The sequence below is a fragment of the Microcebus murinus genome, chromosome 21 (assembly GCF_040939455.1).
Source record: "Microcebus murinus isolate Inina chromosome 21, M.murinus_Inina_mat1.0, whole genome shotgun sequence".
Lineage (NCBI taxonomy): Eukaryota > Metazoa > Chordata > Mammalia > Primates > Cheirogaleidae > Microcebus > Microcebus murinus.
In genome coordinates this window covers 7,589,265-7,731,931 of record NC_134124.1, presented here as the reverse complement: position 1 = coordinate 7,731,931, position 142,667 = coordinate 7,589,265, and the positions used below count along the sequence as shown (strand labels likewise).

The 142,667-nt window shown below is 49.1% G+C and overlaps 2 protein-coding genes, 2 long non-coding RNA genes and 1 other non-coding gene across 11 annotated transcripts; 3 read left to right on the top strand and 2 right to left on the bottom strand.

Moving 5' to 3' along the window:
- Positions 1-21,888: 21,888 nt before the first annotated feature.
- On the bottom strand, positions 21,889-55,600 carry CXXC5 (CXXC finger protein 5). Of its 4 annotated transcripts, none has more exons than XM_075996118.1 (3): positions 55,404-55,600; positions 24,351-25,430; positions 21,889-22,927 (listed from the first exon to the last, which is right to left on the bottom strand). In XM_075996118.1, the coding sequence occupies exons 2-3, from the start codon at positions 25,269-25,271 to the stop codon at positions 22,883-22,885; spliced, it is 966 nt and encodes a 321-aa protein (XP_075852233.1). In that variant the 5' UTR covers positions 25,272-25,430; positions 55,404-55,600; the 3' UTR covers positions 21,889-22,882. The 4 variants fall into 4 exon arrangements, with proteins under 4 accessions (XP_075852233.1, XP_012604518.2, XP_012604519.2 ...); XM_012749064.3 differs by lacking the exon at positions 55,404-55,600 and adding an exon at positions 54,649-55,180; XM_012749065.3 differs by lacking the exon at positions 55,404-55,600 and adding an exon at positions 54,486-54,591.
- On the top strand, positions 41,350-45,542 carry LOC142863082 (uncharacterized). Its single transcript, XR_012913962.1, has 3 exons — positions 41,350-41,421; positions 42,274-42,417; positions 45,398-45,542. It is a non-coding gene; the product is annotated as an uncharacterized LOC142863082 (long non-coding RNA).
- Positions 55,601-76,182: 20,582 nt separating the features above from the next.
- On the bottom strand, positions 76,183-127,461 carry UBE2D2 (ubiquitin conjugating enzyme E2 D2). 4 transcript variants are annotated; one of them, XM_075996109.1, is made up of 7 exons: positions 127,261-127,461; positions 99,666-99,729; positions 88,841-88,872; positions 88,684-88,761; positions 88,493-88,598; positions 79,736-79,829; positions 76,183-76,286 (listed from the first exon to the last, which is right to left on the bottom strand). In XM_075996109.1, coding segments are annotated over exons 2-7 (357 nt in total). In that variant the 5' UTR covers positions 99,667-99,729; positions 127,261-127,461; the 3' UTR covers positions 76,183-76,240. The 4 variants fall into 4 exon arrangements, with proteins under 4 accessions (XP_075852224.1, XP_075852225.1, XP_020137718.2 ...); XM_075996110.1 differs by lacking the exon at positions 127,261-127,461 and adding an exon at positions 126,928-127,244; XM_020282129.2 differs by lacking the exon at positions 127,261-127,461 and having other exon boundaries at positions 99,666-100,028.
- Positions 90,922-91,054, top strand: LOC142863446 (small nucleolar RNA SNORA12). The gene has a single exon (XR_012914212.1). It is a non-coding gene; the product is annotated as a small nucleolar RNA SNORA12 (small nucleolar RNA).
- On the top strand, positions 126,928-141,123 carry LOC142863081 (uncharacterized). Its single transcript, XR_012913961.1, has 3 exons — positions 126,928-126,990; positions 134,249-134,420; positions 140,489-141,123. It is a non-coding gene; the product is annotated as an uncharacterized LOC142863081 (long non-coding RNA).
- The last annotated feature ends 1,544 nt before the right edge of the window (positions 141,124-142,667 follow it).

The window sequence follows — 142,667 nt, the reverse complement described above, 5'->3', positions numbered from 1 at the left end:
GGGAGGGGACTGGGCCGCCCCCGCTCCACCAGCTTCCCACAGCCTGAGCTGCCCGGAGCCGGGGAGGCAGGAAGTCTCAGAGCCGGGGCGTGAAGGCGGGGTGGGGGCAGGAAGTTGGGGGTGACTCTCCCAGAGACCCTAGACTGGGCCCCGGCGTGGGAGCAGGGTGGGCGGGCGCGTAGGGATTAAGGGCGCTCCCCTCCTACGTAGCCTTAGGCCATGTGACCCGGCTGGAGCGCCCTGCAGGGTGAGGGCGAAGGCCGCTACCTCTGGCGACCCCCAGCAGCTCGCACAGGGAGGGAGGGGCCGCCTTTGTCTACTTAGCGGCAGAGGCAGCCCCCCACAACCCCTCCCCCCGCACCCCGCCGGGCCCTGCACAGCCCGGGTTTTCCATCCGGCCCGGCTCGGCTCGGCAGCTGTCAGGGGACCGAGCTGACCTTCGCGAGCAGGGAGTTTCAATTAGCCGCAGATCAGATAAGCGGGCGGGCCCGTCTCTCCGGGCACCGCGGGGGCGCAGCCCCGCCCCCGCCACGCCGCGCCAAACGCGCTCCAGATGGGAACAAAGATGAGGACGCAGCTCCACCTGCCTCCCCGGGGAGGGGGAAAGAGGAGGCCCCGCCGGGAGGCGCTTCCCACCCGAGGAAGGGGTTGCACGCCCTCCTCCGCCAGTCTGGGATCCCGTGCCCGGGCTGGGGTCTGGCCAGGATGATCTTTGGGGCTCTGCTTGCCTCCTGCATGGAGGAGAAGCTGCTGCCGCACTGACCTCATCCCCAGGCGGGCATCGTGCCCTCCCTCTCCCGGAAGGTGGTTTTGCCATCTCTGATCTCATCCAGAACCTCCCTGGGAGGCTGGGAGGAGGCAAAGGCTAATTGGAAAAGGAAACTGAGGCTGGGACTTCCTGATCCAGGTCACACCAACCACGTGTTGTTTCAGGCGTTTACTGAGTGCCTACTAAGTGCCAGGTACTGTTTAGACTATGTGGACACCACAGAACAAATAATCTTGTCTCCAACTGCACAGAACTTCCATTCTAGTTCAGGCAAACAGACCATAAGCAAGTAAACGGTTGAGCAAGTTCCCTTCAGAGCGTCTGGGGAGCCATGAAGACGTGAAAATAGGTCATGTGAGACTGACTTCAGGGAGGGGACCGTAGTAGCTATTGTAGTCAGGGAAGGCCTCTCTGAGGAGGAGACATCTGTGCTGAGGCCTGGAAGACCAGGAAGAGCCAGCCACAAAGAAGACGGGAGAGCATGCTGCCTGCCAGGCCGCTCAAAGCAAAGGCTCCAAGGCTGCAAAGAACTAGCCTTGTCGAAGATCTGGGAACGTGCCCGTAGGCCTGAAGGGGATGTAGACAGGGCAGGGATTTGCAGGCCTGTTGAGGGGTCAGGGTTTATGAAAATTGCAGTGGGAGCCTTTGGTGGGCTTTAAGCTTAAATTTCTAAAAGATCCCTCTGGCTACTGTATATACACCAGAGGAAGCCAAAGGTTCAAGCAGGGAGACCAGGGAAGAGGGAGGGGGAAAGGAGGTGGAGGCTTAGCAATAGGTTTTGACAGATGAATTGGATGTGGGGGTGAGGTAGAAAAACAGATACTTGGCAAAAGAAGCAGGATTTGGACCTAGGTTGGCCTTTGGGAGCATGGAAGAGCTGTTGAGAGGGCAAGGGTAAAGCTATGGAGCGAGAACAGCAGGGTTCAAATACTGGTGACATGGAGCAAGCATCTAGATCAGTGTCCTCAATGATAATCGAGATTGTCGTTGTAAGGTCTGAATATGCTGTAACATACGAAAACTGTTCAGCATGGAGCCTGGTGGAGAGTAGGTGCTCCATAGGTGTTGGCTCTTACTGTGGACGTTGTTGCTACTCTGCCACTCCCCCCACACACACCTGCCACCATAGGAGAGCCCTCCTTTCCACCCCACCCCTGTCCTTGTTTTCATTCCTGAGGGTGGAGAAGTTCCTCCGCTTCCCATGCACCCCCCCACACACACCTTTATTGGAGGGCAGTTTAAGGGCTGGGGGGGTCTTAGTGAAGAAACCCATCTAGTCCCCCTTCACTGTACCATCTGCGGGGATCCTCCTCAGGACCCCAACTCCCTACTCTTGGGCTGCCCTAGGAGTGGGCTCAATGGGAGCCTTGCCTGCCAGCCTGCCAGAAGAGGGGATAGCATGGGAGATCTTTCCTTTCTCATTCAGTGGCTGAGTGGCCCTGCAGCCCAGGCCCTGCCCTCTGCCCTCGGGCAGATGCCTGGGCTGCTCAGTTGCAGTTGGTTGTGGCATTTTGTGCTCCTGGAGCTCGGAGAGGCAGGAGAGGATGGGGGTTGGGGGTGGCGGGGCACTACAATTACAGTTCCCGTTTAGGAGCCTTTGCTCAGCGCCAGGCACTTTGCTCTGGCCCATCAGTGTCACCCCACATACATGTCATCAAGTCCTTCCAACCACCCCATGGGATTGGTACAATTCTTGTCCTTAATTTATAAGTAAATAAACAGAAGCTTCCAGAAGCAATATCCCTTGCCCAAGATCACACAGCAATTAAGTGGTAGAGCTGGAAATCAAACCCAGGTCTTGCTGAAGCCAGAACAGGAGAATTTAGGCATTCTGCTGTCTGGTCTTACATGCCACTAAATGGACAGATGCCTCTGACAGGCCCTCAACCAAAGTCCTGTGGAGGTGGAGCTGCCCCTTCTGCACTTGACTTTCCTGTGGGCCTGAATCTTTGAGGACAGAGGCTTCATCTGGATCCTCAGATGCTAGGAACACAGGTACTGCTTGAATGTGGCATCATCCTCTCAACAGCAGTGATGATGTCTGCCTTCACTTCCCCTTGGGTTCTGGGCCCCCCTACAGCCCATTTGAGAGCACCTCAGAGCTGTTGACTAGAAAAAGAAAGTTCTACTTTGCATAATATTTGCATCTGCTTTGCATGCTGTTCACATAACATCGAAATGCACCAGAGACCTGGCCCTGGCACCCTGTTCCCCCTCTTGTCCTCCCTGCCCACCTGCTGACCCAGAGCAGGGGTAGGAGTTCTTAGTACGCATGTAGGCTCTGCCTAAGCTTGTCTACTTCCAGTATTGTGGGGAGGGAGATGGGAAGATTCCTGCCAACTGTCATCCCTGTCCTCCCTCCCCTCCATCCCTTTCTGGGAGAAGCGTGGTGGATCAGGGCAGGCAAGCTAGGCAGCAGATGCCAGTGTGCATACACACGCACACACACGCACACACACACACACACACACACACACACACACACACACACAGCAGTGCAGCAGGAAATATTGGGGGCCCGAGTGCCCGCCACCCCACAACGGAGGTTGAGGAGTAGGGAAAGGAGGCAGAGGCGATGCTGAGTTACTGCTGCTGAAGGGTGGCTGGGCTGTCCCTACCAGGATCCTCACACCCCAGTCCCTCCTCCTCCAAGGCCAGTCTGCCTCACCTGGAGCTCATACCTGCAGGCCCTTCTAATAGCACTGTTGGGGCTGGAGGGAAGGAGAGGGGAAGGACAGGAAGAAATGGAGATGACAGTGATGGGATGGTAGCAAGGACTAGAAAGAAAGAGACTGTGGCTCTGTGATCCTGGAGGAAGAGCAGGAGAGTCTGGGCACAGCCCGGCCTCAGCCTGGACCTTTAACCAGGTCAGGGCCTCCTAAGAGACCCCGATACAGAAATGTAGGAGGAGAGAGCTCCCGTGATCTGTTGATGAGGTGTGACCCATTGAGTTAACAGAGGCCAATAACCTGTCCTGGTTAGAGCCAGCCATCATTGTACCCAAGCCACGAGTGTCTTGGGGCCCCATTGGCCACGAGATATCTACAGTTGAGGACTGTGGTTGGCAGTGGCATCTTGCAGCCCACACTGCCCCTTTCCCTACGCCAGGTTGAGATTTCAGGCTGGGAGGCCCCCGCAGGAGCCTGAGTAAGAACCAGAGATCCAAGCACTGGGTTCGGCGGGGGTCCATAGAGAAATGGGAAACAGCAGGATGATGACTGAGTGGCTTTGTGTCAGCCACGTGATGGGGCACTTAGGGTGACACAGGGTGCTGACAGCCTGGCAGGGATCCTTGGACCTGCAGACAACCATAGGACCTGCCCTCCTATGGGAGGAGAAGAAGGAGCCAGCACAAGGCACTGAGCTTCAAAGGATGGACAGAGAAAGTGACAAGACACGTGCCTGCAGGCGCAGTGAGCAGGGACTTCTCTAGGGCTTTGGGGACTGCAAAGGGAGAAGAAAAGGAAAAGGCAGCATGGGCTGGATTATGCCAGGCCTCAAATGCCAGGGCCAGGAGGCAGCGCTTTGACAGGAGGGAGGGGCAGGAAAGGTAGATGCAGACTGAAGGAAGAGGCTTTGCGGTCCCCCTGCCCACCCCACACCCACACCCTTACCCCCACCCTGGCAGGCAGAGCGCCAGGCTGCAGGAGGTCCCCAGCGCACCATTAGCTCCACCCGCCCATCTCCAGACATAGACATAGCGTGTCGTGTCAGGTTCTGCCCCAAGACCCAGGAGACGCCCCCTAGGCTGCTGAGCTCCCAGAGAAATCTTCCACCCGGGGGTGCTTTCCTGTGCCTGGCCTCTTCTCCTCGCGTGCACTCATCGCCAGCCTGTGCCCAGCTGAGCGGCTATGCTGTAGTCACCCCCACCACCTCGCACCCCTAGGGCCACACAGTCCTGGGGGTCACTCCAGTTTCCATAACTTACAGTCACATAGTCGCCTTGCCTCAGTTTCCTCACCCACCTCAAGATAAACATGGTAACAAGTTTCTAAGGTTCTTGTGAGAATTAAATTGGATGAAGCACTGAATAGAATGCCTGAATTTCATTTATTTCATCATTCTCTATTGATTGAGCGCCTTCCATGTGTGCGGCATTGTTTTAGGCACTGGGCTTCCAGCAGTAAATCACACAGACAAGGTCCCCTGGGGTTTCCATTCTAGAGGGGAGCATGAATATGAACCACAAATATGTATACATGAAATAGTTTCACATTATGGCAAATGCTGTGAAAGTATAAATAGGATGAAGTAACAAGGTAACTGGAGGTGGGAGAGTGATTTTGGATAAGGTAGTCAGGGACCTTATCTTTGAACTGACATTTGGGATGAGACCTGAAGAATGAGGAGGAGCCATCTGTGCTAGGAGGTAGAAGGTGTCCAAGAAGCAGAAATAGCAAGTGCAAAGGCCCTGGGGCAGGAAGAGCTTGCTCTGTGAAGATGCTGGAGTGGCTGGACCAGGGGGGGCAGGGAGGATAGAGTCATGGGTACTGGGGATCTTCAAGGACCTTGAGAGGAGTTTGGCTTGAACTCCAAGGGCCATAGAAAATCATCAGCTTTTCAACAGGTGTGCTTGATTTACACAGTAATTGCTCATTAAAGTCTTGCTGTTACCATTATGAATAATCATATGTAGCCCAGAGAGGAATAGCAATTTGCACAAGGTCACAAAGTCCCATCCCACAGCCACTTCCTCTCTTTCCCCCTCCCCTAAGGAGCCTTGTGGATCAGCCCCAAGCTGGCGGGAAGGAGGTGAGGGCGGCTTCCCTTCCCTCATTCCCACTCCTTCCCTCCGGCCATTTCCCGTGCTCCTGGCGCCTGCGTCCCAATTAGCTGGAGAGGCTGACGGCCTCAGCTCCGAATGACGGACACCTCCTGTCACCCCCTGACGGGCGAGGAGATTAACTCAGAGCAGTGCGGCTTGGCTTGAAGGGACTAAGGGACGAAGGGAGGACAGCAAAGGGAGGAAGGGGGAGGGGATGACCAGACCGCCCCGCCAAGGGCCCCCAGTGCCTTAGAAGGAAGGGGGACTGGAGGGGGCCCTTGCATGTCAGAGAGGGGGGCTGGCAGGCTGGGGGAGGCCACCCCCACGCTCCTGATTGGCTGCTCCCAGCTGGGGCCACTTCAGCTTCTACCCTCAGCTCCTCTGAGGGCAGGGACCATGCCTATGGGTGCTTCACGACCGAGCCCTTAGTTCCAGGCACAGGGTGGGTGCCAGTAACATTTGTGCACTGACTGTGATAAATAATTTTTGTGCAGGTTCATCCGATCCTTACGACATCCCCATTTTAAAGAACAGGATACTCAGACAAGGGACTGGTTCAGATGTCACACACAGGTGGGCTGGCATTTGAACTGAGGCTGCCTGGTGCTGAAGCGGAGCTTCTGACCACTGTCACTCCTCCCTTTAGGCAGACACTCCTCTGCTCGTGGCCTTTAGGAATTTACGGTCCACTTTAGGGCCATGAGATGCGAGCCCCAGGAAAGGGAAGTTAACACGGCAGTTGCAGGCAAAGACGCTGAGGACTAGGCCAGTGTCAGAAGTTCCAGGTGACTCTCCAGGAGAGCGGAGGCAAGAGAGATGGGTAGAGAAAGGAAGAGAGTGTTCTGGAGGAGAGGAGGTGAGCCGGGCTTCTAAACGCAGGTATGACGGGTCAGGAGAGAGCAAGAGGAAGGCATTTCCATTCCAGGCAGAGGAGAATTGCATGGACAAAGGCTTGAAGGCAGAAATGGACAAGGCATACACGTCTGGTCAGACCTTCAGGCTGCAAGTGCAAATAATCCATCACGCAATGGCTTAAGCAAAATTGGAACCTACCAGTACTAGCTCATTCTGAGGCTCAAACAGAAGAGTGTCTGGCTTCAAGTACAAGGATATCAGTTTCTCTTTGCTGGCTTCATTCAGGGGTAGCTCTCCTCAAAAGGTGGTGGCCCCAAACTCCCACCCCTACCAGATCAGATCACCCCCACACCATCTTCCCAATAATTCCAACCAAAGCTTGGAATTCAGCCTGATTGGAGTGGTCAGGCCCAAGTCACATATCCGTCTCTGAACCAATCACTGTGGTCAGCGAGGAGGCGTCAGCTGATTGGCCAGGTCCCTCAGCACCAGGCTAGGTGAGTCCTCCTAAAGCGCTAAGGCTGCCAGAGGTGGGGAAAGGAAGTCCCGCCAGAGGCCGGGCAGTACTGGAGGGTCTGTCAACACCAGGGTGCTCTAGTCCCAGGGCTGGATTCTGGGTCCTGGATGACCCTTCCTGCGCAGCCTGAAGACCCCACTCTCTTCCTCATTCTAATAATTCTCCGCTGGGTAGATGACATCTGCCAGCCCAGCTCTCTCGCTAGCTGAGAGGCCTCCAGAAAGCCTCCTGATCCAGAACGGGAGGGGTCTGGAGTATTTCTTTGCCTAGCTTTCTCTAGTGCCTCGCACATCTCCATGGGTCTGTGCGATCTTCTCTCCGCCCATCCTCCACCCTCAGCTCAGCTACGAGTTTCCCCTAGAGTTTGTTTCATTATTGGGGTCTTTACTTGCCTTTTTCAAAGTCACCAGCTCCGACTAGAGCCCAGGAAGGGCAGTCTTGCAACAGGAAAGACGACGGCCAGGTGCCAGGAAGGACTGCCACAGGGAGAGCGTGCCCCGTATAGCCAGGAATGGATATGGCTGTCGGTCTTATGAAGAAGAGGACAATCAACATCCCCATCAGTGCCCAGGTTAGGGTGAGAGCTGCGGCAGCCCAGGCAGCCCATCCCGGAGAACGGGGCTCACCTGGAGGAAGGGGGAGGGCTGGACTTTCAGCAGTTGAGTTCCAGGGCTTGGAAGTCATACTGACGGATTTGAGTTCTGGGTCGGCTGATTGACCTTGGGCTTGCACTCTTGTGCTTTGGTTTCCTGGGCAGTAAAATGGCAGTAATGCAAGGAAGGCCTGACCTCAAGGGACAGTGGAGTTCTGATGAGATATTGCACTCCAGGTGCTGGCACCACTCCTGGCACCGAGACGCTTCCATAAAGGGGCAGCTGTTACTACTAATATTCTAGCTCTGCTCGAGACTGGCCCTTAGCCTGGAGCTCAGGGCAGCCCTTTCTGGACCTCAGTTTCTCCAGCCCTCTCACGCCCAGAGTGGGTGACTTGGATGATCTCACTGAGGGAGGACCCCTCCCACGTCGGTCAGTCCATGGGGGGTGGGGGGGTGGGAAGGCAGCAGTGCCCAACCAACATTTTCACCAGGCTGGGCGGGCAGCGCCAGGCAGGCGGGAGCTGGTCAGGTTTTTAATTGAACACGATGCAAATGAAATGTAAATACCATGCAAATAAGCTCTTGCCAGGAGGCGCTGGGCTGGGAGCGGAGGGAGCGGGGAGGGGACTGCTGAGCAAGGCTCCTCCCCGGCCCCCCTTTCCTCTCTCCCGAAGCTGCCCACGCCCACCCCCTGGGCTGCCCACCCGGCTGGGCCATTCCATTTGGGTAACAGCGGGTGGGCGCTCCATCGCCCCCACAGCCCCCTCCCGGACTCCTGTGGTTCCTGGAGCTGGTGGAGTGCTCGAGGGAGAGGCAGGGTTCCTGCAGAAGGGGCCAGGCTGACACAGACACGATCACACAGAAAGACCCACACTCAGAGAAGGGACAAACAGATATGGACATGCAGAAACACACACTGCCTCGAAAGCCCCCTGCAACACTGAGACCTACTCAGAGACAGCCAGTCACACATACATATACACAATTGCACATTCAGCCATAAATACATACACTGGCACACATGGACCCAGGCACAGGGCACTGGCGTGTGTACACACACACACATGCACACACTCTCTCACTGCCTGTCCTCCTATGAGGACTGCAGGCTGATGTCCCTGTGCTGGCTGGAGGTCAAACAGGGTGGGAGTTGTTGGGGGGAGGGGGAGGACTGGACAACAGGCACCCTGTGTGGTCAGAGCCTGGTGGCCTGAGCAAGGCCAGACAGGTGGTAGGGGGTAGGGGGATCTTCAGGGTGGCCTGGGCCTTTTGCCCACTCCCCATCCCAACACACATGGCCATACCCCAGGGCCACAGCCACCAGATATCCCAGGTGTCGGTCTGTCCCCCAAGTCCTCAGGGAACTCTGGGTCCCATCCTGGTCCCAGGACCCTCACTTCTGGGGCAGCCAGTCATTGGAGTGGCTGGCCCAGGGGACAGGGCCTGGTTGGCTAGGTCAGGAATTCATGCCCCACCCTGCCAAGGGCTGGGGAGTGGAGTGCAAGGGTGCAGGGGAAGGCTGAGCAGTCTGGACAAACCACGGGGATCCACAGCTGGGGGTGGTCCCAGCCCCCACCCTGAGGTGACTCATGTCCTACATTTAACTCTCATTAGCGCCTCTGAGCCAGGCTGGGAGGGACAATGGCCAACCTCCCTCAGCAGACAGGGAGCTCTGGGTGGGCCACCCTCGAACCTCAGTTTCCCCCCAGGGGCCTGGCCTATGGACAGAGGCTACATGGGAGAGCAGTGCTCATTGTCCCTTAGCTAAGGGCTGTCCTCTACCCTGTGGAACGAGGGACTGGGTGTGGCCTTTTCCAGGAACCACCCTCCCAGGCCTCCACCGGATGCACCACAGCCTGAGAGAGTCCCCCACCCCAGCTGGGGCCCAGAGGTCGTTGGGAAGGAGGGGAGGGGGCAGACAGTGTAGGGTCTGAGGCGGCGCAAGTGGCTGGCGATCCCGTGGCCCTCCAACAACCCCTGCTCCTGGGCAGGCCTTACCCAGGGCGGGGGTGGATGAATGGGGCCAGGGAAGCAGAGATGTGGCCGAGGACCCATGCCGTTCTAGGTCTCCGTCCCTCTTATTTTGAGTACAACCGCCCTGCTAGTTTCTCACCATGTGCCTAGTGAGCGCCACCGCGGGCGAGGCCCCTGGGAGGCCACACCACAGACCCCTGCCCCGCCGGGCCCCGCCCCAGGAGGGCCCGTTTAGCCTGCTCCACCACCCTCCCCCTTCTCTTCTCTGTGGGAAGGAGGCAGCTGGGGCGGGGGTGGCCGCGGGAGCGTCTTGCCCGTGTGATCGTGCCGAGCGGGGAATTCGGGGCCATGTGGGAAAGACATTAGTGCTGGCCGCCCTGCCAGCCAGGAATGCGCCCCCCGCTCTGCAGCCGCCGCCTGCCTGGCCCAGAAACGGTGACTCACCCGCTCCGTGTTCCCTCATCGTGGGCCCTCCACAGCCCACCGCCGGCCTGGCCCCAGCTTTCCAGCCTCCCACCTTTGCTCCTGGTCCTGCTACCTGCCTTGCCAGTCCTCCATTCTCTCCCCTCTGACAGCACCGAACCGGGAGGCTCAGACACCACCCCCAGGAGGCCGCTCCATCCTCTGGACTCCTTCTGGTTAGAACTCTCCTTTGGGACTTAGTTCCTGGGGCTGTCTCCCTCGCTCCAGGATGATTCACCTCAAGATGCCCACGCCCTGGAGCACCGGGCAGGTGCAGAAAAAAGTTGGGGAAGCAGAGCACTGTGTGGGGAGTGCTGTTCCTAGGGTTGCTTCTCTGTGAGCCTGGAGTGATAAAATAATGCCACTTGCCACACAGAGTGTGTAACCTTGGACCCTTAGTCCCTTTGTCCGAACCTTGCTTTCTTCATCTGATAGGCTGGGATGGCGGTATGCAGCCCACGTGCTGACAGGGACAGCCCGAGCAGAAGCTGGTGTTTGGAAAGCATTCAGCCCTCAGCCTCAGCCTGCTGCTGAGGGACTGCGGCATGATGACGGTGGTGATGATGTTACTTGGTAATCATGGTTATTTAATGAGTCCCTACTATGTGCCAGGCCCCAGGCTGGGGACTTTGTAGACATTGTCTCATCTAATCTCTGCCTCAGTCCTCAGAGGGAGGTTCTGTTGTTATCTCTCTTTTATAGATAAGGCGACCTTGAGGCCTGTCCAGGGGAAGGTGCTGACCTAGGCATCCAGGAGGTAGAACCTAGGGCACACCCAGAGCGCTGGTCCCAGCATACCCAGAGCTCTCCAGAGCCCATACAGAAGCGTCCCCTGGGTCTGCCTCTTCCAAAGACCAAACCGGTATCTGGCCATTGTTGTGGCACCCATAGTCCTAGCTACTTGGGAGGCCAAGGTGGGAAGATCCCTTGAGCCTAGGAGCTGGAGGCTGCAGTGAGCTACGATCACACCACTGCACTCCAGCTTGGGCTACAGAGCGAGACCCTGTCTCTCAAAAAAAATTTTAAAAACCAAAAAATACCAAACTGAGTTCCAGTGGGCAGTCCTCTGCAGCCCCTACCCCTACTGGACCCCTGCAACCAGCCTCCGCCCAGGGCCACCTCTCATAACTTTTAATAAGAGGTAACAGCACCAAGCGGCAGGCATCGGCTTCGTTTTTAATTATCTAATTTACATTTAATTTTCCCCAACAACGTGATGCAGTTTATTAACGTTTTACCTAAGAGCATCCAATCATGGGTTGAAAACATGTTTTCAAAACTAATGGGCATTGCTTCTTCTTTGGAGTCCCTAGTCAGACCCAGAGACCCAGCAACCATCACAGTTCCTGTGCTGGGACAATTAATGAACAAACATCCTAGAATTCGTTCAGTGCATGTCTATTTTCCGCCAGCCTCCAGAAATAAGCATGACTTTGCCAGATACTTTATGGGCTATTGATTTAATAGTAATAACAATAATTTAAATACAATTTAATCCTCATCCTAACCCTTATAAACTATTAACTAACCCTTATAAAACTATCTGTTTTACAGATGGAAAAACTGAGACCCAGGAAAATGAAGTGTCTTACCCAAGGTCACATGCCAACTGAAGGGCAAAGCTGACAGTGCCCGCCCGTGTGACTTGAAGCCCACTTTCTGTGCAGCAGGGGAGGATGGCCCCCTCACAAAGCCCAGACCTGGCCGTGCAGGTGCCAGCTCCAAACTTGGAGACCTTGGGTCTGTGTGCCAGTGTGCCTCATGGTTCTCAACATGGAATTGAGGGACAGGCCTAGCGGGGAGAAGTGTGTGAACTTGGCGACTCAGGTCCCACAGCAGTGAAACCCCCCCACCAGGCATCCCTAAGGCTGGGGTCTGGTTTTCCAGGCTTCTCAGTGCCCAGTGGCTCGCTCTGACTTTCATGATGAATTTTCCTGGGTATGCCCAGAAGGGTCCCCAAAATAGCAGAGGCCTCTCATTTTTCTTTTTTCTTTTCTTTTTTGAGACAGAGTCTCACTTTGTTGCTCAGGCTAGAGTGAGTGCCGTGGCGTCAGCCTAGCTCACAGCAACCTCAAACTCCTGGGCTCAAGTGATCCTCCTGCCTCAGCCTCCCAAGTAGCTGGGTCTACAGGCATGAGCCACCATGCCCGGCTAATTTTTTTTGGTATATATATTTTTAGTTGGTCAATTAATTTCTTTCTATTTTTGGTAGAGACGGGGTCTTGCTCAGGCTGATTTCGAACTCCTGACCTTAAGTGATCTGCCCGCCTTGGCCTCCCAGAGTGCTAGGATGTGAGCCACCACGCCCGGCCTCTCATTTTTCTCCCATTCCCGCCCCCCCCCATGAAACTGAGCCTCCTCTAAAGCAGAGGCAATGAGCGAAGATGATTCTGGTTTCCAGGAGGGAAGAGAGAATATGAACCCAAGTTGAAGTCCTGAGGCCAGCACCGGTGGGAAGAAGACTTAGGCCCAGGGCAAATGGACAGCGTGGACACTCACCTTGACCTTAGCCCCAGGGGAGCAGTGTAAACGCTCACGCAGCCTCAGCCGGGACTGGGCAGACAGGCAGCATGGGCACCCACTCCAGCACTGGCCAGGCCCAAGTGGGGGAGGAATATGGACATTCACGTCATGCCTCAGCCAGGCCTTGGCCAAATGGACGGTGTAGACACTCATCTATTTTTCAACAGATGCCTGGAGGTCCCAGAAGCTAAAGTGGCCACTATGGGAAAAGAGAGGGCCACCTGGAACCCAAAGGCCTGGATTAGCATCCCTTGAGCCACCCACCCCAGCCTCGGTGTGCTCATCTAGCAGGGAGAGGATGACCCTGTGCACACCTCAGGGCATGGTCGGGGCTACTGCAGGGATTAAATGAATTGGGCGGCCGGGGCCTTCACCTTCTACTCCATTCCTGAGCCTCTCCTCTTCCACGTAGCTTCCTTACTATGCAAAAAAGGGAAACCAAGGCCCAGGGAAACCAAAGGACTACCCCAAGATCACATGGCACCTTAGGGTGGAAGTGGAAGTGGAACCCAGATCTGGGTCTCACAGCGGGCTGAGACTTTGACACTCCATGGACCATGGCACTGTGTGGTTAAGCCACACCTTGGTATCTGGTCCAGGCTGTGTGTGTGTGTGTGTGTGTGTGTGTGTGTGTGTGTGTGTGTGTGTGTCTGTTGTCAGGAGTAGGGGGGGAGTGGACAGGGTGTTGGGGGAGCTGCTGCTGCCGCCTCCCTGATATTTTTAGCTTCAAGAATGAGCTGAGCTCAGGGCTCTGAGCTCCCATCAGCAGGGAGGGAAATAGGAAGGTCCCCACCACCCCTCCCTACCACCAGCAGCCTGGAACAGGGTTGGGTGGGGGTGGGCCTGGAAAGGAGCAGGGACCCCAGGGACTGGGGGCAGTCAGGCTCTGACTCCCTGCACCCAAGCCTACCCCCAGCCAGGTCATCCTTCCAATGCCCTCCTCCAAGTTGTCAGGGACAGGTGCCCCCACCTGCCCCTGCTTCCCACAGCTTTCCCTGCTAGGAGCTCCGGGCAAGCTCTCGCCTGCACCAGGTCAGAGCTGGGAGGTTCCCATGACAACAGATGACAGCAGCAGAGGCTGCTGGCCACAGGGTCAGGGGTGAGGGGGGTATGGGTGGAGGAGCAGGAGAAGGGAAGGGGCCCAGCAAAGGAGCAGGGGAGAGGCTAGGACCCCAAAATTATAGCTCGCTGCTGAGCCTTAAACCCCAAGGAAAGGCCTGGCACCGTGGCTGACCAGTGCTGGAGGGCACTCCATTGCACCGGTTGGGAAAGCTGGGCTCAGGAAGGGCTATGCTTTTCGTGCCTTTGGTCATGTGATCATGAAGCCAGCTAGGGGTCGGGCTTGGGTAGAAATCCTATGCTACTGCCTCTGCTGCTCCTAGGCTAGGGTCTTGGGGGATAAGGGGTGGATCCAGATGTCCCCTTATAAGTGCTCAAGATACCCAAACTGACAGGTTACTAGCTGTTAACCCAGCACCCCAAATGTTTTGGTTCCCTTGGAAGGAGATATATTAATATCAGGGATCAGACTCTGGCTGACTCCCTACCCCAGCCCCAGGGGCCTAGAATGGGGTTGGAAATTTGCCTCACATACCTAGGCTGACTAAGTTTCACTCCAGATTTTAGCCCCTCCCAAGGCTGCCCAGGTTCCAGAACCATCATTGGCTCCCACTTTCTCCAACACAAAATGTACCTGCTCATCCCGGATCTTGAGATTGGCCCCACAGTCCCCTGGACTCCCTCCGGCGTGGCCTGGGAAGTACCTACCAGTCTCCAGGCCTCCTGGGTGAGCAGCATGGTCCTTCGAGGCTCAGCTTCATTCACGCCTCCTCCAATAAGATTCCTTGGCACTTCCTCTCCGCTCGGATCTCTCGCTCCCCCAGAAGTGTGAAGCTAGAGAGTTCTAGAAGGCCTTCCACCTGGGACTTTGCATCCCGATCCATAGTGAACCTGAGAAGGATGTTACTTGCTGATGACCAAGGAGGCCCAGAGGGGAAAGCCTCTTGTAGGTCCTAAGGACTGTGTCAACTTGGTGCCTGGCTCCAAGCCCCATTTCCTCTTTGCAGCCACCAGCCTTTGGCCCTGCAGTTGGGACCCTCAAGCTAAGCCCTAAGAGTTCTTTCCCCAGCCCTCATATACAACAGGCCGACCCAGGTCTTCCTCCCACTCATCTACTTACTCAACCTTGCTGAGCGCCCGACACGTGCAGGGCTCACCCTCCCTCCAGGAGCAGGTGAGCTCACCAGTGTGATGCCAGCAGGGGCCCCTGGTCCGCCAGCCCAGACTGACCACGAGGCCGACTTTGACCCCAGCTCAGCGTCCTGTAGGCCTTGTCTGCCTGGGCAACTGTATCCCCATGTCTAACCTCAGTTCTACTTGCTGCAACCCCTCAAAGACTTTCTAAACGGACAACTGACTGAGAAAGGCCCATACCAGGTCCCTGACCCCACTACGTCACCAAGCAGCGACCTCACTGTCTAGGGCCTCCTCTCTCCACCATCTCCACAGGCCCCCTGGGATGGTTACAGGGGCTGGCTGGACAGCAGGCCCAGAGCCATGGGACTCCTCTCTGAGCCCCCATATAAACTCTGCATGTCCAGGGACTTCCAGAGCACCCCCTGACCCCCTGCCCAGCTCTGCTTTGGTGAACTGGCAGGACAGCGGGGCCAGAGGAGCACCGGAGCCTGCAGGGCCAGCAAGAGGCAGGTAGGCAGGCCACGGGCAGGGCCTCCCACTCCCGGGACTGCTGAGCCAGGCCAAGAACCGGGGAAGGGAAAGAGACCACAGGATGCTGCTTGGGGAAGAGAAAATGAGAAAGGAACTCAATCTCAGCTCCCCAAATTCTCCAATGAGTTAGACTGGGGGCTGTGGGAGCTGTGGGAGGCAGGGCAGCCTCCAGACAGGAGGCCCAAGGCCCCTCCCGGGGTGGGGGTTAGGAGCGCTGGGCACCCTCGTGACCAGGCCGGCTGCAGGGCGATTAATCTTGCGAGGCCCCGTCAGCCCCCACCCCCAGCCTCCCAGGGCCAACCCTGCCCGAGCTGCCCTGGGAGTTAATCTCCGCTCTGGGGGACTTCTCAGCCACTGTCGCTGCGTTAATTCTGAGGCAGAGGGAGGCAGGACAGAGGGAACAGGGTTGGGGAGTGTGGATCGCCTCCTTGGGAGGGTTTATGATCAGCAGCTGGTGAAGAGGGTCCCAAAGGGTGGGACCTGAGCCCCCTTCAAGGGCCCAGCACTGGGTGAGAGGTGGGGGCGTCCCCGTTGTCCTCATCAGACCGTCAGAGCCCTGGCACCCCTGGCCTCCAGCCCTCCTTGTTCCCCGCCGGAGACCCAAATGCAGTTTGCAGTTTTGACAGCAGATGTCTCTGCTATTATGATTTATCAAAATGCTTAAGGTAAATAATGCACACATATTTATAGGAAAGGAGGGGGTGGCAGAAAGGGAGGGACTGACTGGGGTGAGGGCTTTGGGGCCTGAGGACTCAGAGCACCCTGCCTCTGTCCTCAGCCCTCCGTACTCAGACCCAAGGGTTGACCCCAGCCTGGCCCTGGAGAAGTGGGCTGGGGTGTCACCAAGCCTGCCCAGCTGCCAGCCCAGACCCGGCCCCCAGGAGGGCAGGGAGTGAGGCAGCCAGTGACTAGACCTGTCTTGCTGGGCCCCCGCCAGGCCTGGGAGGCGGCCACCAGGCCAGGAAGAGCCTGAGCCAGCCTCACCCTCGCCGGCCGTGTTTCCATGGCTTCACCGCGTCCCAGCTCCTGAGGGCTCCGTCACCTTACCCAGGCAGCGGGCACTGCCTTGGCCTGGCCTTGCAGCCACCGCCCCAGACCCCACTGCGGCGGAGCCAGGGCTCGGCCAGGGGCTGAGGGCACGGCGGGAAGACTCACTCTGCGCCCCCCCAATACCCTAACCCTGTCACGCCAGGGGAGGGGACGGCGGTCCTCGGCTGCCCGCTCATCCCCTATCCTCGCTCCGCACGGTGCTCTTTGTCGGCCCTTTCTGGGCTTGAAAACGTTTGGTTAAATAACTTTATTAGGTGTTCTCATTTGAATAGCAATATATAATTACAGCATGTTTACTGAAAAGTAAAAGTAAGACAAAAGGAAAGTGCGGACAGGTTTACGGGAGTAGGTAATACTCGACCCTGACCCTCAGCTGGGCATGATCACAGGCAGCATGAGGGTGGCGCAGGCGGTTCCTTCCAGCCGGAGCCGGGTGTTTCGGGGCTGGCTTCTGAGAGCAGAGGAACCCGGCTGTGTGACCTCGAGTATGTCTCTCTACCTCTCTGAGCCTCAACTTTCTCATCCATCACGCGGAGACCAGCGTCCCCCTCACAGGGCTGTCGTGAGTGCGTCAGTGTGGTGGCCTGGCCCGATGCCTGCTCACGGCCACGGCTCTTCCCGAGCGGTGTGGAGGTCCTGGGGGCTGGGGAAGGAAGCCCTTTGTATAAGTTTCCCTCCTTGTGGACAGCACCCTAATTAGGGTTGGAAATTCACGAGAAGAAAGAAATGCCCAGAAAGAGGAGATCACGTATTTATTCAGCCCACAGAGGTGTCCTGCCCCCTCCGCGGGCCAAGGTGCCAGTGCCGCCCTTACTGAGTGGCAGACCACAGCCCTGAAGCCAGGCCATGTCACCGAGAGTGATCAGTGCTGTGACGGGGGCCACAGGGACACTTGGCCCAGCCTGCAGGGGACAAGAAGGCTCCTGAGGGGACACTATTTGAAGGGAGAGGAAGGTATCAGTCGGGAGAGAGATGGCAACAGGAAGCGGACCTGCATGTGATGGGGTCCTGGGAGGCTGGTGTCGCCGGCCACCTTTGCCCCCAGACCAGGCCCCACCAGCCCGCTGCTTTGCACCCAGGCTGGAGCCTTGGAGGCCCGCTCACCTCCCTGCGCCGCCGCATCTTCACGCCCTGCTGCCTGGAATCTGAGGCAGCCCTTGTTCTGCAGCAGGAGGGGAATTTAATGCCGCTGAGAGATGGCAGGTCGACAGGCGGACCGAGATGAAAGTGTCCGCACTGGCAGCCTGGCCGGCAGCCTCAGGGGACCCTCCTGTACCTCGACCTGCCTCCCCAGCCATTCCCCACTCGGTGTGGCAGGAAGAGCCCTCAAGGGACTGTGGGCCTCTGGGGATAGGACTCCCTCCAGGACTGTGTGACCATAGGGGACAGCTGGGCCCCTCTGCGCCATGCCTGCAAGGTGTTTGGGCCAAGGTCTGTGTTATCACTACGCTGTTGGCTGCCTGTCCCTCCCCCAACCCTGGCTGTCATCAGCAGTGGCCTGTGGGCCCAGGGCTGTGGGTGGGCAGTGGGGGCCAGGCAGGCTGCACGGTGACCGCCATCCAGCCAGCCCTGGCTCCTGGGTGAGGGTGGGGCTGGTCCTGCCTACAGCCACGCTGTGTGGGCGTCACCACTGCCTTCTCTGTGGCAGCACAGAGACCGCCAGCCTGGGAATGGCGGCTGGAGCCCCAGGCCACAGTCTACCCCCAGGCCAACGGCTCCATGTCCCTGTTGGAGACGCTGTGGGCCTTGGCAGTGTGAGGTGACCTTGTTGCACCGCAAAGCACCCTGTCAAGCGCACCGCCCCACATCTCTGGCTTCTTTCTGGGAACACAGAGGCAAGGGCTCTTGACCAAGGTCATCCAGCAAGGACACACACACACACACACACACACACACACGGCTTTGACACATGGTGACCAAAAAATGAGCAAGGACCCATGTGTCCATACTCCCAGGCCCCCTCTCCATTCTTTTGGAGGCAGCTGGTCCTTCTCTCAAGGCCGCTAAGAGCCTGGTTCTAATCAGGGACCTGCCACCATCTTGCTCTTGGGCAAGTCACATACTGTCTCTGGCCGTCAGTGTAGATAATAATCCCTGTCCTGATGACTTCCTGGAGCCAAAGACATAAACTTACTGGGACAAACTGAAACTGTCCCAGGCTGAAGACTGAGCCTCCCACTAGCCTTGGGCTAAGGGGAAGTCCTCACACAGAGTCCAGCTCCTGGCCCACGATCACCCAGTACAGCCACAGGAGCTATCCTGCTTCCTTCTTCCTGCACAACATGGACAGGGCCCCAGTCTGGGTTGGGGGATAAGGGCAGCTAGAGACTAGGTCAGGCCAAGCCTGGCTGCCGTGGGGGGGAGGGGATGCCTGGTGGGCGCTGGGCAGGCTGGGTTGGGGAGAGGCCTTTGGCGGCCTCGGAGAACAAAGAAGCTGGGGTTGCCAGGATATTCTGTGGAGCTGAAGCAGGCGGTGATGGGCTGGGAGAGGGGCCACGGTGGCCGTGGGAACTGCGCCTGCTGCCCCCACGCTAGCCCTCGCATGCAGACTGGGCCTCAGGGCCAGGCAGGGCCGCAGGCTGGGGGTGAGAGGGGCTGCCAGAGCCCCCGTCTCTCCCCAGAGCTGCACGGCTGTCAGGGCCGAGACCCGGGAAACGCTGCAGGCAAAGGCACACATGGCAATGGCGTCCAAGCCTGCGAGAGGCGCACCGGTGCACACTGACACGGTGTCATAGCCACACACCTGGGGTTATCCGGGCAGCATCACAGGGTCACACCGTGGGCCTGCAGACCCATCACACACTCACACACAATCCCTGATGTCAGTTCCAGGGCCATCCCCACGAGTCACACAGATACAAGGTCATACGCTCATTGAATCACTAAGTGTTGCCACGGGTCACACAATGCCACACAACATCAGCGTGGCATACCCAGCGTCACACATTCAGTTGTGCAACCCAGTATCACACTGGGTCTGTTATAGGACTGCACCATGTCACAGGATCACACGTGCAATGTCACAGAACGTCCCAAAGTGTGGCCATGGACATCATACACTAATCCATGGCCACGTGAGGTTTCACATCAGTCTCCCACACACTGTCACAAACCTATTTTCATAATGTCACACCTGATGTCACACATAGCCACACTGATGCACAAGGTCTCACGTAGGTGTCAGGGCCTTGAAGCATCTCTCTCTCTCTCTCTCTCTCACACACACACACACACACACACACGCACACGCACACGCACACGCACACACGAGGGTCCATGCAGGGGCTACATGGAGGCCAGACGTGTCTTATAGCCCCGTGTGTGCACCTAGCCTCTGTGAACCCCCCACTCCTACCCCCAGAGCCGGCCCTGAATGCCGGATCACCCAGGTGGGGGGACAGGGTGCCTGGGGTGAAGGGTCCCAGGTCACCAGGTCGGGCTCCAACTGCAGCAGAGGGGAACTGCGCACACGACCCCAGGGGGGCGCCTGCCTCGGACTCTGGTCTGCTAGACGGGAGGGCAGAGGGGTGAGCCTGCTGCAGACGCAGACCCAGGAGCGAAGTGCAGGGAATACAGAGATGCAGAGACAGGAGACACAGAGACCCAGAGACACACACGGAGGCTCAGAAATCCAGAAATACTTAGAGACAGACACAGAAGAGTCAGGGACCAATAGAGACCATCGAGACAGAGATGCAGAGACAGTGAGCCAGAGAACCGGAGAGACGGACAGGCTGCGGCCAGGCAGGGGAAGGCTGGAGGCTGGGCCACTCTCTGGAGCGGGGCGTGGGGGTGGCTAGGGCTTCAGGAAGGGCTGGGCAGAAGGTGGGGGACACCTTGGTGAGATTTAGGTGAATAATAGTTTTCAAATAGCAACACCAGCTGCCACTAATTGAGAGCTTACTACCAGCCGGGCCCTTCCCTGGCGTGATCTTATTTCATCCTCAGGCAACTTTATGGGGGACACAGTTACCGTCCCGTTTCCCAGATGAGGTAACTGAGTCCTCAGCGTGTTTTCAGCCTCACAGCCGTCTCCACCAGGCCTCCTCCAGGCACAGAGGGGCTGGCCTGCCGTTTCCACGAAGCGGAGCAGGAAGCGGGAAGAGGCAACGGGCTCTGAGCTTTGGGTGTGTGTTGGGGGTGGGCCCAGGACACATGGCTGGGCTGCGGGCTGGCACACTAAAAGGTACAGGCGGCTGAGTCACAGCACCCCCCCTCGGGGCTGGCCCCAGAGCCGTCCACCCCACACCTGTAGGTGTGCCAATGACGCCGGCTGAGGCCATCTGCAGCCTGTGTGCTGCCAGCAGCGGGCGGGGCAGGCAGGGGCCTCTGGCCCGGGTGCCCCCTGCTGGCCAGGCTCCCCCCAACTCCCCGGGGAGGACCCTCCCCCTCCCTCGAGGTTCCCGAGGTGCTGCAGCTTGCCCTGTGCTGGGGGCCAGAGTGCCCCCAGCCGCAGCAGCTCCCCCTACTCCCTGCTGGACGCCCCCTTCGGCAGAGCCGCCTGGAGAGATCACAGGCAGCCACATGAAAGGGAATTTTTCCCAGGCAGAGATGAAGTTGAAAGCTGCCTCCCGCCACCCCCACCCGCCCCCGCTGGGCCAGGCCGGGCTGCGGAGGCCCTGGTGCTGGAGAGGAGCTTGTGACACCGGGAAGGGGTTGGGGCGCAGCGCCCCCCAACATGGCTGCTTTCTCCTCCCAGGAACAATGGCAGAGATAGCCCGTCTCCCCACCTCATAGCCCACTTGGCTTCAGAAGTTGCTCCTTCCCTCACCTACCTGAAGCCAGGCCCCAATGGTATCAGGAAGTCCTTCCTCAAGTCTAGCCGCCAGCGCAGCCAGGCTCAGAGCAGCTGGGTGAGAAGAAAGCTCCCCCAGTGGATGGACAGGCCTCTTCCTTCAGGCTGCCTCTGTGCTGTATGGGGAGGACAGGCAACTGCCACCCTTCCTGTTTAGACCGCCACGGCCCAGACCGCGTGGCTGTGTGGTGACTTCCCCAGACATCTGGCCCTTGAGGTCCCAGACAATCTTGTACCAAAAACCTTCTGGGGTGGGGACAGTCAAAGCCAGGGACACCCTCAGAACTCAGACTAGCAGCCCCCAGGCCTAAAGAGGAACATGTGTGTATGTGTGGGGGTGTCTGTGTGTGTGTGTGCCGGGCACAGCGGGGCCCCACGACCCAAGCTAGAACTGCTCCCTGCAGATTGGATCGGTGGCTGGGGGGCACCGGACCACCGCCATGCAGGAAGAAATAGGACCAGAACAGGCAGCTGAGCTCCCACCCCTACCACTCCCTACTGCTGGCTGCTCTGCACTGATCAGGCCCTGATGAACTTAGGAGAACAGAGAAGGGGGCCCGAGGTGAGTGAAGATCCCTGGAGGCCCAGGTTCTAGGCACGGGATACAGCGGGCAGGTGAGGTACTCCAGTGCCAGCTAGTTCCAGACTCAGAGCATTTCTCCATCCTGCCTGCCAGGCTGGTTGCTCCTGCTCTCCCCCATTCTGCATCCAGAAGGCCTCTCTTCCCAAGGAATCTGCACTCTAAATGTCCCTGGGCTACTCTTCTTCCCCATCAAGGTGGTCCCAGACAACCCCTGCCCAGCAACAGCCCCCCAAGCCAGCTACCCACAACCAGAGAGCAAGAAGCCAGTGGTGCTTCGTGACACAAACATGCATTCGTTTTATTCACAAAACAGCCTGGTTTCCTAAAACAATACAAACAGCATGTTCATCAGCAGGAAGCTGGCCATGGGCAGGGCGGCCCGGGCCGCAGGGGGCCCCTGGGCACCCACCCCCACCGGCAGGGGACCACGCGGAGGAGCCCTTTCTTCTGTCGCCATCAGCAAGGCCAGAAAAAAAGGACTTATTTTCTCTAAGGGAAGTAGCCAGGATTGGAAATATCGACAGAGAGGCTCCCCAGATCTCAATGGATAAACAAACAGAACTTTCATTTTTCCAAAATCATCACCGTTGGGGCGGGGGGGATCCCAGCCTGGGGGCTGTGGGTGCGGCAGGGCCGGCCTGGGCCGGGCGGGCGCTCCCCCCTCTGCGAGCTCCGCCGGCAGCTCTGCACGCGTGGATGCACGCGGAGGGGCTTCTACACGGCGCCATCAACATTCTCCTTACAACGTGAGTGGGTTCTCCAGGCAAACTATGCACTATTTCATGGTCGGAAAGAATCAAAGGAAGTTTAAATGAGGGTGGAGTTAAACTGTGCTAAATTACAGTAGTGCTTATTAGTAACTAGATTCAAAAGGTTACAGAAAATTTACATTCTCTACACAAAAACTGCATCTCCTGCACAGACAACATCGACATCAACACAGGAAGGAAACTGATTGTCCATTCTTTGCCCAGGAAGTCTTGGTACTTTATAGATTCGTCTTTACCTCTTTTTTTTTTTGTTGTTGTTGTTGTTGTTCTTCCGAAAAAGCAGTTAAATTTTTTTTTCTTTTTCTTTTTATACTAGGGACGTGGAGATGTTAAAACGACAACAAAAAATATATATATAAAAACAGGAATGAAATCTGTGAGAGAATATTTTTGGTTCTAAAGACGGGTGCATCCGTTTGTCTTCGCCCGAATCCCTTGCTGGAGACCACGCGAGCAGTGACATTGCACGGAGAGGGCAGCTTTGGATTCCGCCGCCGTCACTGAAACCACCGGAAGGCGGCTCCCGTCGGAAGCATCACCTTCTGGCGGGGGCGGGAGACAAAAACAAGGAGAGAGTTCAGTCAGGGTCCGGATGGGCCTGGCGAAAAGACGTCCCGCGGGTGGCCTCGTGGTGGAGGGACAGGCGCGGAGCGAGGCAGCCACTCCGAGGCGCTCCTGCTGTCCCAGCCAGGCCAGAGAGGGGGCCTGACCCGCTGGGCCGCTGCAGGGCCCAGAGTCCCCCGAGGCCTCCTGAGCCACTGTGCCCAGGGACCCTCCTTCCAGACGGGAAGACCCCTTCCGTGGCCCCAGTGCAACAAGAGCCGGGGGCTGCGGCGCATCTGGGGGCCGTGTGCATGCTTGTCAAGGAGCGCGTGAGCGTGCACGCTGGACGTGCGGGCGCGCGCCTCGCGCCCGCTGGGCTATGGAGCGCGCATGGAGCTGTGTGGGAGGGGAGGTATTTGGCGTGTTTATCAAGTGGCCGTGTCTGTAAGAGCGTGTGCACTGGGCAGGGACGCGTGTGTGTCCACACTGGACCAAAGAGGGTGCCTATGTGTGCACACAGGAAAGCAGAAATAGGAGGGCTGGGGCTGGGGAGGGCGGCCAGGGGGCCATGGCTGGGACACCACTGTTGTTTTCCAACCATTCTGGACATTTGCATCCAGCCCACTTGTAGAGGGGCGGGGACAGGGGCAGAGACAGCAGGCTGAAAAGATGCTTTTGTGGCCAGGGCTGGCACTCCAGCTAGATTGCTGCATCTGGGGGCACAGGGACGGGCCCTGCCACAAGGGTGGAGAGAAGGCAGTATGGGAACCCCTCTGCCTTCTCTAAGCCAGTCCCATGGTGCACAGACCCTGGCCTATACTCCAGGGTCATGGCCACCCCACCCCCCACCTCAGCCTAAAACAATCTGTCAACTAGGTTCCCAGACCAAGGATTCTTCCAGGTGCCAGAGCAAGGCAACCAGCACTGGAGCAGCTCTATCCTTGGGTGGCCTTGGGGGAAAGACTGGGCCCTGGAGGGGCAAATGAAAGGCCAACCCTCTAGGCCACGGGGTCCATGGGACAGAACTCCTCAAATGGGGCAGAGAGAGTCCCAGAATCTTAGGTCATGGACTGGATGCTTTGGACGTGTCAGAACACCAGAAACTTGGGACCTGTGTGGGAATCTCAGTATGTGACCCAGAACCCCAGGAGGGATCAGAATCCCAGGGCCTGGCTGGGAATGCTGGACCTGGAATTGTATGCTTGCCTTGCAAAGTACAGCCTCATGGGCGCTCAGGATGTGGCTCTGACCTTGGGGCGGTGAAGTGGTGTCTCGCAGCCAGATCCCAGACCTCAAGGAGTGGCTGGGCATCCCTCGGGCATTTGCCCAGGTAGGAAAGGTGGGGTTGGGGTTGGGGGTTGGTCTGGACTTCCAGACAGATGCAAGAGCCCACACACACACCTCCCTCTATGGCGCCGTTACCTCCAGAGCAGCAGAAGGCTTCTTTTTGAGTTCCTCACATTTTCTGAATTTGCAAATCTGATGGCCAGTCTTTCGGTTCCTACAACTGCTGCACTGCTCGCAGTTGATGCGCCGCCGGCAGGGCGCGCACATGCCGCAGCGTTTCCGCTTCTTCTTGCCCGAGCTGATGGCGGAGGCCAGCTCTCCCTGCATGGGGTACTCGGCCAGGCCGGCCATGTGCAGCGCGCTCTCGGCCAGGAACACGCCCGCCGGGGTCATGATGAAGAGGCCTGGGTTGATGGGGAAAGCGCCCAGGTAGGGGAAGTCGGACTGGCCATTGAGGGCTTCGGCCCCGGCCACGGCCTCCATGTCGGGCAGGCCGGCGCCGGCCTCGCTCATCAGCGGCAGGTGCTCCTGTACCACGCGCTTCAGCATCTCTGTGGACTGCGCAAACTGCTGCAGCGTCAGATGTCCCTCGGCTGCCAGCTCCGTGGCCCGCTCGGCCTTGCTCAGCAGGCTGGCCACAGCACCACTTTTGTGCTTTGAGGTAGGGTTGCTTTTGTCCACCGCCATGGCCGCTGCCAGGTCGTGCCCGTTGGCCAACAGGGAGGCGGCTGTGGCCGCAGCAGCCTTGTCAGCAGACTCCCCGCCCATCATGCTGCCGCCGCCGCTGCCGCTGAAGGAGGAGTAGTGGGACAGCGGGCGGGACCGGCGCAGGCTCTTGTTGAGAGGTTCGCTGATGATACCGCTCTTGTTCCGACGCTCGGGGGGTGGTGCGTCATCTGCCACTGAGGCTGGCGCAGTGGCAGCCACCGCTGCGCTCTTGTCTGGTGCTCCCGCCTTTGGGCCACTGCCACTGCCACTGCTGCCATTGGTGCTGCTGCCGCTGCTGCTGCTGCTGCCGCCGCTGGTGTCCTGGGAGCCGCCACCGAGGCTCGACATGGTGGGGCCAAGGCCCGGGTCCCGCCACCGGGGGAGCCTGCCAACTGCCGGGGGCCACGGATGAGCACCTGGCTCTGCTGCCCGCGACACAGATGCCTGGTGAGCCTCGCTGCTCAGGGCAGGCACATGGTCAGGTGTCCGCGTGGAAGTGTCTTCACTCTGTCAGGACAGGAGGATACAAGGTTAGGGTGAACACCTCCTCCTTCAACATCAACGCCACCACTGTCAACCATATCGTTGCCATAGCAACCACAAGGTTGACCAGGCTTTTATTAAGTGCCAGACCCAGCCTGGTTGGGAGTTTTTTTTACTTGCACTATCTCAGCTAAGACTCCCAAGAACCCTGTGAAGCGGTGGCTGGTAATTCTCTATTTGATCTGATAGATGATGAAAACAAGGGTTAGGAGAATGACTGGCCATGCAACACAGGCACTGAGTGGCATGGCGGAAGCCCAGCCTAAAGCTGCCCTGCTCGAGTCTAGGAAGACCAGACAGAGGCAGGCAGTGCTTCCTGTGCTGGGGTGGGGAGAGCTGGAGATGCTTCCTCACCGTAGGGGAACACAGAGTCACCTCTACTTGCTAACCTTCCTTCCCCTGACCCATCTAAGGAGAGGAATGCTTGAAGGTGGAGACCAAAAAGTCTGGTTAACTGCCCCTGGATCCTCCTTTGGAGATTTCTAATATACATCAGTTATCTCAAGGCTCTGACAAGTCCTGCAGGAAGGCTCCGAAGGAACCTGTCTGCCCCTGTTTAACCCAGAATTTGCCAGTAGAGTGCAAGCAGCACTGGGCCACAGGACAGGCCCTCCCTGCTGGAGTGGGAGGTCATGCTTGTGCACAGACTTCCTCCTCTGCTCCCAAACCGCAGTCGTCATCTCAGACCCACTCTTCTCTCTACGTGGGCCTCGCTGTTGTGCTCTGGCCTCGCTCCCAGACCGGTGCGGGGCCTGGCTGGAGAACCCGGAGAGCTGGGGTGGCTGCAGACAGACTGGCACTGACAGAGCAGCAGGGACCTGGAGGGAACAGAGCCAAGTGGAGCCTGTCCTCTGGCCGTTTCCCCATTTCTGAGGTGCCCTCCACAGGATGGGGCTGGCCCACTGGGGCGACAAGGCTAGGGCATTCGAGCAGCCGGCCTCCTTGGTGGAAGGAACTGCTCTAAATGGAGTGGGGTGGCGGTTTCCTCATTCGTTTTGGCTCTCCAGTGTCCCTTCCCTGTCTGCCTGCTGCAGCCTAGCACCCCCCAGGGGAGGGGTGGGAGGACAGGGCCCAGCCCCTGAGCAGCTGGCCGCTCAAGGGGGAGGCGCACATCTGGTGGCCCCATCCCGCCCTGGGCTCGCAGACAGTACACACTGGATCTTTGTCCCCAGGCAACCCCACCATCCCCCAGTCACAGGACTCAGCCCATCCTGGGAGATCATCTAGTCCAAGCCTCTACATTTACAAAGGGGGAAACTGAGGCCCTGAGAAGGCAGGGATTCCTGGCCCAGGACTGCTAGGGAATGGCCACAAAGAGGAACAAGTGTGGGAAAGGGACAACTCTGTCTCCAGGCTGAGGCAACTGGCCGTTGTCAATAGCCACACTCCCTGGCCCTCACCTGTGGGCACCTGCCTACCTTTACCTGTACCGCGCTCCTGCCTAGCTCGGGCAAACAGGTGGTGAGGAAGAGCTGGGGAAGCCACAGAGTCCACCAGCACAGGCCCAGGAGGGCCTGGCAGGGTGTCCAGGCCGGGATGGGGGGTGGCAGAGATCAGAGGCATAGTAAGAGGAAGGAGACCACGTGTTCCCAAGCTGTGTTCTCTGTCACCTCCAAGGCCAAGCCCAGGCTGGCTTTTCGGTCCTGTCCTCATGGAATGGTGACCCCTCCAGGCATCGGGGACCAGGGCCAGTGAGATCAGGGCTCAGAAACCATTAAGTCAGCTCATCCAGCCCCTGCCCATCTGAGCTCAACCACCCCGCCCTGGACGACAACGCCAGCAGCCCCAGATACAGGGAGAGGGGCGAGAAGACAGGAGAAGGCAAGTGTCTGTGGGCTGGGGAGGTGGGGAGGGGAGTCGTCTGCGCCCCAGCCCCTGTGTATGTCCCCCGCCTCTGCAGCCCGCTGGCTGGTGGCAGAAATCGATAGCTGCATTAACGCTGCTCTTGCTCTGCTCACTCCTCCCTCCGCCCAGCTCCAGGATCTGGCTCTGCGTGCGGGGCGGCAGGTCAATTAGAAGTCAGCTCCCTCCAACACAGCCGGCCTGCGTTCAGGGCCGGCGCTCCGCTCAGTCTCTCTGCTTTTGTCTCCATCCTGAGTCTCTCTTGGTGGGGACCAAACCTCATGTTCTGTTCATCTCTGGCCCTCTCTTGCAATTTCTCTGATCTTCCACGTTTCTGTTCTTCCCCAGCAACCACTTGCCTCCAGCCTCCCAGGTCCTGGGACATGCTGAGCTTGAGACCAGAGGACGTGATATGTCACTGAACAGGTGCTATGGGCAGCACACTATGGCTTGTCAGCCCCTGGCCCACAGGGTTACCTCTGTCTTCAAATCCAGAGCAGGCAGACATAACATCTAGTCCTCAAGCTTGTTCCAAATCTGTCCTTTACCTGGTCATCTTCTCCTTTAGACCTTAGGAAAAACTGATGCCCTGGTCCCAGTGGATCCCTGACCACAAGCCCCAGGTGCCCTACTCATGGAAGGGGCGGACACAGAGGGAATGTTCTGCCCCAGCCTTCTACTGCGGGGCCCACAGCAGCCCCCTTCCCGGCCAGGAAGGGCCTGGCAGTGCCCAGGCAGCAGGGGAGGAGCCGGGGCTGCGTTGAAGCGGAGCGGGAATGAGCGGGAGGGAAAGCTGGCGGGCAGGCGGGCGGCGGCGGGCGCATCCATCATCGGCCCTGCCAGGAACGCATCCAGCCCCCAAAAAGAAATACTGCGCCTGAGGAGGGACAACAAAGGGCTCCGTTTCATCAGCAATGCGGAGCCAGCGCCCCGCCGCCCCGCCAGCCGCGGTCAGCCCACAAAGGACCCCTTTGTCCGTGCAGGAGCCGGCCAGCCGGGAGCTGGGACCAGGGGCTGACGGGCGGGGACAGAGCCCAGGGGGCCAGGGGGCGGCCAGCCACGGAGAGCTGGGGGGCAGAGGGGCACATGGGGGCCGAAGAACGGAGACAGGTGGTGGGGATAAACAATCACGAGACAGGGAACTCGAGGGGTGGGTCAGAGAAAAGGAGAGCTGGAGAGGAGGGACAGGGGTCAAGGTTAGAGGACAGAGTGTCATGGGGAGCAGGGTCTGAGGCGACTGGGCTTGGAGAGACCCAGCGAGCCAGGGCGCCTAGCCCCGGCTTGGGGACTTGCAGGTCTGAGAGGCGTGGAAACAGCCCTGAAGAGGGAGGCCGAGACACAGGGCATGGGGACCAAGGGAAGGCGGCTGGACAGGCCCATGGGAGAGTGGGGGCAGAGAGGGGGGAGTGGGGGAGGCCAGATCAGACCCCCCAGCTCTGCCCACGGCCTGTGGAGAGGAAGGGGGCAGAGGGCAGGGGGCGATGGGCTCTTTTGGGCTCTTGGCCTTGGGGCATGACCGCAGGACCACTGCCTCCTGCAGGCCCAAGCTCATCAGCAGAGCTGGGAAAAGCTGGAGAGGCAAAGCCAAGACCACCCTCCTGGCATCGGGGGCCACCCGTGCCTCCACCCTAAGGCCCTGGCCAGCCCCAAAAGGCACAGACCCTGCCCCCTCTAGCGGGTCCCCACCAAAGTTGACACTCAGGGACCCTTCACTAACTAATCCTATTAACTAGCACTTACAGAGCGCCAACGTGTCCCAGGCCCTGTGCGCTCATGCCTTACAAGTCATACCTCCTGGACGCTGCCCCAAGACCCAGGAGATAGCCACCATTAACCATGTCAGAGAGGAGGACACTTAGGCTCACAGAGGTTCCAGCTGTCAGCTGAGGTCAAACAGCTGGCGCCTGGTAGGGCAAGAACGTGAATCCAGAGCCCAAGTGTTAGCCCGCTCAGTGACTACCTCTGCTCTACCTGGCAACTGGCCCAGGGGCCCCAGGCAGGGCGACCCAGCCACCCCTCAGCCTGCTCCTGTCACCCAGGATTATTACCGTGCCCGTCACCTCTCCGTGGCTGGGGGGCAAGCTGTCACAGACCCCAGGGGAGTGCCCCCACCTGGAGGGCTTGGAGATGCCCAGGCAGGAACCTGGAACGCTGGGCCAGTGACATCATAATGACAGCTGGCAATGAGGTCACCAGAGGTGGTGGCAGTGCCCTTACTCCACCCGAAGCCCCAGAAGAGCCTTACTTCACCCCAAGCAGGGCTCTGTCCTGAACCCTCAGGCCAGACAGCATGGGGGAGGAGGGACACCCTGGTGTGAGCTGGTGCTGTTTGCACGCCGACACGCACACAGGTGGCCCCAGTGGGACATTCTTAGAGGTTTGGTTGCACATACCCCCCCCCCACCCTGTGCACCTTCCTCAATAGCGGCCCTGGGCCCTGTGGCACTGGGGAGACAGTGGAGGACAGACCCAGGCCCTAGCACCGCCTTCCAGGAGTACACAGGAGCTGGGCCCACGGTCACAAGAACCAGTGTGAAACAAGAGCTGGAAGGGGACCTAGTGGGGCATCTGGGGCCTTCCTGGAGGAAGGGACTGCTAGGCTGAGAGTTAAGGATAAGGAGAGGCTGCCAGAGGGGACGCAGGCCGAAAGAGTTCCTAAAAAATGGGGGAAGTGGGTGCAAGATACGGCTATGAGGTTGGCACAGTCTGAATCGGGCAGGATTTTTTAAAACAGTTTCACTGAGGTACAGTTTACATACTATGAAATCCATTCACTTTGAAGTATATAATTCAATGATTTTTAGTAAATTTGCAGAGTTGTGCAAACATCACTACTACCGAGGGCAGGGTTTGAGCAGGGCCCCGTCCTTCCTCTCCTTGGGCGGGCTGGACCCAGGGAGGCTCCCGGAGGAGGCTGTGTGTCAGGACCCCAAGGCCATGGCCCGGCATCCGGGTGGGTGGCCTGGCAGACCCACACAGCCCGGCTCAACGCACCCTGCCCCAGGCTTCCACGCAGCTCCTGACACCCCCCACAACCCTCCCCACGCCCGTGTGGACGCATCCCTGGCCTCAGAGGGAGACGGACAGACGGGCTGACAGCAGGCTGGCCGGCGGCGGCAGGAGCGCAGACCGCAAGCTGCAGTGGTTGAGCTGAACTGGGGGGGGTGGGGGGAAGCAGGGGGATGTTCCGTCTCTGATTTCCATGATTCAGCCTGGGGAGTTTCCAGAGGGAAAAAGAAGCTCCTCTCAGGCCCAAGGAGATGCACACGGGACGCTGGTCCGGGAGGCAGGAGAAACGCAGCCCAGACGGACAGCATGGCATCCGCGCCCAGCCACGGATGAACGCACACGCCCCGACACACTGAGCTGACTGTTGGCACCCAGCGGGTGGCCTGGGGTGAGACATGCCCTCAACACCACTAGGGTCACCCCAAGACTAGCACCCAATCATGTTTCCTACCCAGACCCATATCCCGCCACTCTTCCACCCTTCCTCCCTGGGCAGGTACCACTCCCTGGCCTGAGAACTGAATGTGCTGCTGCGACACACAGGTGAAAACCCCCTAGTATGTGGCCTCTGTTCTGTCTCACAAAACTCTCCGGCACGGCTAGAGGGTACCAGCCCCAACCCCAGGCCCCAGGCAGGAGGTCTGCTCTGACCTGGGGCTCTAGGGCACCTCTGGTGAAGACAGGGCTGTCCTCATTACGACCCGCCCTGGCCAGGTTCCTGCCCTGGAAGACAAAAGATAAGGAGAATCCTTCTTCATTTTGTGACCTTGGCATGTGGCCTCTGAGCCAGTTTCCCCCTTTTGTCACATGTGCCCATGAGGATCAGCTAACATGTACGAAACCCTTTCCTATGAGCCAGACACCGTGCATGCTTCCTCTCCTGTAATCCTCACACCCACCCTCTGAAGGAAGTGCTGTTGTCGCCCCATTGGAAGCAGGAAATTTGACAAGCAGTATGATGCAGAGAAAATGATGCCCGGTCCACTTGGGATCCCCTGGATCTTGGACTGAGCGCTTTCCAAGAGGTGCTGTCTGAGGCGACACCAATCTGGGATCAGAGGCCAGACACCCACGCAGGCGTTCCCTCCTGCTGGGCCTCAGGCAGCCCAGGCAAGGCTGGCTCAGAGACACGTGAGCCAAGAAATCAGAGAGGGGCGCTGTCTCCTGGGGCTCCTGTGTGGGGTATGTTCGTGTGCCTGGGGGTGAAGGCGCAACACGTGTCAACAGGCCTGGATGGGGAACTGGAGTCCCAAGGTCTAGGTTTGTGGCTCCGCCCTGTCCCTCCCTGACCTGTGACTCTGATCTAGCCCTTTTCCCCAACTAAGCCTCCATTCCCACCTGTAAAATGGAGAGTGTTTCTTGCTCCTCAGCCTGGACTGCATGAGTCACGATCCCAGAGTGTCCCATGGGGAAGGAGGTAGAGAGACATAGAAAAAGATTCCAGACAGTGATCCCCTTCCCCCTCCAAATCTCAGGAGGGCCCCAGAAGCCTAAATCTGTTGGTGTGATTTGCAGGTGGGGAAGCAGATTTGGAGAGAAGGGTTTTGAGCAGGTCACAGGGTTGAGACTGAGCCCCAGATAACGTCAGGCCTATGTAGGGATAGAGCACCCAGTCCCTCCCGCTCTTATTTCCCCAGAGGACATGACAACAGCAGGTCCTAACAAGGAGCACTCATTCTCTGCCAGGCGCTGCAACGTGCATTATCTCACTGGATTCTTCTAACCTTTATTATTATTCCCATTTTACAGATGATGCAACTGAGGTCCAGGGAGGTAGTCACCTGCTTGAGGTCACAAGGTCAGTAGGTGTCAAAGCCAGGACTGTGACTCTCTGACACTTGCCAAGGGCTCCGAGGCACATGGAGGCAGGGCTTCAGCCGAAGGATGAGGTCCAGTTCAGCGCTCAGCCTGGGGGAACCCCTAGGTTTCCCACGGGTCCTGGGGGTGGCTCTCAGGCTCTGGGCAAATCATATCAGGGCCCTGCTGCAGAGAAGTCTGCAGCTGTACCCCAAAGCCCAGGAAAAGCCAAGGGAAGGGGCTGCGGGTGGGCTGGACGGGCCAGGCTGGGCCAGAGCTCCGGGCATTCCGGCGGCCTCCGCAGGAAGCAGAACGGGACGGAAACTGGCTCCTGCCTCCTCCCCCAGAATCCTGTGGGCAGCCCAGCCGGGCCACACAGAGGCCCTCTTTGTGCCTGCCCTAACCCGCCACCCGCGGCTGGCCCAGGGTTTTGAGTTTCCTGGGGGGTGGGGGCCCAGCCACTGCTAAGCCTCCAGCTACCTCCCCCTCTCGAGGGTAGTCACAGCAGCCCACAGCTGGAGGAGGAAGTGAGTGGATGGCCAGGGCTGCTCCAGAGACCCCAGGGACCTGGAGTCTGCATACATCCCAGTCCCCCACCATTTACACACCCTGATCAGGGGCTGGAGATGGGAAGAAGGACCCAGAGACAGACACTGAGTGGTCACCCCCTGACTGGCACCCCACCTCTCAGCCAGCAGCCACCAAACCCATCATGACACACCCAGGAGCCCCCAGCAGTCCCAGTGCTGCCCAGGCAGGTAGGGCAGTCCACCTGCTAAACGGCCACTTCCCACGCTCATCAAGCAGAGGCTTCGAGCTCACTTCCCAGCATTGCAGGGGACAAGAGTCCCTTGAGTGGTGTGACTGCTCAGGGAACGCCAGGCACCTGGGAGTGAGCTTGGTGGTGGAATGTGTACGTGAGGAGAGCACCCCGTACATTTCTGTGTGTCCGCCCAGGAGGTATATCAGACACCTGCACGCTGTGGGGTGTGTCCGGTGGACTGCGGCACCGGGGCACACAAGGGGCTTATGTACCAGCGCAGGGGGAGGTCTTCGTGTGACTTCCCTGTGCGTACACTGGAGGGGCGTGCAACCCACACCTGTGAATGTATGCAACCACCAAGTGTGTGTGTGTCCACGCCGAGTGGTTTATGTGGTGCGTGGATGTTTGTCGGCTCTTCTGGCCGGTGCGTGCCAACATATCTGCTGTGTGAACACCAGTGTGTGTGCACCATGAGTTGTGTCAAAAGCCCTGGGAGGTACGTGTGACAGGGGCCCTACTGGGATGAGGATGGTGCAGACAGGAAGTAGTGCCACGTGCTGGGCCCTATGGAAACAGGAAGCTGCCCACAGGTGCGCCTGGTCTGTGGTGGGGGCTGGGCTCCACCTCAATTCAGTTGTTTTTTTTTTGAGACAGAGTCTCACTCTGTTGCCCAGGCTAGAGTGAGTGCTGTGATGTCAGCCTAACTCACAGCAACCTCAAACTCCTGGGCTCAAGTGATCCTCCTGCCTCAGCCTCCCGAGTAGCTGGGACTACAGGCATGTGCCACCATGCCTGGCTAACTTTTTCTATATATATTAGTTGGCCAATTAATTTCTTTCTATTTATAGTAGAGACAGGGTATTGCTCTTGCTCAGGCTGGTTTCAAACTCCTGTCCTTGAGCGATCTGCCTGCCTCGGCCTCCCAGAGTGCTAGGATTACAGGCGTGAGCCACCGCGCCCGGCCTCACTCCAATTGTTTGTCCCCCTGAAAAACCAACCCACGATCCCACTAGTGGAGAATCTGTCCCAGCCATGAAGGAGACACCTGTCTTGTCTGCCATTCAAGGTCCAACAGCTCTGGCCAGCGTCTACCCGACTGCCTGGCCTGAGCGTGGAAAAAACTGGAAAACAAAAGCCCCCAGACCGCAGGCCCTCCCTGCAGAGGCGTGGGGGAGGCAGGCAGGAGGAGGGAGGCTGAGGGGGAGGGAGGGAGGTGTCTCGAAGCCCCGGAACACAAAAATAATGAGGCGAGAGGGGCCATAGGGACGAGCCGGCTGGTTCCGGAGTCGCTATCTGACCTTGACAGATGCCACAGCTGGGCGCCTGGAGAGGAGCCCGCCGCCACAGTGCTGCAGAACCCCCCCCAGCACCTCCCCCAGGCCAGGGTCGATGGAGGCTCAGGCTGGCCCCAGCCACAGGCAGCCACCCCACCAGGCAGGAGCCAGGAGACCTCAGAGCACATCCCAGTGGGGAGGGGGGGACCTGGAGGCAAGGCAGTGGGGGCAGGGCCAACGCAGGGCATGGGAGGCAGCAGTGGGGTCTCCTGAGGGTGCCCCAACCCTCAGGTACGGCTGTGTGTGAGAAGCACACAGAGCATTCCATTGTGCCTGTGTAGCTTAGCTGCGGAGCTGAGTATGTGTGGAGAAGGGAAGCAAAGTGTGAGTGTGGGTGTGACAAAGACAAAGATTGTACTTGTGCCTGTGTGTCCTTGGGGTCACACAAGGCTGGGGAGACAGGCTAATGTCCCCGAAATGGGTGTGGCCATGTCACTCAGGGGTGGGCACTGATTACCCCCCCCACAGCCCCTTCAAGAGCCACCGGCGTCCTGGCTGGTGCAAGCCATGCTGGGGCTAGGGGCGGGGTGGGGGGCAAAGAGAGGCGCGAGTCCTGCCACTTGCAGATGGAGGAGAGGTGCCCCTGTGGTCCTTCGTGGCCGGCCCTCTCTCCCAGGCCCTCTCTCCCACCATGGCGCTCCTCGATGGGCACAGGGCTGGGCACTGCCACTCCAGGAACATCGGCCAGGGTGTGAGCCGCAGGAGGGGTGCTGGGCTGGAGGTGGATTAGCAATTCCGAGCACTGGCTGCATAATTAAAAAATCATTACGGCAGGCGGGCAGAGCTGAGTGTGAGCTCACGCTCAGAGCGGGCGGGGACACTGCCATGGCGCTCCCCCTCCCACTGCTTCCCCGAGGAAAAATCCCACCTGCTAATATAATTATGGAAAAACACAAGCACGGAAATTTGGTTTCAGCAAACAACGTGCCTGAGTGCCCAGGGCCCGCCTGGCCCTCAGCGCGGCCAGCAGGCTGGTCACCGGCACCCAGGGCCCAGGGCAGTGAGGCGGGCTCTGCGGGGTCCCCACTCTGCTCCCCACCCCTCAGCAGCCCCCAAGGGAGCGGAGCGGCGGAGATATACACGGCCCAGCTCCCCCAATCCCAAATCTCGGAGAAACCTGGCTGGTGCTAACAGTTTACAAACGGGGAAACCGAGGCTGAGGACTGTGCGGTAGGTCGCTTTGTTGTGGCAAAGCTTAGGCGGCTGGATCCCAGTGCGCCAATGTCACACCTCAGGAGCTCAGTAGGTCACTTTCCCTGCACCGGCCCCAGCCCCTTCCAGCCCAGCGTGGGGACCAGCCTCTCCCTCCCGAGACCGGCCACGTCCCCAGCACACCCCAGCCTGCCGGCCCGCGGCGGGGGTGTGGGGCCCCCGCCTCCCACTTCAGGGACAGGGCGTCCCGGGCTCGTCTGGGTTAAGCTGGGCGGGCGGGCGGGCAGGGCTGGCTCCCGCCCGAGAAGCGCGGCCAGCTCTGGGGCACAGGCCCCAGCACGGCAGCACAGCCGCCATCACCTCGGGCCTGGAGCGGGCAGCCGGCCTGGAGCGGGCAGTGGGCGGCGCGGGGAGGGAGCCGGGCCTAATTAGTCGGCCTGGGACCCGGGCGGGCGCCGGGGTGGCAGCCGCGCCGCCAGAGCCGCGCAGGCACGTCCGCGTCCGGCGGGGAGGCGGCGGGGAGCCGGGAGGCGCCCTGGGCCGCCACGGGACAGGCGGCCTGGGAAGGCCTGGGCCAAGGAGATTCCGCACCGAGAAGGCCTGTCTCCCCTCATTCCTCGGTGCCACCAGGCGCAGCAATTAGAGGCTTTCAAAGTTTGTCCTTAATTGGTTTCATTTTTGCCTCATAAATGATTCATGGACCCGGAGGTCTGGGAGGCAGAGGGAGTGGCAGGGGAAATTTGGGGAGGCTTTTGCCTGGGGCCAGGCCCCCTACCTGAAGCTGGGGAGGGGGCCGCAGCCCCAGCCCAGTGGATGACAGGGGCTGGGAAGCCTTGGGCAGGTGGGACCCTGCAGCAAAAATTAAAATCCAGGCCCTCTCCTTGGAGCACTAACTAATTAGGAACTGCAACTTCTTTTCTGCAGACCAGAGCTCAGCTCCCAGACCCGGAGCCCCTGCGTGCACCACCGCTCGGCAGCTGCCAGGCCCTGGGAGCATAAATAATAATGCGATGGTAACAAAATAACAGTGTCCATCCTAATAATAACGATGGTGAACTCCAGGCGTTGAAGCTAAGAACAACACGTGCATGATGATATCTTTTATGCCCCCCACCCAGCACTACAAGAAGTGCTAGGATCCCTGTTTTACACATGAAGAAACTGAGGGTCAAAGAGATGAAAGCCTGCCCTCTGACCCTGTCTGACGCCAGAACCCCCTAAGCCCTCAGGAGCACAGGGCTAAAGGCTGGACTCGAAGAACACTGCCTGCCAGTGGTCAGGAACTGCAGGGCCCGGGGAAGCCTAGGAATGGTCCTGAGGCCTGAAGGCTCCAGAACGCCCCCACCTGAGCTCTGCCCCTCAACAGGCTGTGACCTTGGTTGAGCAAGGGCTTCATGGGGCCTTAACTGACCTATCTGTAAGATGGGAACGCAGGAGCCCTATGACCCCTCATAGAGTGCTAGCCCTGTGCTGGACACTAGGATACAGACAGGAGATGCCATGGACCCACCGGCAGGGAGCTCCCGGCCTACGGACACACACACAGAAGGGTCTGAGCGCTAACCACAGGACTAAATTATCAGGGAGCAGTACCAGGGAGGGCTTTTTGAAGGAAGCGAAGTTGGCAGAGGAAGTATCTCTCCTCTGACCCCATACCCAGCCCACCAGGATGCTCAGGCAGTGGGTGTGGCCCACTTAAACTCCAGACTGGGGGTGGCATCTTGAAGAAACCCAGAAGACTGTGTCAGAGTGCCCAGCCCAGCCTGCCCATCCGGTCACTTTTATTCTGAATAACCACAGGAGGTGAGGCCTACAAAGGTAACTGCAGGGCCCACTTGGCCCCTGGAAACCCTGGAGGTGAGGGAATGGGCTAAACAGATCCCAGGGTGCATGCTGGATGGACCGACTCCCTCGGAGCAGGCCCCAGAGATCTGGGCTGCTAGTGTTATACATCCCTGCATGTCACCACAGCTCTCTGAATGGCACAAATGATCATCCCCATTTCCCAGATGAGAAAAATGAGGCTCAGAGAAGCTAAGGGATCTGTCCCAGGCCACACAGCTCAGGAGAGCCCACCCTCCTCACCTCCCCGGCTTCCTGTGGGTTAGTATACCTGACATGTCCTGGGCCTGGTCACCTCTTGCCCCAGCCCGACCCTTCCCCTGTCTGGACAAAGACTGCTTGAAAGCCAGCACTCCTCCAACCAGGACTTGGTCTGGCTGAGGCTTGTGGTCAGCAGCCCTGCAGGGGGCCCAGGAGGTAGTGGTTGGAGGGGTCTCTATGTACCCTGGGCGCCACGGGGCATGGGGCTGGGTGGTCCTGAGGATTGATGGGTGTTGGTGGGAGAGCCCCTATACATACACACAGGGCACCACAAATGCCAAGGGTGGGTAAGGAGGAAAATAGGGAAAATGGGGCTGGGAGTGAAAGGATGGGCGGTTGGCCATGTTCTCCAGCCTCCTCCTTGGGGAACAGAGTCAACTGTAGGGCCCCATCACTCACGCTCGGGAGGAGCTGCCTGTCGGATCCTAACAACTGTGGCATTTGTCCTTTGGGAAGACCAAGTTTTATGCCTCCTGCTCCACCCTGTTGGGAGGACACAGCCGAACAACCTGGGCAAGTCACACCCTCTCCGAGTCTCAGCTGCTTCATCTGCACAATGGGCCCAATAATGTCCCCTGCGCCCTTCGAAAAAGCCTTTGAGAATTGGTTTAGAGGTTTTCCTTGAGAAGAGGGTTTTGGAGGAACTGGAGAAAACATTCCGTAGTCTGTGTCGGCTGGGGGCACTTGAGTCACTGGGGTGGGTGTACCACAGAAGCTGGACAATGGCTTGCTGGACATACAAAGTGGCTGCGTTCTAAGGACACCGAGTCCATTCTCAGCACATCCAGCCAACAGATCTTTCCCAGGTGCCCGCTCTGAGCCAGGACGCTGGTCCGCCCTTGCTCCTCACTGTCCAACTGCCTGTCTCAGGGATGCTCAGCCAGGTCACTGGGGCACCGGGGTCCCTCTGCCCACCCTGCCCAGGAAGCTGCACGTCTCCAGCGGGTCAGCACTGACGTCAGCAAGACCGGCCAGGCGTGGCGCGCGCCACCTCCGGAACTGCCAATTAATTAACTTTTTCAAATTAATTTCCCAAGCAAAATTCCATAATTACATCTGTCTCCATCAGCCCAAGCTGGGCAGACAAGAGGACCCTACAATGAGATGGGATGTGGGGTGAGGGATGACCATACCAGCCCTGGGACCGGGTCAGAGAGGCTACTGGGGGTTAGGTGTCACCAGAGCGGGGTGTTCGCCTGGCATCCTTTGTGGATGCTACCTGGGAACAGAGGGGGCTGAGACCAGAGCGCCCAGCCAGGAGGTGGGGGGCTCAGGGAGACCATGGCCTGTCCAGCTCATCCTGCTGCCCCCACCCCCCGCCCCAGTGTCCCTAAACCACAGCGGGTCTTGGCATGGCCCAGCAGCAGCACAGGCACCGCGAGGCTGAGGAGGCCGCGGCTGCAGCGTTCTAATTTCCCAAAGGGGCTGAGATTAATTAGCTCACACACAGGCGCAGAGAGGGAGAGGAGAGTGGGAGCAGGGGCGGGCAGCGTCAGGCGAGGAGCTGGCTGGCGCTCCCCCCTGCCCGCCTGCCCGCCCAGCAGGCAGTCAGGCGGCCTTGACAGCCTGGGTGCTCTGAAGGTCAGTGGCCAAGCTGGCTGAGCCAGCAGACTGGCACCGTCTCCTTCCCAGAATCCTCAAGACAAAGGCTGAGGGGACAGTGACCAGGAGGACAGCCTGGGGGGAGGGGGCTCCACTGTCACCACTATCTATCAAGTCTGGGCTAGGTGCTCTGCCCATGCCATCTTGTTTTTATCCTCATGGCAGCCCTAGGTGGCAGGCACCAGGGTCCCCCCATTTCACAGATGAGGATACTGAGGTTCAGCGGGAACAGTGACCGGGCAAGGTCACCCATGCCGTAGATGGCGGACATGAGCCTGAAACCGAGGTTAGCCCAAGTTTGGAGCCCAGTCTGCTTCCCCTGGACCCCGGTGCTGGTGTGAGGGCTGAGGGAGCCCTGGGTATGGGGGACCTGGAAACACCGGTCACAGGGCTCGTGAGTGTGTCTGTCCCCGAGGGGGACAAACTCACCCTGCCTCAGACAATAACAGTCATTTCACAGATGAAGAAACTGAGACCAGAAAGGGGAAGTGATCTGAGGCTGGGATCAACCTCGGGCAAAGTCAACCGACTTAGTGACCTTTGGTAAGCCCTGACCCAGGGCCACGCAGTGCCTGGTGCTCTCTGGCTAAGTGGCACACTGACCAGGGGATGGGAGGTCACTGCGGCTGTCCCTGTGTGCTTACAAGGAAATGCCAGCTCAAGGTCGCTTTCTCAACTAGTCCCTGCAGGGCTCCCCAGAGAGAGGAAAGGACCCCCCAGGAAGGAAGGGGCTGGAGGAGGTGTGACCCTGGCCAGGCCCCTAGGTGGCTCTCACAAGCCCAGCAATGGAGTTTCCCAGAACTTGCCTGCAGGGGAATCCCAGAAACCCCAGGGGCATCACTGTGCTCCCCAGGGGAACCCCTGCCCCCAACCCCTCAGTGAATCACTTCCCTTGCAGAAGCTAAGGCAAAGAGGGGCTCACCCTCCCCGGGCCTAAGGGGGTTAACAGTCCTCAAGGCCCTTGGGTTCAAATCTGAAAGTGCCTTGAGATAGCAGAGGGCCCCAGGCCAGGTATGGGGCTGGGCATGGGGGCTGGGGGAGCCCCTCCCCTCAAAGGCACAGGCTCTGGCCATGCCTGGGTTCAAGTGGGCTTTGGAGACAGGGTTCCACTCCCAGCTCTGCAGCGTCCAGCCTAGGTGACTTCAGACAAGTTGCTCAATGCAGGTGATACCCAGCCTCACCCCGTCGGGGACCTGGAGAGGATATAGGTGAAGCCCTCAGTGCAGGGCCAGCACACAGTAGGCGCTCAACAAATGACAGCTTATTATGTTGTTGTTTTTACTGTCATTGTCTACCAGCATAAGAGTGAATGTCAAGGACAGCTCAGGCCAGGGGTGTTGGGTATGACCTAGATGATGGCCCCAGTTCTACCACTGTTTGCTTTTGAGCTCCGAGCCAATCCTTTATGCCTCAGTTTCCCCAGCCTCAAATACTAAGCACCCCCTGCCCTCTGACCCGTAGGGCGACGCAGAGATGAGCATATGGTAGGAGTCTGAAGGTTACAAGGAGGGCAGCACCCAGCTGGCCAGGCTCGCAACTCCCTTTCTGGCCACAGGAAGAGCCCACCTACACTTCCTTCCAGCCTTTCCTCCTACCCCGAGCCCCCAGCCCTGCCACACAGGCACGTGCCAAGCCCCTCACCACCCAGCAAAGGCCCCACTTGCCATCTGGAAGTCCCTTTTCAAATCTAACTTCTTGTCTTGTTGTATGAATGTTGGGGTGCGGAACAGAGAAAGCCTTGAAACTATATTTGGTTCTTTCTATTTCCTCCCATATTGTGAAGCCTCTAAGAATTTCCACCCAAGGATCTCAGGTTCCTCTGCCCTGGGTCCAACCCATTCCCATCCATCCCCTCCCCCAGCCCTGGGTTCCAGCTCAGCCTCTTCACTCCCTGACCTCATCATTCCCATCTGAGAGCAGCCCTAGAGAAGACTAAATCCAAGACGTTGTATTCAAGGAGCCACTGATGTAGGCTAGCTTTGGAAGAGCAGATAGTGGGGTGCAGTGGTCTGGACTCACCTGGAGACACAGGTGTGACAGGCAAGAAAGAAGTGGTGAGACCATACCCCACCATCTGCTTCAGGCCCTGAGCTTTGAAACAGATATGAGGGCTACTCCCATTTTATAGGTGACAAAAGTGACATCACAGAGGTGAGCAGATTGGCCCATGATTACACAGCAAAGTAATTCAAAACCAGGTTTGGAGTCTAGGCCTGTCCAACTCCTGAGTCCAAGGCTCAGGGAGTCTTCTAGACTGGCCACTGCTGCTTATTTTCCCGCAGGATATCTGGGCCGCCCTCTCCTCCCTGACCACCGTCCAGACCTTCATGGAGGAGACCTGTATGGCCAGAAGGTGGGAGTCTGCCTGGGCCCGAGTCCTTATAGCCACCTGCCCTTTGACCATTGCTAGGATGTCTCCATCCTGTGAGCCCAGAATGATCTGTAGTCCAGGTGTTAGGTGACCGTCCAAAGCCCTTCATGACCATGAAGCCATCTCCAACAGACTCAGTTTTCTCATCTGAAAAATGGGTACTTTTTTCAGCATACAGAAAATGGATTTACCCCTAGTTGTGCCCAGTCCTGGGAAGGAAGGCCTCAATCCCAATGCAGGACAGAAGCTTAGAAGCTCCCCGAGAACATGCCCCCCACTCAGCAGCCCAGGCCTCCCTTATACTCAAGCCAGCTCCATGCCCATTTGCAGGGCTGTAGACTCAGAACCAGAGCTATGGCCACATTCTAAGTGGGGGGCGCTGGATACGAGGGCCTCAGGAATTATGAGGACAGGAGAAACAGGTGCCAGATGAGCAGGAGGGGCAGGCAGACAGACTCCCGGGCACAGCCCACTTGTCGGTGGTCTCGTTCCTCCCCCAGTCTCTGGCACCCCCACCTCCCCAGGCCCCTGCGTCCCTGAGTCGGGGGACCAGCCAGCTGGGTTTCCTGGGGAAATCAATTTTCCACAGCATTCATTCTACAGCCTTCCCTCTTCGCAGCTCCTCTGCATCCCTCCCCATGCTGAAGGGCAGGGGCGTTCAACACTCCCATGCCCGATTTGGGGGCCTCTTCCCCCAGGGAGGGCCAAGCCCACCTGGTGATGGGAGAGAATGATCCCACCTCCCCACCCCTACCTCACAGAACTCCCCTATGAGCCTGTGTGCACACGGTGTGCAGCAGGCTCTGTGTCCGTGCTCGCGGCCTCGCTCTGTAGGGTCGTCTGGGTGTAAGCTGCGGCCTGAGCTTCACCGCCTGAGCCTGTGACAGGATGGAGCAGACACACAAACTGCCTTCCCAGGGCCCACAGGGTGAGCGTGGCCTCCTCCCAAGGGGCACACCTGTGCGGCCATCCGCCTAGGTAGGTGCCAGCGCGTGTGGGCGCCAGCGGCTGGGGCTGTGACTGCACCAGCCAATGTGCTTCTGGAGTGCCCACATGGGAGCTGTGTGTGCACAGCGCATGTGACCAAGTCTGCGCCATGCGTGTCAGCTGGGTGTGCTGAGTCGTGTGGAACTCTGTGTGCTGTGAGCGACTGTGACTGTCCTAAGCGTGTGCCCCTGGGTGTGCCGCATGCGGGGTGCGTGAGCGTGTGCTCTGCCTGCCAGGCCGCAGGGCCTCGTGGGGCTGCCGGGGATGGGGTGACTCACGTCTCTTGAGCTAATCCCGCCGCCTGCCCGCCCAGCTCACCCTGCTCGGCTGGGCTCATGGCCGCCAGCGCAGGAGGCAGTGGGGGGGAGGCGCGGGCAGGCGCGGCAGGGAGGCTGGCTTGATAAATAACCTGCTGCTTCCCCAGGCTCGAGAAGGGGAAAGGGAAGGGGAAGCTGCATCGAGGGGAGGACAGGGGGGTGGCGGGGGAGGCAGCCCCGGCCCCCAGGCTCTGGCTGCCCTGGCCCCCTCAGCCCAGGCTGCAGCTCCGGTTCCTGTTTCATCGAAACCTGAGCTGGGAAAAGCCTATCGGGTCATCTTGCCTGTCCCGCCGGCCGCCAGGCCCAGGCAAGCTGCCCCTCAGGGGACAAGCCCGCAGCCTGGCGGCCTAGCCAGTGGGTGGATGGGTGGGGGTAGGATATTTCTGTCCAGACTAAATGCAGGTCCAGGCCCCGTCTGTGTACCCCCCCGACAGCTGCTCCCAGGGGCCCCTTGGTTCTGCAGGACTGACTAAATATAGCCCCCCTCCTCAGCAAACCCCCAATGTTCACTAATATCTAGTGGCCCCACCCACATGGGGGGTAGAAGGAAGGCCGGGGAGCTCACTGTGTAACCTTGGGCCAGCGTGTCCCCCTCTCTGGGCTCTCAGCTATGAAAAATCGAGTATTATTGGGCTCCGGGCCCTGCCCTACCTAACAGGTGCTCCTGGAGAACAGGCCACAAAGGTGACAGGCTGGGTCTTTTCATGAGGAGATAAGGGCTGAGGTCTCCTCCCCCCAGTACCCCAAGTGCCTTTAGGCTTATAAACATGGCCCCCTCCATCCTGCCTGGTCCTGCTCAGGACGGGCAATACCAGGCTCCTCCAATCTGCCCCAGCCGGACCCTGGCCAGGAAACAAGTTGTGCCAGGCTTGGGGGGTGGGGGGCGGGAGCATGACAGCTGCTATTTCCTGGAGGCCACAGTCGGCACAACCCGGATTCCTGCCTGGCTCCACAATCCACCAGAGCCTCTCCCAGGCTCCAGGCCCTCGACAGGACGCCCCCTTCCTGTGTCAGCAGTACTACCAGACGCAGCCAGCGCCAGCCCCACTCCCCTCACTGCTCTGGTACAGCCAGGAGGAAGGTGATGGGTGCGGCCAGCCTCTAGGACTGGGGTCTCTGCAGGGTTCAGGAGGCCGGGAGGCAGCCTCAGCTTCCCTCCTCCCTCCTGCCTGCCCACCCGGCTGCTTCCCCCAGCCCCACACGCACCAAATTCCCCACATGCCTGTCTGTCTCTGACAGCTCGCGCAAATACTTGGCTGCACGGGCACCCGCTGTTCTGAGCCCGCTGCGCCTCCTCCCTGCCTTCCCCGGGGGCTCTGCAGACACAGCCAGGAATGGGAGGGGGGCAGAGCCAAGAAGCTCAGTGGGCAGTGGGGGGAAAGCAAGGACAGGAGGGACCAGCCTCAATTCAGAAGCACCACCCCCAGCCCCTGGGACCCAGGAGGCCACTGCGAGCCAGCGGGGCGGCAGCTGCTGACACCCCCGCTGCCCCCCCCAACCTCCCAGGAGGACCTTCCGGAGGCCTCCCACTTGCCTCAGCGATGAAACAGCATCTGCCACCCCCGCGGCAGCAGCTCAGGACAGGGTGGCAGCAGCTCAGGACAGGGTGGAGGGCACCATGAGGCCCCTGGGGAGAGCTTTGAAATCTGGACAATGGCCCAGCCCCTCCTGGCAGCCCCAGTCCCCCACCACAAACCCAGCCTCGGAGTATGGGGGTACATTCCAGCCCTCCCGCCATGTGAGGGGCACACCCGCCCAGCTGCCAGGCCTGGGATGTCTCCACTTGGACTGTCTGGGGGCCTTATTTGCCCCTGCACTGCCCTTCTTCCTGCTTGCCTTGTCTCCCTCCCAGGAGACCAGCGCAGGAAACACTTCCTGAAAACAGCTGGGATTTTCCGCTGGCCAGTGTGCCTTGCTGGCCGGCTCCTTACCTCTCCCCACCTCATTCCTTCTCCCAGAGTCAACCCTTCGACCAAATCACACACACACACACACACACACACACACACACACACCCGTGTCTGCAGCCAAGGATTCCTCCCCTCCCTGGCTGATCTGCCGCTAGCGCCAGCATGCAGGCACAGCACAGGCGGCGAATGAGTGACCTCACGGGATAACTAACACCCTCCATTTTGCAGGTGGGAATACTGAGGTCAGGAAAGAGCTAAGCCTCCCGTCCCGTGCTCTTCCTAAAACTCACTGACTACAGGTCCCTCCTCTGTCTATCCATTTGCCGCCCACCACACCTCCCTGCACCAAGAACCAATTCAGCCCTCCCAGGTTCGTGGAGGTGAGGGTGACTCCAAACAGAACCTCTCAGTGTTGTGGGTTCAAACGCCCAGCTGCCTGTCCCAGACTACTCTCTCCACTCTCCCACAGCCTAACAGTAGTCTCGAAAAAAATCCTGACTGTGCTGTCTGCGCTAGACTGTGGGGTAAGCCTCCTCTCCCCATTGCACAGATGGGGCTGCTGAGGCCTCCAGGGGAGGGGGAGCTGCAGGCGGCCATGAGTCAGAGGGGGAGCTGGGAAGCCGCCCGGCCCTGCCGGCTGTCGCTGGAAGCAACAGCCTGCATTTCCTCCTCACGCTGGTGCCTCGGGAAGCGTGGGCAGCGGGCGGGCAGGCACCGCCGCGAGGACCCCTCCTGTGCCTGCAGGCCAGCCGCGTCCCCTCGCTGCCTCACTGGGCCCACAGCCCATCTCCACACTGGCCGGATCGCAGGGAGGAGCAGACTAGAGGCAGAAGCAGCGTTTCTGTCCCATGTGCGGACTTATGTGACCTCACGGAAGCCCCCCCACCAGAGCGCCAGTGTCTCCTAGCATCAAACAAGGAGATGGAAACATGACCATTTATGTTTCCTTCTAGCAGTAAAACCTATGGTTCTATGATGACTCTAGAACCCCAACACAAGAACCCTGACTTGAGAATTCCTGTTCTAAGCGTACTATGATTCCAGACTCCTGTGACTAAAAATCCTAGGCCACCAAGATCTGACACTCCCAGCAGAAAGGGGTCCATACCCACTCCTGCCTACTGCAATTTCTCATCTAGCTCTGGGGGAGGCAGGCAGGCAGTAGAGGGGCTGGGCCTCTCCCATTGGGGTCAACAGAAACTGACAAGAAACGGGGGGGAGGCTATGGGCCTGGGGAAGAGCTGGTCTAGTCCCAGGGGACAGGCTGCCTCTTCCTGGCACATACAGCCACTAACACTGCAGATGTCAGGAAGTCAGCCCGCACCACAGCCAGACTGGGCGGCTGGGGGTTTGTGTGCCTGCACCCCCACCCTGCGGCTCAGAGGGCGGGCAAGAGTCAGGTCAGGGCTGGTCTCCCTGCTTCTCAGGTTCCAAGCCAAGCTCCACGCTTCATCTTCCTGTCTTTACCACCCACTGCTTCCTCCTTCCCACCACAGTCCCCTCACCTCCCAGGCCAGCCCCAGCCCAGGCCAGCTGGCAGCTAGCCAGGGCAAAGGCTCCCAAACCCATTGGACAGATGGAAAAACTGTGGTCTAGAGCAGTGGTCCCCAACCATTTTGGCACCAAGGACTGCTTTCATGGAAGACAATTTTTTCCACGGATGGACTGGAGGGGAGACACAGGCGGTGGTATGTGGCCGGGTTCCTAACAAGCCACAGTCGGGTACCAGGAGGGCTGGGGGTGGGGGTTGGGACCACAGGTCTAAAAGGAAGATATGACTTGCCCTGCTGGCTCAGCCCAGTAGCCTACTGGTCTCTGGCCACATGTCTCAGCCCTGCCCCCACCTCACTTCCCAGAATCATCTGTAGGGCCAGGGGGTCTCCACATACCGGTCTGCCCACCAGCACATCCTTTAAGAGTGCTCATTCCCACAGCCAGTCATTCACTAATTCGTTCTTTTGTCCACCAAGGAGCCTATGAGCCCATCTCTGCCCCACGCGACAGGCCCAAGGCCGGGGTTCCTGGGGCCTCAAGGAGGGAAGAGCGAGGCCTGTGTCCAGTGGCGTGTAGGGAGTCCCGCTGTGGGCCGGCAGAGTGCAAGGTGCAGGAAACACCATATACAGACCAACCTCTGCTGTCCCCATAGTGTTCACAGCCTGTCAAGGGCTCTGCCAGGACCCAATCCCACTTGTCAGTGACAGTCACAAACTCCCCAAGCCTCAGTTTCCTCATCTGGGCATGAGGATGCTAAGACCCAACTTGCTGGGCTACTGTGGGGATTAAGGAGGCAAGAGCCAGAAAGCTGTTAACACAGTGCCTGCCCCGTCAGGGCGCAGGATGGGCTACCTATTATTATTGCCACTGTCAGTAATAATAACTGGGGGCAGCAATGATCACAGTAGCAGCTAAAGCTCTTCAAACGCTTACTCAGTGCCAGGCACTGGGGGTGCAGGAAGGAATCACTGCCACATCCCATCGCAAAGCTGGCGAGGAGCAGACTCCAAAAGCCCCTATAAGCGTCTGATGAATGAGGGAACCAATGACAGGAGGCACGGCCCTGCCTCCAAGGAAGGTGCAATCCAGTATGTTTCATGTGTAACGTAGTCTTTCTGCACACGCGTGTGCCAGCACTTAGGTGTGTTCACACGCATGCCTATGTGAGGGACCCCGGGGGTGTCCTGTGATGCAGGCAGCACAGCCGCCCAAGCCGCTCAGCACCCCCCATGCCCCCGCCCCACCCCCGCCAGTGATCACGCTGGAGCTGAGGGGACTGTGGCAAGAGCAGGCGCCACACCTGTGGAGAGAAGCCTGGAAGGTGCTTTGCATAGTCACAGCCAGCAGATTACAGGCCCAGGCCGGGCCCCTGGGAGGGAGTGTGAGGACTGCTAGGTGCTGCCCACACAACCAGGCCCCCCGTGCCCACCCTCATGCCCGTCCCGGCATACCACCCAAGTGTTCCTGCTGGCAGGCTGGGCAAATCTGAGGTCGGAGGTCACAGGCAAGGGAGAGCGGTGGGCCCAAGGGCCACGTGGGGTCTGCCAGACAGGGGAGGGTGGGTACAGGGCTCCCCCGGGGCCACCAGGCAGGCCTGGCTCTGCCCTGCTGGGGCCAGCAGCTGGAGGGGAGTAAATATAGCGCGGGGCGTCCCGGCCACATTCCTGGGAGGCCAGCGAAGCCCGCCTGCCCGCTGCTCCAAGCAGAGCGCGACAGCCAGGGCAGCCAGGGCCCAGAGCCGCCACTGCCCTCTTCCCAAACAAACAGAAAAATAAATAAAACCAGCTCTCACGCCGACACGGCTAGGGGGAGGGGGCAGGAAGGGCTGGACCCGGGGGAGGGGGCAGACAGGCAGGCGGACCAGTTGCCGCTTTTCTGTTCCACTGGGAAGGAGGCAGCCAACAAAAGAGGAAAATGGAGGAAAAGGGCAGGGAGATGGTCAGAGATGTCAGAGAGGGGGAGAAAGTCCCTACGAGAGACTAAGGGTATCACAAGTGGAGGTGTGGGGGGAGGCAGGTCAGGAGGGACAGGGAAAGTGTCGGGGGGCAGGCACAGTTGGGAGTCAGCAGAGGCAGCCTCTGGGTCAGTAATTCTGTGACAAGGATGCCCCAGGGGGGGTGGCAGGCAGACAAAGGGGGCTTGTGGGCTGGGGCAGGGGGGCAGCTTGAAGGGCCATGAAATATTAAAGAGCTCGGCCAGTGAGTGACAGAGGTCATAAGAAGCAGGAGACTAGCCAGGGAGCGAAGGGGAGCCCTGAGGCGGAGGGCTGCCCCACCTCCGGCGCGTCTCCCCAGCTCCCCTCCCGCTGGCTCCTTTCTGTCTTTCCAGCCACAGACCGAGGACAGGCTGAGGGTGGCAGGGGCGGTGGGGGATTAGCATGGGAGGGAGACCTCTGCGGAGGCTCCCTCTTCCCTCCGGCTGATCTGGGCACAGCCGGCCTTCCAGAGCTGCCAGCCACCCTAGCAAGAAAGCCAGGAGGGCTGTCAGCACAGCTGATGCTGCGGAGCCTCCTGGCAAGGAGGCGGGGATGTCCAGCTTCCCCTTCCCAGGGAAAGACCAGCCCTTTCCACAGAGACCCGCGGGAGGGAAGGCTGGCCTCACATCGCAGCTGAGCCTGCAGCAGGTCGTCCTCTAGCCCTCCCACCCCACCCCGGCCCCATTATCAGCCTCATGACCTTGGCCAGTCTGCTTGTCCCTGAGCCTGGGTCTTCACCTGCCCCACCCCACCCCAGCAAATAACGTGCTGCAAACGTGCCGGGGCCAAGCATCTGCGTGCATTATCCCAGAACACGCTCTCACGTGCCCTGTGAGGTCATTCCTAGTATCAGTCCCATTTTGCAGATGGGGTAGAGAAACTCAGAAGGCAAAGTGATATGCCCAAGGTCACATACCTGGTCATTAGTAGAAATGGAATCAGAAATGCTAAGTGTGAGTCATGTGTTCTTTTCTTCACTGGGGGATATGGAGTCTTTGTCATCATAAAAGCCAACTTCTATTGAATGCTGACCATGGGTTAGGCCCCATGCTGGGCACTGTGCAACCATCCCTGTGTCCATCTGAAAATGGTCTTGTAAGGCAGGCATTCTTATTGTCCCATTTCAGAGATAAGGAAACTGAGGTTTGTAGAGATAACACAACTTGATAAGGTGTCAAACATCCAGAAAGGCGGTGACATGGCCAGGATTTGGAGCCAGGTCTGATGGCCTCCAGAGCCACTGCTCATAGATACTTCTCTGAGTGAGGTCAAGGGAGGGGGGTAGGAGAACCCAGTGGGCATGGAGCTAGGTGGTTCAATTGGCTGCTAGAATGGATACCATGAAAAGGTCAAAAACAAGGTCATCACTGCTGTGCTGGGGGTGGCCAGCAACTGCTCTGGGAGCAGGAGGTTGCAGAGCTTGTGGCAGCTTCGCCAGAGTGATCCGCCTGGTCTACCCAGAGCGCCTGTACCAGGTAACACAAGCCCCCTCCCCCAGCATGAGGGTACTGAAGCTGGCCCCAAAAGGGCCAGTGGAGCCCTGTCTTGTTGGTCCCCAGGGTTCAAACTTGTGCTCCAGGGCCAGTGTGCCAGGAGCTAATCACCCCTACAGAGCCCCCAGTGCTGTGGAAGGGGGGCAGGATCCCTTCCCTCCCTCCCAGGCCCTGTGAGCCCAGAGGGAGGCCAGCATCAGAGGCAGGAAATGAAGAAGAATTTGCGATCTAATTGAGCTGGCAGGGGATTAGGCAGCAGAATGCAATTACAGGGGCTGGAGCTGGGCCAGGGGCACTGACACCCCAAGATGTGGCCTGGCCCAGGTGACTGGGCCCAGCCAGTCTCTAGCCAGAGACACCTGACTTGGGGAGGGGTGGGGAAGATGGGTAGAGGCAAGGGCTGAGACTTCAGCATACAGACGACTGTAGGGTTCCGGCTCCACAGGAGACCCAGAAGCAAGAAGTCTTCCTGGGAATTCTCCCCCAGGGAATAGCCCTATGGACTGTCATATGGGGACTAGGCAGACAGGGACACATGCTCTCATAGGCTCTGCTCATGCATGTACATGCATGTGTTCACACTCCCAGGTAAGCCCTGCATATCCATGTTCACCTGCACTGGGGCAGGCTTCCCAAATTGCAGACACACAGCTCTGGCCCTTTGCTGTCACCAGTTCCAGCAAAGGGTGTGGGGGGGATACGACCCCCCCAAACCACTCATGACCTTAAAATCCTTTTATTCCTGTAATCACAGGCTGCCATCGCCGTGGATACGCGCTGTCACCCTGGCCCCAGCCTGTCTCCCTCTGCGGCTTCCAAAACTCCCAGCAGGCAGGCAGACGGGGAGGCTGCCCAGTTACTGCTTGGTGGGGGAGGATCGGGTGGGAAAGGTTCAATGCTACACACACATGCTACACACACTCCAGGCCTCAAACAACCAGAGGAGAGATCAGACAGACAGACTGGCAGACAGAGATACAGAAAGAAAATGGAACACACAGCCACCAGACAGCAAAGGCAGAGACCACTGCCCACACAGCTCAGACATGCACACTCCCACATTCACATACACACCACTAGGAAGTCAGACACTCCCAGATTTATAAGCATACACAAAACACACAGATACACAAAGATCACTAACACAAACTCCAAAATTCTAGGCACACACAACTCATCGAATATATACATTCCCAGACTTACAGGGACATATCCAACTTTCAGATACACAATCTCAGATTCACAACCACATATGCACACATACAATGCAGATCCACAGATGCATGCCCTGATTTATAAACCCATGTATGCTCAGACTCCCACACCCTGAGACAGACAGACATGTAACAGAGATTCACAGATATAGATACACAACTTACAGACACACATGTCCTGAGTCATAAGCACACACATCACCCAGATTCCCACATCCTAGACCAACAGACTAGTGCCCACACAGCCTCAGCTCTGTCAGCTGACACTGCCTCTGGCTTTGGGGGGCAGGTGGAGGGTTGGAGATTGCTGGGTCTTTGAGGGGGCAGTCCTTTCTCATTGCCCGAAGCCTGGGAGGGTGGGCTCAGCGGGGAGGGGGGGAGCACGAGGGGAAGTAAGAGAAAGCAGAAAAAAACTTTAGTGGGATATTCTTGTTGGGCAGTAGCGCGTGAGTAACGGGGGAGGCTTTTTGTGGTCTGGTGAGTTCCAGCTATGAGTGAGAGTTTAACTATTAATACACTTAATCAAGGACACTTCACACACACATACACAACCACACACACAGGGCTAGGGTGGGACCAGGTGGTGCCGCAAAGAGCGAGCGCGCCCCAGTTAAAAAAAAAAAAGGGGAAAGACCCAAATAGGGCCCCAGGGGGCGGGAAAGGGGGCGGGGCTTCCTGGGGCCTGCCTCTAGAGCCCATGCAGAATGATTCATTTCTGCACCCCCAGAAGGGTGGGGTTTGATACACAGCAGGTGCTCAATAAATAAATGAATTACATATAGAGTGGGCAATAATAAAAACTAATAATAAGCGAGCCCCTCCCATCTTGATCAATGAAGGTATGCTCCAGAGCACCGCGTGGGGAGTTCATTCCCATTAAATGATCAACCCACCAGACTGGGGGCTTTGGGAAAGCAGGCCTGGATCTGGCTTACCTGTATCCCCCCATTCATCCAACCCACCCTGTACCCTGGAAAGGTAGATGACCTCAGCCCAGCCCACACCTCTCTCTCTCCCCTAGGGAGACCCCCATGTCCATTCCACCTCCCATAAAATAACTAGGTGCGATCCTAAAGAAAGTAGAATATTTAATTCCCAGAGACTTGGTTCTTTATCCAGATGCAACCCCGCCCCCACGTTCCTATAGGCCTGTTTCACACTTGTCAAATGGGTAGAAGGCAGGCAAAGAGCCTGAAAGAGGCAGCAGGAGTTGCGGGTCACGGTGGGAACCCATGGAACACAGGCCTGTGCTGGCCTGCGCCTCGGATGCAGAATCCTACCCTCCCCTTCCCCCACCCAGTCCAGCCCAGCCCAGCCCAGCCCAGCCAGCCGGGTGGACATTCCAGGCCTCACGTGATAAAGACGAGGCCACTGGCCCTCGGGTAAGTCAACAGGCTCAGTCGCGGGAGAGATAGGAGGCCCGGGCCAGGGTCACCTGCTGAGCCGGGAAAACAGCCGGCCCAAATACACACATAAATAAGGCACCAACCGACAGCCAGCCAGCCAAGGGTCTGTCTTCTGCAGAGGTTCACCTTGGAAAGGGAAGTGGCACGGAGAGGGAGGCCAAGGCTGGCTAGGGGCTTCCCTGGGAGAGACTCAGCTCCTGCCAGGATTTGGGGGGGGGGGTCCTACCAGGCTCCCCAGGGTTGACTAAGAACTCAGAGGCCAACCTCCCTCAGCTGTTCCCATCTCTTCCCAGGGCAAAAATCAAACCGTCACCCCCTCTCCCTCCTCCCCAAGGAGAGAGGACAATTTCCGTTCTGGGAGGGGGGTGACAGCTGCAGAGCGGGCCACTCCCCACCCCCAACCCCCCCAAGCTCCAGCTTGACTCTCATCTAGGGAAACTGCTAAATCAACACTACGCAGTTATGGGTAGGTAGCGCCGGCCTGAGTCGCTCCGCACGGCTCTCAAAACGGGGTTTGGAGGGGGCTTTGGGCCCCAGTTCCTGAGTTTCCAGTGGCGGTTAGAACGCAGGGTACGGGCGTCTTTCGGGAGAGGAATCAGGTCAGGCTTGGGCCAGCAGGCCCCCAAAAACATCTAATTTAAATGCTCCCAGTTGCAAGGGACGGACACCCCCCACCCCCGCGGGCTGGGGCAGCTGAGGTGGCGCCGGGCGTTCAAATCGCGCTCCAAACAAGTCCGCAGCAACCGCGCTCGCAGCCCCCGCCAGGCGGCCCCAGCGGAAAACTTGAAAGGGACTCTGTTTGCCGGCGGCCCTGGGGCGGCTCCGGCGGGGGCGAGGGCCGAGCGATCACACACGCCCCCCTCCCCAGCGCTTCCTGAGCAAACGCGGGGGGGCGGCGGGGCCCACCACAAATCCAAGGGCTCCACGCAGCGCCCGCGGCGCGGGGAGAGGCGGGGATCAGGACGCTGGTCCGCCGCCACCCCTTCAGCCCCCCCAGCGGAAGACGCGAGTCTCAGACCACCCAGGTTCTGGGGGCAAAGTGGGGTGCGGCTGCCAAACCTTCAGACCCCTGTCACAGGAGACTCGAGGGAGCGGGTCTTGCCGAATAAGTCACCACAGAACCCCCCAAATTTACTGGTGCCTCCTTGTAGCCCGTGGCACGAGCCCAACTCCGCGCGCCCCTTCATGTTCCCGGGGGAGAAAAAGAACAAAAAGGGATCTTGCTCCCTTATTGGCTACTTCAACTCTTCTGACAGGTCCTGGAGGTGGCGCCCCCCCATTTAAAAACTGGGGTCACTCACTTCTGCCGATCCTACAAATAAACAAAGCCAGGCGCACCCCGCGCTCCCCGCCGGAAAGCAGCGCGTTCCGGGCGAGGACAACTTCCCCTAGTCGGAAAATTAGCACATTCCTCGCGCCGCGGCTCGGCGCCTCGCGCGGCCCCCGGGAAGCGCGGGGGTGGGGGCGGGGGTCGCCGAACTTCAGGGTTGATGTGGGGCCGGAGCAGCGTGGCAGGCGCCTGGGACGCCCGCCTCCCACAGTTCCGCAGCCCGAGCAACACCCCCATTCTCCTTCCCTGGCGTCGCACGCTGCGTGGCCCACGCGGGGCTCGAGAGACAGCCCCACAGACTCCCGGAGGCCGGGGAGGGGAGGAGAGAGGCCGCGGGGCACGGCGGTGGTGGGGGCGACACTTTGACGGAAAAAAAAGGTCAAACTTGATCTGCCCGCCAGGCACCCCGCGGGCAGCGGGGGCGAGGAGCCGGAGGGGAAATGCAGAAGTGGCCGCCGCCTCTTGCAAGCGGTGGGGGAGGCTCGGAGCAGTTGCGGTCGCCCCGAACACAGGGCTGCGAGCGGGGTCTGCGGGGGGGCAGTGCGCGCCGGAGATCTCCAAGCAGCCGCCCCCGCAGGCGGAGCGCCCGCCCAGCGCCGAGAGGTGAGGACCCCAGGAGTCCGCCGCCCCAGCGCCCGCGAGCTCCAGGAACGGGGGGCGGTACCCCGCAGGGAGAGCCTCAGCCCCACTCCGCGGCGCCCAGCCCGCCGTCCCCGACCCTAAAACCCCTCTTTTTGTCTGAACTCAGTGATCTGCGACCGAGCATACTGCGGCTTGGGGAGGCTCGGGTACAGCAGCGGCCACCGAGCGATCACTGGCGCTAGGGCTCCGCGGCTCCGGGGCTCCGCGGCTCAGGCTGCGGGCGCCCCCTGCCCCTCCCAGACACGGACCCCTCCTACCCAGTCCCTGGCTCTCCGCACCTGAACTTCGGGGGAACCCGCGCCGCCAAACTTTCAGCCGACTCGCACCGAACTCCGGCCCTGGCCGCGCACCGAACCCCGGGGGAGGAGAGGGAGGTAGGCGGGGAAGGGGAGGGGGCCGGCCTCCGGGGGGGTCGAGGGAGGGCCGTGGCCCGACACCTACCGGCTCTCCAAGTCGTCCAAGCCGCCACCGCCGCCGTCGCCGCGAGGCCGAGGGGGAGGGGCGGGGCGGGGAGCTGCGCTCCGCTCTGGGCACCGCCGCCGCGGTGCGCTCCGCTCCAGCCGCCAGCCGTGCCCGGTCCGGAGCCGGAGTCGCGCCGCCGCGGCTGGCCCGAGGCGGGGAGGGGGGGGAGCCTGCAGCACCTGCCCCTCCTCCCCCTCCCCGCAGCCCAAATTAAAAAACAACAAAAAGCAACTAATCACCCCCGAGCGGAGTGCGGCGCGGCGGGCGGAGGGCTCGGCGTGCGGCGCCCGGACTCAGCGGGCGGCGCGCATGGCTGGGCGCGGGCTGGGCAGGGTTGGGACGCAGGGCCCGGATCCCGGGGATGAGGCTCAGTCGCTCGGCTCGGGCGCCTGCTCTTGCCGCCACCGCCGCCTCTGCTGCCGCCAGTGCCGCCGCCTCTACATCCCCGCTCAGGCTCCGCCGCCTCTGCCGCCGCCACCGCGCGCCCGCCCGGGCAGGAGCTCTGAACGCTGCCCGGGGGCTGCCGGCAAAACCCGGACCGGACTCGCCGCTCCCTCCTCCCCCCACCTTCACCTCGGCTCCCCTCCCTCCTCCCGCCGCCTCCCTCCCAGCGCCGCTCTGGCCACTTGGACGCCGCAGGCTCTGGGGCCGGAGCCGCAGCCGCTGCGCCGCCAGCTCCCCGCGCCCTGACCAGATCCGCCCAGGCTCTGCTCCCTCGCGCGCCCAGTCTTTACCTTTTTTCCACAACTTTACAAAAAGAAGAGGACCTCCCCCTTTGGTGAGGGCTGACTGGGCTTGAAGACGCACCTTCCGGGGAAATCTGCCCCTTTTCACCGGGGCGAGAAGCTTCGAGGGAGGGTTTGGCCGCGGCCCCAAGCTCAGGTGCGCGGCTGGCCAGGGAGTCCTAGCCGAGGCTCTTGGAGTTAGACACAGGTTCAAAGACCCCACCCTTGCCAGACTCAGTGGGCACTAGGTCTCCGGGAGTAAAGGGGCGGAGATTCCTGTCCCCATTTCACAGATGAGGAAACTGATTCAAGAAATGATATTTTATTTCCTACGCAGGCGCCAGCCTAAACTTTGAGTGCTGGGGCTAAGGCGACTCTTAACATTGTGGTGCCCTGGGACCGTGGCCTACGAACTCAGAGCCTGAGACTGCCCTGAGCAGCAGCCCTCAATAGATAGGTTGAAAGAGAGAAGACTCAGCCTTGCCAGAATAGGCGCCCAGTGAGGCGGATTTGGACCGCATATCCTGTCTTTCACTCCATCAGTGCCCCTCCGTCCACCCAGCTTGGGCGGATACTACGACTGCAAATGTCTTCTCCACCGCAGAGACCCACAGAACGAGCCCCGGGCTCATATAATCCCAAAGTGGAAGTTTTCTTCAATTGGAATTCGTGGGGGCCCGTTTGTGCAGCAGGCAGATCCTCTGCTAGGCAGACAAAACGCACCCTGGCACCCGAGCCGCGGTGGGGGCGGGGCAGGGCGGTGGGGGAGGTCTGCCTAGGGTTAAACGGTACTGCCTGAGATTGGGGCCCAGATAACAGGGAGTTAACTGCGGCAACCCGGGCGCCTCCAGCCACAGGCGCGGCCTCCGTGAAAGAAGCGAAACCCACCTCGCTGCTTCCTCTCCTCCTCTGCGTGGCCAGGCTATTTCCGAGGCTGGCGTGAGAGCCATGGGGCCTGGGTCTCCTGGGAGGAGCAGCTGGCACCCACCCTCCAAGCCTTCTACAAGTGGCCTTGGGGCCTTGACCCACCAGGGGTGAGGGGATGGGGAAGGTGTCAAAGAGCAGAGCTCAACTGAAAAGTGTTGCCTCTCTCCCACTCCTGACACCCAAGGCCACACGAAGTGACCCCTCCCCAGACATCGTGGACACCCCCTCCCAGCCGATTCTTGCACAGATGCTGACAAGTGTCCTCCCTTAACTACTGTGCCAAGGAATGGCTCCTGTGGGGAGATGTTTAGTCTCTCTCCTCCTCCCCAGCAGCCTTTTTCAACGCCTGCCCCCCAACAAACATACCATGTGAATAAAAGCAAGGTGCTAGCTATGGAAACAGTTTTAAGACTGGACACCCCCAGATTATCACCCCTAAACTGCTTACAGACAGAATTCTGGGCATCGTCCTAAGTGTCGGGCACTGTGTTGGGCACTGACCATATGAGGAAAGAGGGTGCAGAGTCCCAGGTCTAGATGCTCCAGCATCTCCAAGCACTTAGTGTATCTCCATCTGCCTTTTCTGGGAAAACTGAGGCACAGACAGCGAGGGAGCGCCTGTGCCCTGGGAGTCAGCAGCAGGCCTCGGAGGATTAGGACCCAAGAAGTGAAACTCTATCCTGCAGAGCTCCTGAAGCCCAGCGTCAATGCAGAAGCTGGTCATGTACATCCCCCAAAAAGTTTTATACTGGGATCCAAGGGGTAGAATGAGTAGTAGCTCCACCTTAGGGAATTGCTGACTATTAATTATCCTTTTTTTTTTTTTTTGAGATCTCTGCCCCCATCCCCATCCCCCAACTCAGGAGGGCCAAGGCCAAGGAGCTGCAGGCTACAATGGAGGAAGGCCAGGTGATCTCCATGGAGATTGCTTCCTCAGGAGAACCTATGATGACATATGTCTGGCCCAGTTTATTTTTTGTTTTTTGTTTTTGTTTTTGAGATAGAGTCTCACTCTGTTGCCTGGGCTAGAGTGCCGTGGCGTCAGCCTAGCTCACAGCAACCTCAAACTCCTGGGCTCAAGCGATCCTTCTGCCTCAGCCTCCCAAGTAGCTGGGATGCTATAGGCATGTGCCACCATGCCCGACTAAGTCTGGCCTAGTTTAGTGGGCAGGTCTTAGAGTCTTCCCCTTCTAGAAATTAAGAAGGGGGGGGGGAGACCTAGACCCTTACCTGTCCAACCCAGGTGGGAGCCAGAAAGGAGTGGCGCAGAACTATTTTATTTATTTATTTGAGACAGAGTCTTGCTTTGTTGCCCAGGCTAGAGTGAGTGCCATGCTCACAGCAACCTAGCTCACAGCCTAGCTCACAGCAACCTCAAACTCCTGGGCTCAAGCAATCCTGCTGCCTCAGCCTCCCGAGTAGCTGGAACCACAGGCATGCGCCACCATGCCCGGCTAATTTTTTCTATATATATTAGTTGGCCAATTAATTTCTTTCTATTTATAGTAGAGACGGGGTCTAGCTCTTGCTCAGGCTGGTTTCGAACTCCTGACCTCGAGCAATCTGCCCGCCTCGGCCTCCCAGAGAGCTAGGATTACAGGCATGAGCCACTGCACCTGGCTGGGGCAGAACTATTAACATAGAAAATGCAATATGAACTGAAAATGTCATGTGCAAGCCATCCACATAGAACTCTAAATAGATGGCAAGTGGGGGACATCCAGGAAGGATGGGGTGGGGGTTCCTGCCCTTGGGAGAGACCTTCCTCATTCTGGCTCCTTTCCCAAAGAAGAAGGGAAGCCATCACTGGTTCACTATTCTCTCCCCTCTTCCTACCTCCAAAAAGGAATATTTAAGTCTCACATCGTTATTCAACTTTCTGCTGAGTTTTCAACCAGTCAGCCTTCAAGACAGGAAGCAAGTTCCTTAAGTCTCCAGCCCCTTTACAGAGAGGGCCCTGCATCCACCTGTCCTGTCTGCATGGAGGAGCGCATCCCTCCAGGACCCCTGCCGGGCTCTCCTGGATCCTGGGATAACATCCAGTGGCTGGTATTTAGGAAGCCCTTAGCCTGAGCAAGGCATTGTGCCAAACAGTGAAAAGTATATTATCTCGGCCGGGCGTGGTGGCTCACGCCTGTAATCCTTGCACTCTGGGAGGCTGAGGTGGGCGGATTGCTCAAGGTCAGGAGTTCGAAACCAGCCTGAGCAAGAGCGAGACCCCGTCTCTACTATAAATAGAAAGAAATTAATTGGCCAACTAACATATATATATAGAAAAAATTAGCCGGGCATGGTGGCACATGCCTGTAGTCCCAGCTACTCGGGAGGCTGAGGCAGGAGGATTGCATGAGCCCAGGAGTTTGAGGTTGCTGTGAGCTAGGCTGATGTCACGGCACTCACTCTAGCCTGGGCAACAGAGTGAGACTCTGTCTCAAAAAAAAAAAGTATGTGATCTCATTTCATCCTTATAACAGCCCCAGTGGTATCACTCCATTTTTCAGATGAGGAAACTGAAGTGAGATGAGCACCAGAGTTGTTCCCTCCTCCCTGAGACCGAGCGCTGTTCTAGTGAGGCCTCGCCTACGGATCTGACCTGGGGCTCCCCTGCCTTACACCCTGTTTTGGCTCCTCAGAGACCACAGGGCACTGCCCACGCCCCTTCCCCCACTCAGCCTGGCTTCCCAAACTAGCCCTTCTCCCTACAATCCCTGGGCCCTGCTGACCAACACCACCTAATGCTGGCAGTTACCCCAGACACCCCAAGACTCCCCTTCAGGTTTCTGGGGCTTTGCATATACTGTTCCTGGAAGGGCTTTCAGTCAAACTCACCTGAGCAAGTCCTCTCTGAAGTCCAGGAGCATCTGTCACCTCCACTCTGCCTGCCATTCCCAGCCTGAGTTTGGGCCATGGCTACAGGGCCACCTCTAGCCTTTGTGAAAATTAGAAAAAGACACACCTTCTTTTGGCAGATATAGGAAACCATGGAGGTCACAAACTGCCTTTCAGCCTTCCTAGCGCCCTTTGCTAGGTGCCTTTTTGTAGCACATGCACTGCACAGCTGCACTCTGTGGCCTGGCTTCGGCCCTCATCTGTCCCTTCCTATGGTCACAGTGACCACACTGCACAGAAATGGCTTTTATTTGCTCCTCTCACTACTCATCCCTTCATTACCACTACCGGTGAAAATTCTTTGAGAGTAAGGAGGTCTCCTACCTGCCCTGGGTCTGAAGCTTGGACTCTAAGGTCATACCAGTAGTGACAGTCGTAGCCAACATCTTTCTGACCACTTACTCCACTAAACGCTTTCTGTGCATGTGCTTATTTAATCCTCAGGCTCAGAAACCAGCTCAAGGTTACAAAGTAGCAAAACCAGGATTTCACTCCAGGCCTTGTCTGAGGCATTTTTCGTGACTGCCATTCACCTGCTAATGTCCATCATTGATTAAATACCTAGTGACTGGAAATGGCTACATGGAAAGGAGTATAGGAGTTATAAAGATACCAACCCAGTACTGGGTCTAATATCTATGCTTAGTGCTCGGGTTCCCTCATCTGTGTCACAAAGGATGGGAACAAGGCCCGGTGAAGCTGTGTGCACCTATAATCCCAGCCACTCAAGAAACTGAGGTGGGAGAATTGCTTGAGGTCAGGGGTTGGAGACCAGCCTGGGCAACATAGCAAGTCTCCAAGACTCCATATCAAAAGATAAAAATAAAGGATGGGAGCAAGGGTGTTTGGAACCCTGCCTGCTAGAGCAGAGTATAGGACAGTCTTCAGTGGGGTCACGCTGGACTTTGACCTCAGGCAAAATTCCAGGACAGGCCTGGGGGTACAAACATGGGGCAGAGAGGCAGAGGAGCTTAACTGTACCAGACTGTGGGGCCAGGCCTTTGGGGGTCTCAGCCCGTACTCACCCACCACGGAACTAAACTCTCCCCCACCCCATCCCCATAACCTCTGAGAGCTATGAAACGAAAATTCAAAAAAGCTAAATCAAGTGACCCAGGCTTGCCCATTACTGATAAGTCAGTTTGGTGGCCCATGCCTGGCCTTGACCTGTGTAGACAGGACAGGCTGGAAAGTGGGGAGGACGGAAGGGGGGCTCCAGCCTCGGAACAAAATGACCGTGGGGACAGAGGCTGGGAGAGAGCAGAAACCAGCCAACACACACTCCACGTTTCCCCTTGCCCAGGCACCGCTGTACACGTGCCACACACAACCAGAGCAGCCCGTTCTCTGCCAGGCACAGGGAAATCGGGCTGTGTGTGGAGGGGGTGGAGAGGGCGACAGTTTGGGGGGCATCATACCCCTAACAGTGACCCTTGGCTTCTCTAGGCACAATCATGGTCCAACTATCTGTTCTGGGGCAGTGGGGCTGAGTGCTCCCAGAGGCCGGAGCTGTGGCTGCAGAGCTCTGGGGCTAGGAAGAGGGAGGGACAAACATTGCCCAGGGGAAGAAGGGAGGTAACTGAATGGGGGCTTGGGGGAGGGGGAGGGCACAGAGTCCCTGGAGGAGGCGTGCCCTGGGCAGGAGAAGGCAGCCTGGCCAGAAAGTGCCCTGCCCAAGGCCTTCGGGCTAGGGTGGGGTGGCATGGGGGAAGCTCTCCGGAGGAGCAGGGGTGGGGCTCAGCCTCCCTACACAAATCCGGCCCCAGAGGGCAGAGCAGGGTCACAAATGCCCCTTAGCCAAGACTTCGGCAAACAGCCCAGCCTCTCTCTTCAGGCTAGGGCCCCCAAGGACCCCTCTACCAACCCCTACTCTCCCTTCCCCTTCAGACTCCAAAGAATGGGGTGCTCAGGCAGTGCTTGGGGGTGGGCCAGGGATGAACTGCTCTTTGAACTGGCGGGACTGGTTTTGTGTCTAGCCGCCTGGGCAGTCACGGGTTGCCCGACAGGCCTGGGAGGAGGGAGGCCTCAGGAAGGGGCCCCTTGTAAATCGTTAACTCCCAGAGCCAGCAGTCACTGGGTCCCCTGGGCTCCACCCCCAGTCATGACTCTGGCCCTGAGAGTGCCCATCCCCAGGCCAGAAGTCAAAGGTTAGAGGTCAGAGCCAGAAGTCCCAGCACCTGGGCAAGTCCTTCCCCCAGCTAGCAGGAGGGAGGTGGGAGGCTGCTTCCCCCTAAATTCTAAGCGCTTCTCACCCTAGTGGCCCGCCAGCCCCCAGACCTCTGTCTCTCGGTAGTGGTAGCGGTAGCAGGGAGAGTCAGGCTCTGGGTGGGCTTCCTGGGCAAGTCCCAACCCCACCAGTCCCTTACTCTCCTGTGGAGATAATTATGCCAGTCCCACCCCTCCACCTCAAGGAACTAAATAATGTATGGAGTGAGGAAAAGGGGAAAGGACTATTCAGTATTGGGATAAGACCCTCATGGCCATTCCAACCCTGCTTCCTGGTGGTGGGTCCCCAGGGGAAAGGATAAAAGACTGCCTTAGTGGAAGAAGGTTTGTGTTCAGTAAACCCTTTACCAGCTTGGTAAGTAATCTCTGTAGCAATTGCATTCCCATTTTGCAAATAAGGAAACTGAGGCTCTGAGAGGGGACATGACTTAGCCAGGCTATAGCAGCTGTGCAGGAATGGAGCCAGGGTTTGGATCAGTTTTGTCCTATCAGGCTGAACTCTTGAAGGGGCTCAGCCCACCTCCTTCTCAGATTCCCAAGCTACAGGTGTGAAAACACGCCCTAATGGCAGAAAGGGCTGGACAACCCCTCCCCCCTAGTGTAAAACTGTTGGGGGGCCTCTGACATAGCGTTCGTGGGCAGGACACTATCAATGCCCCCACCTCCCTGAGCCCCGCCCTCAAGGCAGTGCTCTCCCCAGATTAGCACCTAGATTATCACAGGGGAGGCTTGGCTGCTGCCCCCTACTTACTCCCCCCAGGAAGAATTCTCCAGACAGGTTAATGAGGGGGGATTGATGATGCTGCCACCCTTTTCGCTAGGGAGGCATCTCAGAAGCTGAGGAGATGAGAAAAAACAACATCAACTTTTAATCGAGATTGCAGATTCAGAAAAGATTCATAAGTGAAATGATTCCCCAAGGAAATATAAAAAGTTACTTACGGCATTGCTAAATTGGGCATGCTTCAATCAGGGGCTGTTGAGAAATCATTAAGATATACAAGATGATGTTTTAGATATATGTGAGCTCTGTCAGGAGGGCTGGCTATTGCTCCAGCTAAAGAGGGGGGACCTGGCCCTGAGCTGCATCAGCCCTCTGTATCACCGCCCCCCCAAACGGGGAAGGCCAGGAACGCGGGGAGAATCCCACCTGCCAGGCGCCAGGGGCCACCGCCTGCCCAGAGGCTGCTGCTCAGGGCCCCAGAGTCTTTAGCAGGGAGAGCGGAGCAGGAGAGGCTATGGTGAGACAGAATTTTTCCCTCTTTCAAATGGCGTAGTGGGCAGTGGCAGCGAGGTAACTATAACTACTTACCTACTCTTCATATCCGAGTCCTTTCCCTATTCTTTGGTTTGGCCTCAGGAAGTGGGCACCCTGCTCGGACACAGGAGAATTACCAGAATGCTCTCTCAGACCCACGTCTGAAGTCTTTGCTGGAGTGGGGGGGCAAGGCAGTCCATTCTGTTTGGTTACTCCCTCCAGGGAACACTAGGGGGTGAATTACCCTGGAGAAAGTTCTAGGATGATCACTAGGTTTTGAGGATATTCTCCCCTCCCATTGCAACCACCTTCATTTCTCAGGTGGAAGGCTTACCTGGGTCTAATTCTCTCTTGGTATAGTCCCTAGCTTTCTGTCCCTTGCTTTCCTCAGGCCTAGGGACTTTTAGGGTGAATCTGGGACATCGGTAAAAAAGGACAGGGCCACTGTTGCATACTGACCCCTCTCCCCCTCCATGCACTCCTGGAGGCCAGGACTCTTGGGACCCAGGACAGGGATAAAGTCTTCTTCTTCTCCATGCTCTGTCCAGGGCCTGGTTCCAGTTGGTGCTAAATAAATGTTTACTGAAGAGGAGGGTGAGCCCAGGAAGAAGGGAGATAGGCCAGGGACTGCCTGGTCAGGGGGCTGCAGTGGCTACACCGAGACTCCTTGTCTTAGACCCATCTGCCTGAGTAGCCCCCTCCTCCACTGCCAAATCATCTGGGAAGGCAAGAAACCCTAGCCGGATGGTGGTGGCCACGCTGCCTTGTGGGTGACCCGAACCCGATCCTGGCCAGGCCGAGGCGCTATTTTAAACTCCAGCCCCAAGCTGCTGCCTTGGCCTGCCAGGCCCATCTCTGATTACAAAGGCACTTCCCACCTCCCAACCACTCCCGCCTCCCCACCCTGGGACCCCCTGGGCTGGTGCTGAGTTCAGTGTGTCTTGGTGCAGTCTGTCAACTGGCATCAATGCCCCTTTCCATTCTCAGCCTTGTGCCCACCCTCATCCCTCCACCCACACAGGGGCCTGTTCATTGACCCATATTCTGACTGAGATTTCCCCCAAGGATGATTTCCTCCCTCTTCCCTAGGGAGGAGGGTGCACCCTGGCCCGAAAGCCCGAAATGTTGGGTGCAGATCCTGCTGGGGCTAGAGCATACAGGCCTGTACAGGGCCGCTGCTATAGGAAGAAAGGAAGTAGGTTAGACATATGTGGGAACTTCTCAGCAGTGAGATTGTGCACGAGGATAGTTTCCCTCCCCTGCCTGCCTGCCTGGCAGAAGAAGAAGAAGAAAATGACTACACAGGGAGCCCTCCTCCCAAGCCACTAGTTCAAGGGCTGTGAGGAGGGAGGGCATCAGGATGTGTCTGGAGGGGGGGCACAGGAAAGAAGGGTTTGGGGGACTCTGTACCATTTAGCAAACATGTGCCTTCCTCCCTCCCACCTTCCTGGAGGGGGCAGTCATCATCTCAGCACTCAGGTGGCCCAGCTGTCAGCTGGCTGGGCCTGTTGGACCTGTGTCCACAATCCTACTGGCTCTGAGGCCTGCCAGCCCCACCCCCAGCCCAGCGCCCAACCCAGAGCGAGGCAGCAGAGACACTGCCAGGGTACCATGGGCAGGAAGGAGGCTGATCATCCGTGCTGGCGCCCCCCATCTCAAGCTGGCTGGACAGAAGGCTGCCTAGGCAGCCCGAATGCCCCCTGACTGAGCCTGGTCTCCTGCCCCCATGGCTCATAGCATCACCAGTGAGGTGTTGGCACCAAGCCTGGCACAGCTGAGCAGTGACGCCAACAGCCCTGCCATCTCAGGCAAGTGTGGTTTGCTCCAACCTAGCAGTTGGGGCCACCAACAATGTGTGTGGGGGACAGGGGGCATCTTCCACCCTTCTGGGTGGAAACAGCAGGGGCTAGGGCTGCTTTGGAAGATCTCCCTCCCACACTATTGCAGAAGATCTTTGGACTCCTATGGGGTCCTGGCTACCTCCTCGTGTGTGTGGGGGCTGGTCTTGGGGTTAGACTAGTGGTTCTGAACTAGAGAACCTACCAGGGGACATTTGGCAATGTCTGGAGACATTTTTAGTTGTTACAACTGCTGCTACTGACATCTAATGGGTAGAGATCAGGGATGTTGCTAAACTTCCTACAACGTACAGGACAAAGAATTCAATGGCCCCAAATGTCAATAGTGCTGAGGTTGAGAAACCCAGAGTTAAACCCTGGGAGGAACTTCCCTGGCTAATCTGGCAGTCTGGAAGGTGGCAGGAGGCATTCTCCATCACCCCCCACACACACACATATAGGGGCCAAGGCTCATCATCTCCCACCTCCACAGGCAGAGAAGGCCCTTCTGCCACTCTGGCTTCAAAGGTCCCTTGCGGCCTTAGAACATGGTGAGCTACCTGCCTGCACACCTTCCACAAACCAGCCTCTCTGCTTGTTAGAAAAAGTGTTCATGATGGAAGGCCTGGCAAAGCTCTTCACCTGCACACTGAGCAGGCTTGCAAGTCTCACCTCTAGGCCCACTCCCCCTTGAGGATTCTGCACCTACGGAAAAGGGTGGGGGTCTGTCCCTCCAGGCCTATCCCTAGAGGGCTAGCCTAGCCTGGGGAGTGGCTGGAAGCTCTGGCCTCCTCCTCCCCTCCTCCTCATCTCCTCACCCCCTCCCATTTCTATTTAGGAGGCAGCCATGGTGGCTCGGTTCCTGTCTCTGGTTTCCTAGGGAGCTCTGCTGAAGCAGCCCAGTCTCCGTGGGTCCATCTGTCAGGGAGGCTGTTCCGCCCCATCGATTGCTGTTCCCAGGGGGCTGTGCTGCTTGAGGGACCCAATGTGGCCGCCAGATAGGAGGGAACCACACGCATAAGAGGTAGGGGGTGGGGTGGTCAGCTTGGCAGCAGGCAGAGCCAAGAGGGGCTGACACTGCAGTGAGAAGGCGTGAAGCTAGACAAGCATGAGACACACAGAGGCCGGGGTAGTGAGGCAGGAGGCTGGTTAGAATGACCTCTAAAGCTTGCTGGCATCCTCAGGATTCAGTTTTGCCTTTGGACATAGCAGGTTCCCACTTGCAAGACAACAGTAGCTGACATTTATTGAGCAGGAACAGTGAGCCCAGCACTGGGCTGGGGGCTTTGCACACCTCTGCTTTCACTTGAGGATCACACCCACCCAAAGCAGGTGCTGGTACTCTCCTCTAACAGGAGAGGAAGAGGCTCAGAGAGGCCACAGCACTTGTTAGTAGCCACACAGAGGAACTGCAGCTAAACTTGGAGGCAGGTCAGCCTGGCCCGTGGCTGTGCCCCAGTCCCAGACAGGACAGAGCCAGGCGTGAGGGGGAGGAGGCAGTCTCACCCGGCCAGAGGCCCAGCCCGTCCTCCCCGGAGCCGCCTCCTCCCCTGGGCTGCGTGACATCTGCCCCGCTTCCCGGCCCCAGACAGCTGCCCAGAGCCACGTCAGCACTTCCACTGGGGAGTCTGGAAACTGGTTCCAGCCCCTGAGCAAGGGGGGCTGAGGGGCCTGCGGGTCTCCCAACAGGATGGCTCTCAGAGAGGGTGACCCACTCAGCTCAGCAGAGGATGGGTCGGCATGACCTTGGGCTGAGCTTCTGTGAACCTCAGTTTCCCTTGCTGGGGTAATGTGGGGGGTTTGGGGAAGTGGTCAGGAGAGAAGGCAGTAGCATCCTGGGTGGAAAAGGAGCAAAATATTCCCATGCAGCCACAGTTCCGTGGCCACCCAGGGCAGCCTGCGACTCCCACCGTCCACTCGGGCACAAGTGGTCATTTGGTGGAGCTCGCGGGGGCGGGAGGGTGACGGTGTCTGTGCCGGGGCCCAGGCCCCCACCCCCACCCACGCACACCGGCCGGCTGGGACCAGAGATAACCGGCGCCTCCCGGAAAATCATTAGCATCTGTTTGGGCCGGCGAAGTTGGCCCGCCGGCGCCTCCGCCCTCCGGAAACGGCCCGCGCCCCAGCTTCCACTCGTGTGGCGACAAAATCCATTCCCCCGGGGAAGGGGCAGCCTGGGTGCAGGGGTGCAGGCGGGCTGGCGTGCGGGGTCCGGTCGGCCGCGCCGTCGGGGGCTTCCTCGCGCCGTGTGGGCGGTCCGGTCCGCGCTCCGGGCGATCCAGGCCGGCTCTTGGCGGCGCCCGTGCTGGCGGCAGCCCAGGGAGTGTGTGGAAATGACACCGCCAGGGCGGCGGAGATTCCCCCCTCCTGACATTGGCTGGAAAGTGGAGCAGCTCGTCAGGGACAATCAATGGCGATCGATCGCCGCGCGGCGCGGGCGGACGGCGCGGGGGAGGGGCGCGGGGCCGGCGGGGTGGGGGCACCCTCGGCCGAGGTCAAACTACACACAGACCCGCAAGGGGCACGGCGGCTAGGCGGGGTCACACGGACACACAATCCGTACAGGGAAACACCACCGTGGGCCACTGACACCACAAAGGAGGCACACTCACCACACGGAGTTACACAACACAACGCCTCTGACGCGAGTCGGGACAGAACAGGGTCAAACATCCGGTTTGACACCTCTGGTCAGAGACACAGAACCATACTATATACAGTCAGTCACACTATCACACAGCCAGTTCACCACACCACCACGACAGACAGCCTTACACTAGGCGCCCACCGCATCACCAGGACACAAAATGGGCCATACATTCCTCTGGCTGGTCTCAACCACACAGCAGTGATGAGTTACAGACTCTGGCTGCACAACAAAGTCACACAATGCAAAAAAGTCACAGAGCCATCATACATCATCACCACCTCAAAGAACATTGTCAAATTGGCAACACCACAATGGGATTAGGAGCCCAAGGATAGTATACAACAGGGCCACACACTGCTAACTGTGCCCCAATAACTAAGAGGACAAAGCTGTTTCACACCCCCAACGCGCCATAATAAACACAGGCAAGCCAGCATTAGCGCAGGGTTCTGACAGATCTGAATGAGCTAAGGGGCAGGTGAGGTGCTGAGCGCAAGACCAGGCACATGGTAAGCACTCCACACAGGAACACAGGGGGTCTTTTTTTTTCTTTTCTCTGGAATTCAAATGTTAAAAAAACATAGGGGGTCTTGCATCACTATTAATGATTATATACCAGGAAGTGCTATCTATATGATGATGTAACTACTAAGCATCACTCTCTCCAGGATCCCAATTCACTCCAGCTGTAAAACTAGTTCCACTATTACATACACCTGGGAAACACAACTCAAATGTCACAAACACAATTCACACTGCTGCACTCACCCATATAGTGGCCACATTCTCACCTCCCCCAGCCAATAAACAACCGTACTCACACCAGGATACCCCACAGGGGCAGCAGGCTCTAGCTCTGGGACCTTGGTGGTGAACCGCCCCTCCCATCTCTCACCAGGTGCAACTCAACTAGTGCATAGCTAGCTGCTGGCCTGATTTCCTGCCACTCTCACAAAGTTGTAGGCTGACACAAAGCACCTCTCTCCAGCGGTCACCCACCCAGTTACACAGGGTCCCAGAGCCTCCCAAATAAGCTCATTAAGGACTGCCCCTAGTCAGTCCCTTTCTCCAGGCCTCCATTTCCCCCTAGAGAAATTGAGGCATCAGCTTCAGAGTCCCCAGGAAGGCTCTTCCCATTCCAAATCTAAAGCAGGAAATAGGGCTGGCCCCAGATCTCAGCAATATCCCCACCCCCTTTCCCAGCAGCGCATGTGTGGGAGCAGGGCCCAGACCCTTCAGTCCTTCAGGATACCCTCAGAGGCTGCTCCTGTGGTTCCAATGCAGGGCCAGCTGGGGTGTAGCTTCTACTTCCTCCAATTTAGGCCTGGGCTCCCTGAGGGCCTTTCAGGAATCTCTTGTAGCTAGGGAGCAGCCCCTAAAGGTCCCCCCTAGAATGGCTCCCAACATTCCCCAGTTTTGCCTGGCTGTGTGACCTCGGTTTAATTCCCCAACCTCTCTGCGCCTGCATCCTAAGTACTACCCACTGATCCAAGACAACCTCCACCCCCGCCCCCTTACAGAGGCCCTTCTAGACTAGGGAGAGAAGTGTGAACTTGTGACCTAGGATGGGGAGAGCAAGGATGCTCAGGCTGTAGGGGGCGCTACAATGCCGAATCACTCATCACTCTCCCTTCCCAAGCACTCCCCCTCAGGTCGCTGGAGGACCTCCTATGAGGCTTTTATTCACCAGGAGGGTCAGCTGGACTCCCTTTTTGTCTCCCAAGATAAGCAGAGGGACAGAAAGACACTGGGCGAGGACACACAGGCTGGCCAGGTGCGTCTATCCATTTGCCTACCCGACCTGTTTTTGGGGACACTATCGCAAGCCTTGCCAAGTAGGTAAGCCATGGGCCCCAAAAGGACCCAGACAGTCTGCCCCAGTTCCCTGATTGTCCCTAAAGGTGGCCTGGCCCTGCTCAAAGAGGAGTAGAGACCTCCGGCTTGTACAGGAATCCAAGAAAGATGTCCCACTGTCAATGCCTACCTCCCTGAACCCATAAGCACCGGTAGCCACAACCCTTTCATTTGATAAGACCATTTTTCACCAAACATGGCCTATGGGCCAGCTGGGAGCCAACTGCCCATTTTCTATGAGAAAATCAAAGCAAAAAGCAGATAAATTAGTTGCCCAAGATTATATAACTGAAAAGACATTGGCCTGAGATTCAAACTCAGACCTGACTCCTGTTCTTCAAAGGCTACACAGCCTTAGGCTCAAACCCACATGCATAAACATTAAGGAATGTTCATGCTCACAATTCTCTCTCACAAGCTCCTGAACACATGTGCAGTCCCCTCCTGCACGCACGCACGCGCGCGCGCACACACACACACACACACTCTCTCTCTCTCTGACCTAAGCTCTCCCACGCCTGGGGCCTGTCAGCCACATTCTCCATGGCTCCCTCCCTCCAACAGGGACAGGGGCAGGCAGAGAATCTACATTCCCAGGTTTCCGCCCTGACCCTGACCACCCCCCTTCCCAGCTCAGAGCACACATTCCTCCTGCTACAGCCAGATAACCAGCCCCAGGGGGAGGCCTGGAGGAGAGCAAGGCATTCTGGGGGCCAGGCTGCCTAAGCTCCAGCTCTCTCTTGCCTGGGTCTGGCATAGTAGGTAGTCAGAAGCTTTCCCTGCAGGTAGCCCCAACCCTCTAGCCAAGCTAGATCCAAGGCTTTCCTCCTCATTCCAGGAACTTTCCTAGGCCCCGAGGTTCCTCTGACATAAAATCCCTCACACAGTTAGGAATTAGTGCAGTTCTTGGGGAGCCCTCAAGATACTCCCCCTATAGAGTCTATCAGTGGGCAAAAGTCTGGGTTCTAGCACCAAGAGCCCTAGGCAGCTTTCCCCCTCTGAGGGTAGTGGTGGTGAATTCTCACATCCTTGCTTGGGGTGCAGCCACTTGGTGGGCTCAGCAAATCTGGAGATATTTGCATACCCAGATGGCCAAGCCTAGAATTTCAAAGATTTCCCCATGAAGAGCAGCTGGCTTCCGGGTGGTTGCCCTGGAGGATCACAGCTGCTGGGCTGGAAAACAAGGGAACCTGGGGCCCCCAAACACAGGATAGATAGAAACAGACAAGAGAAGAACATTTCCCAGGCCTTATCACCAACTCCCAGCTCTGCTTCTCTTGTCCCCAGGTCTTCATCTTCAGGGTCTAAGGAGCCACGTTCTAGATGTCCACAGTAAGGTGGGCAGGCGAGTGATACTCAGCTAGTTGGGTGGGAACACAAGGACTGCTGCCTCTGGGAAAAGGCAAGAGTGGGCACCAGAGAACTGCCAGATAAGTGGGATCCCCTTGCTCATATGAAACAAGAGACAAGTCTCTGCTCCCATGTAACCTGTAGCCAGGTCACAAAGGCCCAGGCTTGGCCCCTAGTTAACCTGTTCACACACACGGATATGGCCACAAGAGCAACAAGGAGCTGGCAGTTTGGCATTTCTGGTAGGCCTTGGGCTAGAATACAAGTCACTAACCTGTTTCCTCATTGTAAGGCTGAGACCCTGCCTGAACTAGGCACTGGCTCATCCTGTTCTGGACACACTATGAACAAAGCTAAGTCCAAAAGAGGCCTCCCCAGCCCAACAAAAGCCCCTCTCAGGTTCTGTCCATGAAGATTCACTGACCACAAACCCCTCATGGTAGTTATAGCTGTGGGTCACCACTGCCCTCTGCTGGCCACTCAGGCATTAGCATCCACTCACACACCAAGGCCCATCAACTCACTCCCTAAGCAGGCAAACCTCAGTATCTCCATCTGTGAGCACTGAAACATAACTCCACCTGACTCAGAGGGCTGACAAGGGACAGCATGAACAGGGACTACACTGGGGACACAACGTATCAGGGGAGAAATCCCAAAGGAATTTCACCCCCCATATAAATCTCAAACTTAAAAAGGAAGTGCAGCTTTTCTATTCTGTTTAGAGGTTGAACCCACCCGCATGGAAACAGTACCTGCCTCAGAAATGCACCAGAGCCGCCCCCTCCTTCTCTTATGCCTTTGCTTGATTTTTCTGCAAAGGAGGGCTAGGCTAAGATGACCTGAAGCCATCAGTTCAAAAAGTTCAATTTCTCTGACAGGTCTAGGAAAGCCTTGATTCCCTTCATCCCTTCTGTCCCTCTGCAGCAGATGACTGAAAGCCCTGGGTGCCCTCTGAAATAAGGCCAGCTCCCCTCAACTCTGTGCAACCAGGTAGCCACCTTCACATATGACAGTGATGTTGGCTGGGGGGAGGAGAAACTGCCCAGAAGGTCCAAACCAGTATTAACCCTTAATTAGGTGGAGAAAGAAACCCCTGCCACCATGCAGGGTAGCCTAGCTTTTGCCAACTACCTCAAACATTTCCCTCACCCCTGAGATGGTGCTGTGTCTGGAGCCCAAATGTCAGACTGTATTTGTGGATTGTTTCTAGAAACCTCCAAGTCAGTGGGCCCAGGAGGGAGCTTTGGAGCTTCCAAAGCAACCTCATTTTCTATACAGAACTTCAAACCCTAGAAAGCTGGCAATTTGGGGAGTAGCTGGTTTTGAAGTCAACAAAACAACTCTCCCCACTCGCTCTCATTTTCTAGAGGCTCTACAGTTTAGGGAAGGGAAATATCTTTTAAGATTCAAGATTTTTAAATATTTAGGACGAAGTTTAAATATGAGCAGCTTGAGAACAAATGAATCAGGGCAGGGAGGGGGGCACCTAAGAAAACAGCAGTTGTCACCACTCATAGCCTTAGAAGCTTGAAAAGGAACAGTACTTTCACCAAGGCTGCTGTTGCTCTTCCTGTGTACAGCAATCACAGGAGGCTTGGCCCAGGCACTCAGTAGCTTCTAGGTTTTTCAAAATGGAATCAACTATTTGCTTTCAGAGCACAATGTAGGATAATCAGGTGCCCCAGCCTCCAGAAAAAAAAGCCATTCTATCACTAACATCTTATGCAGGTTAAAAGCAAATAAAAAACTCACTCAAAGAAGACTATTAAACTGCTGTCTTGGTGCTAAGGTATTCATATAGTTTTGCATTTGCTAGGAGGCAGATTACACTATGCCTCAGATCAGATAAAGCTCTAAGAACTCAATAATGAAAAGTGGTCACTCATCACAAAAATGTGTGCCTCTGCCCCAGTCAGCCCAGGAACAGTCAATGAAAAAGAGCAAAGCTGGTTGGTGACTGTATTAGACGATTAACCACTAACCACTGAGGCCAGAGACCTTAAAGGCTTTAGTTAGTCCCAACCATTGAGCTTTCCTGCTTATATCGACTAAGGTAAAATATGGCAACGATGGACAATGGGTTAATGGCCAGTTTTCCTTTTTATAAGCCTATCTCAGGAATTGGTCTGGAAATACTAAGAGGGGCATGAATATCAACCACTGACACTAGCCATTGCTAAGCTACAGTGCCAGAGAAAGGCTTTTTAATTTATCTTTTTTAAGGGCATATCTAGCAAAAGGGAAAGGCTTTTAAAGGAGGCTTTTGTGAGGTATAGAGATGAAGCCAGTTTTCATCTAAGTGCATGCACAATATAAAGAAAAATTAAACAGGCTCCAGGAGTGCCCCACAGGAAGTCTACTTCCTCTTCTTGGATATATTCTGTATGGGTGCATAGTCTAATAGTTTGCTAACTTTAGATATTTTCATTTAAAAAATCTTTCTCCTGCATAACATCACACCTACCAAAATAACTCATCACCTGAAATAAAAGAGTTTCATAAAGACAAAAAGAGAAATGAGAAGATAGGTTCTTGACACTAGTGACAATTATCTGTAGGGTAATTTTCTGCTTATTCCTGATTTGAAAGGAAGGAAAGATGTATCCATAATCCAGAAGACCCAGGAATGGAATAAAGTTCTTCTATTAAAACCTCATCATTGGGTGTTAAGGGGTGCTGTTTGGTACACTGAGGCTAAGCCAGAGTTTCACTTTAATTGCAGACAAGGGACAGTTTATAGGCATTCCAATTGTAATTCAGAAATAATCCATTTCTCCTGATGAGCTACCTAAGGCTGAAAAATAACTTCCTGTGACAAAGAGGAATGACTCAGAAAGTTGAATATTATAGCAGCTGAAGTGGAAAAGGAATGCATGCCTCTATTGCGAGGTTAGTGAAGAGAATGGTCTGAAAATTACCTTTTCTTTCTCTCTACAAACTTTCCTACTCCTCCCTCCCTCCCACTATAGCCTCCCTTCTAAGTTTTCATAATAGCCAAAGTGTAGAAACTAGTAGGACAGTGTTACCTTCAACTATTCACCAATAACAAAGCATGGAAGTATCTGAAATGACTTAGTTTTACCAAAAGAGACTTCTCTAACTATAATTTGACAAAGTACTTTAAGCTATTAGGAAACATACAAAAGGAAACCTATACACTTGCCATTTCCTTGTAACCACTGCCTTGCCAAGTTAACCAAGGTTGCCACAGACTAGATTTTACATGTGACAAAGCCAAAGAAACTCCTGTAAAGAGCAACATGATGTGATCTCAGGTTCTCAAGAACCACCTTGAGTGACTTTTGTGAGTGGGAAAGGTGGCCCCCCTGAGCCTTTATTCTGGCCGAGCATATATACACAGACTAGACCAAAGAGGCTTCATACTCAAATGAGCAAGACCAGACTACATTCAAGAGCATAATGTTGGCCAGGCGGGGTGGCTCCCACCTATAATCCTACCATTCTGGGAAGCCAAGGCGGGAGGATTGCTTGAGCTCAGTAATTTGAGACCAGCCTGAGCAAGAGAGAGACCTGTCTCTACTAAAGATAGAAAAATTAGCCAGGTGCCATGGCACACATGTGTAGTCCCAGTTACTTGGGAGGCTGAGGTAGGAGAATCGCTTGAGTCCAGGAGTTTCAGGTTGCAGTGAGCTACAACACCACACCACACTCTACCCAGGGTGACAGAGTGAGACTATCTCAAAAAAAAAAAAAAAAAAAAAAAAAAAGGTTAATGTTGTTTGTGACCATCCAAACCCTTTCATTTGGCACCTGCACATCAGGATGATGGCTTTTATTTAGCATTTAAAAATACTTAATAACACTCTCATGAAAATATCCTCATTATGATCTAACAAATGGTAATAAGCTGGCTGCTCTTTAAAATGATAGGCAAATATAGAATGAGCTTTCAGGATATATGCAACTATAGTCAATAGTACAGTTAATAGCAAGCCAAAAACTGATCAGTTCCCACCTGCTCATGATACTGACAATACATAGTGATTTTAGGTTAGAGCTCAATTCTAACTCCTTTCCTGACAACTGTTAGCAGTCAAACCTTTTCTACAAGGTCAAGGATGCTAATAAGCATCCTTGAAATGCCTACAAGTAAACAGCAGCTAAATGCAGAACTGTAAGAGGTTTCAGGTTATATAACATAAGTTCCAAGATGAAGGAATAGGGACAGTGAGAGATGAGACAAGGTGAACAAATTAAAACCAGAAGCAATGGACATTTATTCCTCAATTTTTGTGCAAGAGTGTAAAGATGCATTTGAAAGAATCTTATGGCTAGAGAGCATCAGCCATGGCCTTTAGGTTGGCCTGGTTTACAATTAGTTTAGGAAAAGGAGGGGGGGAAAATAACTTGCCTACTTCATACAAATGATGTTTCTGGCAAACACAGTTGTTTACAAATTTCAAACTATTTTTTACTAGAGTCAAGGAAAGACTTGAAAAAGCCACATATAGTACAATTTAAAATTGGATGAAGATCCTGCAAATGTTATAGTGCAAAGTAATTAGGTAGACTCTTCAATACAAGATTGTGCTCATGTTTCCCAGGTTTGGTCTTTTTGTTGCTCTTCTATAATTACAATCTCAGAGGCTTAATTTACCAAACAGCAATGCCTTTTTGTTTTATGCCCTAGGTACCAAGGGAATGTCACATAGTTTTGGTGAAATGCAGCTTAGTTTCATTAATAAAGCAAATTTCTTATTCAGTTTAACAGTCATGTTCTTGGAGTGCTGCACGTGTAAGTTTCATGAAAATGCTTTCAAGCTTATGCCCCTATCTTGTTCAATAAAATTAGTCTCAAGATATCCCTTTTTACTATGTAAACTGGAACTGTTTCATGATTTTGAAATGCAACCAGTAGAAATGAACATAAGGGGTGGGGGAAAATCCACTACTAATCTCAGCTAGACAAAGTTCTTAAAAATCAAAAAGCCTATTCACACAAAATTATATGTAATGACTGTAGTAATCAGTTTATTACACAGATTAATCATTCTTGAACGTACAAGCTCCAGAGGAGCAATTGGGTCTTTAAATATACACAAGTATTTCCATCAAATGAATTTTCACCCTTACATCCAAATAGACCTAAGCAGTTAAAAACATAAGAAAATAAGAGCTATTAGCTATGAATTAACTGAGAAACCACATACAAACCAAAGAATATGGAAGAGAGAAAGAAGGGCTAAAAGGCTGAAGGTTGAAGGGGTGGGGAGATGTAAAAGAGTTGGGAACAAAGCCCATCACACTTTATGTACTAATAGCTCCAATCCATTTAAATATTGACCAGTTAAACTTAGACCTTAAAATACAGGATGTGGGTAGAATTAATCTGGTTGGTCATAACTTTCACCCAAGACGCAGGTCCTTCAGAATAAAATGAATACAGAAACAGCTTCATGTTCTTCACCTTGCTTTACATAACTGTTTTGAGTTTAAATGGATTCCACTTAAAAACAATCTCCTACAGGTCAGTGGAGCTTTTCTTTTCCATCCAAGCACACACCAAACCCACCACCCCTCACACCTTGCCGTTATCCAAATTTAAGTCAATAAGGAAAGCTTTTAGTCTCACACCTAGGTTACGCCTGGAGAAATGGCTTGTCACACACACACTTCTCTGCTAGGAGGCAATGTTGGTACAGAAGTACAGTATTTCTAGTTTGTTGTTCCAAGTATGTACAACACGCAGCACTGCTGTATCAGGTAAACATGTGCACAGGGGAAGATGAGGCGTGGGCTCATAGAAAGCAGTCAAATGGAAATCAAAAGGACTTTCTCTTTCAGAGTTCCCCTATCTTTATTTGTAGAGGTTATCCAATAATTTCTTTAATTACATCGCATACTTCTGAGTCCATTCCCGAGCTATTCTGTTGTACCTGTACACACAAAGAGAAGCTTGGCTTAACAAGGTAAGGAATCAGTTAGTAAGCAACAGATTTCATTCATTATCCCCTCTAGTAACTTGAAGGGAATAATTGACAGGACATACAAACAAAGGTACCTTATTACCCCACATTTCTTTCTCTTTTTTTTTGAGACAGAGTCTCACTCTGTTGCCCAGGCTAGAGTGCTGTGGTGTCAGCCTAGTTCACAGCAATCTCAAACTCCTGGGGTCAAGTGATCCTTCTGCCTCAGTCTCCTAAGTAGCTGGGACTACAGGCATGTGCCACCATGCCTGGCTAATTTTGTTTCTATATATTTTTAGTAGGCCAATTAATTTCTTTCTATTTATAGTAGAGATGGGGTCTCGCTCTTGCTCAGGCTGGTTTCGAACTCCTGACCTTGAGAGATCCTCCAGCCTCGGGCTCCTAGACTGCTGGGATTCCAGGCATGAGCCACCATGCCCAGCCTACCCCAGATTTCTAATAAGCATTTATTCAGTGACAGTGGGAAAAAGCTGTAAAATGTTGAGTTTCCTTTAATTGCTACTTACAGAGGATTCTGATTAAATTTTAGCATTTGCTGGCATACACCTTCTTCCATACTTGATTGCCTTATTTCCACAAAAGACCACAACTCTTGCTTGATTCATTTAAGTTCCTTTTTTGAGACAGAGTCTCACTTTGTTGTCCAGGCTAGAGTGAGTGCCGTGGCGTCAGCCTAGCTCACAGCAACCTCAAACTCCTGGGCTCAAGCAATCCTGCTGCCTCAGCCTCCCGAGTAGCTGGGACTACAGGCATGCGCCACCATGCCCGGCTAATTAATTTTTTCTATATATACTACTTGGCCAATTTCTTTCTTTCTTTCTTTCTTTTTTTTTAGACAAGAGTCTCACTCTGTTGCTCAGGCTAGAATGAGTGCCGTGGTGTCAGCCTAGCTCACAGCAATCTCAAACTCCTGGGCTCAAGCAATCCTGCTGCCTCAGCCTCCCGAGTAGCTGGGACTACAGGCATGCACCACCGTGCCCGGCTCATTTTTTCTATATATATTAGTTGGCCAATTAATTTCTTTCTATTTATAGTAGAGACGGGGTCTCGCTCTTGCTCAGGCTAGTTTCAAACTCCTGACCTCGAGCAATCCATCCGCCTCAGCCTCCCAGAGTGCTAGGATTACAGGAGTGAGCCACTGTGCCTGGCCAATTTCTTTTTATTTATAGTAGAGACAGGGTCTCGCTCTTGCTCAGGTTGGTTTCAAACTCCTGACCTCGAGCAATCTGCCTGCCTTGGCCTTCCAGAGTGCTGGGATTACAGCCGTGAGCCACCCGGACCCTATTTAAGTTCTTGATACTATTTAATTCCACAGTATGGTTCTAGAAATCATATGCTAAACAGTGACTAAACTGACATAATATTTTCCTTTATATGAATAAAATACTCGTTTTGGTAAACTTCCTTTTACAATTTGCTTAACAACATGAATGGGTTTATTATTTGAAGAACTCGGAATTTTATTCCAGTAATAAAATAAGCAGAGCAAATGATTCTATAATTCTTCTATTAAAAAAAGGATGCAACACCTGTAATCTTAGCATTCTGGGAGGCTGAGGTGGGAAGATCACTCAAGGTCAGGAGTTCGAAACCAACCTGAGCAAGAGCCAAACTCTGTCTCTACTATAAATAGAAAGAAATTAATTGGCCAACTAAAAATATATATATAAAAAATTAGCCAGGCATGGTGGCACATGCCTGTAGTCCCAGCTACTTGGGAGGCTGAGGCAGGAGGATCGCTTGAGTCTAGGAGTTTGAGGTTGCTGTGAGCTAGGCTGACACCATGGCACTCTAGCCCGGGAACAGAATGAGACTCTGCCTCAAAATAAAAAAAAAAAAAAGGATGCAGGAAAGTTCTGCTGAACACTACTACCACAATGACATAGGAAATGCCTGCTGGGAAGCATCACACACTTCTAGATATTGGATAAAATGGTTCTCTAATTCAAAAAATTTATTTATGAATTCACAAATAGGAAAAAGCATGATCTAATTTTATTCTGAATGCTGCCAGAAATACATGACAATAAATAATATTCAGACTTAAACACAGATAAAATTAAACTACGAACCAACTGCTATTAAATTCCCTCATTACTGGTGTCATTCCATTAAAAAAAAAATATTATCTATGCTTCTCTAATCCATTAGAGTTCAAGTACTTCTTGAATCCTTTATATTTTAACTTAAAAAAAAAAAAACTATCCAACCTCTCCTACCTAGTTCCTCCTATAATCTCATTGAGTACATAAAACAAAAAATATTAGAACATTTTTACTTATTACCTCTTTTCATATCCTGATTACTCTTTAATAATTCATAGCACAATTCTAAAATATCTAAATTCTACATCAAGTTTTGTTTTTAAAAGAAATTTGATGCCAGGCGCGGTGACTCACGCCTGTAATCTTAGCACTCTGGGAGGCCGAGGCAGGCGGATTGCTCGAGGTCAGGAGTTTGAAACCAGCCTGAGCAAGAGTGAGACCCCGTCTCTACTATAAATAGAAAGAAATTAATTGGCCAACTAATATATATAGAAAAAAATTAGCCGAGCATGGTGGCGCAAGCCTGTAGTCCCAGCTACTCGGGAGGCTGAGGCAGCAGGATTGCTTGAGCCCAGGAGTTTGAGGTTGCTGTGAGCTAGGCTGACGCCATGGCACTCACTTTAGCCTGGGCAACAAAGCGAGACTCTGTCTCAAACAAAAAAAAAAGGAAAGAAATTTGAGGCCTTCATGTCTGATAACATTTATTCATTTTCTTCCTTTAGATTATGACAAATGGTAGAAAATCAATTCCCTTTTCCCATTAATTTACAAGTACTTCTGTAAGACAAATGGGTACTTGATGCAAAATGCTTTCTATGTTAAAAGGCAAGTATGGCCAGTGCAAGGACTCATGCCTGTAATCCCAGCACTTTAGGAGGCAGAAGTGGGAGAATCATTTGAGCCCAGGAGTTTGACAACAGCCTGGGCAACATAGAGAGAACCCCATCTCTATGAAAAACAGAAAAATTAGCCCCGCATGGTGATGCAGGACTGTAGTCCCAGCTATTCAGCAGGCTGAGGCAGGAGGATTGCTTAAACCTAGGAGTTGCAGTGAACTATGATGATGCCACTGCACTCTAGCCCGCAACAGAGAAAGAACCTGACTCAGGAAAAAAAAAAAGGAAAAAAAAGCCAATCATAAAACTGTTGAAAAATATACCACTAAAAAGTTTTTCTATATAGTAGGAGTCATATGGAACAATTACAGATAAGATTGGTATCATCTACTTATAATGAATGATACTCAATGCAAATACTCCTCTTTACTGTCCCTAGGAGAGCATATTAGAACATCATTTTAATATGTGGATGTCCATGTCACCAGACAACTTTCCATCTAGAGGCCATACTTACTTTTCTCTATCTGTTTTGTAGATCCGAGCAATCTCAGGCACTAAAGGATCATCTGGATTGGGATCACACAACAGAGAACAGATGGACAAGAGTACTAGAATGAAAAAAAAACATATAAATTAGTAAAGGATAAAAGCAAAGGGCTGAGAGAAACATGCAATACCAACAAATGAGAAAATTCTAAGAATCTATTTATAGTGTAATGCCTAACAGTTTTGTAAGTTCTACCCAACTTTATATTAACAGTAATCAACAAAGATTTTAAGAAGCTTAAACAGACTTCAGCACCAGTCATTAAAAAATAAAAATGAAAACAAACACAAAAAGTTTAATGTTTAATTAATGTTTAATGACATCTTGGTCTTCCAGATAAGAATATAAGCCCATTTGTTCAAAGTCTCACATTAATCCCATGATATAAGAAAAGTTTATATGACTGTCTCTATGCCTGAATTCCTAAGGAAACTTCCTAGGAGGTGAAGTGAAGTGATCTGCCCAATGTCCCTAGCTAGTAATTAAAATGGAATTAGAACCCAGAAGTCTAAATCATAGACAGAGAACACTTTTCAGAGCCCATAAAGTTCAATTTTTAGAAGCCCAGGTTCAGGGATAAATGGCTTTCAAACTTCCAAAGACAGTCACACTACTGAATACTCTTAGGCAAAAATGGCAACCATAAAATCAAACAATCACTGTTTTCTCAATGGCAGGTACCACATCCAGAAAATGGATTTGTTTCTTTTTCAGTTGAAAACAATTTAGTCAGCCAGACACGGTGGCTCACGTCTGTAATCCTAGCACTCTGGGAAGCCAAGGCATGAGGATCACTTGAAGTCAGGAGTTCCAGACCAGCCTGAGCAAGAGTGAGACCTCGTCTCTACTAAAAATAGAAAAATTAGCTGGGAGTAGTGGCATGTGCCTATAGTCCCATCTATTCATAAGGCTGAGGCAGAAGGATTGCTCAAGCCCTGGAGTTTGAGGTTGCTGTGAGCTAGGCTGACGCCATGGCATGCTAGCCCAGGCAACAAAGCAAGACTCTGTCTCAAAAAAAAAAAAAAAAAAAGAGAAACAATTTAGTGTAAGTCAAGAAGATAAAGGCAAGTACCTGCTATCCCAAATGGGGGTGGGCACACACTAATTACAGAGGATACAACATACTTCTACCAAGGTTTCATATTCTTTTCAGTGACGATTTAGAATCTCATCTGAGCCATTTCTACTCAGTGACAACCTGGGATGTAGCAGACAAATCTCAACACTATAGTTTCCTCTGTTCAAATCTGTGCTTAACTTATGTATTCCTTATTGAATGGGGGGGGGGGGGGGCAAAGCCACTGATTACATCAAGTTCAGAAGCCTCTGACACAATGAAATAAATTTAAATCCTTCGACACTAACAGAATTCAGCTATCTTATTTCTCTCTGAGGTTCTGTATTAAGAGGCAATAACTCCTGAGTCCACCTTATTCCCAAATATCAAATTCAGCTAGGAAAAGATTTACTCATTTTCCTATCTAATCTATTCTATAGAGATCAAGGGCTTTGGTAACAAAAATGCTATTTCCTTGCCTTAAGAGCATATGCCAAAAAAAAAAAAAAAAAATCAGGAAAGCTGTTTTCTGACTCTTCATTCCTGTTGCCCACAATTCTAGCAAATGCCAGTCCCAAAACATCTTCTCTTCCCATTGTCAGGTGTCATCACCTGATGCCCTCTTCAAGGACAGAACATTCTAACAATTAGGAAAGATTTCATATATTTCCTGGAAATGACAACAGGGAGTCATAGATTTTTGAATGCTCATGAAAATAACAACCACAGAAAGAAGAAACTTATCTAGCCTATCACGCTGGCAATAGTACAAAATGATTTTTCACCTAAAATTAGACATACAGTTTGATCCTTCAACAACGAGGGTTTGAACTGCATGGGTCTATAGGTAGATCTTCCAACTCTTTCACCCCTGAGACAGCAAGACTAACCCCTCTTCTTCCTCAGCCTATTCAATATGAAGATAATAAGGATGAAGACCTTTATGATGATCCAATTCCACTTAATGAATAGCAGATATATTTCCTCTTCCTTATGACTTTTTTATGTGTTTGTTAGCCATTTCGACATACTCTTCTGCAAAATATGTATTTAAGTCTCTTGCCCATTTTTATTGTTAATTTTTATTGCCATTACTGATTTATAGGAGTTTTTCATACATTCTGAATATGAATCTTTCATCAGATATATGTATTGCAAGTATCTTCTCTAATCCGTGAGCTGCCTTTCACTCTTAGTGGTATCTTTTTTATATATATATATTTTTTATTTCAGCATATTATGAGGGTACAATTTTTTTTTTTTTTTTCAGACAAGAGTCTCGCTTTGTTGCCCAGGCTAGAGTGAGTGCCGTGGCGTCAGCCTAGCTCACAGCAACCTCAAACTCCTGGGCTCAAGCGATCCTCCTGCCTCAGCCTCCTGAGTAGCTGGGACTACAGGCATGCACCACCATGCCTGGCTCATTGTTTCTATATATATTAGTTGGCCAATTAATTTCTTTCTATTTATAGTAGAGATGGGGTCTAGCTCTTGCTCAGGCTGGTTTCGAATTCCTGACCTCGAGCAATCTTCCTGCCTCGGCCTCCCAGAGTGCTAGGATTACAGGCGTGAGCCACTGCGCCCGGCTGGGGGGTACAAATTTTAAGGTTTCAAATAGTACCCTTGCCCCCCCTTCCCTGACAAGTCTGAGCTTCAAGCGTGACCATCTCCCAGACGGTGCACATCTTACTCATTATGTATGTATATACCTGCCTCTCTCCTCCCTCCCAATACCCAATTAATGTAGTTTCTATGTGTCCACTTAGGTGCTGCTCAGTTAATACCAGTTTGCTGGTGAGTATATGTGGTGGTTGTTTTTCCATTCTTGGGATATCTCGCTTAGTAGTATGGGTTTCAGCTCTGTATTTCAGGAAAATACAAGATGTGCTATATCGCCATTGTTTCTTAGAGCTGAATAGTACTCCATGGTATACATATACCACATTTTATTAATCCACTCATGAATTGATGGGCAATGACTTTCTTTTTAATGTTTTTTCTCTAGCTTATGGTATATAATACAAATAACATACAAATGTATGTTAACTGTTTGTTATTGGTAAGGCTTTTGGTCAACAGTAGGCTATTAGTAGTTAACTTTTTGGGAAGTAAAAAGTGATATGTGGGTTGGTGGCTCAAGCCTGTAATCCTAGCACTCCAGGAGGCCGAGGCGGGAGGATTGCTTGAGGTCAGGAGTTTGAAACCAGTCTGAACAAGAGTGAGACCCCGTCTCTACTATAAAATAGAAAGAAATTAATTGGCCAACTAATATATCTAGAAAAAATTAGCCGGGCATGGTGGCGCATGCCTGTTGTCCCAGCTACTTGGGTGGCTGAGGCAGGAGGATCACTTGAGTCCAGGAGTTTGAGGTTGCTGTGAGCTAGGCTGACGCCATGGCACTCTAGCCCAGGCAACAGAGTGAGACTGTCTCAAAAAAAAAAAAAAAAAAAAGTGATATATGGATTTCTGACTGCATAGGAGGTTGGCACCCCAAACCTTGTATTGTTCAAGGGTCAACCATACTACCAAATTAGTATTTGTACAAATTCCCCTTATTCTTGTTCTAATTATTCTAATAAGGCAACTTTAAATGGATACATTTTAAAGAAACAGGAAAATGGGGTAAGTGGTTATCTGGACTTGGTGAAAAAAAAAAAAATTTTTTTTTGAGACAGAATCTCACTCTGTTGCCTGGCGTCAGCCCTGCTGCCAGAGTGCCTTGGCGTCAGCCTAGCTCATAGCAACCTCAAACTCCTGGGCTCAAGAGATCCTTCTGCCTCAGCCTCCTGAGTAGCTGGGACTATAGGCATGCACTACCATGCCCAGCTAATTTTTTCTATACATTTTAGTTGGCCAATTAATTTCTTTCTATTTTTAGTAGAGATGGGGTCTCACTCTTGCTGAAAAAATTCGTAGTACACTACTTAGCTTCTTTAATGGAAAACTGATTTTGATTTATGTTGTATTATACCTTCTTCTTCTGTAAAGAGAGTAACTCCTATGTCTACCAACTGTATAGGCTCTTGACTGAACTGACAAGCTTTTACCTACATACATCCATGCTTCATCAGTATACACTCATTTTCATTAGGGGTTAGTATAACCCACAGTCACTTTCAATTCTAACAACATAAGCTAGTGGCTTTATAGTATACTTATATCTGCTCCCTTTAAGTTTTTTGTATATTTATTAATAGGTCCCTAAACATATATCTTCAAAGTGGAGGAGGACATATTGGGTAAAAATTACTGCCCTTGAAAAAACAGGGACTATTAAAGAGATAATTGATATCACATACAGGATTAAAGCCTTTCATAGAACTACCTGTCCACATATTCAATTTACAAAAGGGATTCATTAAAACATTAAACCTAGGATAGCTTATAAAATCGAATTCAACAAAATGGCACTGTAATTATTTTAAAAGATTAGCTATGAAGATAGAATATACAAGTCAAATAAACTTCTAACAGTTCTTATCATTTACAATAGATTAAAAAAAAAATCAACACTAGGCAAGAGAAGGGGCAATAAAAAAAGAGATGGCAACAATTTCAGCTATCATGGACCCCCATCCCAAGCACCCTCCCCTCCAAACACAATTCCACCGCTCTTGGTTCCATTACTAGATTTACATCTCTACTGCTATCTGGTGAAAAAAGAACAACCAATAGGACCTTTACCAGGGCAGACAATGACAAGAACAGGTATATAAACACTTTCTCAAGTAGTCCTTGAATTATAATGGGCACCACCCACAGAAAAAAAAAGGAACCACTTCTTCGGAAAACTATTTCATTCAAAACTCTTAAAAATGTGGTTTTAGGGCCCAGGCATGGTGGCTCGTGCCTATAATCCTAGCACTCTGGGAGGCTGAGGTGGGGGGATTGCTTGAGCTTAGGAGTTCGAGACCAGCCCCAGAAAGAGCAAGATCCCATCTCTATTTAAAAAAATTAGCCAGGTGTCATGGCACGCCTGAAGTCCCAGCTTCTCGGGAGGCTGAGGCAGGAGGATCACTTAAGCGCAAGAGTTTGAGGTTGCTGTGAGCACGATGACGCCACTGCACTCTACCCAGGGTAACTAAGCAAGACTCTTGTTATATAAATAAAAAAATAATGAAAAATAAAAATGTGGTTCTTGGCTGTGTGTAGTGGCTCCTATCTGTAATCCCAGCACTTTGGGAGAATTACTTGAGGCTAAGAGTTCAATACCAGCTTGGGCAAACAGCTGAGATCCTATCTCTACAAAAAACAGAAAAATTAGCCAAGTGTGGAGGCATGCACCTGTACCCAGCTACTTAAAAGGCTGAGGTAGGAGGATCACTTAAGCCCAGGAGTTCGATACAATTTAGACAATACAGTGAGATGCCATTTCATTCATAAATAAATAAATACAATAGAATAAAAATGTAGTTTTCTGGTTTTATTTTTATCTAGGACTTTATATCCAACACTTTTTTTTTTTTTTTTTTTTTTTGAGACAGAGTCTCGCTTTGTTGCCCAGGCTAGAGTGAGTGCCATGGCGTCAGCCTAGCTCATAGCAACCTCAAACTCCTGGCTCAAGCAATCCTCCTGCCTCAGCCTCCCAAGTAGCTGGGACTACAGGCATTCGCCACCATGCCCGGCTAATTTTTTGTATATATATTAGTTGGCCAATTAATTTCTTTCTATTTTATAGTAGAGACGGAGTCTCGCTCATGCTCAGGCTGGTTTCGAACTCCTGACCTCGAGCAATCCGCCCGCCTCGGCCTCCCAGAGAGCTAGGATTACAGGCGTGAGCCACCGCGCCCGGCTATCCAACACTTTTGACAATCGTGCCTTTATCCCAGTTACTGGAGTGCTTACAATGAACCAGCTATCTGTATATTTTTGCTTCTTTAATCTTCATAATAACAATGAAATAATTATTGTTGTCCCATTTCTACAGATGAAAAAACTGAGGAATACAGAGGCTAATTTGTCTCAAGTTTCATTCAGTAAGAGGTAGATCTAAGATCTGAACACAAGCAACTAGATCCAGAATCTATGTTCTCTACTATGAAACTATGCTGTCACCTGTCTATATACATTAAAGAAATGGTAAATTATAACCAGATAGAAAATTATTTTTTATATCAAATTTCACCACCCAAATACCAAAATTAACATTGTCTATTTCTGGCTATTTAATATACTTTTCTTTTTTTTTTTTTTTTTGAGACAGAGTCTCGCTTTGTTGCCCAGGCTAGAGTGAGTGCCGTGGCGTCAGCCTAGCTCACAGCAACCTCAAACTCCTGGGCTCGAGTGATCCTTCTGCCTCAGCCTCCCGGGTAGCTGGGACTACAGGCATGCGCCACCATGCCCGGCTAATTTTTTATATATATATATCAGTTGGCCAATTAATTTCTTTCTATTTATAGTAGAGACAGGGTCTCACTCTTGCTCTGGCTGGTTTTGAACTCCTGACCTTGAGCAATCCGCCGGCCTCGGCCTCCCAAGAGCTAGGATTATAGGCGTGAGCCACAGCGCCTGGCCTTAATATACTTTTCTATATAACTCATGTTATATATATATATTTTTTTTCTTCTTTTCTGCATTTTTCAAACATAATTATTTCCCCATTTTTCACAGTATTTGTAAGGATTAATAGTCTTTTAAATGCACATGCTAGAATCAATTTATTTCTTCCTCTACTGTTGGACCTAGAAATAATTTTTCAATTTTCAGAAATAACACTGTCACAAATATACTTGCATACAAACCTTTTTCAGCATTTGGGATTGTTTTCTTAATACAAATGAACAAAACTAGAATTACTGGGTCAAAGTGTACGAATGATTAAGTCTCTTAATATGCACAGGGTGGGCTCTACAATTCCATACCTCTACCTGTGGAATATGAGTGCTCATTTTAATATACCTCATCTGCATTTAGTCTTCTTTTTTAAAGATCTTTGTTAATTTAAAACGTAAAAAATGGGAACTTTTTTTTTTTTTTTGAGACAGAGTCTCACTTTGTTGCCCAGGCTAAAGTGAGTGCCGTGGCGTCAGCCTAGCTCATAGCAACCTCAAACTCCTGGGCTCAAGCAATCCTGCTGCCTCAGCCTCCCGAGTAGCTGGGACTACAGGCATGTGCCACCATGTCCCGCTAATTTTTTCTATGTATATTAGTTGGCCAATTAATTTCTTTCTATTTATAGTAGAGACAGGGTCTCACTCTTGCTCAGGCTGGTTTTGAACTCCTGACCTCGAGCAATCCACCCGCCTCGGCCTCCTAGAGTGCTAGGATTACAAACCTGAGCCACCACACCCGGCCCATTTCTTTATTCTTTGGTTCTTCTTTGTCCATTCATCTGTTGGGATCTGAGTTTTCTTCTTTTATGGATTTACATTCTTCATATTTTAAACATATTAACTCATTACCATATTTGACTTTTTTCCTAACTGTACCTTAAAATGATTTTTCTTTTAAACAATTGCTTTCATATTTTATAAATCTAGTGAGCTCTTTCATCACTTTCAGAATAGAAAGTTGAGGTCTGATAAATATTCGTTTTTGTTTTCTTCTATAAATTATGGTTTGTTTTTTAATCCACCTTTGATTTCATCTGGGGATATTACTGAGGGGGTGTACAATTTCAAATCAACACATAAAACAATGTTTGTAAACTACATCACTCAGTTCATTGATTAAAAAAATTTCTAGGCCGGGCGCGGTGGCTCACGCCAGTAATCCTAGCACTCTGGGAGGCCAAGGCGGGAGGATTGCTCGAGGTCAGGAGTTCGAAACCAACCTGAGAAAGAGCGAGACCCCGTCTCTACTATGAATAGAAAGAAATTAATTGGCCAACTAATATATATAAAATTAGCCAGGCATGGTGGCGCATGCCTGTAGTCCCAGCTACTCGGGAGGCTAAGGCAGAAGGATTACTTGAGCCCAGGAGTTTGAGGTTGCTGTGGGCTAGGCTGACGCCACGGCACTCACTATAGCCTGGGCAGCAAGTGAGACTCTGTCTCAAAAAAAAAAAAAAAAAAAAAAAATTTCTAACCTACTCATGTAAGTAATTAGGAACTTATTAAGAACTACTGGCTCTTTCATTAAAAATGTGGCCAATTAACTTTCCTTACATATTTTCAAACACATACACACACACAACAGAAATAATAACTGTTAAGATGTCCATAAAAATTTATATTAAACTAATCATTTTAGAGGATGACTGTTCCTGATAGAAACCTAAAGATAAGAGCTGGTGAAACCTTTTAACAGTCTGAAAAGAAAATTGCCTATATTGTGTTCTTCAAGAACTTAATGTCTATATTTATAGCACAAACATTCTTCAAAAGGGCTGATATTTCCTATTCTGGAACAGTATCTCTCCTTTCCATTCATGAATCTCAAGATTGGAAGGGACATTAAATTGTGTTCTACTTTATGCTCTTAAAAAAATTTATACCAAGTACCCATCCCATAACCTACGCTTGAACAGCACAATCAGCAGACTAGTTCCCATACCAAGGAACACTCATGCTTGAAAATTCAACTCTTTCTAGTTGTCTCAAGGTATATTTCACAATAAGAGAAGTTGCTACCTCTTCTTTAAAGAAACATGAGTGATCTTTTCAAAAACAGAGGACCTTAAAAAGATAACACAATTGTTTTATCTTGATATCAAGTACCAATTCTATTACCTTTTGAAATAGTTAGTGCTGGAGACCACTGTGACCGTAGAATATCAAGACAAATGCTGCCATTACTGTTAATATTTGGATGATAAATTCTTGTTGTAAATGCAACCTATATAAAAAAGGAAAACTTTTTATAAATTGGTTTATTAGTATCATAGAAAGCACATTAAAAACAATTGCCACATCCCAATTACCTTAGGTGGTTTGAAGGGGTAATCTGTTGGGAAATGAATTGTCAAGAAAAATACTCCACCCTGATATGGACTGTCATTCTGTTAATGACAAGAAAAGTGGGATTAAAATGAGTAAATTATATAAACTATTTATTCTGAAATTAATCTGAATACTTACTGGCCCCATTATTGTAGCTTGCCAATGGAACACTGAAAAAGAATAAGAAAAAAATCACCACATAGCAATATCCACATTATATCTACACTATAATAACATATCATTCCCTATCTAATCCAAGTTCATTTATAAGTAATATAATAATGAGTAAGAGCAGGATGAGGAACCTAAATCAAGTGTGAGTCTGAAGAGAGAAAAAAACAACTAGAGTGAACAAGAAAAAGCATTTGGGGCTAAAATATCTTGAAAATTCATGTCAAGGAGACAAACTTTTTGACAAAGCTCTAAGTTCTACTTTTAAACAGGTATTTACTTACCTTACAGGGTAAATAATTTCCTCAAAACAATTACATATAACATAAACATAGTTCTTTTATAATGTGGGTATAGGCAGAACTGTGAAGTCAAGGTACATAATACTCAAATAAGGAAAGACTGGTTTTAAAAATGAGAAAAAAATTTCTAAGAGCTCTCATGTGTTGGTCTTTAGAATTACTGGCCACTCATTAAATAAAAAAAACATTGGCTGAAATCCCAAGCTTTGTTATAAGCACTAGGAATAATTCCGATAAGTTATAAACTAGTTTAATAAGAAAATCTCTTTAAATGCAGAAAATGATGGTGTTTGTTCCATTTCTAAGGAGGTGCTACTAAGTATAGCACAGAGATGAAAAGCTAGAGTGTTCACTTACAAGCAAGCTACTACTTAGGACTTCAAATTCATGTTGGGATCTGAACAAAAACTAAGGGAAGTTGTCACTGGGATCATATCTCTGAACAACTCAAACCAAGTAACCCTTGTCACAAAGTAGATATATGAAGACTAAGAAGCCTATAAAAATCTATTGGAATGTCAGTTCAAGTCCTAAAGATCCTCTAGCCTCCTTAATATGAAATGGTTCCTATGGTTGTTTTTTCCCTCACTGGGACCACAGGGAACCCACAAATAGCAGCCTGTTTATTAGGAATTGAAGGTGAAGGACAGGTACTGCTGAGGCTTTCCTTCTTAGATTACCCCTCACTAGTATGTAGGAAAATTCATCAACTCATCATACTTTCTGCCAACCATTTAATGGCTTGAGCAGAGTAACTAGGAGAAAGCCATTCTGAGCCACTAAGAGAGGTCCTAGTATCTTCAACAGAAGTGCTATAAAAGGCTCATAAGTCCAAAAGTCCTATAACAGGACATTAGGATGTCATGCAGAAAGAAACAAAAGGCAGGCTGGGTGAGGTGGCTCACGCCTGTAATCCTAGCACTCTGGGAGGCCAAGGCAGGAGGATTGCTGCCTCAGCCTCCCAGAGTGCTAGGATTGCTTGAGCTCAGGAGTTCACGACCAGCCTGAGCGTCAGGGGATGTAGCTCAGTGTTAGAGCACATGCCTTGCACATATGAGGGCCCACATTCGATCCCAGGCATCTCCAAGCAGATTTCCTAATCTTGGCCGGGAACAGTGGCTGATGCCTGTAATCCTAGCACCCTGGGAAGCCAAGGCAGGAGGATTGCATGAGCTCAGGAGTTTGAGACCAGCCTGAGCAAGAGCCAGATCTATTCTCCGCTAAAAATAGTAAAAATTAGCCAGGCGCAGAGAACGCACCTGTAGTCCCAGCTACTCAGGAGGCTGAGGCAAGAGGATCGCTTGAGCCCAGGAGTTTCAGGTGGCTGTGAGCCAGGCTGATGCCATGGCACTTTAGCCCAGGAAACAGAGTGAAACTCTTGTCTCGAAAAAGAAAAAAAAACAAAAGACAGCTAGGTGTGCTGGCTCATTCCTGTAATCCCACTACTTTGGAAGGCCAATGCTGGAGGACTGCTTGAGGCCAGGAGTTTGAGACTAGGCTAAGCAAACACAGCAAGATTCTGTCTCTATAAAAAATAAAAAATAAGCTGGGCAGGGTGGCACACATCTGCAGTCCCATTTACTCAGGAGGCTGAGGCGGGAGAATCTTTAGCCCAGGAGTTTGAGTCCAGCATGGGAAACACAGCAAGACTTCATCTCTAAAACAATTTTTTTTAGGTTTCATTCTATTTTTAAATCAAGGTTGCAGTGAGCTATGATCGCGCTATCGCAACTCTAGCCTGGGTGAAAGAGTGAGATCTTTCTGGCACATTTGTTAAGTTTCTGCCTGAGTCTGCCACATATTTTGGAGCTGGCAAAGGCTTGAAAACAAAGAGATCTCTCTTAAGCCTTTCCTGCATCAAAGATTGGCTCCCACAGCAGGCTAACTCATAAGTCTACATCCTTACAGACAGGCCGACACAGGGTTGTCTGGCCTGAGGAGAGTCTGTGCTGAGGGGTGTCTTTCCAACCCTGTGATGGATTTGCTTAAAAAAAAAAAAAAAAAAAAAAAAAGTGAGATCTGGCCTCTAAAATATAAATAATAAATCTCTTATTCCTATTATTGGTAGTTCTGAATGTTAGATATTTTTTCCTCATGAAGTCTAAAGGTACTAAAGTATATGCAAGTAGAAAAACAGGGAACAGAAATCAGGTATTGGTAGCTTTTCCATTTTCATTTGTATGTGAATTTTTAACATAAATGCAGGGACGTAAAACATTAATTCAAGTCTAAATATTTCAGTGAACAAATTTCAATGATTTAACTTTATAACAATTATAAATAGATCTGTTAAATTTTTCTGGACAACAGTAACATTTGGATTTTTAAAAGTAAATTTCTTATTAATAGCAACTAAATGGTGTTTATAGCATTTTTATCATAGATTCCATCAACATTCACTATACTTTTGTGAGTTGTCCCATATGTGAGAGTATGTGTTTTTAATGTTGTCTGTCATGTGCTGTTCCTTAAGTTTGCTATTAAAAAAAATTAAATTTTTTTAGAAAGCAATTAATATAGAAATATTGAAATTATTGAGTTAATTTTTTTTTAGACAGAGTCTCACTTTGTTGCTCAGGCTAGAGCGAGTGCCGTGGCATCAGTCTAGCTCACAGCAACCTCAGTCTCCTGGGCTCAAGCAATCCTCCTCCCTCAGCCTCCCAAGTAGCTGGGACTACAGGCATTCGCCACCATGCTCGGCTAATTTTTTCTCTATATATTAGTTGGCCAATTAATTTCTTTCTATTTATAGTAGAGATGGGGTCTCGCTCTTGCTCAGGCTGCTTTTGAACTCCTGACCTCGAGCAATCCGCCTGCCTCGGCCTCCCAGAGAGCTAGGATTACAGGCGTGAGCCACCGTGCCAGCCTACTGAGTTAATTTTAAATTTTCCATTTACTATTAAAGTACTAATTCTTTCTTCTTGCTTGTTTGAAGATCAATCCTTTCTTATCTTGTTAAAAATATTACCACACTTAAGAAGTTATTAGGAAAATTTAAATCAGGACAAGTTCTGTTTTTTTTTTTGAGACAGAGTCTCACTCTGTCAGCCTCGCTCACAGCAACTACAAACTCCTGGGCTCACGCGATACTCCTGCCTCAGCCTCCCAAGTAGCTCGAACTACAGGCATGCACCACCATGCCCAGCTAATTTTTTCTATATGTTTTAAGTTGTCTAGCTAATTTCTTTCTTTTTTTTTTTTTTTTTTAGTAAAGACGGGGTCTCACTCTTGCTCAGGCTGGCCTCGAACTCCTGAGCTCAAACAATCCACCCACCTAGGCCTCCCAGAGTGCTAGGATTATAGGCATAAGCCACCACTCCCGCTGAGCCCAGGAGTTTGAGACCACCTGGGCAACATACCTCATCTTTACCTAAAATAAAAAAAATTAGCTGGGTGTGGCTGAGGCAGGAGGATCCCCTAAGCCCAAGAGATTGGGGCCGCAGTGAGCTACGATCACGTCACTGCACTCCAACATGGGTGACAAAGTGAGATCCTAGCTCTTAAAAAAAAAAAGAATACCTATCGGAATCACTGATTTAGGTCACCCTCTGGAATCCTTCCTAGACTCCTAGCTCTCCTAGGTGGAAGTATAAATGAGAGAACATAGTGAAAGAATATTTAGGCAGCCTCAAATTACAATTGTCTTGTAAATAGTTCAAGAATTACTAGAGGTTTCGAATACAAAGAACTCCATAAACAATTAATAAATGAAATACTGGCTCATAAGCATAAAATATTGCTATATTTTACGTAAACATCTATTTCAAAAAACTTTCATTTAATGATCTTGGAAGCTGTTCAAAATAAAAATTCATGGTACCAAAATACAAAATAAAAAGTTGTGATAATAACAACCAAACTTCTACTACCACTTTGGTTTGATATTGTCAAACCAAATCACACAAACTAAAAGCTACACTCTATTTTATGAGAGTCTAAATATGAAGTTCACAGCCATGATTATTCTTTAGTATTCTGGATGAAGCCTTGAGGTTAAAGGGGCTAGTAAGAATATTTGTTAGTTTGAGACTGAATCTCTGGAGACCAACATCTAAATGTACAGATCTCAAAAGTCACATTCACCAAATGTTCAAAATAAAAGAAAATGAAGGCTGGGCGAGGTGGCTCAAGCCTGTAATCCTAGCACTCTGCGAGGCCGAGGCGGGTGGATTGCTCAAGGTCAGGAGTTTGAAACCAGCCTGAGCAAGAGCAAGACCCCGTCTCTACTATAAATAGAAAGAAATTAATTGGCCAACTAATATATATATATAAAATTAGCCGGGCATGGTGGTGCATGCCTGTAGTCCCAGCTACTTGGGAGGGTGAGGCAGAAGGATTACTTGAGCCCAGGAGTTTGAGGTTGCTGTGAGCTAGGCTGACGCCACGGCACTCACTCTAGCCTGGGCAACAAGCGAGACTCTGTCTCAAAAAAAAAAAAAAAAAAGAAAATGAAGCAGATTACATGACCAATAAAACTTCAGCTTACTACTTCTTTCAGGAAGTACATTCCTTCTTGCTTACCAGATCTTTGCAGTATGTTTTAAAATAAAACTAGTCTCCATTTTATTTTTACACTAAATATCAATAACATGTGGTGCTGAGGGATTTGAGTAGTAGGACAGTCAAAAGGAGCTCAAAGTTACAAAAAGCCAACATTTTCTCTCTTCCTCCTCCCAAGATTAAATTGAATCTCCTTATAACAAAAGATGGCTTTTAAAAGAGACATGAAAGTACAATTACACTTTGCGTATCCTTATGTGGTTCATCAGGAACACCTGATCAAGACCTTTTCTTGACAGTAATTCATCTTCAAATGTTCTTGAACATCCACAAAAAAAAATTTTTTTTTTTTTTTTTTGAGGAAGAGTCTTGCTTGCCTGGATACAGTGCAGTGGCATTATCACAGTTCACTGCAACCTCAAATTCCTGGGCTCAGTCAATCTTTCTGCCTTAGCCTCCTGCGTAGTTGGGACTACAGGTCCGCACACCATACCTGGCTAATTTTTCTTTTCTTTTTTTAGAGATGGGGTCTCACTCTTGCTACAGCTGCTTTCCAACTCCTGAGCTCAAGCCATCCTCCCACCTCCATCTATCTCCCAGAGTGCTAGCTAGGATTACAGGAGTGAGCTACTGCATCTGGCCCACAAAATTTTTTTTTTTTTTTTTTTGAGACAGAGTCTCACTTTGTTGCCTAGGCTAGAGTGAGTGCCGTGGCGTCAGCCTAGCTCACAGCAACCTCAAACTCCTGGGCTCAAGCAATCCTTCTGTCTCAGCCTCCCAAGTAGCTGGGACTACAGGCATGCGCCACCATGCCCGGCTAATTTTTTCTATATATATTAGTTGGCCAATTAGTTTCTTTCTATTTATAGTAGAGACGGGGTCTCGCTCTTGCTCAGGCTGGTTTCGAACTCCTGACCTCGAGCAATCCGCCCGCCTCGGCCTCCCAGAGAGCTAGGATTACAGGCGTGAGCCACCGCGCCCGGCCCACAAAATTTTTAAGTAGAATGTTTATCAGCAGCAAGTACTGCTGAGATGACCAAGTTTAAGGAAGCTAGTTACACTGTTCCTGCAAAAAAGATTATCCTTATTCTCTTTAAGAAGATAAGTACTGGCTGGTCCGAAGGTAATGAGTTATCTCACGTGACTGTTCACGGTCAGTTGCAGATTGAACTCCTTGTTCTACTATTTTCCCCCCTCCTCACTACTGCACTTGACTAGTCTTAAAAAAAAAAAAAAAAAAGAAGATAAGTACTATTGACAATTGAGAATCTGACCCAGGATACTCAAGTTGAATAGGAAACTAGAAATTAGGGAGAGATCATTATTTTTTACACAGCTGTAGTGAGATATAATTCACATAACCATATGATTCACCCATTGAAATATACAATTCAATGGTTTTTATTACACTGACAGAATGGTGCAACCAATCACCATAATCAATTTTAGAACACTTTCATACCCCCCAAAAAGCCATTAGCAGTCACTCCCCATTCTACCCAAAACTCCAGTCCTATGCAACCATTTATCTTATTTTCTGTCTCTATGCCTATTCTGGATATTTTATATACACGAATTCATACAATATATGGTCTTTTGAGCTGGGTGTGGTGGTGTGTGCTTGTAAGTCTCAGCTACTTGGAGGCTAAGATAGGAGGATCACTTAAGCCCAGGAGTTTGGAGCTGCAGTGAGCTATGACTACACCACTGCACTCCAGCCTGGGTGATGGAACGAGACCCCCATCTCTCTCTTAAAAAAAAAATGGTCCTTTGTGTTTGGCTTCTCTCACTCAGTATAATGTTTTCAAGGTTCATCCATGATGTGATATGTATCAGTACTTCATTCCTTTCTTATTGCTGAAGAATGTTCCACTGTACAAATATGCTACATTTTATCTATCCCTTCTCATCACCTGGTGGGCATTTGGGTTGTTTCCAGTTTTTGGCTATTAAGAATAATTCTTTTTCCTGTCCAGAACTCCCAAAAATAAAATAAGAAAAAAAAAAAATATATATATATACATATAAAGAATAATTCTTTTGCCAGGCACCGTGGCTCATACCAGTAATCCTAGCACTCTGGGAGGCCGAGGCGGGAGGATTGCTTGAGCTCAGGAATTCAAGACCAGCCTGAGCAACAGTGAGACTCCAGCTCTACTAAAAACAGAAAAATTAGCCAGGTAGGGTGGCGCGTGTCTATAGTCTCAGATACTCAGGAGGCCCAGACAAGAGGATTCTTGAGCCTAGAGTTTGAGATTGCAGTGATATATGATGACACCACTGCACTCTACCCAGTGTGACAGAGCAAGACACTGTCTCAAGAAAAAAAAGAAAAAGAAAGAATCATGCACAAGTTTTTATGTGAATGTATGTCTTCACTTCTCTTAGATACATATCTAGAAGCCAAATTACTGGGTTGTGTACGGCAATTCTGTTTTACTTTTTAATGAACCATCAGACTGTTCAAACCGGCTGTACCATTTTACATTTCCACCAGCAATATCCCCATCCTTACTGACTTTTTTTTTTTTTTTTGAGACAGAGTCTCACTCTGTTGCCTGGGCTAGAGTGCAGTAGCATCAGCCTAGCTCACAGCAACCTCAAACTCCTGGGCTCAAGGAATCCTTCTGCCTCAGCCTCCTGAGTAGATGGGACTACAGGCATCCACTACCATGCCCAGCTAGTTTTTTCTATATATTTTTAGTTGGCCAATTAATTTCTATTTTTGGTAAAGACAGGGTCTCACTCTTGCTCAGGCTGGTCTAGAACTCCCGACCTTGAGCAATCCTCTAGCCTCAGCCTCCCAGAGTGCTAGAATTACAGGCTGTGCCCCACCACTTACTGACTTTTTGATTCCAACCATCCTGGTGGGTATGAAGTAGTATTTCAGCTCTGTTTTGTTTTTTTATTTCAGCATATTACAGGGTTACAAATGTTTAGGTTACATATATTGCTTTTGCTCCACCCCAGTCAGAGCTTCAAGTGTGTCCATCCCAAGACAGTACACACCGCATCCATTAGGTGTGTATATCCCCACATCATTCCCCCTCCCATCTGTGCGACTCCCAATAAATGTTACTATTATATGTGCACTGTGTTGATCAGTTAATACCAATTTGATGGTGAGTACATGCGGTGCTGGTTTTTCCATTCTTGTGATATGTAACTGAGTAGAATGGGCTCCAGCTATATCCAGAATACAAGACATTCTACATCACCATTGTTTTGTGTGGCTGAGTAGAACTCCATGGTATACACATGCCGTATTTTATTAATCCACTCATATCTCACGGTAGTTTTGATTTGTATTTCTCTAGTGACAAATGATTTTAAACATCTTTTTAAGCGCTTATTGGCCATTTGCATATCTTCTTTGGAGAAATATATATTCAGATCCTTTGCCCATTTTTAAAATAGGTTTTTTTCTTCTTTTTGAAACAGAGTCTTGCTCTGTTAGCTGGGTTAGAGTGCAGTGGTAGCAGCATAGCTCACTGCAACCTCAAACTCTTGGGCTCAAGTGATTCTCCTGTCTCAGCCTCTCAAGTAGGTGGGATTATACTTGAGAAGCACCACAATACTCACCTAATTTTTAAGTATTTTTTAGAGATGGAGTCTTGCTATGTTGCCTAGGCTGGTCTCTAACTTCTGGCCTCAAGTGATCATCCTACCTCAGCCTCCCCAAGTGGTGGGATTACAGGTATGAGCTACTGTGCCCAGCCTAAAATGGGTTTTTTAATATTTAGAGTTATAAAAATTTTTTAAATATTCAATATATATTGGATATGTCCCTTATCAGATATGAGTTGTAAAATTTTTCTCCCATTCTATACATTTTTATCATTTTCTTGATGGCATCATTTGCACCAACTTTTTAATTTTATGAAATCTAATTTATCTATTTTTTTTCTTTTATTGCTTATGCTTTGGGGGGAGTTTAACTCTCCAGGGTAACAATTTTTCAATTTGAGAAAAAGGAATGTAATAGCGCTAAGTAAGGTAGGAGCAAAGCAAAGAAAAATTACTTTAGCATGCTAACACAAACTTCAAAAATGAAATCAAATGCCCAGACTTGAACCATTTTTAATTAAAGTTTTTAAGCCATTCTCAATTTTGAGGAATTTATGTTAAACAAAACCAACTGAATGAAAAGAGCACACTGATGCAGGTTGACCATATTACACAGTAGAATGTGGAAACTAGAATCAGAAAACCTGAGAATGACCCTGCTTTGGGAATCTGTAAGTCCTTTCCTGGGACTCTTGTCTAAAATAGTTTAAAATTTCTAACCCATTCACCTAAAAGAGCTATTGTAAGGCTTACATGAAATAATGTGTATAAGAGCACTTAATCCTTCTGTATGGTTTAATTACTTAGGCTCTCCTGTTTGGTACCAAATACTATAGTTACTCATGCTGGATGGGTCAGAATATATTAATAATAACAGAGATTTTTCATCACATGTACCAAGATTCATAATTTATAATATTCATCTGTTTTGCCTGTACAGTAATCCTTGTAAAATAAAAGGGCCTTGCTTTGAATCTTAAGAATTTAGCGGAACAGATAAAATATTCTTATGAAAAGTCAGAAAAAATAATTTATATACAAGCTAATCTATTTCATATTCATTTTGGTCTTAATTTATATACTTTTCTTACACAAATGTTTCCAAGTATGCTCATTTTTTTAAAAATTGCTAAATGTTACAATTGTTTGTAAATTTGGTTTTATGTCATGAAGCATAGTATTCAAATATCCCATTTAAAAAAAGTTAAAAGACACTATGAGAGCTAAGCGAGGTGGCTCACACCTGTAATCCCAGCACTTTGGAAGGCCAAAGTGGGAGGATTCTTTGACACCAGGAGCTCAAGATCAGCTTAGGTACATAGCGAGACCCCATCTCTATAAAAAATTAAAAATTAGCCAGGTGTGATGGTACACACCTGTCGTCCCAGCTGCTTGGGAGGCTGAAGCAATGGGATCGCTTGAGCCCAAGAGTTTGAGGTTGCAGTGAGCTATCATCATCCAACTGTACTCTAGCTGGGTGACAAAGTGATTATTTTTGTCTACAAAAATAATAATAATAAATTAATTTTTAAAAACTTTTAAAAGATAGTATGGGGGAAAGTTATGTTGAGAAAAAGTAGAACATAAGGAAAATTACAATCCAATTTTTGTAATTAAGATCTTATAAATTAGACAGGATTAAACAGATAAACTGGACATTAAAAATAAATTATACCTGCTTTCACAATTATGAGCCCATATAAAGACAGTCAGACACAGACACACACACTATCATCTTTAGTCTTACTTCTCTTACTCCAAGAACAATAGCCAGTTGTAGGCCGGGCGTGGTGGCTCACGCCTGTAATCCTAGCACTCCGGGAGGCTGAGGCGGGCAGACTGCTCGAGGTCAGGAGTTCGAAACCTGCCTGAGCAAGAGTGAGACCCCGTCTCTACTTTAAATAGAAAGAAATTAATTGGCCAACTAATATATATAGAAAAAATTAGCTGGGCATGGTGGCACATGACTATAGTCCCAGCTACTCGGGAGGCTGAGGCAGCAGGATTGCTTGAGCCCAGGAGATTGAGGTTGCTGTGAGCTAGGCTGATGCCACGGCACTCTAGCCTGGGCAACAAAACAAGACTCTGTCTCAAAAAAAAGCCAGTTGTACATAAAAGCTCAAGTATTTTACTCCAGGAAAATATCCAGAAGAGATGAAAGACAGGTAGGAAGGGACAAGAACAAACTACACAGACAATGCCTGGTAGAAGATGTTCAAAATGTAATGAACACCACAGAAAATGATGGCATGGACACAGAACTGCTTTTTTCATGGGTAACTTAAGGGTAAACTCTGCCTCTTTCCTATAGCATATTTATCTCTTCACACAAAGTAACCTTAGGAGATATATATTTTATCTGTCTCAGATTCCCTAGAGACAGACTGTTCTATTTTACTTCTCTATTCCTTTGAAATACTTACTGTCATCTCCAACAGGACCTGCTGAACATTGTGCTGGGGGATCCCGTGCCAGATCATTCAATTCCTTAAGAAAGAAAAAAGGAAATTTATTCAACATAAATGTAACTTTTATCCATGAATAAAATTTATACTGTTACCAATATTCTCTGTCCTACTGGTAAAGTTCTTTTAGAAGCATTCCTTCATAGTCAGAGAGAAGTAGACTTAAGTTAAGAATCTTTAACTTAAAGTATTTTGGATTTCTTCGGTGTAAATGAATGTATTTAAAAGTGAGTCACGGGCGGGGCGTGGTGGCTCACGACTGTAATCCTAGCACTCTGGAAGGCCGAGGAGGGTGGATTGCTCAAGGTCAGGAGTTCAAAACCAGCCTGAGCAAGACCCTGTCTCTACTAAAAATAGAAAGAAATTAATTGACCAACTAAAAATATATATACAATAAATTAGCCGGGCATAGTGGCACATGCCTGTAGTCCCAGCTACTCGGGAGGCTGAGGCAGGAGGAGCCCAGGAGTTTGAGCCCAGGAGTTTGAGGTTGCTGTGAGCTAGGCTGACGCCATGGCACTCACTCTAGCCTGGGCAACAAAGTAAGGTAAACGAGTATCATGTACTAATTTTGTGAGCAACAAAAATGTTTTTTGTTGTTTTTTTTTGAGACAGAGTCTCACTTTGTTGCTCAGGCTAGAGTGAGTGCCGTGGCATCAGCTTAATTCACAGCAACCTCAATTTCCTGGGCTCAAGTGATCCTACTGCCTCAGTCTCCTGAGTAGCTGGGACTACAGGCATGCGCCACCATGCCCGACTAATTTTTTCTATATATTTTGAGTTGGTCAATTAGTTTCCTTCTATTTTTTTAGTAGAGACAGGGTCTCGCTCAGGCTGGTTTTGAACTCCTGACCTTAAGCAATCCACCCGCCTCGGCCTCCCAGAGTGCTAGGATTACAGGCATGAGCCACTGTGCCTGGCCAACAAAAATATTTCAAGGTAAAAATTTCATTGTTATTTTTCAAAAAAGATTCAAGGCCAATTTTTGTACCTTAAAACAATTATGTTATACTTGGAATAAGCTCTTGAAGTCATAAATGTTCCAGAATTATATTAGACCATCTGACAAGATGTTGATATGTTTTCAGCTGATGTTTGCTACCAGGGTCCCAAAGGTAATAGAAGAAACTTTGAAAGAGTATGTTTTAAAAGGCTGCCTGAAGTAATAAAACTCACCATAAAGCTTTCTAGTCAGAGACTGATCGACCTGTAATAATGCTCTATAATCAGATGTCAGCTTCTTAGCTATTTTAACATAAGAGCCCAGAAACTTGAGACTTGTTATTGGGTAGAGATGCCTGAAAATCACAAGGCAGGAAATCATACTATATTCCATTTTCCCTCAGCTTGGTTTTTGAGATAAAAACAAGTTCTGGGGAAAGACTAGTTTTAGATTACATTTTAAAACTACAACAGTTATTAACAGTAAAGTCTATTAGTTTTTAAATGCCATAAAAACTATTAAGACCTATAAATGAATTTTATAAAGGTGTGTGTTTTTTGTTGTTTATTTATTTTTTTTTTTTTTGAGACAGAGTCTCACTTTATTGCCCAGGCTAGAGTGAGTGCCATGGCGTCAGCCTGGCTCACAGCAACCTCAATCTCCTGGGCTCAGCGATCCTACTGCCTCAGCCTCCCGAGTAGCTGGGACTACAGGCACGAGCCACCATGCCCGGCTAATTTTTTGTATATATATTTTTAGTTGGCCAATTAATTTCTTTCTATTTTTGGTAGAGACGGGGTCTCGCTCAGGCTGGTTTCGAACTCCTGACCTTGAGCGATCCGCCGCCTCGGCCTCCCAAAGTGCTAGGATTACAGGCGTGAGCCACCGCGCGCGGCCTGTTGTTTATTTTTGAGACAGAGTCTTACCCGGTTGCCTGGACCAGAGTGCCGTGGTGTCAACCTAGCTCACAGCAACCTCTAACTCCTGGGCTCAAAGCAATCCTTCTGCCTCAGCCTCTTAAGTAGCTGGGACTACAGGCATGCACCACCATGCCCATATATTTTTCAAATATATAGAAAAAATTACATTTTTTCTATATATTTTTAGTTGGCCAATTAATTTCTTTCTATTTTTAGTACAGACGGGGTCTCGCTCTTGCTCAGGCTGGCTTCAAACTCCTGACTTTGAGCGATCCTCCTGCCTCAGCCTCCTAGAGTGCTAGGATTACAGGTTTCAGCCACTGCACCTGGCCTAAAAGTGTGTTTTTAAATGTATTTTTTAATTGGCAGTACAAATTGTTTTCTATAAATCCCTTCCTCAGAGTTAAGTTATTCAACCAGTCATTTTAGTATAGCAATTATACGGTTTTATCTTATTTGTAAGTTTGGTGTCAAAATATAAAGTACAGAAACAAGTTTGAAAAAAATAAAGGTGGCACTGGGATTGAGATAAAGTTTAACAACATTTAACTTTCTTAATAAGCATCTCAATTTTTGAATTTTGTGTCTTCCTACAACAGAGATTTCCTGCCCATCTCTGGAAAAAAAAATAACAGCCTACTGTACAGTTCCCATTCCCAAATGTTATTGGCAATACATCAGTATAATTAAGAACGTTTGCTTTATTTAAGATACTGCTATAGCAACAGGTTGCTAGTAAAATATAATTTGAATTTAAGAAGCTATTCTGAAGTTCTACCATGTTCATTAAATGGAATTTTACTTTTGATTTAGGCAGCAGAGCCTAAATCTAGCCCAGGCAACAGAGCAAGACAGTCTCAAAAAAAAAAAAAAAAGTTAACTTCTGTACATTCCCACCTATACCCCTTGAATGTTTAAAATATAAATTCCAGGCCGGGCGCGGTGGCTCACGCCTGTAATCCTAGCACTCTGGGAGGCCGAGGCGGGTGGATTGCTCAAGGTCAGGAGTTCGAAACCACCCTGAGCAAGAGCGAGACCCCATCTCTACTATAAATAGAAACAAATTAATTGGCCAACTTATATATATAGAAAAAATTAGCCGGGCATGGTGGCACATGCCTACAGTCCCAGCTACTTGGGAGGCTGAGGCAGGAGGATTGCTTGAGCCCAGGAGTTTGAGGTTGCTGTGAGCTAGGCTGACGCCATGGCACTCACTCTAGCCTGGGCAACAAAGCAAGACTCTGTCTCAAAAAAAAAATAAATAAATAAAAATATATACATAAATTCCTTGAATGACAGACAAGGTATATCATATTCTTCATTGCATTGCCTAGAGACTAGAATTTAAGAGGCACTCAAATGTCTGAAGGAGTGGGTAAATGCCTACCACACACAGCACCAAGCAGAATTGGTACTGAAACACAAATGGGAAGACAAATAAAAGCACATAAACAATTTCCAAAAGAAGTCCAGTCCATTCAGCCTAATCACCTGCTGTGTCAAGAAACAGAAAGTCAGTCTACAATGAGATACAGAATATATTAAGATTTAATTATTGAACCTGAATGAAAAAGGCATTTTGGAGTAAAACTAAACACCAGAGAACAAGGAATCTCTTTGAGCACTTCAGCAGCAACAATTTAGATAGAAATGTTCAGCTATAAAGACAATACAATCATTCATGCTTCCAGGCATGATAGTTTGAGCCTGTAATCCCAGCTACAGGCCATGCTGAGATGGGATGATTGCCTGAGGCCAGGAGTTCAAGACCAGCTAGGGCAAAATAGCAAGACCTCATCTTCAGTACATTTTTGACCAAACCATCATTATGCACCACCTGACTATATTCTCTTTATTATTGAAGATCAAGAACCTTTCCTATTTCACCTATATGAACTACCATTTACTCATTTCAAAACTTTATTTTTTTAAATTGACAAATAAAATTATATATTGACAAATATATATATTTATCATGTACATGTTGTTCTGAAATATTTTGTATTGTGGAATGGCTAAATTGAGCTAATTAACACATGTATTACCTCACATACTTTTTTTGTAGTGAAAATACTTAAAATCCACTCTCTTAGCAATTTTCAAGAATGCAATACATTGTTATTAACTATAGTCCCCGTGTAGAACAACAGATCTCTTGAACTTATTTCCTCCATCTAACTGAAATTTTGTAGCTGGGATTATATGATATCAAAAGCAGATCAGGCAAACAGCAGTTTCTTGCTACCAGTTCCTGGTGCTGATGAACATTGGTGGCTGAGTTATAAGGGCAGGTCTGACTCCACACAGGATTTCTGTCAGGAACTGAAATTCCCTCTATTTTTTACTTACTGAAGCAGTGGTCTCTGCTCTCTACAACTCTAAGTCCAAAATGAGGGTGGCATATAGCCAGTAGATGGGAAGTCCTTGTGCTAATAGACAGATGGTGGAGTATCTATGCCAAAAGAATTCACCACTCACTAAACTCCAAAGAAAACACTCAAGTGCTAGGAAAAAAGATTCCTTCCTAGCATTTGGGTGGCCAGTATTCCTTCCACCAGCTGAATCCCATCTTAGTCAACAATTACATAGCAAACTAGAAACCTAAAGAACTTATTTGTCAGGGTTACTGCCACATTATTCTATTATGTAACACTAATCACTATGTGCCATAGTCCCAAGCTTGAGAAAATGGGGGGAAATGAATGCTAATATCATTATCTCGGTGTGATTCTGTGCTAATGTGGCAGGATAAAGGAGACCTCAAAAAGAGGTAAAAATAGCATTCTGCTTCCCACTATGTAAAATTACAACCATCCAAAGAATCCACGTGAACTATTTTTTTTTTTTGAGACAGAGTCTCACTTTGTTGCCCAGGCTAGAGTACAGTGGTGTCAGCCTACCTCACAGCAACCTCAAACTCCTGGGCTCAAGCAATCCTTCTGCCTCAGCCTCCTGAGTAGCTGGGACTACAGGCATGCACCACCATGCCCGGCTAATTTTTTCTGTATATTTTTAGTTGGCAAATTAATTTCTATTTTTAGTAGAGACAGGTCTTGCTCTTGCTCAGGCTGGTTTTGAACTCCTGACCTTGAGTGATCCTCCTGCCTCAGCCTCCCAGAGTGCTAGGTTTACAGGCTTCAGCCACCTTGCCCAGCCTCAGGTGAACTATTTTTACTAAGTACCATAGAGATGCTTTAATATATTATGATGTTTTAAAATATAATATATGAAAACTATTAACATAGAACTTTAAATCCTTGAAACTTAAAAAGTAATATTTCTCATGGACTTTAGTCTTCATTCTTTCAAAGCATGATCAGTTAAGTTTCTGTTTCACAAATTCTCCAACACTAACCTAGAGAGTTGAAAATGATGCATCTGATGATGGTACATCGGTCTTCCTAAAGACTGACAATCTCTATAAGATAGGTGGATCAATAGTCAAATAAGCTGTTAAATTTTACTATGCTAGAAGACTGACTACATATTTGCAAAACTATCTCAAATGATGAATGAAAGGACAGAAAATACAACTCAAGTTAAAGAAAAAAAAGCCAGAACCAACTTTCAAGCCTAAAAATATATTTCAGAAAACTTACTCAAAACACCGACAGAAGAGATGTTTTTTGCATCTCTCTGAATCATTTTAGCCTCCAAAACTAGACATTAGACAGTATTAACAAAAGTGTGAATAGGTACAACTGAAGAAATGTCTTCTTAAAATTACATTTTATGTAAGCTTAGATATAGAAGCCCTTTGTCCACATTGAAAGCACTTGTGATGGCATCTAACTATCTTTAACACAGTAATAGAAGCATTTACTACTGTCTTGGGGTAATATAGTACAGTACCATGAGAGTAAGAAAAATGAATGGTTTCTGTTTTCCTATGATAAAATTCATACCCAAAAAGGATTGCCATGTTATCTGCAGCAAGGGTTGTGGTGCTGTGGAGAAAATCCAAGTCCACAGTTAGGATGGGGAAAGGTTTGGTACCAACAAGTAATACCTGTTTAAAAATATTTTGTACTTCCATACAAAGCATAGCTCTGGTAAGCAGTTTTTAACATGGCAGATCTCAGGGATTACAGAGCAAGACTCTGTCTCAAAAAAATAAAAAATAAATTAAGTTTTTCCTACTTAAATGAGGTTCAGAGCTCCAAGAGAGCAAAAGAATAAACCTTCAGGGAATGTTTAACCCATAAAATCATTACAGTGGAGCTACTTGAGCATTCTAAGAGCATTTTTGAGGTTAATACAGAGGCGGCAAGCAGAGAAGCAGTTCTTTGCTATGATAATAGAAGTATGAAAACATGAATCAATTCCCTCCCACACTCCCAAAAAAGCATAGCCTAGTCAGCCTAAAGTCTCTTAATATATGTGGGCTATCAAGACCATGACTTAAGTGAAAAGTCTCAGTAGGAGCAAGGCTGGTAAATATAAAATTCTTCCTGTGACTCAATTTTATCTTGTATCTTTTTAATTTCTTTTCCTTAGTCTCTCAGTACTAGGCTAAACAAAGCAACTTAGGAAGTTATTCTTATAGGAAAAGACCAGGTCTCAAGTAAACAGCTATACTTCACAAAACAATTACATTTCAGGTTTTTCACATCCAACAAGCCTTTCCATTCCCCTCTACTCCTCCTTTCTTCCTTCCCTCTCTTAAGTGGTCAAACAAATTTGTAGAAGGTCAAACAAAAAGGTAGAAAAACTTTTTGAATAAAAATGTAGTAAAAATGTTAATTTAATGTTACTCAACCATTCAAATTGTTTTAATGAATCCAAAGAAGCAAAATTATACAAAGTTAAATTTGGAGCATGTGACCTCATTCAAGAAGTGAATATGATAAGACATTTATTACAATTTCTCCTGCAGTATACAATCTCCAAAAGCTGGGTGCAGTGGCTCAAGCGTACAATCCTAGCACTCTGGGAGGCTGGGGCAGAAGGAACTTGAGGTGTTCGAGACCAGCCTGGGTAACATAGTGAGATCCCATCTCTACAAAAAAAAATTTTTTTGAGACAGAGTCTCACTTTGTTGCCAGTGCTAGAGTGCCGTGGCATCAGCCTAGCACACAGCAACCTCAAACTCCTGGGGCTCAAGCAATCCTTCTGCCTCAGCCTCCTGAGTAGCTGGGACTAACTATAGGCACGCGCCACCATGCCCAGCTAATTATGTATTTTTAGTTGGCCAATTAATTTCTTTCTATTTTTAGTAGAGATGGGGTCTCGCTCTCGCTCAGGCTGGTTTCGAACTCCTGACCTTGAGCAACCTGCCCGCCTTGGCCTCCCAGAGGGCTAAGGATTACAGGCATGAGCCACTGCGCCCGGCCATCTACAAAAAATAATTTAAAAGTTGGCCCATATCTGCAGTTCCCATTACTTGAGAGACTCGCCTGAGCCCAAGAGTTCAAGGCTGCAGTGAGCTATGATCATGCCACTGTACTGCAGCCTAGGCAACAGAGTGAGACCCCATCTCTTTAAAAAAAAAAAAAAAAAAAAAAAAAGACAGCTGCCAATAATTTCTCCCCTCCCTATTAAAACATGCCATTCCTCACCAGGCACAGTGGCATACATCTGCAGTCCCAGTTACTCAGCTAAGGTGGAAGGATCACTTGAGCTCAGGACTTCAAGGCTGTAGAGTAAGCTATGATTATGCCTGTGAATAGCCACTGTACTCCAGCCTGGGCAATGTTAACAAGACATCATCACAAAAAGGAAAAAAGGGGAAGGAGAGAAATAAGGGAAGGAAGGCAACGAAAGGAGGGAAAAGAAAACAACATGCCACTCCTCTTATCAGGAAGTAGACTATCTATCCCCTGTCATTAAACTAGGCTGGCCTGTGTCTTGCTTTGACCAACAGAAGAGAGTAAAGACGACTGACTATTCCAGTTATAGGTCTAGCTTTAACAGGCCTGACAGTTTTTATTCTTTTGCTCTCTTGGAGCTCTGAACCTCATTTAAGTAGGAAAAAAATTAATTTATTTTTTATTGTTTTGAGACAAAGTCTCTCACTCTGTAGCCCCAGCTAGAGTGCCATGGTGTCAGCCTAGCTCACAGCAACCTCAAACTCCTGGGCTCAAGCAATCTTCCTGCCTCAGCCTCCCAAGTAGCTGGGACTACAGGCATGCACCACCATGCCCAGCTAATTTTTTTCTATATATATTAGTTGGCCAATTAATTTCTATTTATAGTAGAGAAAGAGGTCTCGCTCTTGCTCAGGGTGGTTTCGAACGAACTCCTAACCTTGAGCAATCCGCCTGCCTCGGCCTCCCAAGAGCTAGGATTACAGGCATGAGCCACTGCGCTCGGCTGGGAATAACTCTTTTAAATTGTTGGTATATTTGTACTGAGTGAAAATACATATTGTTATATTTTTATAACATTTATATACATTTTTAAAACACCCAAAACATGTTATTTATGGGTAAAAATCTTGAAACTAATAAAGACAGCTTGATGTCCAGATCCCTTCCCTGACTCTGGACTCCTCTTATAAATGACCTCCCCATCCAAGCAACAGGCTGAAGGATTTAAAAAAAAGGGTTTCTGGATGGAGAGAACCACGCACAGTCAAGGGCATGGGTGATATATGTAAAACAGGAAGGTTAAGTGAACATTTACATATCCATCTTTTTCCCAGTGGTCCTGGATAACACTGATAGCCTAGTTTGTACCTTCTGGGCAGGAGATTAGAATATCTTTCCTGGGCTGGCGTGGTGTCTCATGCATAATCCTAGCATTCCCAGAGGCTGAAGCCTGAGCAAGAGCAAGACGCCATTGCTACTAAAAACAGAAAAAATTAGCTGGGTGTGGTGGCATGCACCTGTAGTCCCATTTACTCAGGAGGCTGAGGCAGGAAAAGCTAAAAAAATCTTTTCCAGGAAAATCTGACCAACATAGTATGAAGAGAGCTATGCAATAGATTGCCATTAGTGGTTCAACCAGAGAAAAAGCCCAGCCAACAAAACATAAACTCAATTCCACAGTTGCCAAACCGCATCCTCATATATTCAAACCTATTAATCAGCTTAATTTAGTACCCTACTCTTAAATAAGGATAGACAATTGACTATATTTCATATAATTCATCAACCATATAATTCATCTTCAACATGAAAGATAAAGACCAAAACAATGTCGAGAAAAAAGGAAGAAGGAGAAAGCAAAGGCCATGCAGGGAAGAGGAAAAGTCAAAACAAAAGAAAAACTATTATAAATATCATTAAAAGAAAAGTTATTGCTTCCATGAAACAAGAACAAAATGCTTAAAAAAAAAAACAAATGGAATAGTCTGAGAATGAAAAAAAGCTCAACTGAAAGGCTGGAAGATGAAGTTAAGAAAGTCTTCCAGAAAGTAGATAAAAGAAAAAGATGGAAAATATAAAAGGACTAGTCCAGATGCTCCCCAAATTGATCTACACATCGCACAACCTCTATCAAAATTCCAGCTGCCTTTTTTACAGAAATGGACAAGCTGATCCTAAAATTAATATGGAAATGCAATGGACCCTGATGAGCCAAAACAATTTTGAAAAAGAATAAAGCTGGATTCACATCTCTTAATTTCAAAACTTAATATAAAGCTACAGTATTAAAGACAGTATGGTACTGGCATAAGAACAGACATAGAGATCAATGGAATAGAACTGAAAGTCTGGAAATAAACCCATACCTCTATAGTTGATTGGTTTTCAAAACAGGTGCCAAAACAATTCAATGGGGGAAAGAACAGTCTTTTTAACAAGTAATCCCGGGATGACTGGATATTCACATGCAAAAGAATAAACTTGGATCCCTACACCTCACACCACATTCAAAAATTAACTTAAAATGGACCAAATACTACCACTTCACACCCATTGGGATGTCTACTATCAAAAAAAACAAAAAATCAAAAACAAAAACAAAAAAATAACAAGTGTTGGCAAGGACATGGAACCCTGTGCAGTGATGATGACAATGCAAAATGGTACAGCCACTGTGGGAAAATGGTATGGCAGTTCCTCAAAAATTAAACATAGAATAACACATGATTCAACAATTCCACTTCTGGGTATGCACCCAAAAGAACTGAAAGAAGCATCTCAAAGAGGTTTGTGTACACTCCCATGTTCATAACAGCATTATTCACAATGGCTAAAATGTGGAGGTAACCCAGTGTCCATCAACTGATGAATGGAGAAGCAAAATGTGTTTTATATACATACAATGGAATATTAACCTTTAAAAGAAGGAAGGAAATTCTGACATCAGCCTAGATGAAACTTGAGGACATTATGCTAAGTGAAGTAAGCCAGTTACAAAAAGACAAATACCACATGATTCCATTTATATGCGGTATCTCGAATAAAAATCGCAGAAACACAGCCGGGTGTGGTGGCTCACGCCTGTAATCTTAGCACTCTGGAAGGCTGAGGCAGATGGATCACTCAAGGTCAGGAGTTCGAAAACAGCCTAAGCAAGAGTGATATCCCGTCTCTACTATAAATAGGCACTCACTCTAGCCTGGGCAACAAAGTGAGATTCTGTCTCAAAAAAAAAAAAAAAAAAAGACAGCCTGATTTTAAAATGGGCAAAGGATTGGAATAGACATTTCTCTAAAGACATGCAAATGGCCAAAAGGCACAAGAAAAGATGTTCAACATCATTAGTCATTAGAGAAATGCAAATTACAATCCATCACTTAACACCAAGTAGGAAAGCTATGATCAAAATAATAAAATAAGGCTGGGCATAATGGCTCATGCCTGTAATCCTAGCACTCTGGGAGGCTGAGGAGAGAGGATCACTTCAGCTCGGAAGTTGGAGACCAGCCTCAGCAACAGTGACACCCCTGTCTGTACTAAAAATAATTAAAAAAAATAAACCAGGCATAGTGGCACATGCCTGTAGTCCCAGCTACTCAGAAGGCTAAGGCAGGAGGATCGCTTGAGCCCAGGAGTTTGAGGTTGCTGTGAGCTAGGCTGATGCCATGGCACTCTAACCTGGGTGATAGAGTAAGAGTCTGTCTCAAAGAAAAACAAATGTGGTATGCCCTTACAATGGAACACTATTCAGCAATGAAGTGTTGACACATACTGTAACAGTGAAGAACCATGAAAACACTATGTTAAATAAAAGAAGCCAGACACATAAAATGCCACATATTGGACAATTCCATTTATATGAAATATCCAGAATAGGCAAATCCATAATCTATATCTATCTAGAAGTAGAGGGAGAAGACCAGTATAGGAAGCCTAACATCCAATAAAGTTCAAAAAAGGGGAGAACACAGAAAATGGAGTTCATGAAACCATCAATGAAATTACTCAAGAAAATTTCTCAAAACTTCAGGATATAAATTTTTAGCTTGAAAAGACCAACTGAAATGTCTAGAGGAATAGATGAAAACTGACCTACATCACTATACACTCTAAAATTTCACAATGGTAGGACGAAGACAACCTGTAAGCTCTCAGAAAGGAAACTGGTCACATATACAGACAGGATCAGGAATTAGAATAGTTTTGGACTTATCAACAGCAATACTGGAAGCTAGAAGACAATAATACAAAAAACACTAAATATAAATGTAGAAAGAGTGCCATAACTGGTGGTCCTACCTCAGGCTCTAAGATTATACACAGATCAAGTCATCTTCATGGCCTGGCCTAATTACTTTGGTCCCCAAGTCTTGGGCAGTGCCTGTTAGGAACCAGGCTGCAGAGCTCTGCCTCCCCACCCCTGTTCCTCCCCATCCCTATCCGTGGAAAAATTGTCTTCCATGAAACCGGTCCCTGGTGCCAAAAAGGTTGGGGACTACTAGTAGAAAGTGATAGATCCTTTCCTGATGCCAATAAACACTGTCACTCCAAGTTGTTCTAATTCTGAGCATCTTTTTAACCTTATATTAATGTTACATGTGACCCTATACAACTTAATATCCACATCAATTTTGGTTCAACAATAGAGGAGCTATTAATAAAACAAGACATATATACTGCAAAAAAATTACTGCATAAGCATGTCTGGGGATTGCCATTAAAGTTAAACAGATTTTATTTGAGATTTGTCTTGTAGTAATGAAAATAAAGGGTGTAACTATTTCTCTTTTAAAAAGGAATTAAAATTGTTATTTTAAACCAATTTAATCAATGCTTTAAACATTGGGAAATGACTTCAAGTTGATCTTGAAATGGACATATAAAATGCATAGCAATTCGCATTTATTTATTTTTACTGTAAAAGCCTTGTGAATCTATTCACATTTTTAAAAGAATTCACAAACGTGTGATACACTTCTGACATGCTCAATGCTTTCAAAGTAGATTTTATTCTTTCTAGCCAACAAAAGTGAAGTGGTGGTCAAAGACACAGATATCCTTTTGATCAAAAAGAATTTGGGCTAGGCCCAGTGGCTCATGCCTGTAATCCTAGCACTCTGGGAGGCCGAGGCGGGTGGATTGTTCAAGGTCAGGAGTTCAAAACCAGCCTGAGCAAGAGCGAGACCCCCGTCTCTACTATAAATAGAAAGAAGTTAATTGGCCAACTAATATATATAGAAAAAATTAGCCCGGCATGGTGGCACATGCTTGTACTCCCAGCTACTGGGGAGGCTGAGGCAGGATTGCGTGAAGCCAGGAGTTTGAGGTTGCTGTGAGCTAGGCTGACACCACAGCACTCTAGCCAGGGCAACAGAGTGAGACTCTGTCTCAAAACAAACAAACAAAGAATAAAAGGAGCCAGATTTCTTATTGTCAGAAAAAAAGAATATTAAAAATACAAAACAAACCCTATGGTACTGGACTGGAATTACAGATACCAGTGTGAACTCATAGTTTTCAATATAGAGAGATAAAAATAAATATATGGAAATATGTGTATATATTCATGTATATACATACACATATCCACTGATTAGACTTGAGAGGCTTGGGAAGGGAACAGTGAGATCCCAAGAGCAATGAGGACATCTAGCAACCAGATTTGGTTTCTAAAGACCATTCTCCACTAAAAAAAATGGGAAAATAGATGATAACCACGCTGCAGCAGGAGAATTAGAAGATAAAGCCAGAAATATCTCGTTATACCAGACAGTAAAAAAGTACTCAAAGGATGATGAGGAAAAAAAGAACAAATCTGGGATAATTTCAGCATCAAAATAAACAATACTAAATTATTATAATCTACCTGAATAAAATAATAAACCATGAGTCTATAAGATATAAATCCCCCCCTCTTTCTTTCTTTCAGAGCCTCGGCTCTGTTGCCTGGGCTAGAGTGCTGTGGCGTCAGCCTAGCTCACAGCAACCACAAACTCCTGGGCTCAAGGGGTTCTCCTGCCTCAGCCTCCTTAGAAGCTGGGATTACAGGTGTGAGCCACCATATCCGGTTAATTTTTTGTTTCTATTTTTAGTTGCCAGGCTAATTTTTTGTATTTTTTAATAGAGATGGGGTCTCACTCTTGCTCAAGCTGGTCTCAAACTCCTGAGCTCAAGCGATCTTCCTGTCTCGGCCTCCCAGACTGCAAGGATTACAGACATGAGCCACCATGCCCGGCCTATATAAGATATAAATTTTAAAATGAATAAGTTAAAAATTTTGATGACCAGTGTGGTAGCCAGACTCGCAGATAGCTTCCAGTGATCCTTGCCTCCTAGTACTCTCACCCTTATGTAGTCCTCTCTCCCACATTGTACTGGGGTGGTCTGTGAGATTAGGTTATAAAAGACACTGTGGTTTATTTCTTGCATGCACATGTGCTCTCTCATCACTCACTCTAAGGGAAGCCAACTGCCAAGTCCTTAGGACACCAGGCAGCCTCTGGAGAGACACATGTGGGGAAGAAATAAGTACCTCAGTCCAACAACCCACAAGGAACTGAGGTCTGTCAACAATCATGGGGGTGAGTTTAGAAGAGGATCCTCTAACCTTCAGATAACTGCAGCCCTGGGCAAAAGCTTGGTTGTAACCGCAGAAGACCCTGAACAAGAAGTACCTAGATATATATAAGCCATTCTCATATTCCTGGCCTTCAGAAACTGCATGAGATAAATGTTTTTTATTTATTTTTTTTTGAGACAGAGTCTTGCTTTGTTGCCTAGGCTAGAGTGAGTGCCGTGGTATCAGCCTAGCTCACAGCAACCTCAATCTCCTGGGCTCAAGCAATCCTTCTGTCTCAGCCTCCCGAGTAGCTGGGACTACAGGCATGCGCCACCATGCCCGGCTAATTTTTTCTAGATATATTAGTTAGCCAATTAATTTCTTTCTATTTATAGTAGAGATAGGGTCTCACTCTTGCTCAGGCTGGTTTTGAACTTCTGACCTCGAGCAATCCACCTGCCTCCGCCTCCCAGAGAGCTAGGATTACAGGCATGAGCCACTGCGCCCGGCCAAGATAAATGTTTGATGTTTTAAAAAGCTAAGTTTTGGGGTACTTTCTTATGGAGCAATAGATAACTAATACAAAAAGGACAAATACATATTATCAAAGTGTTTCCCAACAAATTACTTTCTTATTATAAGGGGAAAAGAATAACTCTTCGGAGGGGTAGGGAACCCTGGTAGACATCACCATAATCAAGTGATGAAAGTAAAAATTCTTAGTAATGGGACCGGGCGCGGTAGCTCACACCTGTAATCCTAGCACTCTGGGAGGCCGAGGCGGACGGATTGCTCGAGGTCAGGAGTTCGAAACCAGCCTGACCAAGAGCAAGACCCCATCTCTACTATAAATAGAAAGAAATTAATTGGCCCACTAATATATCTAGAAAAAATTAGCCGGGCATGGTGGCACATGCCTACAGTCCCAGCTACTTGGGAGGCTGAGGCAGTAGGATTGCTTGAGCCCAGGAGTTTGAGGTTGCTGTGAGCTAGGCTGACGTCATGGCACTCACTCTAGCCTGGGCAACAAAGCGAGACTCTGATTAAAAAAAAAAAAAAAATTTCAGTAATGGGTCAAACTAAAATTGCATATTAACTGACAGGACACAATGAAAAGAATCAAACCAAAATCATGCACTTGATAGGATCCAAAGGAAGACACAGCATTGCTTCTGTGACAATACTGCCAAAGACACATACCCTGAATCTAATCATGAGGAAACATGAGATAAACCCAAACTGAGGGACATTCTACAAAATAACTGGACTGTAATCTTTAAAAGTGTCAAAGTCATGAAGTCAAGGAAAGACTGAGGAACTATTACAGAGACTAAAGAGACATGCTAATTAAACGTTATGACTAACTCTGTACTGGATCCTTTCCTCTAAAGGACATTATTGGGACGATTGGCAAAACTTGAATGGAGTCTGAAGATTAGATGACAGTAAGGTATCAAATGAAATTTTCTAATTTTGATGGCTGTGATTACATAGCAGAACATCCTTGTTTATGAGAATACACATTAAAGGTATTATGAGAATACACATTACTTAAGGTTTCTGAGGCATCACGTTTCCTCTGAAATGGTTAAAGAAAACAATGTTCTTTGTATTATATTTGCAACTCTTCAGACTCCCTCTGAAATAGTTAAAGAAAATAATGTTCTTTGTATTGTATTTGCAACTCTTCTGAAGGTTTGAAATTGTTTCAAAAATTTAGAAAGTTTAGAAAGAAAAACAAACGTGGGCCAGGTAAGGTAAGTCACCCCTGTAATTCTAGCACCTTGGGAGGCTGAGGCAGAAGGATTGCTTGAGGCCAGAAGTTCGAGATCAGCCTGAGTAAGAGCAAGACTCCGTCTCTACAAAAAATAGAAAAATCACCCAGGCATAGTGGCCTGTGCCGGTAGCCAGGAGGCTGAAACAGGAGTATCATTTGAGCCCACGAGTTTGAAGTTGCAATGAGCTATGATGATGTCACTGCACTCTATCTAGCCCAGGGTACAGGTCAAGACTCTGGAAGGGGGAACCACACAACCCTAAAAAAGCCCACAGTTAACTTTATTAGAATTTGGTGATTAGGCCGGGTGTATTGGCTCAAGTCTGCAATCTTAGCACTCTAGGAGGCTGAGGCGGGTGGATTGTTTGAGCTCAGGAGTTCCAGACCAGTCTGAGCAACACCCATCTCTACTAAAAATAGAAAGAAATTAGCTGGGCAACTAAAAATATATAGAAAAAATTAGCTGGGCATAGTGGCATGTGCCTGTAGTCCCAGCTACTCGGGAGACTGAGGCAGAACGATTGCTTGAGCCCAGGAGTTTGAGGTTGCTGTGAGCTAGGCTGACGCCAAGGGACTCTAGCCCAGGAACAGAGTGAGACTCTGTCTCAAAAAAAAAAAAAAAAAAGAATTTGGTGATTAAATGGTGTAGTGGATTGAACAGCCCCTCCAAAAGATATGTGTATATCCTAATCCCCAGGACGTGTGAATGTTACCTTATTTGGAAAAAGGGTCTTTGCAGATGTAATTAAGTTTAGTAATAAACTCTAATAAGAAACAAAAGAGAAGACACACATGTCACAGAAAAGGTAACATGAAGATAGAGGTAGAGATTGGAGTGATGTGGCCACAAACCAAAGAAGCCAAGGAATGCTGACAGCCACCAGGAGTTGGAAGAGGCAAAGGATTCTCCCCTACAGCATCCAGAGGGAGTGGAGCCCTGAAGATACACCTAGTTTGTGATCATTTATTATGGCAACTCTAGGAAACTTATACAAATGGTATAAATAAGAAGATATTTAATATAAAGAAAATCAATCACTGCCATTAGTGTGCTATTTGTTTTTCTTTTTGTCTCCACTGCTTGTACCAGAATAGTGTGCTATTATTTTAAGAAATCTATTCCTAAAATCATATCATTGAGGTTTCTGTAAAAGTCAACTTTGATTTCAAAGTTTTTACCTGACATAAGCCCTGAAGAAGTAGGCAAAGGAATATTATCTCTTATACTGCCAAGATGCAATACAGGTGTGGGGAGGGGTAAGTGCTCAAAGGACAGCAGGAGACATTTCTATTATAAGATAATGTTTGAGAGAATTGTTTTTGTAATTCTAGGCTTACAAAAATATCATATGTATTAAAAACATATTAAGGTGACAGTACTTTACAGTTTGTTGAAAAGGAATTTCGGATTTAGTCCATTTTTCAATTTAGAAATATTATAAAACTTCATTATTTTCACATTAGGGCTTTTTCCTCCCTTTTTTTGGTTGGGGTGGCAATGAAGTGAAATGCTAAATATACATTTAACACTGACACCTAAGAGTTCAAGATTCAATTCCATGGGTCACCATTATTGGCTGGTTAACACAGTGATAATATTTAAAAACCTTAAAAAAAAAAAAGCCCACCAAATCCAAAAATCACCTTCCTTCTGCAATGTTCCTCCAGTGCCCTCTATTGACAAAGCCTAACATTCTGTTCACTGCAAAGGTGAAAGAATCCAGCTACTTACAGTAGAGCAGATACTGGAGGGTGAATTTGGAACCAATTAATAAATTGATTAAAGTGGCAGATGTGTATCTATTTTTTGAGGAGGGAGGACAGGGTTTCTCACTCTACTGCCTAGGCTAGAATGCAGTGGCATCATCACAGCTCAATGCAACCTGAAACTCCTGGGTTCAAGCGATCCTCCTGCCTCAGCCTCCAGAGCAGCTGGAACCACAGGTGCCTGCCACCATGCCCAGTTAATTTTTTCTATTTTTTGTAGAGACAAGGTCTCACTGCGTTGCCCAGGCTTGTCTTGAACTCCTGGGCTTAAGTGAACCTCCCACTTGGGCCTCCCAAATGCTAGGATTATAGGTATGAGCCTCTGCTACCAGCCAATGTATATGATTGATTTGTTCCTTTTCATTTTTGGATAATGCTCCACTGTATGCATATTCTACATTTTGTTTATAAACTCACTTATTGATGGATATTTGAGTTGTTTCTGGATTTGGGGTATTGTGAATAAAAATATCAGGCATATCTGTAAAAAATGAAAACAACAAAAAACTACCTTTCACGTAATCCGTAAGTGCCAAGCACTCTTCTTTCTATGTTCCCCACAGACTTGCAGGCTATGTGACATAATAATCCCCATTCTATAGATAAGAAAGCTGAGGCTCAAGAAAATTAGTGAATTAAACTTGGCTAAAGCCACAGTTGTTTCAAAATCCTACTATTTTTTTCTATCACACCACTTGATGTTGGCATTCACTTAATGTTGTTGGCAAACACTGAATACCTACTATGTGTCAGGTAGTAGGAATACGAAAAATAAGACAGGAACTTTGCTTAAGAGAGCTCAGTCTAGAGAGGGTAATAATCAGTCATGTTTACATACTAAGAAACAATTCTACATTGGAACTTTGACTGCCCATATGCCTGGGGCATACTTCCCAAAGAAGCCATTTCTGCTGGGTCTCCAAGTCTGAATAAAAAATTTAGGAGGAGGTGGGAGTGGGGTAAGATGACATTCTCTGTATAAGGAAAGACACTTAAAAAGAGAATGATTCTGAGAAGGATCAACTAGAACTGTTTCAATTACAGCAGTACTTCCTATAAGATACCAATATGTATTACAGTAATAAAAGCAGCAGTATTTTTTTATTTCTAAATTTTATCACTTTTAATACATGTTCTTAACAAATACTGCATATTTTTTTAGTTATAAAGCAATAATTTGCCTCAAGAAACCTGCACACCAGAAAGCAAATAATGCCCACTTGTGTTTTGCCATCTGTGTTCTCAGGTATAAGCAGCATTTAACCTCCAGTATCATTGTCTATTCGATGTCAATGATCTATCTTACGTTTCTTGTCATCATTCGATGTATATTTTAGAAGTTATTTATCCAACACTTATTGTATATTAAATATTTCTAGTGTACTAACCTATTCCCCATGGACTTATAACTAGAATAAAGAAGTTTTAGATGGAAAGCAGAGTCCTTGATTCTTAAGCACAAGAAGTCAAGGCCGGGCGTGGTGGCTCACGCCTGTAATCCTAGCTCTCTGGGAGGCCGAGGCAGGCGGATTGCTCGAGGTCAGGAGTTCAAAACCAGCCTGAGCAAGAGCGAGACCCCGTCTCTACTATAAATAGAAAGAAATTAATTGGCCAACTGATATGTATATAAAAAATTAGCTGGGCATGGTGGCGCATGCCTGTAGTCCCAGCTACTCGGGAGGCTGAGGCAGAAGGATCGCTCAAGCCCAGGAGTTTGAGGTTGCTGTGAGCTAGCCTGACCCCACGGCACTCACTCTAGCCTGGGCAACAAAGCGAGACTCTGTCTCAAAAAAAAAATAAAAAAAAATAAAAAAAAAAAAGAAGTCAAATTATTTAAAAATAAATATAAGCATAGACATCTATTTTTCAGAAAAATTAGATGACAATAATGTTAGTAGTACCCTAAATGCCCAAATATTCCAAAATATGCAATCTGTATTCTTTCTTTTGCTACAATATATGTTTGAAACAAATTCTTATACTGTAATAAAAACAATATACAGTAACACATTTAATGCAGCAAATAATGCAGGTTGCTTTTATTATGTAAGAAAAATACTATTCTGAAAAGTACTTGTTACTTTATAACAAAACGAAAAGACAGTTATTTCATCCTAATAGTTTAAAATAATTTAACTTTTTTGCTTATGGTATTATGCTTTGATTATATATTTTAATTAATTCATCTGCAATCTTTTACACTGCCAATTTTAACATAAGAGTTCATGATTTCATAAACTTTTGTTTGTATGCCATCAATAACACTAGTTTGACAAACATTCTAATAAAGTTAGGAAACACTAGATCTGAGATATGAGAAAGCAGTTTATCAGAAGCTAAGGGAAATAAATGATAACCATGTTAACTGTTACAAAAATTTAAATAAAATTGAGGTATCCATTGAATTTGGCAATTAAGTAATTTCCAGAAGAGTGAATAGACTATTCTTTCAAGAATTTTGGCACTGAAATGTCAGAGATGGGAGGGATAAAGATGAGGAAGGAAATAGATCTAGTGGGGGAGAGGAGGTTTAAAAAGTTATTTTGCTGTTTTTAGGATGGGGGAAAACCTTGGATAAGATGGGATGCTGAGGGGAATTAGAGAAAAGATTTGGAACTATGAAAGCAGGTATAGTTACTAAAGAAGCAAGGACCTGGAAGAAAGAAAGAATAGGATGGAAAGCAAAAGTTAGTTTGGCAAAGAGAAAAGTAGAGTTTCTCCAAAGACAACAGGGAAGAAGAGTGATGACTAAAACAGGTAAATCTGGAAAGACAATGACTCTATAGTCAAGACTGCATCTGAATCCTGGCTCTTCCTACATTACCCTATTATCTTAGGCAAGTTTATTTCTCCACGTTTTCTCACCTAACCTGGGGAGAATAGAATTCTCAAAGGATTGTTGAAAAGACTGAATCACTCCTAATATTATTCATAGTAAGTATTCTAAAGATGATAGCTTGGATTTTTTTGTTGTTGTTGCTTTTTAAAAAATGCCTCAAAGGAAATCTGAAAGCATTCACACTTAAGAATTTTTATCTTTTCTACAGAATAGTTACTTTGGTCATTTGAAATTCAAAAAACCATTTGACTCTGGTGAAAGATATACGGAGAACACAACATCCAAATTTGCATAGTGCTAAGAGGATTCATGGACACCTCAGTGAGGATATAAAGGGAAGGTGAGGAAGATCTTCAGGTTCCAGGACATAGTTTAAATACCCAATTGTTTAAACAAAAGGAAAAGACTGTATCCTATAGATGTACACCTAACAGCTATGTAAGGGTAACACATGGCCTTCCAGAAAATATACTGGACACGGTCAAAAAATGCAGGTTCTTGATCTAGAGCTAGTCTTTTTTTTTTTGAGACAGAGTCTCACTTTGTTGCCCAGGCTAGAGTGAGTGCCATGGTGTCAGCCTAGCTCACAGCAACCTCAAACTCCTGGGCTCAAGCAATCCTGCTGCCTCAGCCTCCTGAGTAGCTGGGACTACAGGCATGCGCCACCATGCCCAGCTGATTTTTTCTATATATATTAGTTGGCCAATTAATTTCTTTCTATTTTATAGTAGAGACAGGGTCTCACTCTTGCTCAGGCTGGTTTCGAACTCCTGACCTCGAGCAATCCGCCTGCCTTGGCCTCCAGAGTGCTAGGATTATAGGCGTGAGCCACCGCGCCTGGCCTAGAGCTAGTCTTATTTAGCAGTCAGATGGGCCTTTTCAGCCAGCAGCCCTGAGATGTGTTGCAACACTAACATTTTATGATTCTATTACTTGGAATCTCACAGGCAAATAGAAGAACAAATGGCACTATTATTTTCCTATGTTATAGTTTTGTTTTGTTTTTGAGACAGGGTCTCTTGCTGCCCAGGTTAGAGAGTGCAATGGCATCATCACAGATAGCTCCCTGTAACTTCAAACTGGGGCTCAAGCAATCCTTCTGCCTCAACCTCCTGATTAGCAGCTGGTGCTACCAGCATGTGCTACTATATCTGGCTAATTTTTTTTTTTTTTTTTTTTACTTTTTGTAGAGACAGGGTCTTGCTATTGCTCAGGCTGGTCTCAAACTCCTGGTTTCAAAGGATCCTCCTACCTTGGCTTCCCCAAGTGCTAAGATTACAGGTGTGAGCCACCGCACCCCACCACCCCTATGTTATAGTTTACTATGATTTTGAAGGTTAGCCTGTGAACCTGACCACCAAAACTTCATTTCTACAGAAAAAACAAGTGTGCTCCTGCATTTCTGGGATGAGGCTGCAAAGGTTCCTGGCAGCATCAGGCATGAGTCAGGTATTCCTATCCTGGGAACTGCCTAGGATATTTTAACAACCATCTCTCTTTGGACTAAAACATACAGAATTGGACCTTGTCAAAACCTGATCCTTGTCAGTCAGCAGCACAGTAATATACACTGAGATACTTTAAATAAAACCTAGATTTATTAACAGTTATCCTCAATGATGGCTGTTTAAATTATATTTAAATAGCAACCTGGTAGAGCCAAGGAAAGTTTCTCAATTCAATGACCTTTTATAAAGCAATGGATACTTTTCTAATAATAATTTAAAAAGCCTTCCCAGAAATCTTTTGTCAAGGAGCTTATCTTTTGGAGTAAGAAGGTGTGTCTGCTTTCTGAGATAGAAATAAAGTTAAATAGCCATTTTCAGCCAACCATTTATTATGTTAAAGTTGCCAGTCCTCTACTGGACTACCCCGCTCATTTATTTTTTGTTTTTGTTTTTGAGACAGAGTCTCGCTTTGTTGTCCAGGCTAGAGTGAGTGCTGTGGCGTCAGCCTAGCTCACAGCAACCTCAAACTCCTGGGCTCGAGCGATCCTTCTGCCTCAGCCTCCCGAGTAGCTGGGACTACAGGCATGTGCCACCATGCCCGGCTAATTTTTTATATATATATCAGTTGGCCAATTAATTTCTTTCTATTTATAGTAGAGACGGGGTCTCGCTCTTGCTCAGGCTGGTTTTGAACTCCTGACCTTGAGCAATCCGCCCGCCTCATTTGTTTTTAATTATTTTTTTTTTTTTGAGACAGAGTCTCACTTTGTTGCCCAGGCTAGAGTGCATGCCATGGCGTCAGCCTAGCTCACAGCAACCTCAATCTCCTGGGCTCAAGCGATCCTACTGCCTCAGTCTCCCGAGTAGCTGGGACTACAGGCATGCGTGCCACCATGCTCAGCTAATTTTCTGTATATATATTTTTAGTTGGTCAATTAATTTCTTTCTATTTTTAGTAGAGAATGGGTCTCGCTCAGGGTAGTTTCAAACTCCTGACCTCAAGCAATCCGCCTGCCTCGGCCTCCCAGAATGCTAGGATTACAGGCGTGAGCCACCATGCCCGGCCCTACCCGCTCATTTGTTTCATCACCTTGATAGAAATGTACTTAATCTTTACGTCCAATAATACTAATGTAATATATGGTACTACACCTCTAAGTACAGTATTTTAAATAATCTTTCTAAATTCAGTATGTTACAGTGTTACAACTCCTTTCCCATATCCTTAAGAATCATGGTTTGGTAACTTCCCAATCTCAGATATTTTTAAAGTGTATAGTCTACAGAAAGATGATTCAAAACATGAAACAGATCATAATGAAGAGTAAGATGTAAACTTCCACTATGGGATCAATGAATCTATTAAACTGGCTTTCCCTATAACTTCAAACAAAGCCATATAAAAACTCAATTAGAATTAAAAAAAAAACACACAAATCCTGTTCATCTACATAAAGCAATACTTTTAAACTTTTAAAAAGAAAGTAATGGTTTAAATCAGCAGTCCCCAACCTTTTTGGCATCAGGGCCGTTTTCAGGGAAGACATTTTTTCCAAAGACCGGGGAGGGAGGGATGATTTTGGGATGACTCAAGTCCACCACATTTATTGTGCACTTTATTTCTATTATTATTACATTGTAATATGTAATTAAATAACTATACAACTCACCATAGGTTGGGGACCCCTGGTTTAAATGATTTAATCTTCTTACACTCCTGATTATCTAATGAAGCTCAATCTTTTGTTACTTCTAATTCACATATTAAACTAGTGTCTACCAAAAAAGTGTGTTTTGTTTTGTTTTAATTTCAATCGGTTGCCAAAAATCTGGATTTGCAGCTTCTCTCTCTCTTTTTTTTAAAGGAAGATCTGGCAACACTGGGCCTACAGATTTTGGCAATGGTGAAATTTGGAGGGAGCTGCACAGCAGCTGCCATCATCTGATAGCACATGCATTTTCTAGTTTCACCATTCTCTTTGCTCACTTGGTTACCTGCCTGGCCTTTATAGCCATCAGAGTTTGAAATCTTTATTTCATTGAGAACTTTATTTTTCTCTTAACCCTTTGCACTCGGATGTCGAGTGTGACTTGACACGGTTAGCATCAGTAGCAGCTCAGTTTCACTGCGGGGGGGGGGGGGGGGGGATTTTTTGTCTATTTTTCCAGTATCTTTTCTTGTTTTCATTAGCAAGAAAGGACAAGTAAAATGTAACTGCAGAGATGGTACACTAACTTCCAGGAGTGGATTATTATCCACTAACTTAGAGCAATGTTTAGATGGAAAGCTCCATATAATCATACCTCACCCTAACAAAAACCACAAATATTGTGCTGTTTGTTCTAACAGAAAAATCAAAGGAGGAAGAAGATAGATGATTTATATTTGCGAAACATGTGAATGTAAACCAGGTCTTCGTGTGGGTGAATGTTTCAAAAAATATCACACCATGAAAAATTATAGAGATTAAAATTACTCTTTGAATGTATCAATAATTTGAAATATAAAAAAAATCCAAATAAATAAGTTTGTATGAAAAGAAACTCCAGTTTTTTATTCTACTGCCGCCTTTGTATTCTACCGCCTTTTTATTCTACTGCCTTTGTAAAATCTGGGGTATTTAAAAAATTAAATCCCAAGTAGAATAAGGGATTCGAGAAAAAAGCAAGCAAGTGCAAAGGGTTAAGAGGCCTTAAAAGAAACTAGCTATAGGCCGGGCGCAGTGGCTCACGCCTGTAATCCTAGCACTCTGGGAGGCCGAGGTGGGCGGATTGCTCGAGGTCAGGAGTTCGAAACCAGCCTGAGCAAGAGCGAGACCCCGTCTCTACTATATAAAAATAGAAAGAAAGTAATTGGCCAACTAATATATATAGAAAAAATTAGCCGGGCATGGTGGCACATGCCTGTAGCCCCAGCTACTTGGGAGGCTGAGGCAGGAGGATTGCCTGAGCCCAGGAGTTTGAGGTTGCTGTGAGCTAGGCTGATGCCATGGCACTCACTCTAGCCTGGGCAACAAAGCGAGACTCTGTCTCAAAAAAAAAAAAAAAAAAAAAAAGAAACTAGCTATAAAAATCTTGATCATAGAAACAGAATAGATCAAGTGTTGATCCAGGCATTACTTTGTTTTAAAGCTATCTATACCAATGTTAACTATAACTAGTAGGACCACCATTAAAATGTAGAAGGCACTTAACTATTAAGAAGCTTGTAGTATCCTAACTTTGATCTGTCTTCAACTCCTCAAAGAATCAAGATATTTAGCTTTTTATCCTTCCCAAGAACAGAGAAATTAACTCTATTTTTCAATATTATGGCACTCTAACAGCACCAAATAGCTTTCTAAATCTATATAACAAAAGTAAAGAAGAAAAACAGGAAGTCAAAAAGGTCTCAGATCAGCCAGAGATCACACAGTTCACAAAACACATGAAACCCTCTTCACTCAGAGCCTACAGGATCTTATTTTAGACCCAATTTTAATAAGCTCTGTGATCTGGTTTCTTAGCCCACAACAGATGAGATTCAGCCAACTGGAAAAGGGCTGGGGGTGGTGCTGCTGGAGGCAGGCACTCAAAGCATCAAAATCAAAGCTTAAGACCTAAAAAGTCAGCAGAAAACCTCAAAACATAGCAGGGTGGGGCCATGCAGTACAGATACAAACAATCCCAAAGGATCCCAATCCCTGGCCGAAAGTACACTGGATGTTCATAATGACACCCTTTGGTACATTCTGCTTATAGCATGGGCCAGGAGACCTTAAGACGATATCAAAATAACATCCATCAAAAGCTTTTCCCAAAAAAGACATAGCCTTTAAAAGACTGTCAAAATCACAGACATGAATAGTGTTCCTCTGTCAAAGAAACAAGATACTGAATTCCTAAAGATGCCGCATGTCAAACGTGCTTTTTCTTAGAAAAAGAAAGATGCAGTTCACAACATCTAAAGTTAAAAGGATATTTAAGTAGAATTACTTTATCAGAAAATGGTTACTGGGAAGGTTCAAGACCAAGATTTAAGTATATAAACCAAGCAAGTCTTCTGGGGAGTCTATTGCAGATACATTAGTAGGACTGAGGATAAGACAGGACTAGTCTCATCCATACCTAGTAAGTCCACCATCCAGCTTAAAACTGGTGTCAAACAAAAAGTCTGAAAAAATTGATCTCCATCTTGTTTATACAAATCTTTTTGACTGGTTTACCAAAATTAAATTTCATTTTTCTAATTACTGGCAGTCTCACAGAATTCAAGCCATACTTTGAGGAGGGGAAGTCTCCTCCTCCTATAAACCAGGGAGAAAAGATTAACATTGAATTTTAAAAGTTCAAATTATTTCTAAACTTGATTTTCTTATTAAAAATTGTAAGATAGGGCATATTTTAGAGAAAATCTATTCCAGAAAATATGTAGTAACACTTAAGAAACCATGGAACTGAGAGCAAATATTATTAGAAAATTTAAATGTCTTGAGTCAAAGTGCTATTTCCCTCCACGAAAGAAGTCTCTATAACACACATATCAATCAATGTAGAGATTAAAGGCTATTTCTTGGTCTCTAATTATCACACATAATACTCACTTGGTCCTCATCAGATTTTAAAATAAGAGCACAATCTTCTATAAGTATAAACTAAGTGGCATTTCAAATTGATAAGTTCCCAATTAGATTCTATAAGGAATCTAATTCCTAAAAGCCTTAAAAATATGTATGTATACATTTACTTGGATGATTGTTCCTCAGTGTGCTCTTTCCCCTTAAATGGTTCTTCGAGATATCTTTGCTTAGGGTTCAAATTTCTTTTAACAAATACCCTGCTTCATTTTAGTACAAGATTTATTGTCTAAAGTCAGCCCTTTTCCATTTGTTAGAAATCAAAGAAGTCAAAAGAAGTTGGTAAGGAGCTAACCTAATTTATAGTAACCAACAGGATTAACTCCACATTAATGGCCTTCCATCAAGAATGAAATGAGGACCAACTGCTGAGCTCAGGTGTTTAAATCATCAATCTGCATTCTGACTTAGTTTAGGGCAAGGTGAAAACTGGTTCTCTTCCTCTTGCATCTCCATCCTCATAGTTCAGAATGGATAATCTCAGGACCTACTTTTCACTAAGTAACCACAGGTTTAATACAGCCAATCTCAGAACCCAAGTGAAACACCAGACAAAAATTAACAGTGATGCCTCCCCACTTCTAAGAAAAAACATGATAGTATATGGCACTAAGAAGTTACAATATTGGGGCAGAAGGGACCTAAACTTTAAACCAAATCCATATTCTAGATGTAGTAGTAGGGAAACCTCCTTATCAAAAACTACATGAATAACCCTTCATTTAAAAAAGAAATCTTTTCTACTAGAAAATCTAGTAAAACCCCTTCTACGTTAAAAAGGTCTCCCTGAACATATCACCTAATTTTAGCGTCAAATTTCATTTTGTGAAGAGACTGTGAAAGGAATTTTTGTGTAATTTCTCCAGTGGTTTACAATATTCATGTTTCTACCTCTACCATTACCAATTTAACGTCTTTCCTATTAGATCTAATCCTGCAAAACTGAAGTGTTAGTTTCTGACTACATATGGCCATCTCAAGAAATAAAATGCTTCTCCCTTTACTTCCCTCACCCTCATAAGTCAGTTTTTCCCCTTCTTACTTCTTCTTACTCTAACAGTTTCTGGACGAGCAGGGTGCACCGAAGTGTGCAGCCTCCCAAGAGGTAAGTGAACTAAAAAGAAATACTTGCGAATCGGGCAAAACAGCTTCCTTCTCCTGCCAGAGATAACAGCCCCGATTTCAGGCGGTTCTGTGTGGGGAGCTAAGGCAGGTGGGGGGACGAAGGAGCAGAGATGGGATGAGGAGCTCTTTCGACCTCGGTCGATGGGGCTGCCCAACGCCTCAGCGCCATCCCCGGCCCGGTCAGCCTGGCCGGACAATGGCCCTCAAGCGCAGCAGTACCAGGTTGGAGAGAAGCCCTGGGATTCCCTACCACGCGGGCCGGGAAAGGCAGCGGGAGAGGAACGTAGAGAGCACCTCCGGCCTAAGCGCGGGCTGCGCGCCGGGGCCTCCACGGGCGCCATCACTGGGAGTGGGGTATGAAGGCCGCCCCGCGGGGCCAGCGTCGGCAGCGGGATCCAAAGAGGCCGCGAGCCCGGAGGAGGCGACGACGGGAAGTGCAGGCCGCAGCCTGCTCAGCTGGCCCGCCCAGTGGCCCATCCCCGCAACTGACCTCCAGTGGCTTACCTTGTGGATTCTCTTCAGAGCCATGGTGGGAGGCGGGTGGCGGCGGCCCCCGGGGCGGGGACGGGGGCGGGGGAGGGGCGGGGAAGGGGCGAGGGAGCCTGAGGCTGCCTCGGCGATCGCGGTCGGCCGGAGAATACGGGAGTTCGGGAGAGGGGGAGTCTGGTGGGACGGGCTGAGGGCCGGGGCCCACTCAGCTCCTGGGCCTGCCGCAGCGGTCACCGCATCACCCGGCGGCGGCCCCTTTATGCGCTGCCGCCCCAGCCGCCGCCGCCGCCGCCGCCGTAGCTGCCTCTTCTTCCTAAGCTGAGCGCCGCCCCTCAGCCGCCGCGGATCCCTCCGCCGAGGAGCAAGAGCCCAAGCTTCGGGCTCAGCAAGCGCCTCCGGGTCGGACGGCCGGAGGGACTGCTTGTCTTTCTGCTGGCTGCAGGTGGACGGAGGGACGCGCGGGCGGGCGGGCAGGCAGGCGGGCGGCGCCGCCGGGGTGGGGCCGTCAGAGCGCGGGGTGGGCCCTGGCCGAGGTGCAGGTCGGGAGGCGCGGGGATTGGTGGGCCAGGTGGAGGGAGGGCCGGGCCGCGCCGGCGGCGGAGGGATACGGGCCGCCCCTGTGAGTATCTTACGCGCCGTAGCCGTCACCGTCGCAGCCGTCGCCGCCGCCACGGCCGCAGAGGGGATGACGCCGCAAAGCGCTGGAAGGAGATCTCGCGAGAGACAGGGGGCGGATTCCGGGTGCTCCCGCGCCGCGACCCTGGAGTCCCGGGCGTCTGGTGCCCCACTCGCGCGTCGTCAGAGGTCAATAAAAGTTGAAAGGCAGATGTTTTCCAGATAGCTTGACTGTTCCCGTATCAGTCATAGGAGGAGGCACTTAAAGCCATTGCAAAGTTCCTGAAGGAGGAAGGTACTTGTCTAAGGTCACACGGCTCCTCCGTGGCAGAACTAGGACTTTTCTGAAGTCGCGGATCTTAAGAAGATCCCTTTCTGGAAGCCGTGTGTTAACAGCCTCGGCACCTGCCAGGTATGAGATTTCTCAAGCGTGCGGCGGACAGCACCGAGATTGGCCTTTCAGACTAAGGGTCTACAATATATGGAGTTGTTCTTTAGGAGGTGGAGACAAAATTCACTGAGCACTTACTCTGTCCCCAGTCCTACCCCTTGACCAGAATGAGCTAGGAGGCCAGCCCAGGCTGGGAGGTGCTTGTTATCTGACTGGAAACACACAGGAGAGTAGTAAGGAATATTTTCCTGGGAAGTAATGCCTACATTCTCAGATCTACCTTCACGGTTTTCTGATTCCAAATCCGTTTTCTTACCTCAGTGTCTGGAAAGGACCTTGCAGATGGTTGATGCTAATTCCTGAATTTAGAGAAGGAAAATCTGGAGCCCAACTAAGGGAAAGATCTTGCAAAAAGTCAGTAGGTGAGTGGCAAAGCTCGTACTGCCTCACCTACTAAGTAGAGAAGGTTAGACCATAAGGGCAGGGCCACCGTGGACCCAGTGAGAGAAAATTGTATCCAGTTGTCCAGGGTAGGTAGATTTGAGGTTGAGGGTGAAAAAGAACATTCCACAGCCACAGATACCTTCTTCCCAAGAAATGTGATGGGAGAGGTACAAAAATGCCCACTGGTCAGATTTTTAAATTTTTTCTCAACAACATTTTGGTATTAGAAAAACAATATATATGTTGCAATAAATACTGATAATCACAAGGAAGAACATAAAAATCACCCATACTATCATCATCCAAGTTTTAACCACTTTTGTCATTTGGTTAATGTCCTTCCAGTCTTTTTTTCTTACATATAAATACATATTTTTCTTTTAAAACTGTAGGATCATTCCCTAATACTGTTTTGCAGTCTACTTTTCAAATAAACAACGTATCCTGAATTTTCCTATGTCAAACGTTTCTACCTTATTTTAACAATTACATATTCTATCCTATAAATGTACCATATTTGAGACCCCATCTCAAAAAAAAAATGTTGTGGGTGAACTACAGCTATCCTGTAGCTAATCTTTATATAGCTTTAAGATGCTTCTTTTTTTTTTTTTTTTTTTTTTTTTTGAGTCAAGTCTCACTCTCTTGCCTGGGCTAGTGCCCTGGCATCAGCCTATCAGCCTAGCTCACAGCAACCTCAAACTCCTGGGCTCAAGTAATCCTCCTGCCTCAGCCTCCCAAGTAGCTGGAACTACAGGCATGCACCACCATGCCTGGCTAATTATATATATAATTTTTTTTTTAGTTGTCCAGCTAATTTCTTCCTATTTTTTTTAGTAGAGATGGGGTCTTGCTCTTGCTCAGGCTGGTCTTGAAGTCCTGAGCTCAAATGATCCGCCTGCCTCAGCCTCCCAGAGTGCTAGGATTGGCCAGCCTTCTGTGTATTTCTTTTTTTTTTTTTTTTCTGACACATAGTCTAGCTTTGTTGCCCAGGCTAGAGTGAGTGCTGTGGCATTAGCCTACCTCACAGCAACCTCAAACTCCTGGGCTCAAGCAATCCTACTGCCTCAGCCTCCCGAGTAGCTGGGACTACAGGCATGCACCACCATGCCTGGCTCATTTTTTCTATATATATTAGTTGGCCAATTAATTTCTTTCTATTTATAGTAGAGACGAGATCTTGCTCTTGCTCAGGCTGGTTTCGAACTCCTGACCTCAACCAATCTGCCCGCCTTGGCCTCCCAGAGTGCTAGGATTACAGGTGTGAGCCACCACGCCCGGTCCCCTCTATGTATTTCTGATGTTAGTAATGTGAGTTTTCTCAGTTTTTTTCCTGATAAATCTAACAAGGGATTTATCAATTTAATTATTATAATTTTTCTAAAGAACAAACTTTTGTCTTTGTTTTCTTTGTTCAATCCATTTTCTATTTTACTGATTTCTTCTCCTATTTTTATTATTTCTTTCTACTTTGGATTTAATTTATTTTTTTCTAGTTTCCTAAAGTAGGAGCTTAAATCACTGATTTTTTTTTTTTTTTTTTTTTTTTTTTTGAGACAGAGTCTCACTTTGTTGCACAGGCTAGAGTGAGTGCCATGCCTCACTAGAGTGAGTGCATCAGCCTCGCTCACAGCAACCTCAATCTCCTGTGCTCAAGCGATCCTCCTGCCTCAGCCTCCCGAGTAGCTGGGACTACAGGCATGTGCCACCATGCCCGGCCAATTTTTTGTATATATATTTTTAGTTGGTCAATTAATTTCTTTCTATTTTTGGTAGAGACGGGGTCTCGCTCAGGCTGGTTTTGAACTCCTGACCTTGAGCAATCTGCCCGCCTCGGCCTCCCAAAGTGCTAGGATTACAGGTGTGAGCCACCGCGCCCAGCCTTAAATCACTGATTTTATACTTTTCCTTTTTATTAATAAAAGTACTTTTCTAATAAAGCACTGAAAGCACACTGCTTTTGCTGCATCCCCTAAGTTTGGCATATTTTATTTTCATTTTCATTCAGTTCAAAGTATTTGCTAATTTTCCTTGTGATTTATTCTTTGAGGGTTATTTTCAAATATTTTGGAATTTATTAGTTATCAAGGAAATGCAAGTTAAAATCACAATGAGATACCATTTCACACCCAATGGAATGGCTAAAATAAAAAGCATTGACAACAATAAGTGGTGGCAAGGATGTACAGCAGCTGGAACTCTCATACATTGGAGGTGGGAATGTAATATGGTATAACTGATTAGAAGAACTGTTTGGTAATTTCTTAAAAATATGCATCTTCCATATGAACCAGCAATTCTATTCTTAGATATTTACTAAAGAAAAATGAAAATATATGTCCACAAAAAGACTTGTACGCAAATATTCTTAGCAGCCATTTCTGGAGACAGCCCAAATATCCATCAATAGAAGAATGGAGTAATATTGTGGTGTATTCATACAATGGAATACTACTCAACAATGACAACCAAAGGACAAACAATTGATACACTTAACCATGGATGAATCCCAAATGATTATGTTAAGCAAAAGAAGAAAGACAAAAGAATATGGACTGTAGGGTGGAGGAGGTGGGGGTGAGTAAACTAACAACTAATGGACATGGAGCACACTGTATGGGGGTAGGGCAAGCTTATAGCTGTGGCTTGGTTAAGCAAAGGCATTATATGTAACCAAAATGTTGGTACCTCCATAATATTCTGAAATTTAAAAAAAATGTGGACTGTATAATTACATTTATATGAAGTCCAAAAACACCTAATGTTTGGTGTTTGAAGTCTGGAAGTGGTTATTGATAGCGAGGTGATTTGTCAAGAAAGGAATTGAGAAAATTTTCTGGGGTAATGGAAATGTTGTATACATAGTTTGGCGGCAGTTACCCAGGTATATACATATGTATGTCAAAACTCATAAAACATAACATTAAATATCTGTGCATTTTATTGTAAATGGTGTATATATATATATAGAAACAATATTATAATTTTTTAAAGAATGATCTTATATAATTGTTTTCTCCTTCAGGTGATTTTTTCCTCCCACTCACACTACCTGGGTTATACAGCCTTTAGTTTACCTTCCATTGTCCTACTCAAATTATAAACACACTGCATGTTCTTGGAGTTTGGTCTCCCTTCTCAGTTGTTAACCCAATGCTGCCAGCATTGTAGTATTTAAAGGCTTTCCTTTGGCAAAGGTGTTCTCACAGCTGTGATGTAGCTGGAGATTAAATGTTAAAGAGGATGCTCATTAATATGTACTGTAATAAATAGGCAGATGACTGCTGTGGGCTGAGTAAAGAGTACAGCTCAAGCAATTTGGGAACTCCCTGTTTCTGGATCCCACCAACCCCATAAGAGAGGTCATTGTGTCTTATGAGAATGGCAGAGTAAGGAGTATTGAGTAATCAGGTTTTGATTTTCTAGTTGCATCCATATGATCTTTTTTTGTTGTATTTCTTAAGGTGTAGTTTTAAAATGTAAGGATGTCCCCAAACATTCCTGACTTTTTAAGATGATACCACCATTACAGGCTAGCTATTAGAGGTTATCTATTATACTAGAGCCTAATCTATTTCTTTAGAAAGCTAAGCTTTGCGAGTTTGAAGTAGCTCCTTTTTTCTTGGTCAAAAATCAGAACAGTGGCTTATCAAAGGAATTACACTTGATTTTACAGTTATTTTGTACAGCTGCTCTCTCTCTTATTATGTACTTTGATTTGGAATGTGTCCTGCTTACTGTTGGGATCTCGCACTGTATTGTATTTATGCACCCTTCACAGAAGTTGCTAAGTAAAAAAAGGACACTAGCTTTGTCACCTGACTCTTATAACACTTTATTATGTTTGTTGGCAGTCTGGTTTTAGTCTAAAAGTCACCTCTTTCAGGAAGCTTTCCTTGATCAGTCACCTTAGACTAGATTAGGTGCCCCTAGGTTAGAGTCCTGTCACCAGAGATTGATCACACTTGATTGTAACTGTTGGACAACTGTCTCATTCAATAAACTGTCAGTTTCTGAAGGGCAGAGATGTTATCTCTGTTGCTCCTATTTTAATCCTCAGTGCCTGGCATCTCAAAGACACCTGTTGAATGAATTCATGAATGACTGGCTGAATAATGAGCAGCTCAGGAAAAACTCTTTATACTCACAGGTTGTTGGGCAAGACAGCAGCCCTTAAAACAAAACACACTCATACGCACACACTCCATGGTATCTAAGATTTTATGTTATAGAACTATGGTCTAAACAAGGGGTCCTCAAATCTTTTAAATAGGGGGCCAGTTCACTGTCCCTCAGATCATTGGAGGGCCGTTGGAGAGTGCGGTGCACATTCCACACATGGGCACTTTGGGCCCTGGACCAGTCTGCTGCTAAGCAGGACAGGCAGCAGCAGCGGCAAAAACACCAGAGCAGGCCAGATAAATGTCTGCGACAGGCCACATGTGGCCCATGGGCCATAGTTTAAGGACACCTGGTCTAAACTCAGAGCAGAGGGGTTCAAAATTTAGTAGGGGCAGGGTGCAGTGGCTCACACATAGTCCTAGCACTTTGGGAGGCTGAGGCTGCAGGATTGCTTGAGACCAGGAGTTAGAGGCTGCAGTGAGCTATGATGATGCCACTGTACTCTAGCAGGCAACAGAGCAAAACCCTGTCTCAAAAACAAAAAACAAACAAACAAAAAAACATATATATATTCAGTAGGAAGGAGAAATACTGTTTCTACTTTGTCCTTGTAGAAGATAACATTGTGCAAATGTGAAGTCCCTCTGGTAAAATTATCCAAAACAAGAAGGAGAAGGTTGTGTACACTTGTATTTCTTCTCATACTGGAGTCAGTGGTACTAAGAAAAGTGTGGTACAGTAATACAGTGGTTTAGAACCATGGCTTTGAAGTCAGTGGTTTTAAGCCCTACTCTGCTATTTATTCATAGTGTGAAGTTTGGGGAAATTACTTGACTTTTTTTTTTTCTTTTTTTTTTTATTGGAGAAAGAAATGCAGTAATACTTGACTTTTTGAAACCTGGTGTTTCTTGTCAGTAAAACAAGGATAATGTTAGCATCTTCATGGATTATGAGGTTAAATAACAAAATGTATGCATAAAGTTCGTGACCTGAAGGAAGTGCTCAACAAATATCAACGATGTCAATGATGATGACCTGATTATTTTTTTGAGAAAAGAGGGGTTATAAAAGACCTGTCCCAGCAACCTTTTGCCCTTGAGGGAAATCTACAAGCTCAGTCCCTGTGAGGCTGGGGTTTTGGGTTCCCAGAAACCTCAACCACTTCTCTTTCCTGTAGATCTTGTGGCCACGATGACAGTGCATCCACAGAGGGTGGATCACTTCCTGCAGGCTCAGCCCACACTCCATGTGGCAGCAATCTTGGGGGCTTTCAGCCTGGAGAACAAACAGCCTGGCTGTTCAATCTACACAGACAGTCCCCTGACCTTCCTCCGTATCCTGGAGAGGAGGTGGGAAGACGAGGAACACTTGAATGGGAGGCTGTACATATACGAGTTGTCCACTAAATCTGTCATTATTGTTTGGTATTATTTGAAGGGAAAGGTTAAACAATTTTAAAATGAGACTTTGTTAGTTATTAGGACTGCTGCTTAAATAAAGGATTTACCTAACTGTAAAAGTGGCTTACATAGCAAAGAATGTGGACAAGTCATGTATTTATCATGTGTCAAAGGGTAATTTGTAAAGATAAGAACAGAAAAGGACTTGGAGTTTCAGAGGAATTTGGGACCCCTTAGAGAGGTGAAGAACAGGAGGGTTGCCCTGAGGGGTAGGAGGAGGATCTAAGGACAGGGAGGCAGAACAGGTGGCAGGGTAATATAAACAGCCCAGTAAACTCCCCATTTCTGAGGACTTGATGGTTTTCATAGTTTGCTTGTTTGTTTTTTGAGACAGAGTCTCACTTTGTTGCCCAGGCTATAGTGAGTGCCGTGGCGTCAGCCTAGCTCACAGCAACCTCAAACTCCTGGGCTCAAGTAATCCTTCTGCCTCAGCCTCCCGAGTAGCTGGGACTACAGGCATGCGCCACCATGCCCGGCTAATTTATATATATTTATATATATATAAATATTATTTATATATATATAAATTTATATATATATAGTTGACCAATTAATTTCTTTCTATTTATAGTAGAGACGGGATCTCGCTCTTGCTCAGGCTGGTTTCAAACTCCTGACCTCGAGCAATCTGCCTGCCTCAGCCTCCCAGAGTGCTAGGATTACAGGCCGGTTCTCATAGTTTGTAGCCTAGAAGAGCCCAGCCTTTCCATGGCTGGGAAGATGAGCACCCAGAATTCAAAATCCAATGGCCTCAGCAACAAACAAGATGTGTAGTATAACCCAATTTGTGTTTCCAGTAGTGTACAGAAACTGCACAGTATAGGTGATATATGTGGTATATGCACAGAAATCTGTATTTGGTGGTTATCTGAGAGGAGATTATGAAGGACATTTGCTTTCTAAGCCATACATTTCTGAATTGTCAGATGTTTTATGCTAAGCATGTATTATTCTTATACAAAGAAAAAATAAAATTTAAAATCTGGTAACATGCAGTAGTAAGCAATTGAAGACAATCTAACTATCCATCAATTGGGAAAGGTAATTCCATGTTACTTCATACTATGGAATACTATGCCATCAGGGAAAGAATGAATTAGATACGTATGTCTTACTATTGAAAGACTGTCACAATATTGTTGAGTTAAAAAAAAAAAAAAAGCAAACTGCAATGTTTAATATGGTGATATCACCCCTTTTTGTAGGTTAAAAAAAGTCCCAATGATGTATACATATGCAAAAAATTCATGACACTATACACTTAAAATCTGCACTATTTATTATAAGTTATACCTCAGTAAAAGCTTTTAAAAAAATCTTCATAGAATCCTGTGTGGGGGGGATGTGTATGATAGAATGTACATAGAAAAAGGTCTGGACAGATGAATAACGAATTTTTTAACGGTGGCTACTTATTTGTCCCTGTGGAATTGCACAGGGAAAGTGAGGGAAGGTTCTTTCACTTTTTGCTTTATATTTTCCTACACTATTTACATTTTAAATAGTAAGCATGACTTGCTTTTGTTATCAACAACATAAAAGAAATAGAGAAAAAAAATCCTTTGTCCTCAGTGGAGTTCTCTACATCACTCCATTGATTTCCAGGGCATTCCTGCTGCCTTCCCTCCCTCTCCGTGGGGAGAGAAAATGAAGTGCAAGCCTACCGAAGGCTTCGGGCAAATTGTGCCAACTGCAGATAATGTGATCGCAGATTTCCCACTAATTTACGTTCAGGAAATTGAACTTTTGGCTGAAGTGGATCTAGTTTAAACGAGGAAGCAGACGCCCTTAAATGCTGTGCACCGACGACCTTGTGACTTTAGCACGGCTCTTGGGAAAGAATTGGGATCTGGCGGCGGCGAGGCTCCGCGTGAACATTATCGCTTTTTAAGCGTCTATTTTTACCGTGCCCTAGAAGCATTCTTTGGGAAAGGATCCCGTGCCAGTGAAAGTTGGCCAATGGGAAACAGGCGCCTGGGGCCTGAGCGGCAGGGGCTGGTTTTGGGCAGCTCCAGTCGCGAGCCAGCGAGAAGCCGCCTCTCCAGCCAGTCCCCCCTGACAACCTTGGGCTCCGTCCTGTCCCCGGTGTCGCCGCCCGGGCAGCTGCCACCCTCCCGCGGGGTAGGACCGGGATGGACCAGAACAGCGTCCTTTCCCTGCAGCCAGCCCTGCGTACGTGCAATCTAAGACCCACGTAGACCTAGCGGACGGGCCGGGCCCAAAGAAGGCCGAATGGCCAGAGATGAACATGAATGGGGGGCGGGGGAAGCGGGGAGAAGGACACCCTAGCAGAGGTTGCCGGCACTCTGTGCCAAGCTTTCGCCTTGCAGAATAACATAGCTCATGTAAGGTAACCCAGATCCCTCTTTAGGACACGGGGGAGGGAGTGCCTCACTAACTTTACCTCCTTTCCCACCCTCATCCCCACCCCAAATGTTTTTAACTAATTAAAAATGTAACAGGAGAGCACGGTGGCTCAGGCCTAAAATCCCAACACTTTGGAAGGCCGAGGCAGGAGGCTTGCTTGAGACCCGGAGTTTGAGATTGTAAACTATCAAAACAATACAGGCCTCGTGCAGTGGCTCATGCCTGTAATCCTAGCACTCTGGGAGGCCGAGGCAGGAGGATTGCTCGAGGTCAGGAGTTCGAAACCAGCCTGAGCAAGAGCAAGACCCTGTCTCTACTATAAATAGAAAGAAATTAATTGGCCAACTAATATATAGAGAAAAAATTAGCCGGGCATGGTGGCACATGCCTGTAGTCCCAGCTACTTGGGAGGCTGAGGCAACAGGATTGCTTGAGCCCAGGAGTTTGAGGTTGCTGTGAGCTAGGCTGACGCCAGGGCATTCACTCTAGCCTGGGCAACAAAGTGAGACTCTGTCTCAAAAAAAAAAAACCAATTCAGAAACCTATAGTTCTGAACATTAAAGCTTCCTTACGTAACTCTACCTATGCCTTCTCAGGAATCACCATTAACAATTGGTGCCTATCTGTCCAGACTTTTTCTTTTCCTTTCCTTCCCTTTCCCTTTCCTTTCCTTTTTTTCTGAGACAGGGTACCATCATTTTGCCCAGGCTGCATTCCAACTTCTGGGCTCAAGTGATCCTTCTGCCTCAGCCTCCTCATTACCTGGGACTATAGGCACCACCTTGCCTGGCTGCCCAAACTTTTTTAATGCAAACACTGCATGTACAAGTATATACAGTGTGTCTCATAATGGTTAAGGATACAGGCTTTCAACCCTTAACCTGGACATTGGTTTCTTCAAATGTAAAATGGGATAATAATAAATAATAGCTACTATTTTAATTTTTTTAAAACAAGTGGGCTTATATCATATATAAGGTTCTGTAGACGTACTTTTTAAACATTATTTTTGAAATATTTATAGATTCACAGGACATAGCAAAAATAGTACAGAGAATTCCAGTGTTTCCTTCATCTGTTTCCCCTCCATAGTTTCGTCTTGCATAATTATAGCACAATATCAAAATCAGGAAATTGATGTTGGTACAATGTGTGTATATAGTTTTATGTCATTTTATCACATGTACAGATTCCTGTAACCACCATAATCAAGCTGCAGAACTATTGTATCACCATAAAGATCTTCCTCCTGTTACCTCTTTATAATCACACGCCCCCCCATATCCCTAACCCCTGGCAATTACTAATCTATTTTCTGCCTCTATATAATTTTGTCATTTTGACAATGTTATATAAATGGAATCACACAGTTTGTTACCTTTTCAGATTGGCTTTTCTTACTCAGCATAATGTCCATGAGAGCCATCTAAGTCGTGTGCATCAGGATTTGTCACCTTTTATTGCCAAGTAGTATTCCATTTGGCAATGCACTTAAAATGTTTTAATTGAAGTTTACATATAGAAAACAAAAAATATAGTATTCTAACTATTTTTAAGTGTATAGTCAAGTAACATTAAGTACATTCCTCATTGTGTAATAATCACTGCTATCCATTAGCAGAACGTCTTTCATCTTGCAAAACTGAAATCTGTATCCATTAAACAATAACTCCCCATTCCCCACTCCCCCCCAGCCCGGAGTAACCACCATTCTACTGTCTGTATGAGTTTGACTACTCTAAGTACCTCACATAGGTGGAACCACACAGTATTTGCCTTTTTGTGACTGGCTTATTTCACTTAGCATGATGTCTTCTAGTGTCATCTATGCATAGCATGTGCAGAATTTCCTTCCTTTTTAAGGATGAATAGTATCCTGTTGTATGCATAGACCACATTTTGTTTTTCTATGCATGTGTTGATGGACACTTGTGTTGCTTCTACCTTTTGGCTATTATGAATAATACTGGTATGAACATGGGTGTTCTATAATGCATTTTTCAAAACTATATCATGCCATGGGTTAAAAAAGTAGTAGGTTAGGGAAAGTTTTTCTTTATATAACTATTACAGCTAACATTTTAATAAGGAACAGTAGAATATCAGCATTTTGCAACCTCTAATGAATTAAAGGATCTAGGTATGGAGCATGAATGGCTGTTAACTTTTTAGAAAGAGACAACCCAACATTGTGTGTGTTACTATGAAGTAGTCTTGCCATTGTATCTCTATATCCAACTAGCAATTAACAGGAACTATGAAAGGCAGAGGGGCATGTCAAAACCGCACTTTGGGGCTGGGTATAGCGGCTCACACCTGTAGTCCCAGGTACTTGGGAGGCTGAGGCAGGAGGATCACTTGACCCCAAGAGTTTAAGGTTGCAGTGAACTGTGATGATGCCACTGCATTTGACCCTGTCTTCAAAAACAAACAGACAAACAAAAAAGACACCTTGGAAATGCAACCAGCAAAACAACATAGTTTCTTCAGCAAAAAAGTTGCAAGTATGCACTTATGCAGGTGTGTGTGCACACATACAGACAAATGAAGGAAACCTATAAATCAAAAGATATTTAAGAATCCACACAAGGCCGGGCGAGGTGGCTCACGATTGTAATCCTAGCACTTTGGGAGGCCAAGGTGGGCAGATTGCTCAAGGTCAGGAGTTCGAAAGCAGCCTGAGCAAGAGCAAGACCCCCTTCTCTACTAAAAATAGAAAGAAATTAATTGGCCAACTAATATATATAGAAAGAATTAGCCGGGCATGGTGGCGCATGCCTGTAGTCCCAGCTACTCGGGAGGCTGAGGCAGCAGGATTGCTTGAGCCCAGGAGTTTGAGGTTGCTGTGAGCTAGGCTGACGCCATGGCACTCACTCTAGCCTGGGCAACAAAGCGAGACTCTGTCTCAAAAAGAAAAAAAAAGAATCCACACAAAAACTTGTACACAAATGTTCATAGCAGCATTAATCATAAAAGCTAAAAAATGGAAGCAAAATAAGTGGTCATCACCTGATGAAGGTGAATAAAATGTATCATGTTCTTACAATGGAATATTATTCAGCCGTAAAATAAAGAAGTACTGATACAAGGTACAACATGGCATGAATGAATGTTAAAAAAATGCTAAGTAAAAGAAGCCAGTCACAAAGGACCATATATTGTATGATTCCATTTATACAAAATGTTCAAATCCATAGAGACAGATGGATGGGAGATGAGGGAATTGAGGACCATGGCTAAGGGGAAAGGGATTTTTGGCAGGGAGGGGCAAAAGTCTTCTAAAATTGATTATGTTGATGAATGCACAATTCTGTGAATGTACTAAAATATTGAATTGTACTCTTTGAATGAGTGGATTATATGGTATGTGAATTATATTTCAATAAAGCTGTTAAAAAGGATATTTAAGAAACTTATCCATCAATCATGATGTATGGATCCTCTTTATATTTGGATTCCAATAAACTATTAAAAATGAAATTTATGAGACAATTAGAAATTTGAACACCAACTAGATATTTGAACATATTAGGATTCTTTTTATTTTTCAAAGTGTGTTAATAAGATTGTGATTGTGTTTACATTTACAGAGGAAATGATACGATGTCTGAGATTTGCTTCAAAATAATATAAGAAGTAACCACGTGGAAGTATAAATGAAACAAGACTGCCCAGGAGTTAGTAATTTTTGAAATTTAATAATGGATGCATGGAACTCATTATAATCTATTCCGTCTACCTTTGCATATGTTGAAAATTTTCCATAATAATTAAAATATATGTCATGAACATCTTTCCATGTCAATACATGGAAGCCTGCCTCATGCTCTTTAATAGCTGCATACCCTTCCATATTTGTTTAACTAATTCTCTATTAGAGGACCTTTGGATGGTTTCCAAATATTCAATATTCTAAACAGTGCTGCAGGAAATATCATTGTACAAATGTCTGTGCCCAATTAACTGACTATTTCCTTAGAATAAATTCCTAGAAGTGAAGGTGCCAGGTCAAAGAATATGCAGGTTTAAACATTTTTTTATATATGGAGAGATTGTTCTCTAGATAAATCCTTGAGATTACCTATTTCCTGACACACCCAATAATACACTGGTCCTTATCAATCCTTTTCTTTTCAACAGCTTTCTTGAGGTATAACTTAAATACCATCAAATTTACTTATTTTAAGTGTACAAGTCAATGATTTTTTTTGTACATTTATAGAGTTGTGCAATCATCACTGTAAACTAATTTTAGAATAGTTTCATCACCCCATGAAGAAACTTTGTGCCCATATACAGTAACTCCCCATGTGCTTCATGTCACAGACAAGAAAAATGAGGCTGAGGGAGGTTTAGTAACTTGCTCAAGGCCACGGAGCTAGGAAGTGGTGTGGCTTGACCACTGAACTACACTGCCCCACTTCCGTAGTCCAGGCTTTATGTTCAGGTGTTCTTGGGGAGGAAGGCCAAAGTACAAAGGCTGGGAAACATCTGCACGATGTCTGGCGTACATCAGATGATCAGTCAATAATTATTTGTTCAATGAGTAGATAAATGATTGAATAATCAAGTGAATGGGCATCTACTGTGTTCCAAGCAGTATACAATGATTAAGACTGATTTTAAAGTGCTCATAGTCAAGCAGGACAGAGACAAATACATAGGAAATTATAATCCTATAAGATAAAACTCATAGCAATAGTAAAAACAACAAATCATCATTTTTACTGAGCCCTGACTCTGAACTTTGCCTCATTTCAATCCTCTCAGCCACCCTATGAGGTGGATACGGTTTTTATTTCACAGATAAGTAAACAGTTTACAGATGGAGGAAACTGAGGCTTTGGTAGGAGTAGGCACAGGCGGTTGTGTAGCACAAAGGAGAAGTACTAAGCCAGATTGTGGAGCTCAGAGAAGGAGTCTTGGAAGGGCATTTCAAGGACATTTCATCTGAAACCCAAAATTACTGGTTGGAGATAATCCGGCCTGAACGAAGGAGGGGCTGCCTTTCCAGGCAGAGGGAAAAGCGAGATTAAAGGCCTCCGCGTCCTGTGAGTCAGGAGAAGCAGTTGTGGCCTCTCTTTCCTCTGCACTGGGGTCCACAGTTCAAAAGTCCCAGGGCAAGCATCTGCTCTGTGCCAGCTCTTCTGTTTGCCCACAAAGACCTCTTTGTCATCTCATAGACCAGAGCCTGCATCCAAATTGCCCTTTGGGAATACCAGGTCACCCCAAATACTACGAAGGCCCTGGGAATGGGTGGCTGAGCTGAGGCTACTCACACTTACAATGTGGCCAGAGGAAGATAAGTGTGGCCAGCTGCTGACACTTAAAGCCAGACAGGAAATCAGGCATGGGGGTTGAGGAGGAAGGAGGTCCTCTTAGTAAGCCATATTCTCCCGTATCTCTGTATCAAAGTTTCCCATCTAAAATGCAAATGGACCCTGCAAAGGGGCATCTTTAGCCCCTGACATGGAGGACCAGTTGTATCAGCGATTTGATAGGGAATGAGGAGGGAAAACTGTAAGAGTTTTATCTTACAGTTTTATCTCATTGAACAAATATTTATTGAGCAGCAACTTTGTGCTAGCCCTTATGCTAGGCACTGAGCTCCACGGTGTAAACTAGATAAAGTTGCAGCTCTCAAGGAGCTCATGTTCTACTGTAAATGTTCCAGTTCATATGGTCGTGCAACTACTCCAGAATTCAATGGTGTGAAACAATAATGTATTGTGCACGTGGATTCTATGGGTCAGGGCACTGTGGAGATGG

Excerpts from the sequence above, each read along its gene's own strand:
- CXXC5 (XM_075996118.1), bottom strand. The coding sequence starts at position 25,271 with ATGTCGAGCCTCGGTGGCGGCTCCCAGGACACCAGCGGCGGCAGCAGC. Across the intron at positions 22,928-24,350 it reads AGCCTTCTGCTGCTCTGGAG|AAGGTGATGCTTCCGACGGG; the intron begins GTAACGGCGCCA and ends CGCCCCCGCCAG.
- UBE2D2 (XM_020282129.2), bottom strand. The coding sequence starts at position 99,762 with ATGTTGAATAAATTTCCTTTTTTCTTTCTTAAGGAATTGAATGATCTG. Across the intron at positions 88,762-88,840 it reads AAGCTACAATAATGGGGCCA|AATGACAGTCCATATCAGGG; the intron begins GTAAGTATTCAG and ends TGTCATTAACAG. Across the intron at positions 76,287-79,735 it reads TACAAAACAGATAGAGAAAA|GTACAACAGAATAGCTCGGG; the intron begins GTAAGTATGGCC and ends TTGTGTGTACAG.